Source organism: Rhinichthys klamathensis, unplaced genomic scaffold (genome assembly GCF_029890125.1).
Source record: "Rhinichthys klamathensis goyatoka isolate OS25496 unplaced genomic scaffold, OSU_Roscu_1.1 h1tg000014l_1, whole genome shotgun sequence".
NCBI classification, from domain to species: Eukaryota; Metazoa; Chordata; class Actinopteri; order Cypriniformes; family Leuciscidae; genus Rhinichthys; species Rhinichthys klamathensis.
In genome coordinates, this window is record NW_026606566.1 from 1,747,980 (window position 1) to 1,892,158 (window position 144,179).

The 144,179-nt window shown below is 41.3% G+C and overlaps 3 protein-coding genes across 4 annotated transcripts; 2 read left to right on the plus strand and 1 right to left on the minus strand.

Annotated features, from left to right (window-relative positions):
* Window positions 1-22,064: 22,064 nt before the first annotated feature.
* Window positions 22,065-54,609, minus strand: tgfb1a (transforming growth factor, beta 1a). The gene is made up of 7 exons (XM_056271036.1): window positions 53,326-54,609; window positions 44,986-45,249; window positions 41,705-41,791; window positions 41,447-41,594; window positions 34,890-35,040; window positions 30,436-30,546; window positions 22,065-23,978 (listed from the first exon to the last, which is right to left on the minus strand). The coding sequence occupies exons 1-7, from the start codon at window positions 53,648-53,650 to the stop codon at window positions 23,931-23,933; spliced, it is 1,134 nt and encodes a 377-aa protein (XP_056127011.1). The 5' UTR covers window positions 53,651-54,609; the 3' UTR covers window positions 22,065-23,930.
* Window positions 54,610-58,251: 3,642 nt separating this feature from the next.
* On the plus strand, window positions 58,252-116,846 carry LOC130104491 (cyclin-dependent kinase-like 1). 2 transcript variants are annotated; one of them, XM_056271061.1, is made up of 10 exons: window positions 58,252-58,626; window positions 59,997-60,191; window positions 60,296-60,414; window positions 62,890-62,962; window positions 63,921-64,011; window positions 64,581-64,781; window positions 78,171-78,253; window positions 78,327-78,383; window positions 112,975-113,127; window positions 116,616-116,846. In XM_056271061.1, exons 2-10 carry the CDS (start codon window positions 60,024-60,026, stop codon window positions 116,715-116,717), a joined length of 1,047 nt encoding a protein of 348 aa, XP_056127036.1. In that variant the 5' UTR covers window positions 58,252-58,626; window positions 59,997-60,023; the 3' UTR covers window positions 116,718-116,846. The 2 variants fall into 2 exon arrangements, with proteins under 2 accessions (XP_056127036.1, XP_056127028.1); XM_056271053.1 differs by having other exon boundaries at window positions 60,293-60,414; window positions 116,616-116,845.
* Window positions 88,452-90,817, plus strand: LOC130104478 (uncharacterized). Its single transcript, XM_056271044.1, has 2 exons — window positions 88,452-89,494; window positions 90,122-90,817. The coding sequence occupies exons 1-2, from the start codon at window positions 88,904-88,906 to the stop codon at window positions 90,713-90,715; spliced, it is 1,185 nt and encodes a 394-aa protein (XP_056127019.1). The 5' UTR covers window positions 88,452-88,903; the 3' UTR covers window positions 90,716-90,817.
* Window positions 116,847-144,179: the final 27,333 nt, after the last annotated feature.

Below are 144,179 nucleotides of genomic sequence, written 5' to 3' on the forward strand. Positions count from 1 at the left end.
TTCCTGAAGAACTTGGGGATCGTGACCACCCTCGTGCAGGTCCTTCAGTGCCTTGGCCTGATGGACCTGCAGCAACGCCATGGCGTGCATGGCAGAGGCAGCTTCCCCACAGGCCTTGTAAGCCTTGCCGGTTCAATCCGACGAGTACTTACAGGCCCGGGAAGGGAGACACAGTTCTCCACGCCAAGTGGAGTTAGGGCACAGTTGCATAGCAACGGCCCGTTCCACTGGCGGGATGCGCGTGTATCCCTTAGCCGCCCCGCCATCAAGGGTGGTGAGGGAGGAGCCACCGGAACGGTTTCTGGCAGTAAAAGGTGCCGTCCACGTCCCCGTAAGCTCCTCATGTACTTCCGGGAAGAAAGGCACTGGGGTGGGTTGCTGAGAACCAGCGCGCGCCACCCCGAGATACCAATTGTCCAACCTCGAGGGTTCGGGACACGGTGGAGGATTCCACACTAGCCCGACCCCGTTGGCGACCCGGGAAAGCATGGCCATCATCTCTGGGTCCGTCTCAGGCACCACTGGCACACCCGAAGGAGGCAGCGGTGCCGAGTCGTCATCCGCAGAGAGGTCTGACCCACCCTCCGATGCAGCGATCGACATCTGGTCTTCACTGGGAGCCCCAAAGGAGACAACCGGTACACACCTCGAGGATGGTCCAGCTCTCTCCAATGGGGACTCAACTGGCTGCGGAGCATGAGAGGGGTGAGGGCTCCTAGGGGGTTGGTTCCCCGAAGGAGACGCGCTCACCGCAATCCTCAGGTCACCCGCGCCACCGCCCGAAGCAACCCTCTGAGGAGGATTGGATCGAGGCAGAGGCACGGGGACTCCTTTGCAGGAACAAGAGTCTCGACCGTAGCTCCGCGATGGTCATCTTCCCACAATGGGTACATGACTCATCCACAAACGCTGCCTCAGCGTGTTTAATGCCCAGACACATTGAAATTGAAAATAGATCGATTGTATATATGAATGATCAATCACAACGAATTATAATTCCTCATTCATATATCAATGGTCTCATTACAGATCGATTATATGAGATAACTTTGGTAACACTTTATTTTACGACCCGCAAACAACTGCGTAAGTAAACCGAAATTACGGTGTACGTTTCTGTAATTATAGTGTACTTCCGTGTAGGTATAAGGGAACAATATGTTAAGTTTTGGGTAATAAAGGGGTAACAAGCAGCAAATTATTTATAAAGTAATTATTTTAAAACTAACAGGTACCTATTCTGTTAATATATTCCAGGCAAAAATTGTACGGCTGTTGTATATAAAAGTTATCATCACATTTCTGGCAAAATATGTACAGTGTGATTTCAAGATTATTTCTGTTCTGTTTACAGTTTGTGTTGATGTAATTTCAACATTGTGATTGTTTATTGTTAAACTTGTTTTAATAAATAGTTTTGGTTTACATTTACATTTTACATTTAGTCATTTAGCAGACGCTTTTATCCAAAGCGACTTACAACTGAGGACTAAACCAAGCGAGTCATCGTGAAGAGGCAAAAGCAACGCAAGAAGTGCTCAAAATACAAAGTTCAGACATAGCTCGGAATAGCATAAGCCAGGCAAGCGAGGATTTAGAGGAAAGGATTTTTTTTTTTTTTTTTTTTTTTTTTTTTTATGTTAAGTGCTCCCGGAAGAGATGAGTTTTCAGTTGTCTTTTGAATGTTGTCAGGGATTCTGCATTCCGGATGAGGGTGGGGAGATCATTCCACCAGCATGGAACCGTGAATGAGAATGTTCTGGAGAGTGATTTTGTGCCCCGCTGTGATGGTACCACGAGCCGTCGCTCATAGACCGATCGTAGGCTTCTGGTAGGGATGTAGACTTGTAGTAGTGAGTGGAAGTAGGAGGGAGCTGAACCTGTGGTCAATCTGTAAGCAAGCGTCAAAGCCTTGAACTTGATGCGAGCAGCGAGTGGTAGCCAGTGCAGAGAGATGAACAGAGGAGTGACGTGGGCCCTTTTGGGCTCTTTGAAGACCAGACGAGCTGCAGCATTCTGGATCATTTGTAGAGGTTTAGTTGCACATGATGGAAGTCCAGCCAGAAGAGCATTGCAGTAATCAAGCCTAGAAATGACCAGGGCCTGGACGAGAAGTTGTGTTGCATGCTCAGTTAGGAAAGGCCTGATCTTCCTGATGTTGTGTATAGCAAACCTGCATGATCGAGCTGTCTTTGTAATGTGGTCTGTGAAGGTCAGCTGATCATCAAAGATTACTCCAAGATTTCTGACCGACCTTGATGGGGTGATTGAGGATGAATCTAGCTGGATAGTGAGGTCGTGCTGTAGAGACGGATTGGCAGGGAGGACGAGAAGCTCAGTCTTTGCCAGGTTGAGCTGCAGGTGATGTTCCTTCATCGATGCCGAGATGTCCGCCAGACAGCTTGAGATCCGTACAGCTACTGTGGGGTCATCTGGTTGAAATGAGAGGTAGAGCTGGGTGTCATCAGCATAGCAATGGTAAGAGAAACCATGTGCCTGTATGATAGGTCCCAGTGATGTGGTGTAAATGGAGAAGAGGAGCGGTCCGAGAACTGAACCCTGAGGAACGCCTGTGGTCAGTTGATATGCTTTGGATACCTCACCTCTCCATGTGACCTTGAAGGACCTACCTGTGAGGTAGGACTTAAACCAGTTGAGGGAGGTTCCAGTGATGCCCAGTGATGAGAGGGCGAACAAGAGGATCTGATGATTCACAGTGTCGAAGGCAGCAGACAGGTCCAGTAGAATGAGAACTGATGATTTGGAAGCAGCTTTTGCGACCCGCAGGGCTTCCGTGACTGACAGCAATGCAGTCTCAGTTGAATGTCCTTTCTTGAAGCCAGATTGGTTGACATCCAGCTGGTTGTTCAGAGACAGGAAGGATGATACTTGGTTAAAAGTAACTCGTTCAAGTGTTTTCGCAATGAATGGTAGGAGAGAGACAGGTCTGTAGTTCTCTAGAAGTGATGTGTTTAATGTTGATTTTTTAAGCAGAGGGGTTACCCGAGCCTGCTTAAATGCTGTAGGGAAAATGCCAGTGTGGAGGGATGAGTTGATAATGTGTGTGAGAGCTGGTAGAAGTGTGGGAGAGATGGCTTGTAGAAGGTGTGAGGGGATGGGGTCTAGAGGGCAGGTGGTAGGATGACTGGAGAGGAGAAGTTTAGATACTTCTTCCTCGGTTAGTGGAGTGAAGGAGGAGAGAAGGTTATTGGCTGTGGGAGAGGTTAGTCTGGGTTCCTGTGCTGAGAACTGACTGCTGATAGTGGTAGTTTTAATTGGTAGGTTTGGTAGGTTTAATTGTGCTACTGTACTTTTACAAGTACTAATTTAGAAATTTGTTGATAATGCTAATGGTGAAGCTAGGTTTGTCTGTTTCAGCATACTGGTTTAATGTTGTACTTACCCTGTAACTACACCGAACAAGGTGGTAACAAGCGCCACTTTAATATACAGCCCGCAGGAGTTACACTTACCCTGTAAAATACACAGTTGAAATGGGTAACAAACACTACTTACTATGTAACAATACGAAACAACACTATTCGCACAGTAATTACAGAGAAAGGTACTCTTATTAAGAAAAAAAATTTGCCCTGACATTTAAGTGTCATTGCAATACAATGTGATAAGGTAAGTACTAAGTACTACATGGTACGGTCTAAATTAAAATCATAGCAGAAACTAATTTTTTTGACTTAACATTAAGTAATCTAGTAAGAAAAGCCAATAAATTCAATTTTTATCACACTGTGCTTACATACATTACAGCCATATATATATATATATATATATATATATATATATATATATGTGTGTGTGTTTAATTTTCAACCCACAGATGTCACAATTACCCTGTAACATTGCACAAGAACATATTTTGCCAGAAATGTGATGATAACTTTTATATACAACAGACGTACAATTTTTGCCTGGAATATATTAACAGAATAGGTACCTGTTAGTTTTAAAATAATTAATTATAAATAATTTGCTTGTATATCTGCTTGTTACCCCTTTATTACCCAAAACTTAACATATTGTTCCCTTATACCTACACGGAAGTACACTATAATGACAGAAACGTACACCGTAATTTCGGTTTACTTACGCAGTTGTTTGCGGGTCGTAAAATAAAGTGTTACCATAACTTTAAGGGAATTAATTTAGTTATCAAACAATCGGTTTGTCCAGCAAACGGCCATAAGATTAACTTATCAACTTCTCAACAAAGTTATCCCTTTTTATAAACTCCAAGAAATATCAATTTTCTGGCCGTGAACATTAATTTTCCTGTGTTTATAAAATTAAACTACTCAAAGTAGTCAATAATAAAGCTTTTGTAGCTAGACCAATCATTTCATTGACTTGTAAATATGAGCTTTTTAGACAGAAACAATCAAGAATATAATGGCTTTAATAATTGGACTAATAATACATTGAACTACAATTTCACACAGAATATATATGTGTATACAGCCGAACAAACAAAACGAAAAACATTACAAACACGAAATAAAATTGGATGAGAGAGGAAGATAAAAATGAGGGAGAGTGAGAGAGAGAGTTGGGAAGAGAGAGAGAGAGAGAGAGAGAGAGAGAGAGAGAGAGAGAGAGAGAGAGAGAGAGAGAGAGAGAGAGAGAGAGAGAGAGAGATTGATTGAAAAGTATCATTTAATTCATAATTTAACATTCAATTCAACATTATTACATTAATCTTACACACACATTGTAATTTTAAAAAGACAAAACCATCTCTCCATCATCATCAACATCACAAAGAACACTTGCAACAGACCATTTTTCAGCAAAACACTGTAAATTGTTTGTCAGCTTGTGATAAGCATATTCAATTCTAAGGCGAGCTGCTAATAATCCTAAAAACACCCCAATCACTTCTTTTGACCCTTCTTTCTGAATCATATGTTTCCTTGAAAGCCATATGGAAAGTTTAGCCACTCCAAACACATAATTCATCAAAACTTGTGTTTGTTTTTTCTTTACCGAATACTTTGGTCCAAAAATAAACAAAGAAAAAGAAAAAGATTCTCCCCAACTCAAGCACCACTGTTCTAATAAATGAAACAACTCTCCTAACCTACAACATCCACAAAACAAGTGAACCAAAGTTTCATCTTGGGTGCAAAAGGGACATTCCACACCTTGACTAGGATCTAAATGGGCTACATGTTTGTTGGTGGCTATGGCCCCATGTATTATCCTCCACTGGAGATCTCCTGTTCGTTTATCGATTGGTAGCTTATACAGAGATCTCCAACAGCCTTTCACAGACTGATCTGGGCCAAAATAATCAAACCACCTTGATGGTTTCATTCCCTCCAAAGCTCTCATATGGAGCATTTTCACACACAGAATATACATTCCTTCCTTGCCCAGCTCTTCAAATGACCCCAGCTGCACATTTGAAAATGAAAGAAAACTATTCTCTATGCCAAGCCCCTCTTCCACTGTTAGGGTGTATTCACACCTGCCTTGTTTGGTTCGATTGAATCGAACTCTAGTTCGTTTCCCCCTTTGGTGCGGACCTTTTGGGCAGGTCTGAATACAGCAATCGAACTCGGGTGCGGACCAAACAACCGAACCGAGACCCAGCTGAAGAGGTGGTCTCGGTACGGTTCCAAACGAACTCTGGTACGGTTCGTTTACGGTGTGAACATGAACCGACCCAATTGCAAGAAAGCACTGCGCCTTTGAGTTAACAGGCTTCCGTAGTCGGAGATTTTGGCATAATGGTTTGTGTTATTGTTGTTCAAGTGCGAAAGAGAATTCCATTCCGGCGCGCTGTCTGGCCACACGATACTGTTGCGCGTCTTTCTGCGCGTCGTGTGTGCATCATTGGAATGGAATGAATGAGTGTGTGCATCAGGACATTCACATACAGCGCGTTCTCTTCAGTCTAATCGCGCATAGATCCAAAAAAAGCTTTTGCAGTTCATATAATGTAACGATAGTTACAATACAAGGATGATGCTGCGTTAAACTGGACAAACTTAAATCGCAAGCGTTAACATTGACAGCACTTGTTAGCAGTATATACAATAAGAATTTCATTATTTGAATGTGTGAACATAGCCCCTCTCTATGAATCAAAACTTTATACCTTATCCGTCTTCTGCGCAGTTTCTTCATATTGCGTTTGTACAGAATAACACAAAATTAGTAAAATAACAAATATTGCAGTACGAAATATCTCCATGCTGAGCCTTTTTTGCACTTCCTGATTTCCCTACTTGAGAATCCTTGTCCAATGAATGGACGACCTTAGCACACGTGTGGTTTTGTTTACAAATTTTGGTTCACTTGCAAAAAGAGCAGTGTGAAAGCGAACCGTACCAAAAAAAATTAAAAAAAATTATTTGGTCCGGACCAAAGCAAGTGAACTATCGGACTTTCCTGGTGTGAATACACCCTTAGAGATATATCAAGGTTGGGGAAACCATATTCACATCCGTCCTCCCACTGACCCAACACATCACTATCACTGGCAAAAGCTTTCAGTGACTGTGGCAGTGACTTACAGACCTCATCCACTATTTTTTTAATTAATCTCTCAGATCTTATATTGGCCAACTGACCCAGTTCCACTAGGGGTGAGCGCATGGCTCTAAAGAGATGGCCTAGCTTTGTGCATCCTGCCTCTCTCAGTGCTGAGCGTAGACTGGCAGACTTTAATGACCTTACGCAAATAAAATCATTGTAAAACAGAGGCTCTTCAAAGAGCCACATTCCAGGCATCGCAGTAACATCTCTTGAGAACTTCAAAATCTGCCATGCATGAAAAACTGATTCATAGAAAGAGGTTAAATCTCCAAAATCTACTTCTTCAGTTTTTAACAGAAAAAGTTGCTTACTGTACCCCAGCCTCCCTACCTTCTGTAGAAGCAGCTTTGCAGTTTCATGCCACCTCAACCCATTCCCATATAAATATCTCTGTGCAGATTTTAGTCTAAAAGTCGCAATCCGTGAAGATAAATGAACAAGTCCCTGACCCCCCTCACAAAGGGGAAGATAAAGGGCTGCAGCTCTAATCCAATGACAGCCTGACCAAAAAAAATCTAACATTTTCCTCTGTAAACTTTCAATCAGTGCTTTTGATGGATTTAACACCATGAATTTATGCCAAAACATGGACGCCACCAAATTATTTATTACTAAAACACGTCCTCTGTACGACATCTGGGGCAGCAACCACCTCCACCTGGACATTTTAGCACACACCTTCTCCATTACTCCCTCCCAGTTCTTTTCTTGATATTGCTGTGTGCCAAAGAAAATACCCAACACTTTTAAACCATTTTTTCCCCACTTTAAACCTCCAGGTAAACAAGGCAGCTTTTCATTTTCCCACTTCCCCACTTGTAAAGCTTCGCTTTTATCCCAGTTGACTTTTGACGAGGAAGCCCTCTCATAACACTCCAAAGCTTTTACCGTTGTACATATATCATCGTCATTTTTGATGAATATATTAATGTCGTCAGCATATGCTGACACCACTAAAGGGGACTCAAAGTCACAGTTTGGTAACCTAAACCCATTCAAGTTATTCCTTAACATGCACAAAAGGGGTTCAATAACCAGTGAATACAGCTGTCCTGAAATAGGACAACCTTGTCTTATTCCCCTTTCCACTGGTATTGGTCGACTAAGTCCCCTCCCTACTTTGACCATACATGATGCTCCGTTATAAAGGAGACTTATCCAGCCTATAAATCTCTCTCCAAAGCCAAAAGCTTTTAAAACAGAAAACAAAAACCTGTGATCAATCCTGTCAAAAGCTTTCTCTTGATCCAGGGATAAAAGTCCGACATTCTGATCATACTCCTTGCACACATCTAAAACATCTCTCATTAAAAATAAATTGTCCATTATAGTCCGATCTGGGATACAGTAGGTCTGATCCATGTGCACAAGTAGGCCAATATAAGGCTTCAGCCTATTAGACAGAGCTCTAGAAAGCACTTTGTATTCAGTACATAGCAGCGCAACAGGCCTCCAGTTCTTAAGATGTGATAAATCTCCTTTTTTAGGAAGTAATGTTAAAACAGCCCTTCTACAAGATGTTGGAAGCAAGCTTTGTTCAAAAGAGCTCATCAGGACCTCATGAACATCAGATCCTATAGTCCCCCAGAAGTGCTGAAAAAAGTCTATGCTGAGTCCATCTACTCCAGGTGAGCGCCCTGAGGTCAGCTGATTAACAGCTATGGTGAGGTCCTCCAAGCTTAGCCCTTTATCCAGCTCAGTTTGTTCAGTTCCTCTAAGCTTAGGCAGACCTTCTAAGAGTTCTTGTACACATTCTTCATCACAATGTTCTTTACCATACAACTCCGTATAAAACGCCGTGGCGCATCTTCTCATTTCACCTCCATCTGTTGTTACATGCCCATCTGGACATCTCAGACATGTCATGCGCTGATCTTTCACACTACTTTTTTCCAAGTCAAAGAAAAAGGTACTTGAGGCATCCATGTCTTTTAATTGAATGTATCTTGACCTCACAAGGGCCCCTTTAACTTTCTCTTGCAGCAAGGAACTCAGCTCCAATCTTTTAGTTTTCAACGTGTCATTGCTTTCAGCCTCCCCACCATTTAAAAGGCCATTTTCGATCTTTCTTATAGCCTCCTCAACCTCCTTTATGGCCTGTTTTAACACAACAGAAGAAAAAGAAGTATATTGTTGACAAAAAATTCGGATTTGGGCCTTTCCAACTTCCCACCACTTATTTAAAGACTCAAAATCATTTTTCTTTTCTTTCCACTTCTGCCAAAGAATTTTAAAATTCCCACAAAATGTTTCATCTTGAAGCAATTTATTATTAAAATGCCATTGAGATCTACTAACCTCTTGTTTCAAAAAAATAGTCACAGTAATAAGATGATGATCAGAAAATCCAACTGGTCTAATTACACTATCGGTTAATTTTGATCGAAGTCCTTGTGATAAATAAAATCTATCCAGTCTTGCTGCACTTACTCTTCCATCTAAGATTTTGACCCATGTATATTGCCTTTCATTGGGAAACTTAATTCTCCATGCATCTATTAGATCATATTGAACCAATAAACTTTTTAAATTCCTGCTAGACTGTAAATGTGGCTCCTCACTAAGCCTATCATTATTAAAATCAACAGTACAATTCCAATCCCCACCTAGAATTAGATAGTCAAAATCATTTAACTCAAGGGCTTTCTTTATATTATTGAAAAAATCTATTCTTTCAGTCCCAATGTTAGGGGCATAAATATTAATAAAACAATAGATTGAACCCTCTATGTTAGCTTTAACCATTTGACCTCGACCTTTAATTAAATCACAGGAACTTAAAACATGAATTTTTGAGTTACTAGAAAAAAGTATTGCTACCCCTCCACTCACATTGCTCCCATGATTAAGAAAAATTTGACCACCCCAAGACAAACCCCAATCAACTTCATCTTTTATTATACTATGGGTTTCTTGTAAAAAGATTACGTCTAGTTTGTTTATTTTTTGTACCTCCTTAACCATTTCTAGCTTCTGTCTATCTCTCCCACCATTTATGTTTAAAGAGCCCACTCTTAAACTCCCCATAGAAAAAAAGAAAGAGAGGGACAGACAGAGAAAAAAACTATGCAAAAAATGCAACATGATCGAGGCTGACATCACTTACTTTTACTAGAGCTTTTTTTTCCTTTTCTAGTTTTATTTGACTTTGAAAACTTTTTAAGTCCCGTGACATGTTTTCTCAACCGATACCGTTTCCGTTCATCCAACAGCTCAAAACCAACCATCTTTTGTAATATTGCCACAGACCTAATACATTTTTCTGTATCATCAAAGTGATCATCAACCTTGACTGACTGTCCAAACGTTTCATCCAGGAAATTATTGATTTCCTCCAAAGAATACAAATCTTTTGCTCTATTTGACCCATCAACTCCTTCGCCCTCTGACTCATCCTGGTCCATCTCTTCAGCATCACTTTCCACCTGACTTCCAACATTCAATGGAGTAAGCACTTCCTTCTCCTTAGATGCAGCAAGAGCATTCCCTTCAATAGGCACACTTTCACCCGTGGCTTCAATTTCACTGATTTGTTGCCCTGTAATTTCTCTATCTTTTGAAATTACCACAGCGCTTTTAACAGAAGTTGATGGCTCCGAAGATACATCATCTCCCTTACCATCTCGATTTACCACAATATTCTCGTTAACTACACTATGCATTCGGTCTCCCTGAGCAGTAGACACACTACTAGAGGCTAAAACAACTTGCTGATCATCAACTTCATGCGTTTGTTCAATATTGTTCTCTGCGCGTTCAGCTTGTACTCTGTGCGGGCAAGCAAGACGCTTATGCCCCACATCACCACATTCAAAGCATTTCATGCTCCCTGAGTTTGCATATACAGTATAATATCCTCCTCCATGCTTTATCTTAAAGGATACATCCAAAGACTGTGTTGGAGAATCTAGGAACATGAACACTTGCCTACGAAGGGAGATCACATGTTTTAAACGCGCATCTTTGCACCCGAGCGTCACCGTCTTAAAACCACTTGCAAATTTTCCAAACCTACGCAATTCTTGTTCAATCAGCTCATTCGGAATGAAAGGCGGTACCCCTGAGACAACTACTCTTGTCGACGGCACTGATAACGGCGAAACTTGAACAAATAAATCATTTATAAAAACCCCACTTTCAATCAAATTATGAACCAAGCGTTCGTCCTTCAAAAAAACAACAGCCGCTTTGTTCATTCGAGACGCGTGAGATATATTATCAAAACCTACCTGTTCACCAACTGCAAGCAGAGCCTCTTCCATCGTAACGCCGGGATCAGTGACAAACCGAACCCCGTGTCCAATGGACAGCGGCGGCGTCACAGAGGACGCCATACCCGCGAAAAATCAAACAATTGTTCTAACAACTATTTTTCGCCCTATTCGAAAAATAAATGATGTCTTACCTTTATCATGCACGTGAGGGGAAAATATCACCACAGCAATATCCCAAAAATAGCATAAAAACTAGCTCTCCATCCACATCCACTCACTCAATCAACCACTCACTCACACCAACGGAAACCGGAAGCCCGACAGAGAGAGAGAGAGAGAGAGAGAGAGAGAGAGAGAGAGAGATTGAGGGAGAGAGAGATTGAGAGTAAGAAGATCTGGAGAGATCTTGTTGTGGCAAAAGTCACAAGATAACCTTGAGAGACACAAAGATCAAATCCCCTGAATGGGGCAAACAGATCTTAAAGCATTTAGATCGATAGGAATTACGATACTTGCATGATTCTTTCTCGTGGGGCTGAGAACGAAAGCATGTGTGTGTGTCTCTGTCCTCGCGTCATGAGTTCACGTGGTCTTTCAGAGCGGGCAAAGCGCGTTAGTTTGAATGTCCTTTGAGGTGCAGTTGCCGGTTGACTTCAGCTGTGTTCATTTTCCTCGCAAGAAGAAATGAAACAGGGACTGATGAAGCGTCGAAGGGATAGGAGAGTGAGAGTTGCACAATGGTTCTCTTTGTGTTGCCGAGGAGAACCGAATCTTGCGTGTGTGTCCTTACGAGCGGGTGCGTGCATTCTCGTCTCTGCCGGTCGAGCGCGGTCGCTGAAGGTTCAAAGAGTCTCTTTAAAGTTGAAGTTGCCGATTACGTTCATTTCACTGAAACTGAACGTAAGACAAGTCCGAAGACGAAAATAAAGAAAGACTAAAGAAAAAGAAGAAACACGGCGTAAAGCTCCCTAAGGAGCCATGGAACCGGAAACCTCTCACAGGGAAAAAAGCTCTCTGTGAAACTTCTGTGTCAGCCTCGTATGGAGAGGAGGGGTTCACGCCTGCTTCGCGTACGTGAACCAATCATCTTAGAGTATCTCAAGCGGGAAAAGTTCTTCTTTGTCTTGTCAGGATAATTTATGATGGTATAAAATTTTGTCATTTCTAACCAGAAATATTGTACACACAGAACAATACATTTTACTGTAATATCCTATGTATGACTTGTTTAGTCAAAACAAGACGGTCAAACAGGTACCAAGAATGGCAGGAAAAAGTAGAAGAAGACAAAACTAATTAGGTATGCATGCATACAGGAAGGTCAGATACAATTCTGTGTTATATACACTACCGTTCAAAAGTTTGGGGTCGGTACGATTTTAAATACTTTTAAAAGAATTCTCTTCTGCTAACCATGGCTGCGCTTATTTAAATATTAATTTAAATATTATTCCAGTGTAAATCAGCTGTTTTCTGTGTGAATATATAGTAAAGTGTAATTTATTCCTGTGATCAAAGCTGAATTTTCAGCATCACCAGTGTCAGTGTCTTCAGTGTCAAATGATCCTTCACAAATCAGTATAATATGAGGATTTGATGCTCAAGAAACATTTATTATTATTATCAATGTTGAAACAGTTGTTGGTCTGTCAGTTGTACAGTTTTTTTTCTTTTTTCTAGGATTCTTTGATGAATAGGAAGTTCAAAAGACTTTTGTAACATTATAAATGTCTTTACTGTCACTTTCGATCAAATTAATTATTCCTAGATAAATAAAAGTATTGATTTCTTTCCTCCAAAAAATAAAAATAAAATTCTCACTGACCCCAAACTTTTGAACGGTAGTGTACATTAAAAGGACATTTCTATCCTAAGTTAGAGACAGAGGACGTTTGTGTGCGGGTGTGTGTGTGATTGTGCGTGTCAGGGTTCAGTTAGAGTTTGGTGCAGCGATGAACTCCGGCTCACTTCATCTGTTTGTGAGGTGATCAAATCAGGGGAGACCCCTAAGGGGGGTTCGCCGCGTAATCTTCGGCCAGACTCGTGAGATGTCATCTCGAGTCACATGTCCTTTTGGTCACATGTCGTAAACAGGGCATTCCTTTGTTTATTCATTAGAGAAAAACGCCGCATGTGCGAATCAGAGTCAATGATTTAATCAATTCAAAACCCCATTCCTTTGTTTCACCGAGTGGAAGACTGGAGGGGAATTTACTAAATTAGAATCCAGTTAATTTAATCAAACAAACCAGAGCTGGCCATCTGATTGTTGCTACATGACCATCCTGTGAGCCCAGGTAATGACCGCATCCAGAAACACACAGATAGAATGTCATCTTTAAAAAGACGCTCTCTATCTGTGTAAGCTCTTTTAGGGACTACTCTCACTGGTGCTGAAACACGCAGGGGAACAGTCACTGCGAACACAGACGGGAATGTGCACCCGTCTGTGCGCTGTCTCTCTCTCTCGCTGGCAGGTCTTACTGGCTGTGAAAACAGCCTTTGAGCGCTCAACTGCGCACCTTACCAGCTGTTATAACAGCTTTTTTGAATTTTGCTCAAACACAAAAAGACAAAGACAGAAGAGAGAGAACGAAGGCTGCTCGCACTGCCGTGCTGTAACGCCCGCACCGGAAAGGAGAGATCCAAAGAAGAGGCTCGTAGAGTACACTCTGTAGATTAAACATAAAGCGTTTGGCTCCGAAGCAAAAAGCTAGTGTGCAATCACAACAGCTGCTCGTTAAATACCCGCGCTGCGAGGCTGCACAGCTGATGCAAAGGATTGCACGCCAATGTGCATTGGCTTGTTTTAGTTTCATTCGAAGTAGATTGGCCTCTCTAGCGAGATAGTTGAATAAAGTCGTTATTTTTGTTGTTTTTTCGCACAAAAAGTATTCTCGTCCCTTGGTAAACTTATGGTTGAGCCGCTGTAGTCACTTGGACTATTTAAACATTTTCTTCACTGACTTTCTGGGCCAGCAAGTTTCGATCCCTTATGCCGAGTTCAGACTGCACGATTTTCAAAATAATCGGGTCACTGTTGTTTTCACACTGCATGACTATCTGGGGTAACATTCAGTTGCTGCTGTGTTCACACTGCACGATGGATCGGCGACAGGAGGTTTCACACTGCATGACTTTACAAAAGAAAGAATCACAGACAACTTCTGCCTGGTCCGCAAACTACGTTTCACAACCAAACAAACGCGAGAAGTGATAGGAAATAACGGAAGATCACGCGTGCGTGAGACCGGAGTTCTCGTGCGACACTGAATTTGTTATTAAAAATGATAGCCTACAAATTGTCTGTGCACTGATTTGTAGCGAAAATGAAAAAAAAAAAAAAAAACAGTTTATGCAGGAAATGGTTGGGAAGACAAGGGGAGCAAGGACTGTGTTTTGCAAAGAGAGTTGGGGGTAAATAAATCATTTTGCAAATGTCCTGCTGTTGCTGCTGGTCATGCAAACGTTTGTGCTTTGTTTCTGTTTGATATAATTGTAAATATAGGCCTATCTATTAAAATACTGATATTCTGGTCTATAACTCCTCCTCCTCCTCCTCCTCCTCCTCCCTGTATCTTGCTCTCTCATTGGCTGTCGGTCATCGCCGATGTAGTTTTCAGTCAGAACACATTCACACAGCAGGATTGTGAATCGCCGACAGGTCCAGATATTTAGCATGCCAAATATCTCACGGGCGTCGGCGACTCGTCTGCGATTCTCTCAGATCGCGTCTTTGCTCATTCACACTGCGTGATTGTCACTCGCGTGAACGAGCACCGATTTGCCTGTGATTTCGGGCATTTGTCGGGGATTTCTCAAAACCTGTCGGCGAGCCAAAATCGGGGCTAAAATCGTGCAGTCTGAACTCGGCATTAGAAGCCTATGGTGGAGTGACCCAGCTCTCAGATTTAATCAAAAATATCTTAATTTGTGTTGCGAAGATGAACAAATGTCTTACGGGGTTAGAACAACATGAGGGTGAGTAATTACTGACAGAATTTTCATTTTTGAGTGAACTATCCCTTTAAGTGATTATTAAGTGCTGATTTAGAATTAGTGATGATCACCTGGTGTTAACAAGCAGAATCACTGAAGGAAAGAGAAACACAAGAACTACAATTGACTTCCTGCCACAGCCTTAGATGAAATCAACTAAATTAAAAAAATAAATCTCTCAATATCTCAGCAGAGGAAGACTAAACAACACCACAAATAGCATTACCAGCTTCACTTATTACTAACCAGATTGACTTTATTTCTGTCAGACATCTACAGAAGTTCTTATTGAGAATTAACAGAGGTTTAAAAGTTGATGTTTTATTGAGTTTCATTTGAAGTCACCATGATGGTGATCCGTGTTTGCTTTAGTTGAGCTCTTGACACTTGACTTTTGCACTTAAGTTCTGCTGTAACTGAGTGTTCATAAAACACATTTGATATGGCTCAAAATTCAAGAAAATATATGATCTGGGGCCGTATTCACAAAGATTTTTATCTTACCACTAGGAGTACTCCTAAATCGCACTAAAATATTTTAGCTAGGAGTTTTCTCTTAAAAGTTATTCACAACGCCTTTCAGACCTACTCTTAGTAAGGAAAAATGACGACTCCTAAACTAAGAGTGAGTCTTCGTTGCTATGGATGACGTCAATTCTCATGCACGAGCTTCCTCGCAATGATCACGGTGATTGGTTGTTAGATGACAGGGCCATCATGCGGAACATAACACAGACGCAACAAATCATGGAATTACGACATCTAAATATGTCTGTGTCCTACACAAAATAATAATAGTAATGTCATCGAAATGCATATGTTTGTGCATACCCCAGTGAAGTGTAATTCTAAAAGGCAGAGAGAGAGAAAAAAAGGCGTGAATTAAATTAAATTAAATCAAGGTAGCCTACCCTAATGAAAACAGCCACTTGCCTAATAATGAAAAACGACACTTGCATTAACACTTTGCATTAACACATTAACTGACATCCTATTAGCCTAAATAGACTAAGGAAATGTTGCTCCTATTGAAGTAGCCTAATGTAATAGTTGGATGACGGTGGATTATGAACTCGCCAAAACGGAAAAGAAAGCCCAACTGGACGCAGGATCAGTGTGTTCACACCGAACGCGAATAGAGCGTCAAATACGCGTCTTTCGCGTCTAGTTAGACGCTTGAACATTTGCTCGAGTTCAAATTTTTCAACTTGCGCGGAAGACATTCGCGGCAAACGCATCGCCCAATTCGCGTCAATCGCAACGCCCGGCGCGAATGATACGTCTATTCGCGTCTTTGCATTGACTTTGTATGTAATCTACTCGCGCAAATAATTAAATTCGCGTTCGGTGTGAACACACCATTACTGCTGCTGGCTCAGTTGTGTTTAAAAAAAAAAAAGATAAATGGAAAATTCGCCACTGGGATATCAAGCAAAACACACAGGAGATTTGTTTGCAGATCAATGCAGCATTCCCGCTTGTGTCGCGGACCCCGGACGACTGCGAGAGGCGGTGGTATGCGCTACAATCCTTTGTGAATTGGTCTTAGTGAGTTAGGAGTCCTCTCGACTTCTTTTAAGCTGTCCCAGACTTAGGTGCTACTTTTAGGGCTAAAATGCTTCGTGAATTACTCTTAGTGAAACAAATTAGGAGTCCTAAAGTTAGGAGTGACACGCCCATTATTTTTAGGAGTTGCTCCTAAATTCGCCAGTTAGGAGCTACTTTTAGCCTTAAAATTCTTTGTGAATACGGCCCCTGGTGTTGATGGTAATGTATTGATGATGACAATAATTATTTAGTGACTTGATTCACTGATCTCGTTCAGAGTCTAATCTCTGTTTAAATGGGCAAATTACTATTAGTTTTATTCAAAACTGTGATACTACAGCGTAAGAGGCAGCAGTTTTCTGACAATCAGATATGAAGGATTTTACAAAGTTTGTGCACATAAAGTTTTCATCTATGGCATTATTAAGACTCACACAGACATCAAGAATCACCATATGAATCACAACAATGGTGACCATAAAAAATTATTCATGCTGCAATGCATGCTGGGTACCAGCATAGTACAAAATGTATCCATGGCTCCCAGCATGTATTGCGGCATGAATAAATAATACAGGTTAATTGTATATTTTCTTTTATTCTTTGCTGTTTTTGTTATGACTTTAGTTGCTTGTTTTTTGATGTTCAGAGGTTTATCTGAATATTTTGTTAATTGTCACCATTGTTGAGGTTCATATGCTGATTCTCGATGTCTGTGTGTGTCAGCATGCTACTATAGAGATTTTTAAATCTGATTGTGACAAAAAATGGACCTTACATGGTAGAATCACAGTTCTATAAAAATGAATAATACAAAACTAATAAAAGTTTAATTAGAGATTAGGCTCTGGTAAAGATCATTGAATCAAGTCACTAAATGATGATTTTCATCATCAAAACACAACCATCAACACTTGATCATATTTTCTTTTGTGCCACAACAAAAGTGTTTTATATACACACGGTTACAGCAGCCAGGGAAAGACTGGTGTTATATAGTCAAGGTCAAGAGCCCAACTAAAGCAAACACTGATCACCATCATGGTGTCTTCAAATGAAACTCAATAAGTCATCAATATCTAAACCTCTGTTAATTCCCAATAAGAACCTGTAGACGTATGACAGAAATAAAGTCAATCTGGTTAGTAAGTGAAGCTGGTAATGCTGACTCAACTGATATAATTTCAGAGTACTCATAATTATTGGTTTCTAAAATTAAACGAATTAAGGTATTTGGTGTCCTCAAATGTTATTAGTTATTTTAACTTATTTTATTTGACTTTGAGTGTGATATTGTGAGCTAGCAAGCGCTCTGAGTTCATTTAAAATTAAGAAATATCCTTTTTTTAGTGGACTCGATTAAAATAAGTTCAGAGTACTCATAACTATTGTTTTTTATCAAATCAATTACATTGAGGTAATCGGTGTCCTCAAAATAAATTAGCTGACCTTTTTGGGTTTTACAATGTAGGCTATTTTCTCGAAAACGACAAATATTACCCAGAATGCACTGTTTTCTACGGTATATTACTGTTTTAATGGAAAATGGTATGATACTGTCAGAATTTGGCCCTTTTTTACAGCAAGGGTTAACAGTGTACTTCAAGACCCAAGGAGTCGAATGCACTCCAGACGAACACGTTTGTCGAAGACAAGTGTCTCCTGAAAATAAAAAAGTTTAATGACGTGTTCTAAGGTAATGACGTGTACTAGCTGAATCTATATCGTAGATTGTGATGAAATGTATTTTACTATGTTTTATCATATCTGAAGTAAAATTGAACGCATTTCTGTCACTGTCATAAAACATGCAAAGTAGGCCTCGACAGGACAAAGAAACACTTTGGCCGCGCACTTTTCTCACAGGTGATTGGCTCACTCACGCGAGAGAAGGCGTGAACCGAAATGTCTTAAAGAGACGCGCCAAGCAGCTCTTCGCTCTCTTACCTCTTCCTCGCATCACCATGTAACTCCTTCGTGATCCTCCTTCGGGGATCTTTTCTTTTGTTTTGTTAAGTTTTGTTTTTCCGTTCCGGATTCTGCTGTGTTCTTTTCCACTGACGAGTGGAATGAACGTAGCCTGAATTGTCTCTTTGGTAAACTTTAAGTCAACGGAGCTTTAAACCTTTGAAGTACGCGCCTCAGACACCTCCGCAGACCACGTGACGATCCAGACGGAACACGCATTCTCATGCCTTCAAAGCAGCCACACAAAGAGTAACTGTGCAAGTATTCGTTTTATCGAGCTTTCAGCATTAAAGGAGAACTCCGGCGCAAAATGAACTTTTGGTCTAATAAAACATTGGTACCTAGTCAACCGTTCTCTGAGATTTGTTTTCATGATAATCGAATGTAAAGAGTTTTATCTCTAAAAACTGTTTAGCGTATAACGGTAGTAATGGGGGCATCTATTAAGTAAAAAGAAATCGCTAGTTTATACCACTAACAAGACTCAAAATAGCCTCACACTAACACAGTAACATAATGAGGGTCCCTACATGCAAAACGAAGCATTGAGAACTTTGAACCGTTTAATAAGAAGATATTTTATGAAGACAGTCCACTTCGTGTATACAGACAGGAGCCATCTTTGGAAAACAGTCTCGACTAATCAAACCACGAACGCCATTCATACAGTTCAGAAGTTCACTGAACTTCATACAGTTCAGCTCACTTAGCACGTCGTTCGTGGTTTGACTAGTTGAGACTGTTTTCCAAAGATGGCTCCTGTCTGTATACACGAAGTGGACTGTCTTCATAAAATATCTTCTTATTAAACGGTCTGTACACTTACAAAGTTCTCAATGCTTCGTTTTATGTTACTGTGTTAGTGTGGGGCTATTTTGAGTCTTGTTAGTGGTATAAACTAGCGATTTCTTTTTACTTAATAGATGCCCCCATTACTAGCGTTATACGCTAAACAGTTTTTAGAGATAAAACTCTTTACATTCGATTATCATGAAAACAAATCTCAGAGAACGGTTGACTAGGTAACAATGTTTTATTAGACCAAAGGTTCATTTTGCGCCGGAGTTCTCCTTTAAGATTGTGTTTTTTCGTGTTGTCTCTTAAAGGTTTAAATGTCCAGGGGAATTTTGCCATTCTGTGATCCTTACGGATCTCTCTCTCTCTCTCTTTCTCTCACTCTCTCCCTGTTTCTTACACTTTCAGTGTCTTGTTTTTTGTCGTTGTGTTATTGTCTGTAAATAAATGTTATTCCTTGCAACGTTAGTAACCGTATACGTAGTGTACTCCTTTATTAAATACATTATTCATTTTGTTGACTGTCTGTGTCGCTCATGTACAAGTCCCTTTAATGTTTCGATCCAAAGCTACGTGCTTTACAAATTTAAAGATACTTTAAATAGTATTTTGTTTATAGAACAGGAAAGTTAATCCTCGTGGCCAGAGGATAGCTTCTCTTGAAAGTCTATAAAGTAGGATAATTCTGTACGAGTTGATAAAGATCACGTGATCAGCTTGCTGGACAAACAGATCATCCGATACTGAATTAATTCCATCAGGGGTATCCTTACAGTTGATATATGATAGACATAATTTATATATTAATATTTAATTATAATTCTTATGATTGAGTATTGATAGTACAATTGAGCTAATTTTAACCTGTCTGTAAAATATGTGTACATATGCAGTTGATTATAATCCTTTGTGGTTAATTGTAATGCAGATGCAGTTAACATATTATCCCCCTCTTTGGGCGATTTAACATGTATAATTATTTGGTTCAAACCCGTATGAATAATTATTAATTATGAATTATTAATTATTGAATACATTTTCCCCAAAACCTGACCAGATACTTTACAGTACTCATAACTATTGTTTTTTATAAACATAAATGAATTGAGGCAATCGGTTTCCTCAAATGAAATGAGTTAGCTTAACTCATTGGATTTGACTTTGTGTGTGATATTGTGAGCTAGCAGTAACTACAAGTGCTCTGAGTTCATTTAAAGTTTGTCATTTCACAGTTTTTACTCAATAAAGTGAAGTTTCAGCTATATACAGTATTAAATGCAGTGTAAAGTTTAATTGTGTTTTAAGAAATATTATTGTTTTAGTGAACTCGAATAAAATAAGTTCAGAGTACTCATAACTATTGTTTTTTGTAAACTTAAATGAATTGAGGCAATCGGTTTCCTCAAATGAAATGAGTTAGCCTAACTTGTTGGGTTTTACAGTAGCGTCGATCCACAATGCAGTGTTGAGTTCCACTTTGAAAGGGAATTTCGATTTCATGTTGACTTTAAAGTTATACAAAGCTCTGTCAGGCTCTGCCAAGTCAATAGTCCGCACATTTTTTGCCTTGGCAAAGACAGAAACTGATGGTTTTGTTAATGTGTGCTTGTTAAAAACCCCAAGGGATGGCAATTAAACAATACTGGTGTATGGAGAGAAGCTGTTTGGCTCTTGTGAAGACATCTAATGTGAGGATGCCTCAGGTCCAGAGTTTGAGGACAAGAGTTTCCAAAAATGTATGTTTATGAACAATAGAGTACAGTAGATGATCAACAATTTTGCCCATTGCAGTCTTGCATAAAGGCTTGAGTGGATGTTATAGTGTGCTGCTTGCCAGTGTGTGTATTTGTTAACTTTTCCATGGAGTCATCACTAAGAGCACCACATTTTTAGAGCAGGTCTGGACATGCATCAGTCGTTTCCAAAGCCTGAGTAACCACATGTCATTAATTCCCAGAGGGAAGTGGGGAAAGGAGAAAGTAAAAAAGAATCAACAGCAAAAGAAAACAGAAACAGAAGGACAATAGATTGATTAAAACATTAGACATTTATTAGGGAAGTTTATTAGGGAAGAACATGTTGACCTATGTATTTTTTCTCACAACTGAATTTATTATTATTTACATGTTTATGTATAAATAAATCATTATAAATATTAGTAAAATACAATTGTTTGTAAAGAATTTGCTGTAGGACTGGAGCTGTAACACTGTAATACTTGACCCTAATTTATACAGTTTATGAAGATTTCTAAACTACTTTAAAGTTTTTGAAACTACACACAAAAAAAAAGTTGAAACAAAATGTGTTAGAACACTCCATAGTCTCCCCATTATCTTCTGGGCAGGATAACCAATAGATAAAGACAAGATATGTTTTTTGTTGTTGTTATGGACTGTTGACAAGAGGGATGTGTATTCACTGTGTGAAAATGGATTTCAGGGTAAGTGATCTAATTTTGAGCAGCAAGAAAAAAAGTGTTTTAAAGCTTGTTGTTTTGCAGAACATCACAGTTATATGATATGAGAATAGTAAGGCCTGTAGTTAGGGAGTACATGTTATTTAAGGAAAATATAATTTTATTTTTAAAATGACATAATTTTTTTTCAAAGCTAGTCTGTGGGGTAAAACGCTTCCCACTATCATAATTACTGTAGTTACCACAGTCTGAACATCACATTCTTTGTTTTACCATCAAATGTTATCTAACTAGGCGGTTGAATAAAAAAATGTGGACTTTAATTTTTGTTAAAAATCGAATAACATGAAAACATTTTTCACACTTAGTTTTTAATTTTTGTCATTGTCACTGAAAACTATAAATTCTAGACACATTTAACTTTTGTTAAATGACACGGTCCTTAAGGGGGGCGTTTTCCCCCACTCTACCCTACATCACAGGAATTACTAATATTTATTATGGGAATGACAATAATGAGAATTTATGAGAAAAATCTGTCTTTCCATTAAGATTTTGTGGACTGGATTGAGAGCCTTGTTTATTTATTTTGTTTATTGAAACAATTAATGGGTCACAATGGCACAAAATAAGTGCAAAAAAGTAAAAGTATATAATAAACACTGCATGAATGTGACATATTTGTCAAATGACATCTATATCGATTTAAAACACTTGCAATACATGTTATATGGCAGTATGTACATGTTGAAAGATGTTGCAAATAGCCATATACTTCAATGAAGGGTGCTTTGAGTTTGCGAGCAGTGTAGTCTCGGCCGCATTGTATTTAACCTAACACACAGAACACAGTTCTCACCACTCAAAAACATGGAGCTTCTATAAATATACACACTAATGCTTCTCATAAAGATGTCAGCACAAGGAAACAACTGAACACACACACACACACACATAGATACAGTCACAATCATTTCTTTACTAACTCAAAATTCCTCATTAACACTATCAAGATACACACTTGCACATACATGGGTGAATTTGATCAAATCTGTCAAATTTCACCTCAAAACCAGAAGAGTTGTTTTTAAAAAAAATTTGCAAGAAAATTAAGCCTGTCTTTAGGACAAAATTATTTGTATTATGACATTATTTTCATGACAAGTACATTATTTTACTGTAATAAAAACATACTTAAATTGTATACATTTATTAATTTAATGTATTAATAAATCATTTTATGTATTTGTTGTACTGTCTTTACTGTAAACAAAAATAACTGAATTGACTAGATGCATTACAGTGTCTAAAATGATGTAAAAAAAAATATATTACATCACATGATGCAAAATCATGGTCCTAAAATGAAGATTCACATTTGTGAGAAATAATATATATATTTATTTTATTTTTATTTATTTTTTATTTTCTTTAAATGTGACATATTTTGCTGAGATTGGCCAACACATTCCTTTTCCAAAGCTGTGGATATTTTTGAGAACTAAAAGACCCTGACTACAGGAGGACCTGAAGAGGCAAGTTATAAAAGACATTCTCCTGTGACACCTGATAGTGTGCAATATGTAGTTGGGGAGCACATGAGAGCTTTGAAATGTTTACCATTCAGTAGGCCTACTAACCCTCTAGTGTTCCTCTTGCTTTCAAAAGCTGAGACCTCACCTGGTCTACACTCAGATCTTGTTTACAGGAACCTGTTCAGGTGAGATCCTGAGGGTGTAAGAGCACAGCTGTGCACAACAGTAAGACCCATCCCGCACATTAAAAGAAAACCACCCAAATATTAAAGCATTTAAATCACGCATGCTCCAATGCCAATAGCTTTCTTGCCACATGCTGTACGTCATGAGCCTTCACCTCCATTGTTTAGTGCAAACACTTCTCTTTAATGTGTATTTACCATTAATTGACACATTAGATGTTCCTTTGACAACATTACCTTTATCAGTACAGCACCATTAGATATTTTCATTGAACATTTGGCATGCAATGCTACACGGCTGCCCTCATGGTACAATCAAATTATGAACTTAACAAGCACAATAAATTAATGGGTATGAGTAATGTAAATAAACATTGAAAAAAAAATAAAAAAAGCATATATTTGGTTTAATATTGAGCTCGTTTTGTGAAATGCTTTAACGGAATGTCTTTGTGTGCTCTTGTGACATTGTAGAGGGGCATAGCTGAGAGTCTCATTTTCAAAGATATTCTTTCATTTTCCCTCCATTTTTTGCCACTCTCCTATCTCCTTTTCCCATCCTCGTCAGTTGTCTCAGCTCCTGATTTTCCTTCCCAGTGAGACTTTATCCCAGTGTCCATCTATCTTTGTGTTTGCTTACTTATCATCCAGAGAGAGATAGTGCCATGGAGCACTTTCTGAAGATAAAATAATGTTATATAGTCATATTTTAACTGCACTTGCAGCTCCTCACCACCATGTTGGACAACTGCTCCACCTAGAAACAGAGCCAAGACAAAATTATTAATTCACATAAATTAATTTGTAAAATAATCTAGCACAAAACCTTGTCAGGTGAAGTACTTCTTAAGTCCATTTTTGTTAGATAGTAGTTATACCAAATTGTTCTCACTCCAAAGAACACACTATTTGTGCCTTAACTGCTTACCATGACACAGATCTGGGGTTCAAAAACCTTACGCAAAGAAAATATATTTCCTTATATATAAATGATCAATATATTAATGGATTTAATGGTTATATTGAAAATATACAGAACAATATATTGTGTTAATATATTACAATATATTGAATAATACCTAAGGAATTGCCGCTTTTCATATATTGAAAAACATGTGACAATATATTTCCATATATATCATAATGTATGTCATATATACTGTACTTCATAACATATAGATCTACATGTGATATGGTACTGCATGTGTATAAATATATTGCACATATATTTACTCATGCAGTATATACACACATTTATAAGTATATAATATAACATATTTCTTATATTTTATAATTATTTACATTATACATTACATTAAACACTAACAGATCTCCCCCTAAATTAATATTGACCAAAAAGACATGAAATAAGAATTTAATTTTAACACTCACTCTTAACTCTTAACACACAGAAGCAAAGCATTAGATATTAGTCCAGGTGATATGTGCAAAATTTGAGGTGATATGTTCACTTTTTCATAAAAGCATGAAACTTAGTACCCTTATACAGTTTGGGACCCTGAACATTTTCAGAAATGGAGCCATCCCCAAAACGCCTAGTGGCGGCATTTTACTTTCCGACATAGCCAAATTATGTATTTTGTATCATATTACACATTATTGCACTTATTATTACCAGTTTGACTTTATTTCTGTCATACATCTACACACAGTCTTATTTAGATTTACAGAAGTTTATATGGTGATGTTTTATGGATGCATAATGTCACCATTATGGTGATTAGTATTTGCTTTAGTTGGACTCTCGACCCTTTACTTTTTAAAATGAGTTTTTATCTGGCCACTCCAACTCTGTGTTCATAAAGCACATTTGTTGTAGCAAGAGAAGCTATGACCTGGGCTGCGATTCCCAAAAGCATCGTAAGCCTATTTTGATTGTAAAGACCATTTGTTGCAATTGTTCTACGATCAAGTTAGGCTTAAGATGCTTTTGGGAAATAAAGCCCAGGTAATGATGGAAATGTTTAGATCAAATCAAATCCTACAATCCTGTAGTGGCCTGATACATTGAACCAGCATTGTAAACTGATTATACTAATGTTTTATTCATATTCATTACAGTAGCTAATTCCAGCAGTACTTTAATACTTTAATCAGTACTTTAGGGGGGCAGTTGCTCAGTGGTTCATGTAGGTTGTCTACAAACCGGAAGGTTGGTGGTTCAATCCCCGGTTCCACCTGTCGAGGTGTCAATGAGCAAGACACCTAACCCCAGCTGCTCCCGACGAGCTGGATGGCGCCTTGTATGGCTGACACCGCCGTCGGTGTATGAGAGAGTGAGTGAATGGGTGAATGTGAGGCAAATTGTAAAGCGCTTTGGTGGCCATTGGGTCTGTGAAAGCGCTATATAAATGCAGTCCATTTACCATTTAATAATCTGAAGATTTTCAAATCACACACAGACATCAAGAATCTACATATAAATCTCAACAATGGAGACAATCACACAAATGCTTCATGTTGCAGTGCATGATGGGAGCCACCAATCAAAACGCATCCATGGCTCACATCATGCATTACAGCATGAATAAATTATGCAGCGGAATTGTCCTGTAATTTTCATTGGTTTTTCCTGTTTGCTTTTATTTTGCTATTGTTTTGTTAGGACTTTAGTAGCTTGTTTTGTGATGTTCAGAGTTGATCTGTTTGTCACTAGTTTGTTTATTGTCACCATTGTTGAGATTCATATGCTGATTCTTGATGTCTGTGTGTCCAAACACAATAGCTTCTGTGCACAAAGTATTTTCAAAATTGTTCATATTGCTGTTGGAGCTCAAACTGTAGAATCTCAGGGCTACCGTCACCAATGCTAAAATTAGACATTAAGCATATAGTAAAATATTTAGACTCTGAACATGAATCAGGTTACAACATGAGGATAATGTTATAATCAAAACAAATTGTGTGCAGGTTTTCTCTTGCAGTAACAAATGTGCTCCATAAACACAATGTTTGAACAAACGGAGAAAATCTAACAATAAAAAAAGGGTCAAGAGCTCAACTAAAGCAAACACTGACCATCATAATGGTGACTTGAAATGAAAAATTCCATAAAACACTTCTGTCTATAAGTGCAATAATGTGTAATGGCTCGAAATCAGTAGTTCTTGTGTTTCTCTTTTTTTCTGTTCTTGTTGTTTCTCTTTCCTTCAATGATTCTTATTAACATTAGGTGTCACCACTAATGGCCAATCATCAATTAATTAATCACTTAATTATCTCATTAACTTCAACAGTGCTTCAGTGTTAATTTTTAACACCCTGTAGTTGGACCTATATGTACACCAGGAGTGTTAATTTAACACTGGGGATTTTGCTGTGTAAAGCCATCTCAAATTTCTTCAGTGACCTGCATGAACTGTTAACCCTTTCCTCTGCCTTATCCTCTTTGTGTTATATTACTTGGTGATTTCAACATACATGTTGATACTGTTTGTGCAGAATCGCGTGAACACTTGTCATTATTTGAATGTTTCAATCTTGTACAACATGTCGATTTTGCTACACACTCAAAAGGACACACACTGGATCTTGTCTGCACTGCTGGTCTACATAATGTTTCCGTGCTTGGATCTCAAATTGGACTGTCTGATCACCTCCTCATCGAACTAAACTGTGAAATGCCTCTTCCCCGCCTCAGGGTGAAATCCTCCGTAACCTCAATTCTGTTAATCCTTTACTGTTTCTGAATCTGTACAAACTCATCTCTCTGATATTACTGAACACACTAGCTCTCTCAATATCCTTACCAAATATAATGCCTGTATTTCCACTGCCCTTAATATACATGCCCCTCTTAAAAGTAGAGTTGTACCTTCTACACACGCGTCTCCCTGGTTTACCCCTGCACTTCGCAATCTAAAGTCAAGTCAAGTCAAGTCATCCTCATTTACATAGCGCTTTTAACAATGTAGATTGTTTCAAAGCAGCTTTACAGAGATAAACATATAATTCAAGGTAACAGAGATTGGTTTGGTTTTATAGCGGTTCTTGAATAATGTTATTTTCCAGCTAAAGTTAGTTTTGATTGATTCACTTCCGTCGAAATGATCATTTGTTATTAAATTAGGGGCCGCTAAGACGACACCGTTCTCTCTAAACAGACTTTAAACGCGAACCTATGATAAACGCTGATGGCGTTCACTTGCGCATTAAGAATTTATTCTATAGTTATGTGCATTTGAATATATGTGCACAGGCTTGTAATTCCCTACAAACCATGCCTAAACAAACTACTGTATTTAGGCATTTCTGTCCATTACTGCCTCTAAAAACAGCTGGTCGTCGTCTTTACAGGAAAACTGGTTTGACCGTTCACCTTACTGCTTACACTGACCATATCCAGTTGTACAAATCTGCTATAAACACTGCACACTCTAGTTACTACTCTACTATTATTAATAATGCATCCTCTCGACCTAAAGCACTCTTTTCTGTAGTCAATAAACTCACCAACACTCAAAAAAATGATATGTTGGCTTTACTTAACTTTTTTATGTAAACAGGTTCCACCGGTTCCACATAACTATGTTTCGTTAAACAAACATAATATGTTCATGTAACTTCAACATCATGGAATTTGGTCATTTTAAGCGACCCAATTAAACTCTGAGCTAATGAGTTAATTAAGTGAATAACTGAGTGATGATTGAGCATTGTTGAAGACACCTGATGTTAACAAGCAGAATCTCTAAAGGAGAAAACCGGAATGTTTAAGTCACCATTATGGAGATAAGTATTTGTTTTAGTTGGGCTCTTAACCATTAACTTATTAACTTTATATTTTGTTTGGTTGCTGTACATGAGTTATAACAGCCGGATGAACAATAAACAAAGGTCATCTGATGGTGTTGGTTGTGTTTTAACATAATCATTATTTCACAATCATTTGACCTGAGTCACTGAACTTATATTAAACCAAATTTCTGAGTTAAGTTTACCTTACGAATAATAGCAGCACTGTCATTGTAGAGCATACTATTTTTAGACTTTTCAATGAAATTTAAATGATCAAATAAATAAATAAAAAAGAAACTTCCTAAAAAAAATATTTTAAATAGGCACACACAGACATCAAGAATCAGCCTGTGAATCTCAACAATGGTGACAATTATAAAGCATGTTGCAGTGCATTCTGGGTGCCACCAATCAAAACTCATTCATGGCTCCCATCATGCATTGCTGCATGAATAAATAATGAGCTTATGATCTGTTTGTCACCATTGCTGAGATTCATATGCTGATTCTTGATGTCTGTGTGTGCCTACTCAGGATATTTTTTAAGAAGTTTATTTTTTATTTATTGACTTGATCATTTGAATTTCATTGAAAAGGCTAAAAATAGTATGCTCTACAATGACAGTAAGGTAAACTTAACTCAGAAATAGGGTTCAATATAAGTTCAGTGATTGAGGTCAAATGATTGTGAAATAATGATTATGTTAAATCACAACCAACACCATCAGATCTCCTCAGTTCATTGTTCATCTGGCTGTTATAACTCATGTACAGCAACCAAACAAAATCTAAAGTTAATAAGTTAATGGTCAAGAGCCCAACTAAAACACACACTTATCTCCATAATGGTGACTTAAACATTCCGGTTTTCTCCTCCAGAGATTCTGCTTGTTAACATCAGGTGTCTTCAATAATGCTCAATCATCACTCAGTTATTCACTTAATTAACTCATTAGCTCAGAGTTTAATTGGGTCGCTTAAAATGACCAAATTCCATGATGTTGAAGTTACATGAACATATTATGTTTGTTTAACGAAACATAGTTATGTGGAACCGGTGGAACCTGTTTACATAAAAAAGTTTAATAAAGCAAACATATCATTTTTTTGAGTGAACCCTCCTGTCATTAGTAACTCAGCAGACCTCTGTGAGTCATTCCTGCATTTCTTTCTAAATAAAATTTATAGCATTCACAATCATTTCCCATCCATGATCTCTCCTGTCTCCACACACGACTTTCCTACTGCTTTTCCACCTGGTACTCTCACTGATTTTGCCACCCCAACCCATTGCTTATATCTCTGAGCTAATCAAAAAAGCAAACGCATCTTCCTGTCATCTTGATCCCGCTCCTACTACTTTACTTAAAAAATGTGCACCTGTTATTTCTCTGCCGATTTCACTTCTCATCTCCCAACTACTAAGTACTAGTTCTGTTCCTCTGAAATTAAAAACTGCTGCTGTCACTCCTGTCCTAAAGAAACCCGGCCTCGACCCCTCTGACATGTTTGTTTACTTTAAAGTCACGTTTGATGCGAGAGATTTTGCAGGATTTCCCGTGTTCACAGGCGGCACTCTGTTGTCTGTGAATGGAATCTGTTAGTGTGTGGTGTGCTTTCCTGGTCACATTCGTGGCACTCCACACTATAGAGGAACAAAACGGATAAATCTATGATTTTTTTATCGTCATGTTTGTGGTCTCTCACATTTTGAAAAAAAATTATAAGATTTTAAAAATCTTTTAATGTGGCCCCAGCTTCAGATGATATTCTCAGATACTGCGATTTCATTGTAATCCTTCTCATAATGTCACTGAATTCACCATTAACTATTCACCTGAACATTTTATGATGTTGTATATGGTATCATTGTAATCCTTGACCATCAAAACATAGGGGTAGACATCACACTTTCCTGTTATCATGTTTGGTTCAGGATATATAATACAAAATATATAATTCAGTTATGGCGGAAAGCACGAGGCGTTTTTGCGATGGCTCCATTTCTGAAAATGTCCAGGGCCGCAAACTGTACATGTGTACCAAGTTTCATGCTTTTATGAAAAAGTTAACATAATTTTCACATATCACCTGGACTATATCTGTTGTAAATCATTCTGTGAATGTGTATGTGCGTACAAACATTAACATTAACATTAATATGGGAACATATATATGCAAAAGGATAAAACATTATGAATATTACATGTAATGCTATTTTTGTCTTCATTTCTACATTTTATATGCATCAATATAGCCATACATGGTCAATGCATATATTGTAGTATATTGAAAAATATAAGCACTAGTTTCCCATATATGGAAATTTATTATGTAATATATCGCATTATATTTTGCATTTACATATATTTTTGTTTCGTAATGGTATCCATGAAGAGTTCCTCCATTGCATGAATTCAAAATAAGCCATTAAAAAAGGCAAAAGAGGCATTTACCTTGTGTTGTCTTCCCACATAGTAAAGAATTGGTAGAGGGTCAAAGACTGCAGGTACGCAGCATGGCTGAGCAGATGCACCAGGGTTGTGGTGTTTGTACAAGGCTAATATCTGTGTGAAACAAATACACATACCAATACTACAATGAAAAAGAGAAGCAACGCATGTCTTATTTTACACACTGTAAAATAAGTGCACAAAATGGTAAAATATGAAGTTAACTCAGTAGTGAGCTGAAAGTGATTTATACTAAAGTGAGAGACTTTAACATATCAGTTACCTGTTCACTCATTCACATGGTCTGATTAGTAGCCTATTCATAGGTAAAGTTGACATTACATAATGGCATTTTGATAATCAGATGAAGTTGTATAATTGGTAGAATATATACAAATTAAAATGTAAAAAAAATGTACAGTGAAAACTCAAATAAAAATTAAATCTAACCCAAAAATACTTGATTAAGTCTAAATTTAATCTAACTGCTTGATTTAATCCTTATTGATACAACCAGTCCAAATATTAAAAAGCATTTAAAAGAATAGCTAGCTGTGAGTATCCCTGTAATATCTTACTGGTCTCTGGCTAATGACACAAAGGTACATTAGTAAAAAAGTCTGAACATACAGTGCCTACTAATTTTTTATTATTATAGGGAAGTGGTGTAAAACTGTTTGCTTAATCTTTGTGTGTGTGTGTGTGTGTGTGTGTGTGTGTGTGTGTGTGTGTGTGGGCGTAAGGTTCAGTTCCCTTTCAAGATGGTCTCTCAACATTGTACACAGCTTTGCTGACACTATGGGGAAACACCTTTCTCCTGAGAATACTGAAGCCTGGTTCGCCCAAAGCCCTGCAATAGCCGATGGCACTCAAGCGCACAAATGGAGGCAAGACAGAAGCCTCTCGTTTGTTGTTGAGTCTTCACAAAAAGTGGATTACTTCAAGAATCCCCTTGAGTGTTCCAGCAAAATTCAAAGAAGATGAGCTTCAAATTTTGCATCACATGTGTGGCACGCATAGAGCTCCCAGACAATCACTATATGTGCATTGTGTGCCTGGGTCACATGCACAAGGAGGTGGCCACTGAGGTGCCCAGCTGCCCTCATTGCGACGTGATGAGCTTAAGACTCTCCAGAGAAGGATAGCTCCCCTCTGCCGCTTCAACAGAGCCACAGAGAAGTAGCAGGAAACTTTTGCGCCATCCAGGGCTCACAACCCTTGTCTCATTCACTGCTTCAGAAGATAGAGAGTGTGATAATGCCCATGTCAACAGCAGCTTCTGAGTCAGAGGACTAGTTGGCCAGCCATTTTGAGTCCTCTGGCCATATTGATGATGAGTTTATTCGCATAATCTCCAAGGCAGTTGAAGAGCTCGACTTGGAATGGTCTCCTCCTGCTGATCCAGAGCACAGCAGGCTAAATCCCTGAAGTGCACAACAAGATTCCCAAGATGTGGCATGCCCCGACTCAGCTCATGCTCACATATCGGGTTTGCCGCTTCTCGCGGCAGTGGATGGCGGCGACCTGCTGGGGTACTCCAAGATTCCCCCAGTCGAGGAAGCTATTGCCGCTCACCTCTGCCCCTCTGCATCACTCAAAGTGAAGTCCTCTGTCGCGCACCCATACAAGCCATGTTGCACCACTGCTAGCATCACTTGGAAAGTGTATGCAGTGGTGGGCCAGGCAGTGTCAGGCCTCCACTCGATAGCTGTCCCGCAGGTTTTCCAAGCAAAGATGCTGAAGCATCTCGACGAGGATGGCCCTGACCCAGAGATCTTCAGAGAGCTTTGCAGTGCCACCAGCTTGACCCTGCGAGCTACCAAGATCCTTCGGCCATTCCATTCCATTCGTATTCGAGTTGCCTTGAAGGGCGCAGAGAAGGCTGTCCACCTGAGTGGGATGAATCCCAGTGGGAAGTTGTTGAATCCCTTGGTGAGTGATTCACAGGCGCAAAAAACAATAAAGAGCTATTAGCATCGTCCGCCCAGTGCTCCTCCAGAACGCGGCCGACCCATGCTTCAAAACCGCGCACTCAGGCAGAGCCCAAGGACTTTCGGCCACAACGTTCCTATTTCCATTCTCACCCTCTTCTCACGCTCGCAACGAGCCTGTTGATGTGGGCAGACCAGCATCTCCTATCTACTCAAGCTGTTCATCTCCTTAACCATCTCAACTGCGCCCGGACATGCTGTAGAGACACAGGGTAGCCCAAGAAGAATGGAGGCTACACCCTCAGACAGTGAATATGATATGGAGCATATTTAGATCAGCGGAAGTCGACCTCTTCGCATCAGTAGAGAACTCTGTCCACTGATTTTCTCCCTAGCGGAGCACTCCACACTGGGAGTGGATGCGCTCACTCACCGCTGACCAAAAGCGCGCAAATACGCGTTTCTCCCAGTGAAAATTCTGCACCAAGTGCTGTGCAAAATCAGGGAGGAAAAGGAGTCAGTGCTGCAAGTTGCGCCGAAATGGCCCACACAGCCTTGTGTGTAAAAGTGTATGTGGCCGCATTGGTCCATCTACCATTCCCACTTCGGATTTCGCTCTAGGTTTGAGAACCAGGGCTTGCTATTCCTTAAAGTCGCTTTAATCAGCTCCTTTGAAAGTGCTCTCCTTTAAGACAGCATTTTTGCCTTTATTATGATGGGACAGTGAGTAGACAGGAAGCGAAGTGAGAGAGAGAGAGGGGAACGGGATCGGAATGGTCCACAAGTAGCCCGAAGTGCAACAACGCTATATGTCGGAGCTCTGCCCACTAGGCTATCAGCTCCGACAAGACGCCACTTTTGCTTGCGCTCGCTTCTGTTAAGCGAGTAGGTGATATGCAAGCTCTCCCAGTCAGCGAGTCTTGCATAGATTTCGGCCCTAATGACCATATGGTCATTCTTAATCCAAGGAATGGTTATGTGCATAAGGTGCTCTCAACGCCATTCGGGGCTCAGGGTGACAACCCCACAGCAGATGAGGACCTCCTTCCACAAATGCTTTGCCCTGTATGCGCTTTGTGCATTTATATTGAGTGCACCAGACAGTTTAGACCCTCTGATCAGCTTTTTGTGTACTTTGGTGGCCGCACTAAAGGCCTGCCTGTCCCTTTAAAGGGGAACTTGGCAACTCTAGTCATTTCTTCGCTGATTTTCACTTTTGTTGTCGCATGTTTTCTCATCGAGCTCCCCCTACAGCTGTGCGGCATATATTTTCACAACACTGTCATAAAAAAACTCACTTGTGGCACCTTCCTCCCGCTTTCTACCGCTGCTCATGTGCACTTGTTATTATCGGAGCCGGCCAACTTACCAAGGACAGTATACCGTGTATACATTTTTAATGGAGGGACAGAAATCTCTCGGACTAAATCTAAAATATCTTAAACTGTGTTCCGAAGATGAACGGAGGTCTTACGGGCTTGGGGCTAGGGTGAGTCATTAATGACATAATTTTCATTTTTGGGTGAACTAACCCTTTAAGGACATTATCTCAGGCAGCTCACACATTAAAAACAGTCAGGATCCTCAGGTATGATCTGTTTTCTTTTCTAACAAAGACAACAAGTTTCATAATAAAACCTGGTGAAATTTGAAGCTCGCATAGGCAAAACTTAAAAGCTAAAAAAGAAAGAACATTACAGTGACGTAAAGTGTATAGCATTTCAGCCCTTGGGGTAACTAGTCATTCAAAACTTGTTTTCTCTACATTGCCAACTCTTGACCTCAAATGTACCTCTGGATACTATCTGTGCATTGTAAATGAACTAACATACTCTACATAGCCACGGTTGCAACTCTTTTTTAAAGTGGTGTTGTGTATTCTTGCTCTAAAAATGATTCAGGCAGGAAAACGAAACATGCTGTTTTCTGTTCTAAATAGTATTAAAGATTAGACATAGTGCATACCAAATCATGTTGCAAATATTAATCCTATCAAGTAACTGGTATGACATACTTTTCTGGTGTATTTTCATAGTGTGCCTGTACACTATTTTAGTCTAATATTGGCACAAGTCTTTGAACAGCACCAGAGAATGTTATTCATGAGTTAAAGGATTTCTTTCAACTTGTCCAGGTAAAGAAAACTGAGTGGTATGAAGCTGCAGCTCCCACAGGTATAAATGTTAAGTCCAGTAATAATGTTTAGGTCTGCATAATTTGCACTGTGCAGATTTTCCACAAAACATTTCAGTGCAGAAAACTTCTAAAAGCCAAATTCACTTGGGCCATGCTATGTCCAGACACTGGCATTCTGTAACTTTTGCTAAACACTTACTGGCGAAGTACTGTTCATACTTTTATATACATTATGTGCATTTTTTCTCTATATATTAGACTTATTTTCTGCACCGCACAGTGGTCAACTATTGTTTTTGTTTTTTTGTGATTTATAAAGTAATTAAATTAATTGAAATTATATGTTGTATCATTTGTCAAGTGGGACAGGGGTGGAAAACAACACCCTACCTGAGAGTATTTGTTCTCAGCATTCCAGATGTAGGTGCAGGAGCCCATGCAGTAGTTAGCATAGTATCCTTTAGGCTTGTGGATCCACTTCCAGCCCAGATCTTGCCGAAAGTCAATGTAAAGCTTACGCATACAGCAGGTCTCCGTTTTTCTGTCAGAGAATATTGGAAAGGAGGGATTTTATCTTGTTGTGTGTTCAGTGGCTCTTGCTTAAGTCAGTTACACCTCATTATTAGATAGAAATAATTGACAGGGGGTTGAGTTATTGAATTAGTCACCCTATTCAGTTTTTCCCCCCAGGCTGGAATTGCAATGTATAATTTTGTGGCGGTGTTTTTTGTTTTTTTTATTATCCAGTTGTGTGAACAGCAGTTGGACTGGAATCTATTTCGTGGTCTATTTGACTCTTTGAAGTCCTGTTAAAAATGTATTTAAGCATTCAAAAATGTATTATGTAGGGACACCGCTGTGCAAGCTTATAAACTAAATATATTTTTTTAATTAAAATGAACTATTTCTATTTTCTTCAGTTTAACATATATTTCAGCTCAAACTATATGAAGAATTGAGTTATTATGTGAGAACAGATTGTTTTAGAGGAAGTGAGAGAACTAACATACCACTCAGTAACCACTCAATAAAGAGAAAATCAAATAAAATGAAAATCATCTTATTGGCTAATTTATATTTTAAATTTATAATCCCTGAAGAAGTTACTTGATCAAACTGCTGCTAATAAAGACTTTTCTGTTCTGTCTATAAGCTCTGATCATTTAAAATGTATCATTTAAAACTGGATCTCCTTCATAGACAAAATATTACTGAGCAGAAATGGTTTTAGAGTTAGTGAGAGATAAAGTAACCACTCAATAAAGAGAAAATTTGAAACATCTTCCAGTTCATTGGGTACGATGGCGCGTTTTGGCTGCCGCTCTTCTCACGGTTTGTTTGTTTGTTTGTTTGTTTGATTGTTTGTTTTAATGTTAACGCGGGTTCTGTAATTCTGCTGTTTTTAGTTATCAAGTCATTCACACTTGCAATGTGGTGGGACTATTGCACACATTTAGGATCTTTGCTCCTATTTGTCTGCATTCTCTGGAGAACTCAGGAGCTTCATCGGAGGAGTTTACCCTGTGGCAATACTGATAATTTACACTGCCTTGGGACTGCTGTGGTCCTGGACTCACGGAGCATGGCTTTAAGGGACACCGCACACAAGCTGTTAAACTTAAAACAGAACTATCGTTTGCAAAAAGACGCTTATGAACTTGAACTTATGAGCCTGTTGAGACGAAGGCGGTATATACACTCACCTAAAGGATTATTAGGAACACCTGTTCAATTTCTCATTAATGCAATTATCTAATCAACCAATCACATGGCAGTTGCTTCAATGCATTTAGGGGTGTGGTCCTGGTCAAGACAATCTCCTGAACTCCAAACTGAATGTCAGAATGGGAAAGAAAGGTGATTTAAGCAATTTTGAGCGTGGCATGGTTGTTGGTGCCAGACGGGCCGGTCTGAGTATTTCACAATCTGCTCAGTTACTGGGATTTCCACGGACAACCATTTCTAGGGTTTACAAAGAATGGTGTGAAAAGGGAAAAACATCCAGTATCCGGCAGTCCTGTGGGCAAAAATGCCTTGTTGATGCTAGAGGTCAGAGGAGAATGGGCCGACTGATTCAAGCTGATAGAAGAGCAACTTTGACTGAAATAACCACTCGTTACAACCGAGGTATGCAGCAAAGCATTTGTGAAGCCACAACACGCACAACCTTGAGGTGGATGGGCTACAACAGCAGAAGACCCCACCGGGTACCACTCATCTCCACTAAAAATAGAAAAAAGAGGCTACAATTTGCAAGAGCTCACCAAAATTGGACAGTTGAAGACTGGAAAAGTGTTGACTGGTCTGATGAGTCTCGATTTCTGTTGAGACATTCAGATGGTAGAGTCAGAATTTGGCGTAAACAGAATGAGAACATGGATCCATCATGCCTTGTTACCACTGTGCAGGCTGGTGGTGGTGGTGTTATGGTGTGGGGGATGTTTTCTTGGCACACTTTAGGCCCCTTAGTGCCAATTGGGCATCGTTTAAATGCCACGGCCTACCTGAGCATTGTTTCTGACCATGTCCATCCCTTTATGGCCACCATGTACCCATCCTTTGATGGCTACTTCTAGCAGGATAATGCACCATGTCACAAAGCTCGAATCATTTCAAATTGGTTTCTTGAACATGACAATGAGTTCACTGTACTAAAATGGCCCCCACAGTCACCAGATCTCAACCCAATAGAGCATCGTTGGGATGTGGTGGAACGGGAGCTTCGTGCCCTGGATGTGCATCCCACAAATCTCCATCAACTGCAAGATGCTATCCTATCAATATGGGCCAACATTTCTAAAGAATGCTTTCAGCACCTTGTTGAATCAATGCCACGTACAATTAAGGCAGTTCTGAAGCCGAAAGGGGGTCAAACACAGTATTAGTATGGTGTTCCTAATAATCCTTTAGGTGAGTTTTGGATGCAGTTACAGCCTTCCTTCTTGTTCTTCTTCAAACATCTGTGTTACTAAGAGTCGGCGTCAGACTAAAAAAGTGTCACATACTGGTGCGGTCCACAGTAATTTATCTTCTCTTGTTCGATCGGAGCTACCTTCTGTGCTGTCCTAGAGCCCAGTAAATGCTGCTTTATTTGATGCACACTCAGTAAACAACAAGGCTCTACTTTTATCGTACATCATTGCAGATAGAAAACTGGACCTATTGTTTTTAACCGAAACATGGCACAAACAAAATGATGGACTTGTCTTTAACCAGATTAGAGGGCTATGGGCTGTTTGATCTCCCGCGACTCACTTGCAGAGGTGGGGGGATTATTGTGGTACACAAACTGCTATTTAACATCAGCACTGTGTGTGTACAACAGTTTACATCATTTGAATGCCTTGTGTTGAGTCTTTCTGCCTCTAAAGCAACTATCATCGCTACCGTCTATCGACCACCAAAGGCAAATGAAGAGTTTGCTGACTTGTTGTCAATGTTGTGTTGGTAAACAAGAGAATCCTTATTTTGGGAAATTTTAATGTACACATAGACCACAATGATGACAAAGGACTTTTTATTTTTACTGGATTGTTTTAATCTTACACAGTTTATTAGTGGCCAAACACACAACAAAGGTCATACTTTAGACTAGGGATGGGACGGTATGAAAATTTCATATCACGATTATAGTGACCAAAGTTATCACGATTATCAATATTATCACGGTTTTGTTAAAATGAGATGGAAATGTTCAAAAAGAACTGATGCTCACCCTGAAAACATTTGAAAATCAACAAACAAAAAATACAATTAGCAGTAATATGCACTTTTTTAAGCATCAACATTATATTAACATTAACATGGAGCCCTGAGAGTGAGAGGTATAAGTTTTCCTAGTGCAGGTTTTAATGAACCCGTCATTAAACCCTATCATTAATAATGATAATAACACTTATGGATGTGTGTGACTGAATATTATTATTATTAATAAATAATAAATCACTTTCTCTCTCTCTCACACACACACACGCACGCACACACACTTTAAATGAACAAAATATGTTGGTTGGGTCAGGGTGACTAAACTACTGGCATACTTATAATGACTGTTGTAAATAGCAACGCACTACACAGCGCACATCCATGTCTCGGATCACCGCGGACGCAATCTCTGGTTTCATTCAAATGTGTATGTCTTGCGTCTCAGTTTTGATTGTATTGAAAATTAAATCAGAGTAATTTAGTATTAATACTACTACAATATTGTTGTAGTGATCACATTTACTTTACGATTGATTTGGACACCGTAACTTGTATAATGGATTTATAAACCGGTAAGATTTAAAAACATTAAGTTAATCACAATTCAATAATTCATGTCCCTGAAATTATTTCTGTGGTAAAAAATAAAAAAATAAAACTGTAATAAGTTTACTATGAATGAATACAATACATTATCCTTTAAATGTCACCCTTAAAGCTGCTGTAGGTAACTTTTGAAAAAATGTATTTGCTAAAAATGTCATTATGTCCTGACAGTAGAATATGAGACAGATAATCTGTGTAAAAATCAAGCTCCTCTGGCTCCTCCCAGTGGTCCTATTGCCATTTGCAAGAAATACACGCTCCCGGTCAGAAACAACCAATCAGAGCCGGGAGGAGTGTCTTAGCAGTGTCAGTCACGCTCGTGTACGCGCTGATCACACCCCTCTCTTGCACAGCGCGAGCGCCGGAGCGCGAGCCGTCGTTCAAACTCAAGATTGCCGGCGAGCTGCAGCTGTGCTTATGACGGAGAAACAACCTAAACTGCCAATTCTCGAGTGACACCTGCTCATAAAACAAAGAGGTAAAAGGAAAAAGACTGATGACGATAAACAAGCGAAAAAGAAAGAATTACACAGAGCCCATTGACTCGGTGTCAAAACTCTAGCCGCATAACATGTAGATAAAATGTCACGCACTCTGCTAAGCAACAATTGAAACCTGCTAATTCACTGGCTTGTCATGTTGCTGAAATAATGTACTAGCACACCTTATCTAGCATTATATATCGCTAGAATAATTACTTACATACTGTAACGTTAGTTACCGTTATATTAACGTTATCTTACTAGCTATTTATAACTTATAGAAAGAGTGCAACGTTATAAAGTTACATGTAGGCTATTGCAAAATACATAATGATTTGAGGACCAAGTTTGTAGTCAAAGTATGGGCAGGCCATAGTCAATGTAAAGCATATTGTTGACGTTTAGTCCCTATTAGTGAATGTGCCATATAACTTTTTATCCACCGTCATCGGTGGGCCTGTTTACTAGCCTGCGCGTTCACGACAGGCTCCGCTGTGGAGTACGAGCTGTGGAGGGAGGGCTGTAGCGCAGCAGAGAGCAAGGGGGTGGGACCTGTAAGTTGTGCTTGTTCAAATTTTCAGGCTAAGTCAACGTTTTCTCAAAACTCCCTACTGCAGCTTTAATAGTTTGAATATGTTCGTTCGTCTTGGCTCAAATCCACTTGCTGTAAAACTTTTCTCTTCGCGGAAGCTTTGCAATAATTACAAGTGAGATAATGAAATAATTCATCTCCAATACATTTTTTGTTTAATTATTTGCCCAAGTTAGTTGTGGTATTAAGGTAAAAATTAACTCAGTGGGTGGTTGTCACGTAACGTTAGATGACCTGTTTCCCCCTTTTGCAGCGAATTTCCTCTTGCAAGATTTGCAGACAGGGTGCCCATCCTCGATTAAATTGCCCTCGGGACTCTTGTAATAGCCAAAATACGACCATACCTCCGATTTTGTCCTCTTGGATGGCTGAAAAATCTCCCGTGCGCTGTCACTGCCCTCCGCCATGTCATGTCAAAAAAACAACATTGCATCTGCTCGCCTGCTCGCGCTTGCGTCAGACTGATTCTGGCTGGACAGGATTTACCGCGAGTTTTCAAAATCACGATAATCAAACACGGTTTTTATGATAATTAAATTTTAAACGATAATACTAACCGCCAGGACATTTTATCGTGGTTTATCGTGAAACCGGTAATCGTCCCATCCCTACTTTAGACCATGTGATTGCAAATGATTCATTTGTGTCTCAGCTGTCTTCTGTTGATATTGGTCTTTCTGATCATTTAACAAGTAACGTCAGTCAAGGGATGATTTTGGTTGCAGGGGTTGCATTTTGGTTGGAAATGAAAGTCGGGTTGACGACGTTAGATTGACGTCAGAACCCAACGTCGGATTGACGTCAGCATCTAACGTCGGACAGATGTTGGATTTTGGTTGGAAATGAAAGTCACGATTTTCATTTTCAACCACAATACAACGTCTGTCCAACGTTGGAGATTAATGTCAATCTGGCGTTGGATTCTGACATCAACCTGATTTTCATTGTCAACATTGGGTTTGGTCTTCTAAATGCGAAAATTGTCATTGTTTTGGAGCACACTAGCTTATAGATAACAGTAAGGCTAACATATTCATACTATAAGCCAAAAAACTTTAAATAGGGCCCTATTTGAGGGAACAGCCATTTGGGTGTCCGAAACCATTGTGGAAATTATTGAGTGCACTTATTCAATCTCACATTCAATCCCACTACTGCAACTGTGTTCTAGAAATAAATTTGATATTGATATGAGGGTAGGTATGTATGCAGGCATAGATCAGAGATATAAAAGGTACTGTAACTATTACATACAACAATGCAACAATAATAAAACAATGCATTGAAATGTACTTTTTACATAAGTACTTTTAAAAACAAGTACTTCTGTACTTTTACTTAAGTAAAAATCTGTCTTTACAACTTTACTTTTGTAACGGAGTAATATTTGACCAGTAGTATCTGTACTTTCACTCTGGAAGTTGTGTACTTTGTCCACCTCTGATTCCGACATTTGGTCAACATGAGAAGAGTATAAGTGTTTAGGTATTTGCTATTTATTTTCTTGTTCTGTATCTAAACATAACAAAGCATAAAAGGTGAAAAAGAGCAAAGAGACTTACTCATCACAAGTTACATCAGTGCCAACATCTCGTTTCCTGCGAGCGGATGCAAGGGAGTTGCCATTAGACGGCAAGGATAAAGCCAAAATGTAAGGCTTCACCATCATTTCTGCCAGACTGGCAGTGTCACCTCTCTGTTTGTCTAGTCCTATAAATATGCACATATACACACAGAAAAAGATGAAAGATTATGTCAGTTTTGGATTCTTTTGGCATACATTTCCAACACTATGTTTCAGATTATTGAGATTATTTTACCTGATATAGTGAAGAGGAATTTATCTGTACTCTGCAGGCCTGTCTTACAGCCACAGTATAACCTCACTTCTAAACTTTCTTCATCTTCTGTTAAACATACACACACACACAAGAATATTTGGATTTTGGAGTCTGCTGTATATGTAACACATAATACAACTGCTAGTGTAGCTGCCCTAACATCAAAGAAAGAAAAAAATGGGTAAATAAAAATTAGTCACTCCATCTAAAAAGTCTATTTAAGATGAATTATGTAGGGTTTACAAATATAACTTTGCTTTCCATTTATCATTTAAAGGGGTCATATAATGGTACATGCACTTTTTCAAGTTGATTGTACTGAAATGTGTGTTGGCAGTGCCTGTACACAACCATCATATAATGATAAAAATCCATCCAGTGTTTTTGTTTTAATCTCCTTATATGTTTTCCCCTGCCTCAAATCGAGCCGTTCGACCGTGTGACGTCACACGGTCGGACGCCCCTCCCGCGATTGTTGATTGACAGCCAGGTTTCAACACAGAACCGCCCTCGCTCGTGAGCCAGCTGTCAATCATAGTCTGCGCGGACCGGCGCTGTCATTGTTGATATGCTGGAGCACTGTCTATGAGCAGAATGGCGTCTAAGCGATTGGTGTTCTGTTCTTGGGTGCAATAACGAACACAGCAGTCATTTTAATGTTCCTAAATCCGAACCGCTTAAGACGCAGTGGCTGAGTTTGTTTTCGAAGGGAATATTCCCCACGAGCAACGTCAATGCTCTCATGTTTGCGCGAATCATTTCTCAGCAGACTGCTTTATAAACGAGGATCAGTATAAAGCTGGTTTTGCTAAGAAGCTGCTCATGAAAAAAGGATCGGTACCAGCTATTCGTGTTCCTGCTGAACCTCTAGAACAACTGAAGTGAGTGTAACGTTTTATTAACCTTTATATTAATATTTATATCTTTGCAAATCGCTTGCACGCTTCACGATGAATGAGTCTAAGGTTTACACTCAGGGTACATTACGGCATGTTTTCTATGTACGACGTTCTCAATATAATTCATAATCCCACGTTTATAATGAACAACGCGTTATGGTTATTGTGTTATTGTGTTACAAACGTGTACGCACAGAACAGAGGGGCGGGGTGAGCAAAGCTCATGATCATTTAAAGTCATATGCACTGAAACGGCGTGCTGAAAACAGAGCTGTTTTTGACCAGGTAAAATAACAGTTTTCTTACAATAGTAATGAGAATTTTTAATTAAAGTATATTACAAACTTTTAATTTAGACCCTAAAGAATCATATTAGCTTGTACAAAAATGGCATTATATGACCCCTTTAAAGAACACTTTAATTATTCGATACCACAGCAAAAGTACAGAAATACAGGTAGGGGAGAGCGGTGCACAATTTAAGGAGTAAACAAACACACAGCTATACAGCATAGTTCAAAACATAACAATAATTCATCATTTCCGAACATTGACTCTCAGTCTTTATTCACCTTTTTTCTCATGGTTTCTCAATAGAATTCATAGAAGTACAGAATAGATTAGCATTGTTCTAATAGGTGCACATTGTAACACAGTGGGGCACGAGGCCCAGTAAAGTTTTGCTGTGCCCCAGTAAAAATAAATCCTGAAAAAGCTATACACAGTAGATATGTCTATCCTCATTTTTGGAAGTTATTTACATTATTTAAATTATTTAAAATTTGAAGGCTGATTGTAAGGCCAGCTGAAGCAAAAAATGTCCTGTGCATCCTCTTCAATCACCTCAGCCCTCGACTTGAGTCGCAGTCTGTCATTATGACGATTATGCATAATATGACATTTTCTCCAGAGACATGAAATTAAGTTGCTAGTGACCTTGGAGAAAAACTGAGCAAACTTTATACTGACCTAAACAAAGTGTGACTGTTGTGAATAAAACAAGTTGTCAAATTTGTTTAAAAAGTTTTTTCTTGATTATTATTGCACTTCCATAGACACCGGTGTTTATTTTTAAAACTATAAATATTTTGGGAAGTACTTTTGTGTGTTTATATATCTAAAAATAAACATTATTTGTGTTGAAAACACTGATCAGTTGTGATAGGATGACAAGTGTTGCTGAGCGAGTCTCTCTCTGGCTAAAGCGTGAAAGCAGAATTGAATTGAGCAGTATGATTACATATATCACACACCATGCTAATCACACTGATGTGATCGTTGTTTAAAAATTACCATGGTAAAGTAGAGTTCCAGTGTATAAAAATATGGAGTTTGTCATTGTCATCACCCAAACAGTAACCACTTCTGAGTCCAAAAAATGTTCACCTAAGCAATATTATGCAAAATTCACTTTTACAAGGTGTTTGGACATGTAAGCACAAAAATATATATACAAGAATAAGAACTCAATTTACGTGCTGTCTCACGGCTCTGTGTGTGCGCACAGAAAATAGTGCACGAATGCTGAATTGAGTTCTCTTTTGCATTTTCTTGAGCTTGAATGAATCGCTATTTAAAATCGCTTGAATTTTTAAATTGGCAGACTTAAAAACACATGCAAATGATCAACTTTTACTCTATGATGGTTATACTTTCCAAATAATCTGCGAATCACACGCGTTCCGAACCGTGGGACAGCTTTTTGTGCTGAATTTGAACTCCCTAATAATCTGGCAGGGGTCAACAGCAACAGTTGGATCATAGATCAACAACAATTTGTTACACCCCTAGTGAACAGAGTTAAAACTTAGTATTTCCAGCAAAACTGTAGTAAACGCTTTATGTCTTTAGTCTGCCAAGAAACAAATCTGTGTTCCAGAACTGTCTTCCAGGGACTAGTTGCATAGACTGCTACAATCTTACAAGTTAGTCATTAAAAAAAAATTCAAGTCAGTTACAGAAAAACGTAGGTTGGTCTAATTTGGTACCGAAAATTAAGACTGATTGCCCCTTGACTAACTGCTAGTTGGTCATAAAAGTTCTTAAGACACAGTCGTGACATAATGACTATGATTATGCACATGGCCCCAGAGGACAAGTTCCACAACTGTAGCAATAAGCACTGTCTATAAGCAGTTATAGCTCATTTCTTCTAATCTCAGCATTAATAACAGTATCCTGCATTGTTGTCTCACTGAGGTTTTGAGTTATCACAATAGACAGTCAAGAAAAAGTAGACTGTTTTAACCAATTTTTTTGTGAGCACAAGAGCACAAATTAAGGATGGTTATTTTAAATGTAGTCATCAACTGCTATTGGGAAACTGCAACTGATGTTAGCTGAATGCAGCCATGACCTTACCTGAACTCTGCAGCCATTCTGTCATCGTCTGTTTCACGTCAAACGAGAGCCAGCGATTGGACAAATCCTTGGAGACAAAGCGGGTGCCCAGATATCGAGCCTGATCGCCTACTCCATGATACAGTTCCAGCCTCTGCTCTTGGTCCATGGTGGGATTCTTAATCCGAAGCCGTAACTCGGCTTGAGACAGCAGCCGGTAGTCCGGAATACTCTGTCTCATCTGTGATACGTTAAAAAACATCTGATGCTTTGTGCCATTCTGAGCTAGAGAGAAAGTGAGAAATAATAAGAAAAGTTCATGGTTATTTTATAGCTCAGACAACAGACCACTTTTATTGTCAGATAAACCACCAAAGCACTGATTTTTTTTTTTATATCCGTAACGATAGGTGGTACAGTACTGATCCATTCTTGAGTAACAACTTTTTAACAAAACCTGTGTTTTGTATTGTCCCTTTGTATTGACCCTCATTCACAAAGCAGTCTGGGGTAAAATGATTCGCTCAGACATAAACTATTTTAGGCAGTGATGTAGTGGTGCATGGAGAAGTGGGTATACTCTTAATTTATGCCCCCAATATTTTTTTTAAGCGTCCCAGCAAAGGATTAACGCTCTTTGTTATAAACAGTGACGTAAGACTAGTCTTGCATTAGCATTGAATATGCAAGACTGTAGAATATAGAATATAATGAATACAATAGACCATATAGAATCACTAGTATTCTTGCATATCAGGGTTTTTCTAAATACCCAGGTCCCATAAATGATAGGGGTTGGGGCCCGGGGGGTATGCAGCCCCCCCAAGAGAGAAAATTTTGATTTTCCTGATCTCGACATGAGCATTTTAAGGTGTTTTGATGGCCAAAAAAATGGACAACAGTAGCTTTAAAAGCATGAAGTATTTGATCAGATTCTTAAACTTGAGAATCAGTTCCAGTTTCAGCTACTTTTTCTTTCCTAAATTAATCAATGTTTTTGGACTAATCTGTTCATCTGGACAATTAATGGTTCAATTGCTCACTCATAAAGACAGTCACTTGTCGCCGCCTTCTGGCTTAATGATGCAAGTTGCGCAAACACAGACAAGCGGAGTGATACAAACAGTGAAAAGTCGAACACATTCAAACCTTATACAAATATATTTATACAATAATAATGGCAATATATTTAATAGGGTGCTTGTGTTGTTAAATTGAGCTTATAGTTTCCACTGTCTTTGATCAAACTGATTATTTCTGTCAGTCATTTAAAACTTCTATCGAAAAACAGCCGTATATTTTAGCTACTTGCATCTTATTTCGCACTGTATGATCGTTAACTGAAGTGAAGCGTCGCGTTAAGATTAGCGCTTGGCTCGCGCTTCTGTGAACAAAAATCCTGCATGCTTTGATTGGTCTCAAACATTTTGACATTGACGAGCGGGTGTTTGAGTGCTGAAGCAGATCAGATGAGGTCAGTTATCGTCGCGATGGAAGAATCATTGCTGCAACAAATTAGAGTTAATATTAGGGGTACGACCCTGACTGGGTGTTTTTTATTCACGAGATTGGATTAGCAACTAAATGATGCGCATCAGAGGGGATTTAGAAGTGGGTATACGCAATGCCGACTGAAAAATAAGTGGGTATACGCCGTATACCTGCGTATACCCTGCACTATACCACTGATTTTAGGCATGTGGGGGCGCATTCCTTTCAAAAATAAAACTAATCCACTGCGTCTTCAGCAGCTCTGATGTCGGGAGTACATGAAGACTGCTATGTTCACTCTTACATCCAACAACAAAACACCTGAGTTGCTTACGAGACATTCTTGTTGTCATAGCTGTTCAAGCCTGGAGAAAATGGCGGACAGTGTACAACTTGATCAGGGCAGGGTCTATGCTAATACAGCAGAGTCCGTAAACAGTCATGAGCGGGGCCTGTCAAAGTGACGTCACTTTGCCCAGAATCTGCGAACGGCTTTTTCCGACTCCGAGGCACTATGATTTATAGATATTTAAAAAAGGAGTGGATGGACTTTTTATCATTATAGGATGGTTGTGTACACACACTGTCAACACAGTATGTTCAAACACCATGTAAAAGGGAATTTTGCATAATAGGTCCACTTTAAAGGCAGGACTTGTTTGTCGGCACTTCCTTTGCTGAAAGCTCAGTGTTGTCACTCTGAGAGCAGATGCTGACATGATGGAGATCCATCAGAGAATGCTGGTCGTCTGCTAGAGGATAGGAGGATGGGTGGAATACACTAACCATGTCAAACCTTGACAGATGATAAAATTATATTACTAATAATAGATTTTAAAAAGTCAATGTAGTATTTGTTGTACTGCTTTAAAAAAAAAGAAAAAATAACCAGTAAAACATCCAGACACAGTTTTACTGGTTTTACTGGTTATTTATTTATGCACAAAGATGCTAATTAAATAAACAGCGCTTTAAGATTTTCAGGTAGGCCGAACATTAGAATTCAGGCAAGAAAGACCTCATTTAATAAAGTAATCACATGTAAAGTAACACTCCATTGTCTTCACTGTATAAAGTATATAGATTAATACTTATTAAAGCTGCAAAAGTTATTCAGTCAAGAGCAGTTAGTGATTTTCTCTTTGTCTTTTGTTCTTTGATTAAAATTAATTACACAGAATGCATCTGGTATGTTAGGCTGCTGTCAATTTAAAAGACCTTATGCACACAACGCGTATCGTATCCGATTTTCTCTCAACTGTTTACGTTCATTTAAGGTTTTTTAACTCATTTAAGACTGGCCATTTTGCCATCATTTTGTATGTTTTTGTCTGTTCAAGATGCTAGATGCTAAAGAGATCTCAAATTGGTACTGCCACGCTGTATGAGTAGCTGCTTACTGTGTGTGCGTGCACAGAGAGCCGCTTCACAGACAGCGTGGCAGTACCAATTTGAGATCTCTTTTGGGTCTTATCGCTCTTGAATGGTTTAAAAGGCCTTTAATTGGCTGATAGGACAGTATATGCCTTAATATAATTTATTTTGTTTTCTTTTGGCTATGGGGTGAAATGTGACCTGCACATGCTTTCATAGGATGTTTAAATCTGTCTCTAAAGCAATGGGAAATAAAATTAATTATTTATAATAAGCTTTTATTTACACATTAAGGGCATGTTCTATTCACCATCCACTGTTGAGGGATATCATGTATTGAATATTCAGAATGGGTCCCATGTATCAACACCTGTGGTCACCCATAAAATGTGTCCATGACTAAATGAACTGCTCTTTGTATGGTGGATAAGATGAGGGTGGAGTGGGATTTGTGTGTGTGTGTTTACATAGGCTGGTGCTCAGGTAAGCTCAGGACAGCTGTCCTAACAGGCACTGAGACAGACCTATCATTAGTAGTGGGTGCAACCAGATTCCAGCAGACTTAAAAATCTGCCTCTCCAACACATGTTTAACCCTTCCTGTCCTCTTACTGTCGCCTTCCATAGAATCACAACTCTCTCTTTCCCCAACCATCCTGTTCCAATCATATTAAGCCATGGCACACTTTCCTGGCTGATGAGCTGTGCAGTCAGCACAATCTTTGACATGTGATAGCATGAGATGAAAAGCAGCACATATACAATAAAACAGACTTATTATTCTAAAAAAATATATGGAACATTAGGCATGCCTGCAGGACATGGCTGTAAATTGAGAGCTCTCTTGACAGCATAATTTATGATTACACAATTGTATGGTCAGTAAACTATGCACTCAAAAAAATGATATGTTGGCTTTACTTAACTTTTTTATGTAAACAGGTTCCACCGGTTCCACATAACTATGTTTCGTTAAACAAACATAATATGTTTATGTAACTTCAACATCATGGAATTTGGTCATTTTAAGCGACCCAATTAAACTCTGAGCTAATGAGTTAATTAAGTGAATAATTGAGTGATGATTGAGCATTATTGAAGACACCTGATGTTAACAAGCAGAATCTCTGAAGGAGAAAACCGGAATGTTTAAGTCACCATTATGGAGATAAGTGTGTGTTTTAGTTGGGCTCTTGACCATTAACTTATTAACTTTAGATTTTGTTTGGTTGCTGTATATGAGTTATAACAGCCGGATGAACAATAAACAAAGGTCATCTGATGGTGTTGGTTGTGTTTTAACATAATCATTATTTCACAATCATTTGACCTGAGTCACTGAACTTACACTAAACCGAATTTCTGAGTTAAGTTTACCTTACGATTAATAGCAGCACTGTCATTGTAGAGCATACTGTTTTTAGACTTTTCAATGAAATTTAAATGATCAAATCAATAAATAAAAAAGAAACTTCCTAAAAAAGTATTTTGAGTAGGCACACACAGACATCAAGAATCAGCCTGTGAATCTCAACAATGGTGACAATTATAAAGCATGTTGCAGTGCATTCTGGGTGCCACCAATCAAAACTCATTCATGGCTCCCATCATGCATTGCTGCATGAATAAATAATGAGCTTATGATGTGTTTGTCACCATTGCTGAGATTCATATGCTGATTCTTGATGTCTGTGTGTGCCTACTCAGGATATTTTTTAAGAAGTTTATTTTTTATTTCTTGATTTGATCATTTGAATTTCATTGAAAAGGCTAAAAATAGTATGCTCTACAATGACAGTAAGGTAAACTTAACTCAGAAATTGGGTTCAATATAAGTTCAGTGATTGAGGTCAAATGATTGTGAAATAATGATTATGTTAAAACACAACCAACAACATCAGATCTCCTTAGCTCATTGTTCATCCGGCTGTTATAACTCATGTACAGCAACCAAACAAAATCTAAAGTTAATAAGTTAATGGTCAAGAGCCCAACTAAAACACACACTTATCTCCATAATGGTGACTTAAACATTCCGGTTTTCTCCTTCAGAGATTCTGCTTGTTAACATCAGGTGTCTTCAATAATGCTCAATCATCACTCAATTATTCACTTAATTAACTCATTAGCTCAGAGTTTAATTGGGTCGCTTAAAATGACCAAATTCCATGATGTTGAAGTTACATGAACATATTATGTTTGTTTAACGAAACATAGTTATGTGGAACCGGTGGAACCTGTTTACATAAAAAAGTTAAGTAAAGCCAACATATCATTTTTTTGAGTGTGGGCAAAATCTTTTTCTACCTTTAACAAAAAGATATCAAGCCATTAGGAAAAATTAAGGTTCCAGATAAAACTACAGTTTCTATGAAACTATAAGTTTCAAAAGTACTTTTTTATTCTGTTTTAGCTGGACTGTACACTCAAGACATACACACGTGTTGTTAAAGTGAAAAAAGTGAAAAACACTATACATAAGATGTTTTTCTATTCATGTTCAAAAGGTCAAAATTATTTTACTGCTTTCTTGAATGCATTTAAATGTATTATATAAATTATTATTGTTTTTTGTAAGGCAAGCACACTATTTCTGCTATTAGAACAACCTCTAACCCTAAATAAAATACAATTTCCACACAACTCACCCCACACTGTTTACACAACAGATGTGAATTATACCTCAAATTATGCAGTGTTGCTTGTAACCACCCAGCAACATGGCAGAACACCCTAGCAACCACATAGCAATGCTTTTAAAACGGTTATCAAAATCTTAGCAACTGCAGTGCAACACCCTGGCAACCATCTAGAAGTGTGGCAGTGACTTTTCTTTGGTTCAAGCACAGTTTTCTTCAGTAAATGTAAAAACCTAGTTATCCACTAACAAGTGTGGCTCTAACAAGTGTAATGTTGCCTTGAGAAAGTAATCAATTACTACAGTAGGGATGGTTGTAAATACTGTGCGTGGGAGGCCTTCCAATTGCATCAATGTATTCCACCTTAAACAAATGTAAAAAGCTTTATGCAAATACAAAACATAAGAAAAAGTTTTGTACCACAAGGGGAATTGCAAGAGCAGGAATTCAAGGTTGCTATATAGGAATATTTCCAATCTTAGTCACACCTCAGAAACAAGCAACCCTCTTTCCTGTCGAATGGGACTGTCAGACTGATAAACGAGGGAAAGAAATGAGAGAAAATACAAAACAGAGAAGAGAGAGAGAAAGCTCAAGTTACAGGAAAGCCCCTAACTCCAGAGGAACACACACAAAAAGAAAACAGAATTAGAAGGACAGCGAATCTGACTCATCTATCCTTATCACCATTTTCTCTCATGTATTTCTCTGTTTCTTTGTCCTTGGTTTTCATCCTTCAAACAAGCCCCTTCTTTTTTTAGAGCTTTATTCATGACGTGTGCATCAGATCACAGGTCTGATGTCTATGTCTGACGGGTTTGAAGTGGTTAAAGAGGAACAGCGGGTGCAGATGGTGGGGGATGAAAGCAAGTGAGTGGTAAGCATCAAATGCCAAATTATTTGATGTGGCAATGAATTAACAACAGGTCTAAGACAAAAACTGAAAAAAAAAAGAAAAAAAAAGTGAACAAACAGCTGTCAGAGAGTTCAAACAACCTAATTGTTCAGAACAGACCGAAGTATCCTCAAAATATTCAACCCCCTAGCAAGAACTTCTTGTTAAACCTTTGAGTTAACAATCTAATGCATGAAGCCAACAGCAATAACAACTAGGCTATAAAAATACCACAGAACGTGATTTCACCAAGTGCAACATGTTCCTGGACCAACATCTGTGTTGATCCTGGAACAACATTCCAATCAACCAATCAGATTTGAGGGACACGTTTATAGTTTGTCAAGTTTAGGCTTACAACCAGGGTTAGGTGCTTCTACATCAGTGTTGTCATTTCCCTCTGATTGTAGGGATAACTTATGGGTTAGGTTTAGGGCTAGGGAAAGGGTTAGGACTACATTTTCGGCCTGGAATGTTGTTCCAGGATCAACAAAATACGTTGAACCAGGAACGCATCTAACTCTGCAAAATCAGGACATGCTAAATACCACACATATTGCTCAGACATGCAAAAGGCATGTGATATAAAACTTCATCATGTTTTAAAGAAGATTGGCTTGATTAAGTTGAAATAACTGACTCAGGCTCATAACAGTAACAAACCTCTGAGAGATTTACAATTACACTTCCACACTTCCACCACAGGGGTTTCAGGGAGGTTTAGATTACTATAAAGGAGAGCTCACATATTCACTTTTCTTGGAAATATTTAGCTATTAGGTCTATTTAAATGCTTCCATTTGTTTTTATATTATAATAATATAATATTAAAACAAAATGAAGCATTTAAACTGATATATAAATAAATACTTCTCTAAAATTATATTTTATTTGGCCTATATTTTATTATATTAGTAGCCTAATACAGAATTGATCTCACAAGGGGATTGTTTAGGGCTCCTTGCCATTAAAAAGTTTTAAAATCCCTGATAAAGAAAATATTGGAAATTCATAAGCAAAAAACAATCATTTAATTTTGATGGTTTAATGCTGAAAGTAGCCTATAATTGACTGTATAAAAACACTTAATTGTCGTCCCAAACCATGTCAGTGTTACTGCTTCATTTTTTTCAAACTATATTATATTACTGTAAAGAATTGAACTGTCCTGCAGGAGATTTTGTAAATGATTTTTTAATAGAATTTCTTGGACTGGTACTCGAACCTGGTACAAAATTCTCTGGTAACCTAAAAATGTGCTTAATTTAGTGACTTCTTAATTAACTTAATTAACTCAATTGCTTGTTTTAAAAAATATGATTTAATACCACTAAGTTACATCAAGGGTCAAATAACAGAGAAATGGCACATTAAAGTTAAAAGTTACAACTGCACAATGAAACCATTTTGTGTGTGTGTGTTTACATACGTGTACAGGTCTGGTATAAAGAATGTTTTTGCTCAGGTGGCGAAAAATGAGAAAGGATCAGCTCAGAAAGAAAAAAAAATTAGGGGGAAAAATTGGTAAACGGTAAAAATATTTAAGGGATAAAACGGTGTATCACTATGAAGGAATTTATTTTTGTATTGACTGCACATCATCCCACTCAATTAAATGGCTACTGTCCATTTAAGTAAATAAATAGACATTTTTTATTAGTGTGAGTTTAAATCTGCAGTCCGTAACGTTAGGCGCTCTAGCAGATAATAAACAGATCTGCATTCGTCTTGAGGATGAACAATGTAGCTGGAGCAACTTCTCTTTGTTTATGTCTATGACGAGTCTCACAGGTACTGGGCTATACAGTTGTGGACAGTCATTAGGTAGTAATTATACAGTTATACAGTGATTATTATGCACACAAAAAATTATTCACCATACAACACTGTCATGAATGAATAGGACATGATGTTAGATTATATCTCTAAAGAAGTCAGAAAGAGGACACCTCCAAGTTCTTACCTTGCCTGATGACGAACTTGTGCACCTCTTTGCCAAAGTAGTCCTCATCTTCAGCCTGCAGAGGGACAGTGTTCAGCTTCATTTCTTCACTCAGTTCAACAGTGCTGTTGTACAAAGAAAGCAAGGAATCTGGGATCTTCTGTCCATCGTCGTCTATCTCAGATTCTGGCTCTTTGGCCATGCGCAGTTTGCTGAGGATCTGACCACGGATAGCCTCTATGCGTTTCTTCTTCACCACCTCCAGGTCCAGAGTCTTGCAGGTTGACATACTGCCCGTTCCAGCCACCATGCACAGGGCCGTCAGTACCAAGCAAACGAACCTCATGGTGCCAAATCTGTGCCCACACTGTCTATTGGAACAGTTTTAAGTAAGGAGAGAGGCTCACCAAGAATCTATATTTGGTGTAGAGCCTTTGGATCAAACAGACACAGTAGTGTTGCAGGTTATGGAGGTGATGCTACCTGATGATGATTCTGGAAAGCACCTTGAATAATAGCCAACAGAACAGCTGATGTCTGTCTAATATGGGAAATTCCTGCCTGTTTCAGAGCTCCATCCAGACAGCACAGTGCAGTTTAGCCAACTGGAGCAACCGCTCTCCCATATAAACAAACTTAGAGACACACAAAGACCATGCAATTAGTAGGCTACACAATGAATATATGTAAGCATAAATCTGTAAAAACAAAACAAAAAACATATACACACATAAACAGAAACGGTTTTCCTTTCAGCACAACTTTATCACAGACTCACTGCTAGCAGTGCAACACAGAAATGCTTGTTCAAATCCATGTGTCTGGACTGACTATTTTTCTCTCCTCTAGTTTCGCGCTGTGAAAACATGTAGAGGTCCGGATATAATGGCACGTCTGTAACCTTGTTTTCTCACTAACTTTCCTCTTTACTCAGTTTTATTTTTACCCCTCCAAGCTTCTCTGGTCTTGATGCTTTACTTGATGTTTTGTCATCTCACACAAAAACCTCTAAAGAAGTCTTGCTTAACTATTTCACTAAACCAGACAACCTCATCGTGTTGCATCCTGCATTCGTAACAAGACAAAGGGCTGTGTCCACTTAAGAAATCTTAGATTGATTTTCCGGAAGCATCCAGATAATCAGATAACAGTAATACTTAATTTAACATGCAGACATCATGTTAGGAAAAAAGCTGCTTTTAGAGCTCTGGCAATGCTGTAAACCATTCAAAACATAGTAAAGAAGTTTAAGCAAGTTTAATAACTCTATGCAGAGCAAAGGCTTCACAATCCATCAGTAAAAATAAGTAACAGTGTTTTTTAGATGTTTAACATGGCTCTTTGAAGACTACAACCAAACAAGATTTTCCCACTACAAAGGCAAGTGGGAAGATTCATTTACATGGCTAACCAAACACTGCTCTCATACACATCTCATTTCACTGAGAGGAAATGAAAGGAAAACAGATCCTCTTGGAAAATACCCTGACGTTTTGGCCCTGATGATGTCAGGAAAATCAAACTAACCACGTCCAACCCACGAGCTTCGAGTGACAGATGGAGTAAACAAAAAGAGCGAAACGAATGAACCGTCCATGAGTGCCCAGGCAGTAAAAGCACGTGAACCGCAGCAGTGACAGCAGTAGATGTAGTGCAAAAGTTCCTTCTCTTCTCGACTCTTTGTCCACTTCAATGTCTTTTGGCTTCAGTAAAAAAAGTCCTTCAGACACTCCTCTCTTGTACAGCACTCTTTATATCAGCTCCCTCTTGTAACACACTCCCTTTCTTCGCTTGTCAGAGCTTGCTGGTGACAAAATTAATTGTGAGAGCTTCACGTTCCAATAACTTCTCTCTCCCACTCATGCTCACTCACTCACTCTGTTTTCGGGTTGCTGTTGCTTCACTATAAAGCCGAGAACTCTCCGCCCAGGAAATGAGGCTAACAGACTCTCTGAAATCTGCTCCTCACACAGCACTTCTCTTATACTGGCCAGGAAGCCCTTTGCAGCTTTTGGGGGACACACATACACAAAAATACACAGTGAAAGGACAGACAGACTAAATAACATGGGCATGACACTAGCGTCTGGACAAACCACACACCTTATTAACTGAGTGCCAAGGTAAGATGATGACAGGCACACTGGAATGCTCTCTATTATACAAACACACTCCCAAACTGAACCCCGGCGAGCTGCACAACAGAACACTGTTATGAAGGCCACATTTATGTAATGCGGTGAGCTGATGTTCACTTTGCTGTTTATTTTCTGGCCTCTTTGTCATTAAATAGATGTGAAGCTGAAATATTAGACACGTGTGATCCAAATCCACATTTGGCTGGCTTGAGCATTAGACATTTTTTAGGAGCATCACGGTTTTTTCTTTAATAACAATGTCCTCTCTGTACTGGAAGAGCTGAAGCTTGCACCTTAACAGAATTGTTTATTTTAATTATTCAACCTGCACAACACACCATATCAACTCTCTAGACACCAGGTATTTGCATGTTCTCAGATAATCTCACTGCTTGATTAAAGGGAATCTACAGTATACTTTGCTGGGAAAGAATTCCATCATGCATTTCCATAAAGCATCCATAAAATTAGTAAAACTTTAGCACGGTTTTCATTTGGATTTTCTTTGGTTTGTTTTAAATGTCTGAAAATGAAACATATTCACATATTGTGTTTTCTGAGTTTTGGTAAGCTATAGAGACATAGGTATAAAGAGACTATTTCTCATAAAATAAAGCAGCTTCAATTTGTTTTGACAGCATCAATTTTCATGTGTGTCTGGCACCCCCTTGTGGACCTGAGGAGCAGTTCAATCATCTGCTGATTTCAAGTCTTAACAATAAATTCATGCAATTTCCAATACCTATTACTGCTCTTTATACTGGCCTGCCAAGAAATAAAAAATTATGAAAAATAATGAACCCTTACCGTGCCTTCCACTGGTCAGATAAACAGATGGCCACACCACATCAGACTGCTCAAAACATCTTTGAATGCACCAGAGTTATATCCTACTAGTGTTTACTTCTCAGGAAGTCACACTAGTATTACCTTACTTGTATGCATCTTGGCATGTTGGAATAGGATGAAGTGTTTTAACCACAGAAACCATATCTAAATGTAATGTTACATCAGGTTACTGTAGGACAAGGTCTAACTCTGTCCAACACCATTTGTGTTTGTGGGTACACCCAACACTGACCTGTGATCTTTCTCACAAACGGAAGCCAAGGAAACCAGGCTCCAAAACAGCGAGATCGCTAGCCGGCACCAGCATGCACTTTTGATCCCACAAACTCAAACTGGACTGTGAATCAGAACATAGACCTGTGTGATTATTTCCATTGTGCTCATGAAAGTGTCAAAGTAGCAGTCCTTCTGATCATTTCTTCAACCGTGTTACGCCTAGAATTTTTCTTTAAAAAAAGGAAAAAAGACCTTTAACCAACGTATCATTATTTGTTAATGGTGTATTTGTAAAGAGCTCTTTAATTGAATTTCTTTTCATTTGTTTCTGTTGGAATTAGAGAGCCCTCTATTTGAAACTGTTACTGGTAAAAATGGAATTACAGCTCTCTAATTGAGAGATCTCATCCTATAACAGAAACGTTGACATGGATTAGAAGGATTTACATCAACAGTTGAAACAGAACCACACAGGCACACATCAATATAGAAATGCACACAAAAATGCATGCATTGGAAGAATGCACCAATACACTGTTATATGGTGTGCTAAAAATAATAATTGTGATATTATAAAGATGTCACACTTTATATTAGGTAAACTACTAAATATACTAACATTAACAAGACTACGGATTTACTCCGTAACTACATGTTGTTTTTAAAGATTCCCACATTTACTGCTACACTAAAAATTGCTGGGTTGTTTAAACCCATGTTTGGATCAAATATGGACAAACGGATGGTAAATTTGATCTTTTCGAGTCGAATGTAATTCAGTACCTCTTTAATCCATCTGTGTGTTTGAGGATCAGCCCTTTTCCACTGTAATAAAATTAAACGCCTCGCCAAAAGAGAAGTAAAGGCAATCAATAACTAGGCCTACATAAATCTTCTTTTAGGTCTTTCCTAAATTCTATTCCCTCAGGCCTAGTGCCAAAAATAGCTATACAGGAGTCATGATTATTGGGACCTCTTAATAGATACTTTTAGGACTCTAAGATCTCTCTCCAGAATTCCTGTTGTGGCGAGTGAATACAAACACCTAACCAATGCGTGAGGAAGGGGTATCCCTGGAAAGAGTTAAATCAGAAAAGCTTCTGATTTGCAAAAATCTGAAAAAAAAATGCGATCTAGGCAAAGCAAAACAACATTCAAGCTCTTCAAAAGAGCAAAAAGTGTTATTAAAAAATAAATCTTTCAAGAGCCTGATTCTATTCTCTTCCGAAACACATGCAGAATCCAGGGGGAAACAAAGGCAAGAACTTTAAAATGTAATTACAATGCAACTTGTATGTACATTATAAAGTATATATTGTATCAAATGTTAAAGTGCATAGCCTAGTAGTTAAGGCCATCTAATATAAATAGTAACCATAAAGACAATTTGAATTAAATGACTGGTCATTGTATAAAAAAAAAATTTATTTGAAATATTATCTGGAAAATATTACAAATAAACACGTTTTCCTAAATAATAAATAAATAAATTTAAAAATGTATTTTTTCCTCATAAAATTTCCCGTGGACCTCTAGCTCCCCCTTGTGGCCTTGAACCCCAGTTTGACTTTAATCCATGATAGAGGAGACGAGAAATGTAAATAAGTGTAATGTAACGTTATATAGCTATTATAGAGCCCCAGTGCACAATCAACGTACACATAACCTATAAACGAGCCTCACGGAGAGGTGGAAGGGTTGTGTTGCTCTCAGTGATCACTTACACCTGCTCACTGAGCTCAGAGCTATAGCTGTGCTGTGGGTGAGACTGAGGTGCAGACAACAGTTCTTGTTACTGTCATCACGTCGTCTGTGCGTAAGAACACTTCTAAAAGGACTCAAATGAGTGAACAAATCGACGACTCTCCGGTGACATTTCCATATATTGTCACTGATCTAGAGGAATGAATGCTAATGTCTACTAGGATGGAGCTTTCTCGAAGACAACGCCTCAGGAAACTGCAGGCACTCAACTAAAAGAACTGCGTGTTTGTAGCTCATGAAGAAAACTTGCGACTGTATTAAACATTGAAATGATGTTCAGAGTCAAAGAGGAAGAACTGTTATTAACGTAGATGAGAAGAGAAAAGCTTTGTAATTTACACCAGTCATTCCTCAGGTAAGCTTTTAAATTACATTTACATTTTAGCTTATTATTTGAATTAGATATGAAAGTCATATTGCTATTTTTTATATTTTAGATTAAAAAAACTGTTAGCAGCATGTTTTTATTTAAAAATCCTTCTCATAAATATTTAATTTGGTGTTCATTAAATAGACAAGAAGAAAAAAACGTATATTTTTCCCAATGCCCTCTGGATGACGACAACTACATTACAGTGTACATAAATATGTAAACACAACTAAAGTTGCTTTAAAATAGGTAATAGCCCTACTAAGGGCCAACATGTGCTTTATTTGTGTTATTTTAATAGTTTTGGAAATACTCAATGTCATTTTTATTACTATTGTATTTGATCATATTAGCATACACTGTACTGTTTTGTCAGATAATATCTAAATGAGCTGTTTTATTCAAGACAAAAATAAAATGTATCAAAAAAAATGATTGAATATCAGGTTATACATCAGCAAAAAAATAAACACATGTGCAAACTTCTGTGGATAGGGGAGAGCGGGGCACAACCTAACACTTTTTGACTTTCTCAGTTTGTGTATATCTACTTAGGGTTCAGAATATAAATTTTTCCCACATTAATTTCACACATGATTTGACACATGACACATATTGTAACATGACCATATGACAGCTTAAAATGTTATCTGATCTAATAAAAATATATACAAGACAAACTAAAATATTTTGTCAATTAAATGCAATTATTAACTTTTTCATATAAAATAATGGAATTTTTTAATAATTAAAAATTAACAAATTTTTTAGTTTGATAAATAAATAAAAACTCCACAAAACAAAACTATACAGCATAGTTCAAAACATAATAATTAATAATTTCTAAATAACTTTATTCACCTCTTTCTCATGGTTTCTCAATAGAATTCATAAAAGTTGTTAATGTGAATTACTGTATATCACTAACATCATAGAATAGCATAGGTCTAATTGGGGCAGATTGTAACGCAGTGTTAAAACATGCCCGCCTGCGCAGCTGGGATTTGAACCCGGCTAGTGCCTTCTGTTGGTTAGATAAGGATTAAAAAACTATCTAAACTGCTAAATAACAAATTGGAGATAAAATAATAACAAATTTGTCTCATTGTATATAAACACTAAAAACTGAGATGAAAAATTTTACTTCAGTTAGAAATGTACTTTAGCTATGGTTAAATAAATGTTCAGTAATATCTTGAAAAGATAAGATTTTGACGCAATTTTATTATATAGTGTTGATATGGCAACTAGTAAATACACTAAGTTTCGTCATGCTATGTGTGGAATCTTTTAAACCATGTGTGTTACAACTAGCCCTTGTTTGTTTGTTTGTTTGTTTGTTTGTTTGTTTGCAGTATGTAGCCCTTCATGATCTCTGTGAGATGGATAAGTTTGAGAAACTGGCTAAGATCGGCGAGGGCTCGTATGGAGTTGTGTTCAAATGCAGACACAGGGACACAGGTCAGATAGTGGCCATTAAAAAATTTGTAGAGTCTGAAGATGATCCAGTCATCAAGAAGATCGCATTGAGAGAAATCCGCATGCTGAAGGTACAGGAGATGGTAGATATAGAGATTGTATGCATACATATTGTAAATCCCCTAAACATTTGCACAATTATACATAAACATTTCTATTTTTATCCATATAGCAGTTGAAGCATGTGAATTTGGTGAATTTGCTTGAGGTCTTCAGGAGAAAGAGACGCCTTCATTTGGTCTTCGAGTTCTGTGAGCAAACGGTTCTAAATGAACTGGACAAGCACCCCAGAGGGTCAGTCATATTCTCCTCATTTAAAAAACATCTAAATCTTACAAATGACAGGAAAATAAAGCAAATGCAATAATTATGGTTTAAGATATTTGGCCCCTATAGAAGATTATCTTGTGTTTTTCTTCTCCTTTTGAACTTTTCTTTCCTTTTTCTTAACTTTACCTTTCACTCCCATACATCAACTTTCCTTTTTGATTGACTTCACCAATCTCTCTTCCTTTTCAACACCTCCTCTCCCACGATCTGAAATGCCCACTTTTCATAAAGTAATCGATTCCTGATCTGACCTGACGTTTTTTCATCAACAGTCTTGTTTTTCAAAGCTCTTAAGCTGGTCAGGCCACAAAGGCTGTGGCTGCCCAGCATTCTCTTTCTTTCCCAGAAGGCCTTTCAGTCGTAACCTTAGCTTCTCTTGAAAACAAAGGAACTGGTTGCCAGGGACTACATGCCCATGGTTACTACAGATATAGGGGAGCTGCAATGATCTTTAGAGAACATGAGAATTTAACTGTTGTTAGATCCTGCCAACTACAGAATGCCAAAAATGTTTGATCAGCAGAATCTAAGGGCATTTTCAGACCTGCATTTTCAGGGTTTTCTTTTCCGATACAGGGACTTCATTTGTTACAATCTTGCAATTTCTTCTTGGTTCGCTTTCACATGGCAACAATTCAGAGCGTACCAAAATGTGTTTTGCAAGTCACATGTGAGTAAAACTGTCCTTTTATTGGTCATAGTTTTCTCTGCGTCATCCATCAAGATGTATTGACAAGTTCGCTCCGCAAGCTTATTGGGGCTTTATCCGTTGCTGTTGAGATGCACACAAACACTTATACGGATGTGGCCGTCATTCCCGCTCTTACTGATAAATTATACACTCACCGGCCACTTTATTAGGTACACCTGTCCAACTGCTCGTTAACACTTCATTTCTAAGCAGCCAATCACATGGCGGCAACTCAGTGCATTTAGGCATGTAGACATGGTCAAGACTATCTCCTGCAGTTCAAACCGAGCATCAGTATGGGGAAGAAAGGTGATTTGAGTGACTTTAAACGTGGCATGATTGTTGGTGCCAGAAGGGCTTGTCTGAGTATTTCAGAAACTGCTAATCTACTGGGATTTTCACGCACAACCATCTCTAGGGTTTACAGAGAATGGTCCGAAAAAGAAAAAACATCCAGTGAGCGGCAGTTCTGTGGGCGGAAATGCCTTGTTGATGCCAGAGGTCAGAGGAGAATGGCCAGACTGGTTCGAGCTGATAGAAGGGCAACAGTGACTGAAATAACCACTCGTTACAACCGAGGTATGCAGCAAAGCATTTGTGAAGCCACAACACGCACAACCTTGAGGCGGATGGGCTACAACAGCAGAAGACTCCACCGGGTACCACTCATCTCCACTACAAATAGGAAAAAGAGGCTACAATTTGCAAGAGCTCACCAAAATTGAACAGTTGAAGACTGGAAAAATGTTGCCTGGTCTGATGAGTCTCGATTTCTGTTGAGACATTCAGATGTTAGAGTCAGAATTTGGCGTAAACAGAATGAGAACATGGAACCATCATGCCTTGTTACCACTGTGCAGGCTGGTGGTGGTGGTGTAATGGTGTGGGGGATGTTTTCCTGGCACACTTTAGGCCCCTTAGTGCCAATTGGGCATCGTTTAAATGCCACGGCCTACCTGAGCATTGTTTCTGACCATGTACATCCCTTTATGGCCACCATGTACCCATCCTCTGATGGCTACTTCCACCATGTCACAAAGCTCTAATCATTTCAAATTGGTTTCTTGAACATGACAATGAGTTCACTGTACTAAAATGGCCTCCACAGTCACCAGATCTCAACCCAATAGAGCATCTTTGGGATGTGGTGGAACGGGAGATTCGCATCATGGATGTGCAGCCGACAAATCTGCGGCAACTGTGTGATGCCATCATGTCAATATGGACCAAACTCCCTGAGGAATGCTTCCAGCACCTTGTTGAATCTATGCCACGAAGAATTGAGGCAGTTCTGAAGGCAAAAGGGGGTCCAACCCGTTACTAGCATGGGGTACCTAATAAAGTGGCCGGTGAGTGTATATATTTAATTATATTTCAAATTTATATATATAAATTTATTATTACATTTTTTATATAACACATTTCCCAATATGAAATATGATACCGCTTGGTTTGTTGGTCCGTTGGGTCTGAATGCTTTCTCACCTCAACTGAACCGCCCCAATCTTTGTTTCCAATCGGGCTGAGACCACCTAAGTCAGGCGATCTTGGTGCGATTGTTTTGGTGCGGATCCGAGCGCAATTGCAGTGTTCATATTTGCATAAACAAACCGAACTAAGGGAGAAAACGCATCAGGTTCCGGAACAAATGAGCCAGGTGTGAAAATGCCATATAGTTGATTTATGTCTGTTTCTTGGCCAGCAGCCTTAGTCTTTATATTAACATTTGTCCTTTTTTCTCTCTTCAGGGTTCCTGAGGCACAACTTAAGAGTATTGTGTGGCAAACTCTACAAGCTGTGAACTTCTGTCACAAACACAATGTCAGTATGCCCAGCCTTTTTTTCATAGCCTACCAATGTGTGTCAGTTATGACTGCACTGTTAAAGAGCCTTTTGAGGAATGAGGAGACACATTTTTTCATGACCTACAGGCTTTCCGTGTGTGCTTTAATGTAAAGATTTTTCAGTGGCTCTTTTGGCAAGTTATGATATGTGTGTGTGTGTGTGTGTGTGTGTGTGTAATAAGCGGGTCATTGATTCATTCAACCGATTTGATCAAAAACATTGATTCATACAGGAACAATAGACAAAATAGCTGCAAAATGTATCTAAAATTTAAGTTACTCAATATTAACTTTTTGTTTATTCAACTTTTACTCTGATATTGCTTACCTATATAGGAATATGACTAGCTGTGAAACGTGAAAACATTGTATTAAAAACAAACTCTTAAACAGAATATGGACCTTAATTGGAAAATGACATGCATGCACAGTGCACTACGTACAGTCACTGTGTCTGAAACTGTCAGAGTAAGTATTACATTTTATGAAGAACTTACTTAGGATGGATACGTATAATATGAATGCAATCCTTACTACAACTGCCATATTGGGATTGTCATGTGACCTACCACGTCATATGTGCAGCTTCCATGCATTTACAAATGGTCTGCTGTTGCCTCATCATGGGATTGTAGTGTCCATTGAATGCACACTTCAGAATCTTGGTGGAAGAGAAGTAAGTCATGAATACTATGAATCTGGACAAAGTTCAGATACTGCTTTTTGAAAACCATAAAATAGGCATATTCGGACACAAGGGAATTACACTTATTCTCTTATTGTGCTAGATTGTTGCTAGATCGGTTCTATTGCCTGTGGTAAGATATTTATTTTTAATTTTTTAGAAAGAAAATGTCTTTTACAAATCCCTACCTTGTAGTAGGTGTTTTGTGTATGTATCTCTGACAGTGTCACTCTTTGTGTGTGTATACTAGTGTATCCACCGGGACGTAAAACCGGAGAACATTCTTCTGACCAAGACTGGTGTGATCAAACTATGTGATTTTGGCTTTGCTCGCATCCTCAGTAAGTGACTTTGTCCAGCTCACACACTCTAGCCATTTATGTGCATTTAGCATCCTCACTTCATTAATGACTTATTTATACGTCTACCTATATCAGCTGTCATGCGTCCTGAGCACACTTTCAGAGCAGCGTGAAGCCTCACAAGTGCAGTCAGCCAGTCAGGGTCAGCTTACATCATCCTTGGGTTTCAGTGTATTGTTACTATAGGCTAACACAAGGTCTATCCATCAGCATGTTGTAATCCTTTCTGTATGATGTACATGTAATTCTGAATCTGTGCATGTGTAGCTACTTAACCATGTTTTGGGCACAAATTTGTACCCAGAAGTAAGCTAAACATGACAATTGCTCCCAAAACTACTTTTATACTGCTTTTTTTTATAATTTTTTTTACAAATGATGACATCCCCAAAGTAAATAAAGTTGTTTTAAAATTAGCTAAACTACAGATAGTTATGATGTGGGTTAGGTTATAGTATTTATAACTAGCTGTTAATAAAAACAATAAAAGTCTATGTAAGTTCCCCATTTTGTAAAAAGCTGTGTGTGTGTGTGTGTGTGTCAAACAGCTGGTCCAGGTGATGATTACACTGATTATGTGGCAACACGATGGTACCGGGCCCCAGAGCTCTTGGTCGGAGACACTCAGTACGGTCCCCCAGTTGATGTCTGGGCCCTTGGTTGTGTCTTTGCTGAACTGCTGTCTGGAAATCCTCTTTGGCCAGGACGTTCTGACGTGGATCAGTTGCACCTCATTCGACAAACGCTGGGTACTAAAAGAGAAAGAAAGGAGAATATTTGTGCATTGAAAGTTATATACAAAAGGGTACAAGAGACCACTTAAAAATGTGGAATATAACAATTTAAATTTGAGTGAATTTAAACCTGGAAATAAACTAATTTTAAAAAATAATTTATTTTACCGTAAAACTAACAACAAAATATCTACACTTGATAAAAACATGATAGAAAATGTGTTCATAGTTGGTGTAGGTCAGAGTAGTGCATGGATTGATGAGCAAATGTCATCAATCAAGTTACAAAACTGTAAAAGAGTGTCAGGATAAACAGAGGACCCAAGAGCGAAGGCAGGTACAGAAACAAAGTTTAATAGAAAAGGGAACAAAAGCAGTCTGCCGTCAGGTAGAAGTTGATAACTTGGCTGGTGAAACACAACAGCAGAGGTCCCTGAGCTGGGTAGCAGCAGTCAGCGGGGTTGACAGTCTTAGGCCAGTAGTTGCAGATATGCAGGCAGCGGTGAGGTTGGAGACCACGAGCAGCAGGATGGCTGGGCAGTGAACGTCTCAGGTTACAACTGTAACCTATGTTCCCTGAGAACAGGGAACGAGACAATACGTCATCGACGCTATGGGGAACGCCTCAGGCGTGACAGGTGTCTGAAATCAATTATCAACTCACAGCAATCATGTTGACCGGCGACAGCCCGTGCATCATCAGCTCGAATGATGAGCGCGTCAATCTGGATGTATAAAAAGGGCGCCTTGAAACCGTGACAACATCCTATCGTCTGAAGGGACTGTTGCAGGCAGGCCCCGAGGTATGGCAGGGAGACGTATTGTCTCGTTCCCTGTTCTCAGGGAACATAGGTTACAGTTGTAGCCTGAGACGTTCCCTTTCGAAGGGAACTCAACAATACGTCATCGACGCTATGGGGAACGAAATACCCACGCCGCCATACTGAGGGGAGTGCATGCCCAATGGCAGTGACAACTGTCAGAACCAGTAAAACAAAGGACACTAAAAATCACTCACCCTAGGTCACGCTGGGCTGTCAGTGACAGCACTCCCTACCGGTCATAGCCCAAGCTAATGAACCGAGAAAAACTGCCAGAACAAAGTTAATGGGAGGTATATCTGGGCCAGCTCAAAGGCTTAGGACCACAACTTCCTAATAGAAGGGGTCCCTTCTAGGGAGTGTGGCTAGGGGACTCAAGGGACTCCCAGCCAGTCACTATTCAGGAGAGCATGCCTCCTGACATGCCACCAGGCTGGCCTGGTGATCTAAACTAAGACGCACAGTCTGGCATTGCCTGTCTGTCCGAGACAGAGCCTCTGGAAACTGCCTTGGAAAAGGCATTCAAAACTGAAGGCCTGCAAAGCTGGCAGAAACCATTCAGTTCCGGATCACAGAGAAGGGACCACCTGGAGAGTGTAACTCAACCTCAAGAAATGACGGAAGTCGTCCACTCAATCCATGGGTCTACCCAGTGCTCGTCCTGAACACTGAGGAAGTAAGAGAGGGATCAAAACCAGGAAGGTCTGCTGAGGCCAAAGACCTGATTACCCTCTATGTGGGGAGCTCCAGTACCTGAGAGCTCACATCCGGAAGGCCGGTGAGGCCTGTAAACTGACGACCACAGTATGTGGGAGCTCATAACCAGGAAGGCCGGTGAGGCCTGTAACCTGGCAACCACAGCATGTGGGAACTCATAACCAGGAAGGCCGGGTGAGGCCTGTAACCTGGCGACCCCAGTATGTGGGAGCTTACATTCAGGAAGGCCGGTGAGGCCTGACACCTGACGACCACAGTATGTGGGAGCTCACATCAGGAAGGCCGGTGAGGCCTGTAACCTGACGACCACAGTATGTGGGAGCTCATATCAGGAAGGCCTAATAAGGCCTGTAACCTGACAACCACACCACGTGGGGGCTACATTAGAAAGTACATGAAACCAAAGTGCATGTACTTAGCCATTCTGAGTCCAGAATGAGGAAGTTAGCCAAAAAGGCGTCTGTCGTAGTATACTTTGACGACAGGACGCATCTAGAGTGGGACCCGAGTTGAAAGACTTGGGTCTGGGCCACATAGAAAGGGAACGAAGCGTACAGCGCATGCCCCTCACCATAAAAAATGGATTTTAGAAAGTACACAAGATGTTCCATCATGTGACTTACCATAAGTATGGTTTTGACATGACCAGGAAGGCCAGATGAGGCCTGTAACCTGATAGTCAAAATGTGTGGGAGCTCACATTCAGGAAGGCCTGATGAGGCCTGCAACCTGACATGTGAAAGCTCACAACCACACCTTAGCGACCACAGTGAGTGGGAGTTCACATTCAGGAAGGCCTGGTGAGGCCTGAAACCTGACATGTGACAACTCATAACCAGGAAGGCCGAGGAGGCCTGAAGCCTGGTGACCACTGAATGTGGGAGCTCAAAACCAGGAAGGCCGGCGAGGCCTGTAACCTGACAACCACAGTAGGAGCGAGGTCATATCAGGAAGGCCTGACAAGGCCTGTAACCTGACAACCACACCATGTGGGGGCTACTTTCAGAAAGGCCATAAATATGGATTTTAGAGAGTACATGAAACAAAAGTGCATGTACTTAGTAATTCCGAATCCAGGAAGACCTGGATCAGAAAAGGCGTCTGTCGTAGCAAACGATGACGACAGGACGCATCTAGAGTGGGACCTGCGGTGAAAGACCTGGGTCTGGACCACAAAGGATGGGACTGAAGCTACGGCGCATGACCCTTACCATAAAAATGGATTTTAGAAAGTACGCGAGACGTTCCGTCGTGTGACTTACCATAAGTATGGTTTTAACATAATCAGAAAGGCCAGATGAGGCCTGTAACCTGATAGTCAAAATGTGTGGGAGCTCACATTCAGGAACCTGGCAGGTGAAAGCTCACAACCACACCCAAGCGACCACAGTGAGTGGGAGTTCACATTCAGGAAGGCCTGGTGAGGCCTGAAACCTGACATGTGGCAACTCATAACCAGGAAGGCCGAGGAGGCCTGAAGCCTGGTGACCACTGAATGTGGGAGCTCATAACCAGGAAGGCCGGGTGAGGCCTGTAACCTGGCGACCATAGTTTGTGGGAGCTCATATCAGGAAGGCCGGTGAGGCCTGTAACCTGACGACCACAGTAGGTGGGAGCTCATATTCAGGAAGGCCTAGTAAAGCCTGTAACCTGATACCCAATATTTGGGAGCGCATAACCAGGAAGGCCGGTGAGGCCTGTAACCTGCCTACCACAGTATGTGGGAGCTCTTATCAGGAAGGCCGGGTGCGAGCACAGAAGGTGAGAGCTCATATCAGGAAGGCCGGTGAGGCCTGTAACCTGGCGAGCACAGTATGTGGGAGCTCATATCAGGAAGGCCGGTGAGGCCTCTAACCTGACGACCACAGCATGTGGGAGCTCATAACCAGGAAGGCCTGGCGAGACCTATAACCTGGCGAACACCGTGTGTGGGAGCTCATATTCGGGAAGGCCTAGTAAGGCCTGTAACCTGAAACCCAGTATGTGGGAGCTCATAACCAGGAAGGCCGGTGAGGCCTGTAACCTGGCGACCACAGTATGTGGGAGCTCATAACCAGGAAGGCCTGGCGAGGCCTGTAACCTGGTGACCACAGTATGTGGGAGCGGCTCTGTACAGGAGACGAGTTCTGAAAAAGAAGAGAAAAATGTTATTTGCGCAAAAAAACATTTTCACTCAACATAAAACCTGCAACATGCAGAACGAAGCCCATCAGGACGCAGGAACTCAGAAACCTGAGTTCTACTGTTTCACAAGCCAAGGGAAGGCGCTCCTAACAACCAAGCTGAAGCGGGCCATCAGAGAATTCTTGAACTCATCATGGGCCCCGCCCCAGGCCTGATGTAGGAGGAGCCTGGGAGCGATGGTGGTTAGGAGACAAGATCCAGGGAGGTGATGTCTAACGTTCAGTCCGAGAACGTTTACTCTGGATCACCTCCCTGAGATCCTGCCTCCCGCGGGAGTTACGCCTCCTGCGCGCCCTGCTTCCCCTGCTAGGAGGAGGGGGTGCACGGGAAGCGACACTGGCCTTCTGGGTCCGTCTGTGATCCTCAGACCACGACGGACCAGGCCCTCCCGCCTGCCTGGGCTGGGCCGAGGACCTCCGCGGTATGCAGCTCTTAAACGCCGCAGAGCGCGCCCTCGCCTCCCTGAACTTACCACTGTCTCGACAGAAGGTCCGAAAAGCTCGGAAGGCGAAACCGGCGAATCGAGGAGAAAAGTTTTTTCTTTCTCCCCGATGTCAGCCTGGTTGAGCCACAGATGCCTCTCCGTGGCCACCATAGCAGCCATCGCACGACCGATGGAAACCGCAGACTGCTTGGTGGCCCGGAGAGTCAAATCCGTGGTGCGGCGCAGCTCCGCGACCGCGTCAGGGGACAGGCCGGCCCCCTGATCGAGGTCCCGCAGCAGGTCGGCTTGGTAGGCCTGAAGGACCGCGAGGGTGTGCAGAACCACACCCGCCTGACCTGCTGCCGTGTACGCTCTGCCATTCAAGCGCGAAGTTGTCCTGAGCGGCTTGGATGGCAGGGTCGGAGCTTCTAGTGAAGACGACCGACCAGAGGGGAGATAGTTAGCCAACGTCTCGTCCACTGGCGGCATCGACACATACCCGTGCTCCGCGGCTCCCTCCACAGCAGCGAAACTAGCTCGCTGATGTAGATGGAGACGCGCGGAGAACGGGTTCTTCCATGCCTTCTCGATCTCAGAGTGGAGATCGGGAAGGAATGGAAGGCTCGTCCGAGCCGGTGGCTTACGGGTGGGGAGGAACCGATCGTCCAAAATACCACGAATAGGTTCCTCCCGGACGCGCCTCCACTGCAGCTGCAATCTGTCGGTGGCGCGCCCCATAACATCCACCAGCTCAGCGTACACTTGGGAGGAGAGCTGAAATGGTTCGGTCTCAACCAAACTGACATCATCAACATCCACCTCCTGCCCGGCCCGAAGAGAACCAGTTACAGATCCATCAGAAAGAGAAAGAACCTCTTCTACATCGACCTGTAACTCATCCTCGTCAGCTGGCAGATCATCCGCGAGGTTAACGCCCCTCTCCAGCTGATCTGCCAGCTCCATCTGAGAGCCCCACGAGCTCAAGCGCCGCTGAGCCTCAGCCCGAGCGGGACCAAAACCGCGGGGTTCAGATGCCGTGCCCACTTCCCTCGAGAAGTGGGACAGACGAGAACGGAGCGTTTTCAGAGAAAACCGCTCACAGTTTGCGCAGGAAGCTCCCTCGAGAACTCCCCGCGCGTGCTCTTCTCCCAGGCAGAAAACGCACAGATCGTGTGAATCCTCCGGTGTCAAAAATCTAGGACACGGGTCGGCACACTTGCGGAAAGTATTTTTCCCCTTTTCTGTATGTTTCATTTTCTTTTTGTTGAGTACTCAAAAACAGACAAACAGTCCCTGAAGACGAAAAGATGTTGTCACGGTTTCAAGGCGCCCTTTTTATACATCCAGATTGACGCGCTCATCATTCGAGCTGATGATGCACGGGCTGTCGCCGGTCAACATGATTGCTGTGAGTTGATACTTGATTTCAGACACCTGTCACGCCTGAGGCGTTCCCCATAGCGTCGATGACGTATTGTTGAGTTCCCTTCGAAAGGGAACAGTTTAAACAAACACGCAGACAGGACGAGACAAGACAACGTTCTCCAGAAGTGGATTAGCTGAGTAGAAGGTAACTGCTGATAGTACAGGAACGAGCCTTAACAAAGCAACAATAATCTGGCAATGAAGCAGGAAGAACGGTAAGAAGTAGCAGACAAAATCAGACTAAAGAGAAAACAGGAGGGCACCCGAATAACAGGTTTAATGCAAGATGCATGGAATACAGGGTGGACGCACCGTAGATCGCGAGACAATATGAGTTCAACAGCTACCGGACTAAGAACCTTAATGATGGCGAGCGCTGATTGCGATGATGATCAGCTGGGGGAAAGTGGTAGGAACGAAGGGAGTGAGGGAGAGAGAGAGACAGAGAGAGATAAACTTTGGTTCGTGACAAGGAGAGGTGTCTAATGCCACATAAATAAGATAGAGCTTAAATAGTTTGAGCTCAGTCTAGCACACTTAATCTGAGACAACTTCAGTTGTTTTTTGTTAACTCTCTTTGTACGGATCATTGAATAACTGAGTTGTTAGCTACTGCAAGTTTAATCTTCTAGATCAGTCGAATTCACAAATGAATGTTATTTATTGTGAACCAGTGATTTAAAAGAATCAGTTAAAAAAATGTGGTCATGAAACTGGTCTTGGAGATCTCGATTTAATACTTCATGAAGTGAATCACAATATTTGACCGTGGGGCTGTGAGATTTTATGATACAATTTGAGCTGAAAATTATTCGAAATGTGATGTGTTCAAATCTAATTTTGGCCACACCTGAAATGGAAACAGAAGTAAAACATCACTTATTCATGGACGTGCATTTATTACATGGACTTACCAAAAACATAATGTAAGTGTCTAAAATGCGTGAGCACAGTTTAGTTGAAAGAAACATAAAAAATGTACTTAATGCTTTTAAGCTGATTTTTTTTTAACTGTTTGCTGAAATAACCACAACATTAACAACAGCACTGAAATAAAAACATCTGTCATGTGCTATCTGTCAGTCAGATGCACGTGAAAGTTGCGTTCATTACTATAGCAACAGACTTCAGGTACTTTCTTTCTGAATCGTGGCAGGTACAGATAAAAAGTTCTCGATTTCGTCACTTTAAAATAACGAGGAACAGGTTGTTTTTCTGAAATAAGCTGTAACACCTTCTGTAACTATAAGTATGTCTTGTCATGTACGATACTGATACATCCTTTTAATTTTTCTTTCTCATACTATGGTGATATGAAATAATCAAAATGATAAACAAATTATTTAGCCTAATTCATAACTCATTCCTCTACCTGAAGACCTGACCCTCCTGGTGTGGATAATCTACCAATTAATTTTTTTAAATGTTGTGGGGTCGTTCGTGTGTTAGCCTAAAGACCAGCTTAATTTACCAAAACAATCATTTCAGGGACATTGCGAGTTACAGGCTAATGAAGGCTTTGTGAAACCGCACAGCTTTTCCAGTTTTTCTTAATTACATACTCCTTCCTACACTAACTATGAACAAAATTTCTATCATGTATGCCTATGAAAGACGATGGAGTCAATCACAGTAGGTATGGGGGTGCATCTGCAGTCAGGTCCTTTTCTCCATAGCTGGAGAAATATCCAATAATGTACTGTGGGACAGTCTGTTCTCTTACGAGAGGTTCTCTCGTACTGCGTAATATCTTACGCTAGGGGAAAACCTCTTTTCCTCGAGATATTGAAGCCAAAAAATTATCCTTAATTTTGTATTAATGCAAAACGCATTGCAACAGCAAGCAGACATAGGCAAGGCGGCTTAGCGTGCCTATTGGCTGGCCTGTGGCAATTGCAGCAGCCTATCGAGAGAGGCCATTCAGTGACAGTCCAATGAGGGCGATTCGTGCCCTAACGGGCGTGGCCTAGCCTTATAAATACGGCTCGATGGGCTGATATCCTCTGATTTTCATCTCTTCAGCGGAGCGTTCGCACCGACTGGATCCAGAGTGAGAAGCCGCGCCGTCGATACAGCTTTCTGCGGGACGAGCCCTTGCTGCTGAAGTCGCTGGCCTTCATCTCGCCGCCTTCAGCCGCCGTTCCTGCTACGCTATCCGGCGTTTCTATATCCTTTCATTGCTCTGTGTTGTGTGTGTGTGTTCGCCCCGCGACGCACACTTTACCTAAAAGAGCCGCGTCTTTTTCAAGATGCCTTCCTCGTGTGGCTCGTGCCGAGCCCCACTCAGTGACGGGGACCGCCATGTTATCTGCGTTTCCTGCCTGGGAGAGGATCACGCAGCTCACGCGCTCGCCAACGGCGGATGCCCTCACTGCGAGCTACTGCCTATGGTGACTCTGCGGACTCGCCTGGCATTCTTCACAGAGACTGCACTTCAGCTCGCTACAGTGCCGCGCCGTAAAAAGCGCCGTGCTCAGCGGGTCCCTGAGCCTCCTCGTTCCCGCGAATGCTCGCCGGCGCGCCCGCCAGCTTCGCCAGCGTCGCTCTGCTCGCTCACTGACGGTCAGCGGCCACGGTCTGCCGCCGCTTTCGTCATCGATGACGACGAGCCAGCGATCTCTGCAGGGGAGGCCAGCTGCTCTCTACTAGCATCGGACAGCGAGGATTGGGCGAGCTCCGTGGACCTCCCCACCTCTGCCAGTGCACAGTCATCTAAGAGAGCCAGCATCGAGTCGGAACTGATGCGCCTTCTCTCGCAGGCCGTGGCGAGCCTCGGCCTCGAGTGGGAGGCGCCCGCGCAGCCCGCGCGCAACCGGCTAGATGGGTGCTTCCTGAAAGGCGACCGCACCACAGCGCCGTCCAGGCCAGCACCATTTCTTCCTGAGCTTCACAAAGAAGTGGCAAAGTCCTGGACCGCCCCCTTTTCGGCCCGAGTGCGTCCCTCTGTTTCTGCTGCATTCTCCACGGTGGACGGTGCAAAAGACAGAGGCTACCACTCCCTGCCCGCCGTGGAAGAAGCCGTAGCGGCCCATCTTTGCCCGCCCTCTACTGGACGGCGAGCTAAGACGGCCCTACCATCAAAGGCTTGCCGCACCACGTCTGCTCTGCACTCCCGCGCTAACACCGCCGCTGGGCAGGCTGCGTCGGCTCTCCACTCTATGGCCGTGCTGCAGATACTTCAAGCCGACCTTCTCCGGAAAATGGACGAGGAAGGCCAGGAGGCTATCGGCGTGCCGGATCTACGCAGCGCTACAGACCTGGCTCTTCGCGCCGCGAAATCCGCAGCACAGGCCGTGGGACGGATCATGGTGTCTCTCACTGTCGCCGAGAGACATTTGTGGCTTACGATGTCTGAGATGCCGGACTCGGAGCGCTCTGTGTTCCTCGATGCGCCCATCTCACCGACTGGACTTTTCGTCATCCGTCAAAGATTTTGCGGAAAGGTTCGTTGAAGTTCAAAAGACATCACAGGCTCTGAAGCACTTCCTCCCGAAGCGCTCTAGCTCCGCAGCAGGTCGCCCTAAACAGCCGTCTGCTCTCAGCCTCAGCCACCGCTCCACAGCGCCGCCAGGCCCGGGACCATAGACCACGCTCTCGCTCTGCAGGCCGCCCACCTCAGCGCGGGCCCCGGCCAAAGATTGAGATCAAGCCCGAGGCCTCGAAGTCGTCCTAGCACGCCTAGGAAAACGACGGTGTTCAAGTCCCGCTGCGGCCGGACTTTCACCAAAGTTTCTCGCTCGTTCAGTTCCAAGAATTGTGACTGTCCCAGTGTATTATGCAGTAAACAAGTCAGCACCACAGCCCGCTTGCCTGCACCCAAACGCCGTTTTTACGGCGACCCAGATAAATCAAATAAAGATTGCAAATTCTGGTGTTCCGGCCTCGGCCGATGGTGTTATGAGTGTAATAAAAATGCCCACAAACCTGTGCCCATTTCTACACACAAACACAGCCCGCCACGGTGCAGGGCTCGCACAAATAAAATCGCCTCGTGTCGATTGTGCATCAGATGTAGTGAATGTGCCCACGTCCCAGTGCCCACAAACACTACACACCACATGTCCCACGGTTTCTGTAAAAACGAAACCAACACACATTCAGTCAGCTCAGGCCGACGGTGTTTTCAGTGCAGTGAATGTGCCCGCTGTTACGCGCCCACATTCTCTCACGGACATGTTGAGCCCGACGGGGCTCCCCCGCTCACTCTCCCTCAGCACACCGCTGTAGGGGATTTGAGCGCGGCCAGGCTGCACGCCCCCATCGGCGCGCCCCCTGCCTCACACACTGTAAACACAGTATCTGTGTCAAAGCACACCGGAGCCCCCGTGCCGTCGTTAGATTACGGCCAGAGCCCGAATCGCATTCTACCCCTAGCTCTTCGTGCATTTTGGATCTAAGGCATCTGAACAGAGCGCTTATGAAACGCCGATTCAGAATGCTCACAACCAGCAAAATCCTCGGGCAATTTTGCCAGGGGGACTGGTTTGTGTCAATAGATCTGAAGGACGCTTATTTCCAGATTCAAATAGCGTCACGTCACAGGCGATTTTTGAGATTCGCCTTCGCGGGCCAGGCATATCAATACACAGTCCTACCGTTCGGCCTGTCCCTTGCACCCCGTACATTTACGAGGTGCATGGACGCGGCGCTCGCGCCTCTGAGACTTCAGGGCATGCGAGTCTTGAACTATTTGGACGATTGGCTGATTCTAGCTCGGTCCCGACCGGAGCTCATAGAACACATGACCATGCTACTCGAACACCTCGAGAATCTTGGTCTCACAGTCAACTGGGCGAAGAGTTCGCTGTCTCCCAGCCAGGAAATTTCCTTTCTGGGCATAGAACTGAACTCGCTGTCTATGACAGCGCGACTATCGCCAGAGCGCAGGCTGAACATTCAGCGCTTTGCGAAATCCTTCCGCTGCGGCACCATAGTTCCGCTCAGGAGATTTCAGGAGATGCTGGGCCTCATGGCCTCAGCGTCATCAACACTCCAGCTGGGTCTGCTTCGCATGCTGAAAGCGCGAGTACAGCCTCGAGCTTGGACCTCCGGTCTTTTTCGCCTCAGGGTCAATCAGGAATGCGTCGCAGCCCTGAAACTTTGGCAAGCGAACGACTGGTACCAGTCACGTGTAAACCTCGGGACTTCCTCGAGTGTGCAGGTAGTGTCCACGGACGCCTCCACCTCGGGATGGGGAGCGCTGCTTGAGGGCAGACCGTTCTTCGGCCAGTGGTCAGAACGGGAAAAGCTCCTACACATAAACTGCCTGGAAATGATGGCAGTCGATCTCGCGCTGAGGCGCTTCTGTCCCCGAATAAAAGGCCATCACGTCTTAGTCCGCTCGGACAACATGTCAGTGGTGGCCTACATAAATCGCCAGGGCGGCATCAGATCCCGAAACCTTTACAGGCTGACGGAACGCCTCCTGGTGTGGGCCCAACACAATTTGCGCTCACTGAGAGCAGCACATGTGCCCGGCCACCTGAACCTGGGTCCGGACAGATTGTCCAGGAACAATGTTCCAGCAGGGGAATGGTCTCTGCACCCGCAGACGGTCAGTCTGCTATGGAAGACATTCGGCAGAGCGCAGGTAGACCTGTTTGCGTCTCAAGAGAACGCTCATTGCCCGAAGTTTTTCTCCAAGAGCAGGGATGCGCTGGCCCACGTCTGGCCCCGCTGCCCCCTCTATGCTTTTCCCCCCATCTCGCTCCTGCCCCAAGTGCTGGATCGGATAAGGGAAAATGGATGTTCAGTGCTCCTCGTGGCGCCACTCTGGACAAACCAAGCATGGTTTCCGGTCCTGATGCAGCTGACGAGCACTGCCCCATGGCGTATACCGATGAGGAAGGACCTCCTCTCTCAAGCCAGGGGTTCAATCTGGCATCCCTACCCGGAGCAATGGTCCCTGCACGCATGGGCCATCAACGGGTACCTGCAAACCTCCCTGAGGGAGTGCAAAACACGATCACACAGGCTAGAGCGCCGTCTACCAGGCGGTTCTATGCCTCAAAATGGTCGGTGTTCTCTGGATGGTGCAAAGCACACGGCTTTTCACCTCCGGACTGCGGGATTAAGGAAGTTCTCTCCTTCCTTCAAGAGCTACTGGATAAGGGCAGAACCCCATCCACGCTCAAAGTATATGTGGCGGCTATAGCGGCGTTCACAGAACCTGCGACCGGCCGGTCACTGGGAAGAAATGATCTGGTCATCCGCTTCCTCAGGGAAGCTAAGAGGCTGAATCCTCCCAGACCCCCCTAAGTCCCCATATGGGACCTTTCCACGGTTCTGGAAGCCATGAAAGGTGCCCCATTCGAGCCAATCCGCTCGTCGGATATGAAACACCTGTCATTCAAAACAGCGTTTCTCGTGGCTCTCGCTTCAGTGAAGCGCGTAGGGGATCTGCAAGCGCTCTCGGTGAGCGCGACATGTCTGGAATTTGGGCCAAATGACTCAAAAGTCATACTCAAACCAAGACATGGATATGTTCCCAAGTCTCTCAATACGCCGTTCAGAGCCCAGGTTATCTCCCTGTCCGCTCTGCCGGTCTGTAGCGAGGAAAGGGACGTGAGCTTCCTTTGCCCAGTTAGGGCATTAAGAGCTTATGTGTCTCGCTCGTCAGTTTTCAGACAGACTGAGCAGCTTTTCGTTTCGTTCAGCGGGCGCTCTAAGGGACTAGCCGCTTCGAAACAGAGCCTATCCAGATGGATAGTCGATGCCATAGCGCTGGCATACGCGTCATTGGGCCTCGAGTGCCCTATAGGCGTTAAAGCGCATTCCACGAGGGGTATGGCCTCGTCGTGGGCTTGGTCTAGCGGAGTTACACTTCAAGATATCTGTATGGCGGCAGGTTGGGCCTCCCCGTCTACATTTATCAGGTTCTATAACCTGGAAGTTCCCGCCTTACAGGCCAAGCTGTTGTCGGTTAAATAGTATTATCTGCACCGAACTTCGGCTCAGAATACTGCATCCGCTTGAGCACGGCTCGCGGCCGACTAAAGCTAACACGGGCAACTAAACCTGTGGTTTTTTGCACAGTTCAGGCTGAATGGTTCGCCCTGGCTGTGTGGAACACTTAAGTGACTAGCTCCCTTAGGATGCTAAATGACATTGAGAATGATGCTTCCAGCCTCTCTTCTCGGACTCTGTGTGAGTCCCTGGTGATTGTGCACTATATGAGCCCCGGGCACATGCCCTTGGGACTTTGGTGTCGGATCCCAGCACGCACGGCATTTTGCATTGTGTTCCCCTAGCGTAAGATATTACGCAGTACGAGAGAACCTCTCGTAAGAGAACGTACTCGGTTACTAGCGTAACCTCGGTTCTCTCCAGAGAGGGAACGAGTACTGCGTATCTTCCCGTGCATGCAGTACGCTGGTTTGCTTCAGCGATGAAAACCAGAGGATATCAGCCCATCGAGCCGTATTTATAAGGCTAGGCCACGCCCGTTACGGCGGGAGCATGACGCAATGGGCGCGAATCGCCCTCATTGGACTGTCACTGAATGGCCTCTCTCGATAGGCTGCTGCAATTGCCACAGGCCAGCCAATAGGCGCGCTAAGCCGCCTTGCCTATGTCTGCTTGCTGTTGCAATGCGTTTTGCATTAATACGAAATTAAGGATAATTTTTTGGCTTCAATATCTCGAGGAAAAGAGGTTTTCCCCTAGCGTAAGATATTACGCAGTACTCGTTCCCTCTCTAGAGAGAACCGAGGTTACGTTAGTAACCGAGTACGTTTTCAAGGGGTCAATTGTATGACTAAAGTTTAGTCTAAATCTCTATAAAAACCCAGTAATACACTGGCTCCTAACATCTAAACTTTGACCTCCTGATAGGTGACTTGATCCCACGTCATCAGCAGGTGTTCCGGTCCAATGTCTTCTTTAGCGGAGTCAGCATCCCCGAGCCTGATACCATGGTAACATAAATACCTACACTTCAAAAAAAATAATTGTGGAAGGTAACTAAATTTGATATTGTTGTTGTTGTAGGAGCCGCTAGAGAAGAGGTTTCATGATGTTTCTCCTCATGCTATTACTGTGATGAAGGTGAGATGTCAATACAGTAAGTCTCATATATCACTTTTCCACAGACAGTGACATTCTTGACCTCTGCCAAAGGTCACAGCTTAATTCAACAATGGTGTGTAAACATCATGAATGGCATTGGTTCTCACAATGCAGTCAAACAGTAGAGCATGACACTAACAATGTCTAGATCAGAAGACTGATTCCCAAGGAATGCATGAACTGAACTGATTCTTGTACATCGTGAATGAAATGTAAGTCGATTATAAAAAGCACCTACCGAATGCATACATGTAAATGCATAACATGAGTGAGTTAATAATAACAGAATAACATTTTTTGGTAAATTGAGGATAACATCCTCACTAAGTTCTGCTCTCAAAATCATTATATATTTACTCACTTAACCCTGGTTCCCTGGGATTACGGGAACGAGCATTGCGTCTGCTTTTAGGTTGAAGAACAGGGATGTCCAGGTTATAAAATCTGATAAAAGTGGACGGCGAGGAAAACCTCGCCACACAGATATCTGCGATGGAGATTCCGCTGGACCATGCCCAGGAGGAGGCCATACCTCTAGAGGAGTTGGCCTTGACTACCAGTGGACATGACAAGTCCACAAACTTATAAGCCAGTGCTATTGCGTCCACAATCCATCTGGAAAGTCTGCTTTGAGACTGGAAGTCCTTTGCTGCAGCCTCCAAAGCAAACAAACAGCTGCTCTGATTGCAGAAACTGGCCTGAGCCCTCGATATACACTCTTAAGGCCCTTGCGGGACAGAGTGGATGGGGTTCGAGCGGCAGAGCTAACAGCTCTATCACCTACGTTCTGAACAGGGTGAAGAGCACTTTTGGCACATCACCTTTTTTCGGCCAGTAATGTCATTGGTGCCAAAATCAGGGCAGGAAGGTTCCACAGATAGAGCCTGCAAATCACCAACTCGCTCGACTGACGCTAGCGGTCCGACTCACTCAGCGGAGGTTCGTTCGTCTTCGTGCCCATAAGAGAAGCCGGTTCGCCAATCTGTGAAGAGGGCAAGACCTGGTTCCTCGTGGTTTAGGAATGTCCTGTTGTTCGACCAGGACATGATGGCCCCTGAGTTCTGTCATGAACTCCTTCAAGGCCAAAATTACCACCATCATTTCCAGACGGTTGATGTGCCATTTCATCATCATTTCATCGCCCATGAGTCGAAGGCAATTTTACCGTCGCACGGGGCGCCCCAGCCCGTCTTGGTCTGTCACAACCACTTTCCTCCTGGAGACAGAGCCCAGCATCGTCCCATCCTGGTAGAAACGGGGAGATGTCCAAGAGACCAAGGCCTTGACACAGCCGTGGGTCACCCTGAGAGTGAGTCAGCCCATGCGCCATGCATGAGGCGGGACACGGCCTTTTAACCAGAGCTGGAGTAGTCGCAGGACTACTGATGAGGCTGCTGCCATGAGGCCCAGTAGCCTTTGAAACTTCTTGAGGGGAAGAAAGTAACCTTCCCTGAATAAGGCTGCCATGCTCCTGATTTTCCTGAGTTGAAATCCACCCCAGGAACAAGATGCGTTGGCTGGGGAGCAGCCAGCTCTTGCCAAAGTTGACTCTGAAACCCAAGTTCTCCAGATGGCTGAGGAGCAGGGATCCATGGGCGCATAGCTCCTGTCTCGACTGTGCTAAAAGTATCCAATCGTCGAGGTAGTTGAGCATGCGGATCTGTTTCAGAGGGGGGAAAGCCGTTTCTACACACTTAGTAAAGGTATGCGAATCTCAAGAACGATCTGTGATGGGGGGCTATCTGGATGTAAAAGTGAGCATCTTTCAGATACACTGGTATAAACCAATCCCCAGGGTGAATCTGTGAATCGATTTGTTTGAAAGTTAACATTCTGAATGGCCATTTCATGAGGGCGCGATTCAGACGTCTCAGATCTATAATGGGCCTGAGGCTGCCATCTTTCTTGGGGACGAGGAAGTAGCAGCTGTAAAAGCCTCTCTCGCTGCATTCCGTGGGGACTTTCTTCACGGCACCTTTTTGCAGTAGAGACTGTGGCTCTGAGGACATGAGAGCTGTTGTTTGAGACCGACTGTGGACCACGCCCCTGAAACATGGAGGTCTGCGAGTGAATTGGAGCAAGTAAACTCGTTCTACTATCCCCAAATCGACACTCCGGGGATGGCTTGCCATGCCTGGACTCGAGTGGCAAATGGCTGAAGTGCTATGGGCTGCGCGGGAGAACGGCGCCTGTTACAGTATTGAGAGGAATGCTCTCTTTGTGAGAATGTAAAAATTTTGTTAGAAGTGCTATAGGCTGCATCTCATGCTGGAGCGGGAGAGCGGCACCTGTTACAGCATTGAGAGGAGGAGAATGTAAACATTTTGTTTGGTTCACTGCCATAGGCACCTGTGGATAGGGAGTTTGTCAGCAATTACATCGTCTCCAGCACCCTGAACTGAAGAGGGGACCTGAAGATGGGCGCGTTTTGGGGTTGGTTAGGCCTCGATGGGACATAACCCTCTCTTCCTCCGTTCTGATGTATTAGGGCTGCTTTGGCTGCACGAGCTCCAGCTCCAGCTTGGGGCAGGGGCCCTGTTGCTTTGGAAATGGGTAGCGTGGCTTGGCTTCAGGCTCCGCTCATGCTTGGAGCTGGACAGGCTCTGAGGCTGGCCTGGGTTGCTGCTGAGTCGGCTGAGCCGTCTTGGGGCGACTAAAGGCAGCAAACGAGCTAGTTCTTCTAGGCAGGAAGTGACGCATAGCCTGTGATGATTTCTGTGCCGCATTGTAACGCTCCATGAAGCATCTACCGCGGAGCCGAACAGGTCTGACTGTGAGATGGGGGTGTCCAGAAGAACTGTACTATCACCGTCCTTAATCTCCATGAGATTAAGCTATAAATTGCGCACCACCACCACTAGGCTGGCCATAGCTCAACAAATGGCTTGGGCGGTGTCTTTAGTAGCACACAGGGCCAGGTCAGTTGCACTGTGCAGCTCTTTGAATTAAGCCGGGTCAGGTCCAGACTCGTCCAGGTCATGGAGAAGTTTAAACTGATATACTTGAAGTACCGCCATGGTATGCAGGCGGCTTGGTGTAACCCTGCAATGCTTGGTCAGATGACCGGACTTGGGTTTCCAACTGATCGCTGTAGGCGGGCTGAGGTGGGCAGAGTTTTCTACTGGGGGTAGCCTCGTGTTTCATTTTTCACTTTAGAGAGAGCAGCCAAAGAAGAAGACTGGACAAGAATACAGGGCGTGCCAGGTCTTAGTGAGCTCCTGATGTACTTCAGGGAAAAAGAGGCTAGTTATCGCCAGAGTTCGCCCACTCTTTGCACTCGGCAGCGTCATCAGACCCGCCAAACGAGACCATACCACTCACGCCAGATGATGTTCTTCATGCTAAAGGAAAAAGATCTGAAATAGAGGCGTTTCTGCAAGACTTTATAGGCAGTCAACCCAGCCCCTTTGGGGGGCTGAAATCCCATTTGTCTGTGCCACTGCACAGACGTGAACCAATCAGGCTTCGGAATTAAAAAAGAAAACAGGAGTTTTCCCCATAAGCGTCAGCTAAAAGCAGACGCAATGCAAGTGAACCGTATCGAAAGGGAACCAAGACAACAAAAACAACCAAATAAAACTATAACCACCAACGGCAATTATCAGAGTCCAAGCATCACGGCTCAAGTAGACCATAATACGGTAAAACCATGGCCATGTCCCTTTTCACATGTAATATGGGGGCTTTAGTGTCTCTGTATGAAAGCATTAATTTGTGTATTATGTAGAAAAAGACCAATAAAATTGTCTTTTTTTGTTTTAATTGGACAGCAATACATTCAGCCATGTCTGGCAACTAGACAAATATGTTTTTAAAATAATTAGGATTCATAAAAATTAAGGTAACTACCCAGGGTTACCAGGAAGTAACAGAAAAAAGAATGTGATTAATTTAATAACGTAATAATGTGAAGACCTTTGAAAACTATTTAAAAGAAATTAATTTATAAAAGGAAATATTACTTTTATAAAATATATATTTTCACTTGGTTATTAATGTGGCAATGGTGATCAGTTTTGAACTCGATACTGGCCAATGCGAACGCGTAATGTGGCGAACAGAAAAAATTATTTCCGGATTTTGCATGAGGTTTATGCATGAAGTCAGAGGCAGCTCTCTCTCTCGTGCATGGATTTCCTGATGAACATTGACGCCCCGTGGAAAAAGAAAGAAACAACCTCCTAGATGAAATCTATCAATGGATTTATGTGAATGAAATGACAAACTTTTTTTGCATTCATTATAAATGACATTGATGTTTCCAATTCGCACATTCAACTTATAAATATCACAGTGTATGGTGACATATATATGCTCTATTAGCATTAGAATATTGCTAAAGTGTTTACGGAGTTTAGTTTTGATTAAAAAGGAGAAAGAAAAGGATTTAAAGGGGACGAGATACACCTATGCCTCTCTGGAATTTTCTGTGAGTTTAGCTTTTTACTTTTTACTTGTGAGTTAAAGGCTTCATTGTATGTTTTTACAATGAAGACATTGATGATTATTTTGTGACCTTGTCTGTTCAAGGTTTTTTTGTGAAGCTGGTAATGTTGTTTGTGGAGTTGTTTAATCATCCTCTGCTGAGATCTTGAGAGTTTTAACATCTTTTATCTTCAGTTGATTTCAACTAAGGCTGTGGCAAGAAGTCAGTTGTAGTTCTTGTGTTTCTCTTTCCTTCAGTGATTCTGCTTGTTAACAGCAGGTGTTCATCACTAATGCTCAATCATCTCTTAATTAATCACTTAATTATACAATTATCGTGCAGGGTAGAGTTCTCAACGGGCCTGAAAATTACAACCCGACCCGACCCGGCCCGTTTTAAAGCCCGGACCCGATGTAACCCGACACATCAACATGAATTATCTGCCCGTACCCGGCCCGCGGCCCGACGCCAATTCTTTTTTTCTCATACACGTACTATCATGACCAGCGGATGGGAATTCAAATCAACCTTTAATGTTCACGCCTTTTAACAATACAAAAAATACAAACAACTGAAACAATATACACTTTAAATATATAAATAGGCTATTTAAATATGCCTTAAATAAAAATCTTCATACAATAATAAAGAAAAAGAAAAAAAAAGCGGGCGGGCTACTTTTCACACCACACAATTTTTGAAGAGTTTTGAAACAAAAGGCCTAGCCTACAAACATAATCGTATGCTTATAAGGCATCGTGGAGGAACAGTAGTGCGTGCACAGTGGATGGACTGAGGTGTGCTCTCCTCTCTTCAATGGTACGGCCAGCCACACTGAATACCCTCTCGCTGCTGCTGCTGCTGGCCGGCACACAGAGGACCTGCCGTGCCAACTGAGCCAGTTTGGGATACACGCTGCTGTTGATACACGATGCACGTTGCACGCAGCAGCCAGACTTTATTTACAGTGAACCGCAGCGATGATTAATAAATGTTTTTTTTGTTTGTTTTTTCACTGAGCGGAAAAGATTAAGCCCGAGGTCCGACCCGACCCGAGTCATTTGCTTATATTTTCGACCCGAACCCGCGGGTCCCGTCGGGTTTCTCGGGCCGACCCGACCCGTTGAGAACTCTAGTGCAGGGATCTAGAAATGTTCTAGACTCATTCAGATGGAGTTCTGTTTCAGTCGTGTCCACATAACTTTCGGTACTATTTGCGTGCACTGAACTCAATTTTATTTAGTGCATATAACTGTTCGGTTTTACAGTGTGGGCAGCGCAGGCAGGATCATGATCTGTTCGTGATTACGGGAGTCTGGCTCTGCTTTAACATGAGGTAGATAGTGAAAACTTGATCCAGAAAGACTGTCCACATAGTCCTTTTACACTTTTCAATAGTCTCCTCTGGAAACGCTGTGACGTCAGTCGCCATATTCAATTCTCCTGACTCAATCTCTGCTGCAGCCGCTTCAAGAAACTCAGCCTCTGCTGCTGCCACTCCAAACTCCTTTTTATGAAGAGGCTTCAATGACCACTCAGATGAAGTAAATTTCTTTCTTTACTTGACTTTCTTGAGAGTAATCATGTTGTTTCTCTCAATCAGTTACATTATTTTGTGAAACTGAAAAAGAAATACAAAAATGCTTATTTAAATATAAATCAACAAATTACAATGACAATGTTTACATTAACATCGGTAAATTACAGTAGTTGTAATGTGATCACATAGCGATCTTTTGAAATGTCCGTATAATGCATGTGGAACTGCTAACATGCTTCTTATACACAGAACAAAATTTTAAACGCAACACTTTTATTTTTACCCCCATTTTTCATGAGCTGAACTCAAAGATCTAAGACTTTTTCTATGTACACAAAAGGCCTTTTTCTCTCAAATATTGTTCACAAATCTGTCTAAATCTGTGTTAGTGAGCACTTCTCCTTTACCCAGATAATCCATCCACCTCACAGGTGTGGCATATCACAGACTGATCTCATGAAATGGCGTATGTATGACACGCCAATTCGTATTTCCATTTTTGGCGTGCTATCAACACGCATAATCGCTTTTCAGCGTGTTTATCAACGCCGTTGACTTAACGTTACATTACTGTACATATATAAATATATGACCTACCCCAACCCCGTCCCTAAACCTACCCATCACTGGGGTTAATACCATTTATGACTCTTCCCCTACCATCCTAGGAAAAAAAATATCGCTCCCCAGATGTAGATCTACATTTTGCTTCGTTTCGCTCGGACATTTAACGGCGTGTACATACACGCGGAGTCACTCGGACATTTAACGGCGTAGACATACACGCAAAAGATGACGGTTCGTTTCGCCGTGGACATACACGCGGATAGCTCAAAATGCGAATAGATAACATGCCACTTGACTTGAAAGTGGCGTGTATGTTTACGCAAAGTCATGATGCCATGTTGCATATCAAGATGCTGATTAGACACCATGATTATTGCACAGGTGTGCCTTAGGCTGGCCACAATAAAAGGCTACTCTAAAATGTGCAGTTTTATCACACAGCACAATGCCACAGATGTCGCAAGTTTTGAGGGAGCGTGCAATTGGCGGCAGGAATGTCCACCAGAGCTGTTGCCGGTGAATTGAATGTTCATTTCTCTACCATAAGCCGTCTCCAAAGGCGGTTCAGAGAATTTGGCAGTACATCTAACCGGCCTCACAACTGCAGACCATGTGTAACCACACCAGCCCAGGAACTGCACATCCAGCATCTCCACCTCCAAGATCGTCTGAGACCAGCCACCCGGACTGCTGCTGCAACTATCCGTTTGCATAACAAAAGAATTTCTGCACAAACTGTCAGAAACCCTCTCAGGGAAGCTCATCTGCATGCTCGTCGTCCTCATAGGGGTCTCAACCTGACTGCAGTTCGTCGTCGTAACTGACTTGAGTGGGCAAATGCTCACATTCGATGGCATCTGGCACTTTGGAGAGGTGTTCTCTTCACGGATGAATCCCGGTTTTCACTGTACAGGGTGTATGGCGTTGTGTGGGTGGGTGGTTTGCTGATGTCAACATTGTGAATCGAGTGGCCCATGGTGGCTGTGGGATTATGGTATGGGCAGGCGGATGTTATGGACAACGAACACAGGTGCATTTTATTGATGACATTTTGAATGCACAGAGATACCATGGCGAGATCCTGAGGCCCATTGTTGTGCCATTCATCCACGACCATCACCTCATGTTGCAGCATGATAATGCAAGCAGGGCCGGCTCTAGCCCTTTGGTTGCCCTAGGCGAGATTGAGTTTTGCGCCCCCCCTTAAAAATACTTACAAATGATAAGTATTTATTAAACTAAACAAAAACTGTAATAAATTGTTCTTACAAAGAACGTTCAAGGATATTTCTATCATCCTAGATAGTTGCATTGAACAAATACATTTTGTCTGACCATGTAACTTGTAGTATATAAATTACAATTACTACCACCACTACTATTATTACTATTACATCTATTAGTCTGCTACAAGGCTAAGGGGGTTTCGGGGGTATGCCCCCCGTAAGAAAATGTTGTGCATTTTAATGTTAAATTCATCATCTGGTGCACTTTGAGAGTTCAAAATTAAAAGCTCCAACCTATATTCAGTGTGCAAATTGAACAAAGAAAAATTCAAACCTCTTTTAGTTACAGTGTCTGTCTACATTACACTACTACATAATAATAGTTATAATATTAATTCCATGACAGTAATAGCCATAGGCTATATTGTAAAACAAATGCACTGAAAAATAAAGGAAACTTTCATAATTAGTTTTGTTACTTGGAAGTAACCCAGCGCCGCCAATTAAACAAAACAAAACGAATGGGCCGATGTACGAGTTTTATGGGCCACTAAGACAAAAAATAATATTAATAATAAAAGTATGAGATGTATCGGCCCAAAAAGCACGGAATCTCCCGGTAGTCCCGATGGCCAGCATGCCTGTGCACAATACTAAGTAAATTTATTTCGTTTGACACCTTAATGGCTGAGATGAGAAGACTTACCTCTATACTGGGCTTTCTTTTTATCTAGTTGCTTTCTCCGTTTTCGTCCCTGTGCACCAGAGGGTTTGCCTAACGTAACGTAACGTAAAAACCCCCCACCCCCCGTTAGGAGATGATCGACAATAATCATCAATTCAATCTAATAATCAGGTTGACAAGTAATTAAACATGTGGCTGAGGGGGCGCCTTAGGATGATCATGTTTAATAAACATGTTTTTGTTTCGCTTGTCATTCTAATTCTGTGATTAATGGGAAGTAGGCCAAGGACGACACTAGAGTGCGCTGCGCCCCCAACACATTTGTTGCCCTAGGCAATCGCCTAGTTCGCCTATAGCAATCGCCGGCCCTGAATACAAGGATCTGTACTCGACTCGATTGCTAGCAAGTCCTGCCTAGAGGAGCTCCAGGAGAAACAAATTTCTTTATGAAGATAAAGCCAGACAAAATAACCTAAGGTTGGTGGGCCTACGGGAAGGAGCTGAAGGAGGGAATGCAATTCAGTTCTTGCGGACCCATATTCCCAAGTAGATTCCGGCTCTACAAGGGAAGACGTTCAAGATCGAATGGGCGCACCGCTTTTACACAAATGAGGATCCCTCCAGGAATAGAGCGCGCACTTTGATTTTCAAGCTCCTTCGCTACAATGACCGACAGGCGATCCTACAGGGAGCCAAGAGCGCATCATCTTTGAGTTATGAAGGGGGTAATTTACGGTTCTTTCCTGACTTCAGCAAGGGAACGTCCCAAAAAAGCGTCACTACTGAGATGGACACCACCGCGCCTACAGGGATGCCTGAGGAGTAAATTCGGCCTTTTTGGTTTTATATTATAGCACTTTGAGTAGGGATAAAGGTTTAATTTTCGCTGTGATGGACACTCAGGTAAGAGATGCTGATGTTTGAGTAACTGTTACCCTCATAGTCCGAGTGCATGGCCTCGAGTAGATTTAGTTTCCAGGCAAATAAGAGGTGTTGTTTCCCATAGGATTTGTGAATTAGTAGCTGAGCTCGAGTTTTCTTTGAGAAACAGATGATTTAGAACGTAACTGTTTCACAAAATCTTAATTTTGCAAAAAAGTTGTATTCATACGCCACCTTTTGGAGCTTAGGGGAATTATCGGAGGAGATGACAGCGGAGTGATCTGAAATCAGTATGGGTAGAATATCAAAATGGTTTATGCCTTGGGTAAGGGATTTAGAAATCATAATGTAATCTAACCTCGAAAATGATTGTGGCGTGCTGAGTAAAAAGTATAATCTCTAGAGTTCTCATTCTTCACTCTCCAGATATCGCATAAGTCGTTATCAACAATGAGCTCGTTTAATGACTGCGAAGCCTGATCACCATGAACAGAGACAAGTGATCTATCAATTAAGGGGTTACAAACTGCATTAGCATCCATACCTACGACCAAGTTGTAGTCGACAAAGTTAAGGAGTAATTTGGTAAGAGATGGAAAAAAGTCTACATCATAATTATTAGGGGAGTATATTGAGAAGTGAACCATTTTTTAATTATTCCATGAACCTGAAGCATACGTAAACCGCCCGTTTTCTTCCCCTCCAGTTTTCTCTACTACAGGGTTTCCGCGGGGCATTAAAAAGCATTAAAAGTCCTTAAATGGATTTTGCGAAAATTAAGGCCTTAAAAGGCATTAAAAAGCATTAAATTTGATTCCTACGGGCATTAAAAATTATGATAGTTTTGAAGAGAATTTTATATAAATTTATTTGAATATAGCCTTTATAATTCATAATTTTTATTTGCTCTCGCAAAATATGTACGTTAGTATGATAAACACGCGGAACCATTTTGGTAATTGCTTCCGGCCGGAGCAAAATTGCCGTGATGCGGAGGTGACGCGGACATTTTATACAGCAGTAGACAGGTCTGAAACTACGAAAATGGGAAAGTGCAAATTTCAGCTGAAGTGGCTGGAAAACTAAGATTTCAGGACATGGTTGCAGCCCGTTAGTGGCAAACATTATGAAGGATTTTGCGGCGTTTGCAAAAAAGGATTTAAGTTGGGGACAATGGGAATCAGCGCCGTAAAATCCCACATGCAGTGTGACGGCCACAAATCGGCGGTAAGAGTCAGACAGCAAACAACTAACGTTATGTCTAGTTACTTTGGTGTGACCGACAAATCTACAAGTAACGTTACGACGACAACAGATGCTGTAGTCACCAACGTTTGTGGAGCAAAATCGATCGACCTTCGATCTGCGTTTGGCTCAAATGCGACTTTGCAGGCGGAGGTGCTCTGGTGTCTGAACACTGCGGTCCATCACCACTCTTACGCGTCCAATGAAGGTGTTTCTGAGTTGTTCCAGACAATGTTTCCTGATTCTGAAATCGTCAAATCCTTCTCTTGTGGCAAGGACAAAACCAGCTACATGTTAAAATTTGGACTTGCCCCATACTTCAAAAATCAACTGATTACTGCAGTTAACAATGCAGGATCGTTTGTGCTGATGTTTGATGAGAGTTTAAACCACTCAACAAAAAATAAACAACTAGATGTCCATGTTCGATTTTGGGAGGCTGGTTGTGTCCAGTCTAGTTATCTGGGATCACAGTTCATGGGACAGTCAACGAGTGAAGATCTACTGCACCATTTCAAAGTAAGTATAGTTCTTTTGTTCTTGCATTTATGTCATTATAACTGATACTCAAAAGGAAAAAGATTAGGCTTTTTATCCTATGCCTCCATCTAGTGGAAAACGTTAGTATTGCACCCTCAATTTTGTCAGTTGTCTGATGGTTTATTATTTGCTGTTAGGCCACAGAGCATCAGAAATCCATTAAATTAAGCATGTTTCCTCAGAATAACTTGTTCTCCATATGTAAAAAAGTTTTTAGGAGTTTGGAAAATGCACTTTACAGGGTTAGTTCACCCAAAATGAGTTGTTAATTACTCACCCTTATGTCATTCCAAACCTATAAGACCTTGAAACACTTTTTTTTTTTAATTTTACATTTTTGTTCAGTTTATTCAGTTCATTTATTTGTGTTTATATTATTACTGATAGTTTATTGTCTTTAATAATGTTTGAAATTTATATTAAGTTAGGCTAGTTGTTTTTGCTGTATTTTTTGTAAGTGTTGTCCAAGTAATAAATAAAAAAATCTTGCCGACTTCAGCTTTAATTTTTTTGTTGAAGCAAATTTGCAATAACCAAATATGTCTAACATCTTTTCAGCATTTTTTGTTGGTGTCTCATCATTTATTTATTTATTTCTGTTCTCAGAAATCTGTGCACCTACTAGACCTGAAACATCTCATTTCCATCAGTATGGATGGCCCCAACGTGAACTTTAAGTTCCTCAATAATCTCCAGCAAGAACATGGTGAACTACATGGAGGTCGGCAGTTAATTTCGGTCGGGAGCTGTGGACTGCACACAGTACACAACTCATTCAAGACTGGCTTTTCCACATGGAATATTGAGAAACTTCTGAGAGCAATGCACTTTGTTTTTCACAATGTCCCTGGAAGAAGGGAAGATTATACAAAACTCACTGGCTCATCTCTTTTTCCGCTCTCATTCTGTGGACACCGATGGGTGGAAAATCTGCCTGTTGCAGAGAGAGCTATTGAGGTATGGCCAAAGCTGAAAGAATATGTGGAAGCAGTCCGTAGAAAAGAACTACCAAACCCTGGAACCTCTTCATTTGATACCATTGAAGCAGCAAATAAAGATCCCCTGATCTTAGCCAAACTTCAGTTTTTCTTGGCGTTATCCAGAACGTTTTGTCCATTCTTGAAGAAATACCAGACTGATGAGCCAGTCTTGCCATTTCTGTGCAGAGACTTGACAGAGTTAATGATGGTAATAATCTAATTTCAGCTTTTTTTCAATGGCTATTTTTTGTTTCATGATTACTTTTGAAGTGGGTATACCACATTGAATAACTATACGTGTATAGGATGGAATAACAAAGCTGGTTAACAGGATGCTAAATAATTAGACAAATTTGTTTTTCCTTTTTGTAGAGTCTGGTGAGACGTTTCATCAAAAGGGAGCTACTCCAAGACATCACTCCCTTTAAACTGACCAAACTTGACATTGATGACCAGAAGAACTGGGTCAGTGCAAGCCTCACTGACATTGGATTGGGTGCTGACTCTGTCATTAAGGTAATGCATTGTTACTGTTTTATATGTATACATAAACTTTAAACTACACTGCATTCATACCTTATATATTATTATATCATGATCTAACATGATGTGTGCTATCCCTCCTTGATAGGCTCTTCAGAGCAAATCAAGCAACAGAGTAGGTGACCTCACTGTCCTCGAATTTAGAAGGGACTGCATAACGTGCCTCTCCAGAATCGTTAAGAAAATGCAAGAAAAGAGCCCTTTGAAATACCCCACTGTCAGGCAGATAGCATGCTTAGACCCTTCCGTCATGAGCAGAGACCCAGAATGGTGCAAAGGAAAGATGAAGTCTCTAGTTCAAAGATTTCTGCAGGACAAGCAGTTGACAGGAGGAGTTTCAGCTGGTAGGAATATTATAGGAAAATAAAGGTTGCACACAGTGCAGTATGCTGTGTTCTCAGTACTTTGATCTTAAGAACATTTTGAAGATTAGTTTAAGTTTGTTTTTTAATATGCTTTCTTACAAAGAGTATGAAATGGGAGTATGATAGGGGCTTAAACAGTAAATAATTAGATGTTACACATTTAAATGCATTAGTCTTCCTCTCATGTTCAAACTCTGATTAAATAAATATATTTACATCAATGTCCTGTACCAGGTATATATAAATAACCATCCATTTACATTGATGTAATTCATTCTTTGTGTTTGTCCATTGCAGGTGATACTGTTGTGCAACAGTTTGACAGCTTTCTCTCTCTGCATGGTGTAAGGATTCAGGGCGGATCTAATCCGTGGGGAATTTGCATATCATAATTAATAATTGGTAATTAATAATTATTCATACATGTTTGGATTAGATCAGTCTTACATTAAATGTAATCTCCCTCTAAGGGAGGATCTGTCATTTTACCTGCATGCATACGTGTGAATCCCGGAAATTAACCACAAGTTGATTGTAGTTAATTACACGGACCATGTTTCACAAACAGGTAAAATGAATTAGCTCAATTGTCAGGATAATATTTGTGGGATCCACAATATCATCTTACTTTATAGGATTTCAGGAAACGCAATTATCTGGCCAGAAGAATTGGGTTTCCCGCCCTATCAACACATAACGTTACTCTTTAAAGTATCTTTAATTCGTAAAGCTTGTAGCATAAGTTAGACCTTTGGCACTTAAGTGACTTGAAATTGAGCAAAGAGACAGCACATCAATCTAATGAATATATAATTAATTTAATAGAGGCATGACTACTTATGTATTTACTACGGTTACATGGGATATATGTATTTACAAACACATAGACAACAATGAACAATACAATAAGACATCAATGAACGAGAAATGCATAAAGTTTGGACAATGGATAACGTACACGCGTGAGCGAGTAAGAGAGAGAGGAAAGGGGATGGGGAGAGAGAGAACAGAGAAATTGGGAGAATTTCATTGGCAGGAAGACATTCACCTCTCCGATTACAACACGAAACATCATCTTAAAACTTCTTAGAAGCTCTATAAAGAGATTATACTTGCAATCAACTTATGTTATGGTCTCTCTCTGTGTCGAGGCATTCCTGTACGGCCCTGTCCGGCCGCGTGAGCTGAGTCCTTTGTGTGTGAGGAAGCGTCACGTGGGCTGCTTGGCGCGCGTGTTGAACGGAGGTTCACAGTCTTTGGGGTAACATTACCAAAGGAAAATAGTTCGGCTGAGTTCGTTTCACTTCGTAGAACGGAGGAATCACGAGGAGTTAATGTTCCATCTGTGCATGGCTGGCAAAGAAGCGCGTGCTTCGCTCGGTCCGGCGCGTCACGCGGTCACGTGCGCGTGTTTCTCCTTCAAAGCGAGCGCGCGCTCGTTTAAAGGTCCCTTGTAGATGGATTTGCTGAAGAGATATGTCACGGGGTTTTCTTTTCAATCGTCGATTGGAATTAAACACAGAGACTTATCTACAACTGAAAAACACAAACTAAACTAGAAACAAATAAAAGAAAGGCGAAGAACTCGCCCGGAGGCGAGACGTTACATCATGACACGAGGACACGGGAGGAAGAGAGAGTCCAGAGGGAGGTTCAGTCCTCTTTAGAGGAACTGGAGTCCACACCTCTGAGGTGCGAACTGGCCAATGACATTCAACGAAACTTTTGGCGGCCAAATTCTCTTTGTCTTGTCAAAGTTAAACTATGGCCGTGTCCGCCTCTTTTATGACCAGTCAGAATTTGTCAGAATCATTCCACAAGATGATAAAAACATAGAAAACATACATTTTACTGTAATCTTCTGTATCTGACCAAATCAGTTGGAACGAGATAATTAAAACGGTACCAAACACAACATTTACACATAATTGGAATATGAAGATACATCTTAATACATAACTTTTAAACTCTCAAGAGTTTCACTGATACGCTAGGAGATCATTTCTAAACTACCATGGACTGGGAAACACACAGACATACAGGAATATATCGTATACAATTGGTAATGGCTCGTTTTATGCGTGTAATGTAAAGGTCCATTATGTGTGTGTGTTGGTTTGTGTGTGTGTGTGTTAGAGTTCTGTTATCTCTCTTGCAGAGATGGGGGAGGGCATGGAATGTTTCAAGCATTTTATTACTCTGGCCATTCCTGAGAGAGAGAGTGTGTGTGTGTGTGTGTGTTGCATTCAGTCTTTTTGGGTCTTTAGCAGGATGTATTTAGTTATTCAGATTCACCCTTTTAGCCCAGTCCTTACAGTCCCCCTTTTTGTCTGATGAAGTCCCTGTGTGGACTTAATCGGACAACAATCATCACAATGGACGGATGGCAGGTGAATCATGACTCATGCAGCAGGTGGTTATTAGGGCTGAGGATTCAGCTCTATGAGGTTCGAAGCTGCCTCTGGCCTGGTCTCTGACTTGGCACCCCCTTTTTGCGGGTTTCGTCCGAAACCTTTCGTGAGCTTGGCTGAAGATGTTTGTATCTCGTTGAGTCTCCTGTATAGGATGAAGGTCAAGCCCAGTGTCAGGGTGTGTCTGACTACCATAGAGGTACACCGTGCAGTGTCGGCTGCGGTCCAGGCTTGGACAACAGGTGAGGTAGTCAGAATGGGTAGTCGAGACAAAGCTTGGAGAGCTGTGTCGATAGGAGCAATGTCAATTAGCTGGGATCACCCCCCTTTCGCAAACCACAACTCCCGTTCTGGAGTTAGGGTGAAAGTGTGGTACCTGGAGAAGGATGGGATTTCCAGTTTTAATTTGTACTCTTTGCATGGAAGATGGTACCATGCCAGGTCGTCAAGGTGAAGGATGGCACTTTCCGGTGCTTGGATTCACAGGCTCTAGTGGAGCGAGGTGACACAGGTGTCGGTGTCATTCTGGTCGTAAGTGAGTGCAGCTGTGCGCACAGGAGTGTTAGCGAGCCGCCTGTCACTTACACTCTCTGCTTGGGTCTTGATGCCTTGAGTGCGTAGCTTGGCTTCGGCAGGGCAGCGGGTGTCGCTGATCTGCAGCCCGCAGATTCCGTCAGTGTTGTCTCTGAGGAGAGGCTTGTTAGGGCAGAGATAGTGAATTTCTTTGGTCAATGTGCACACGTACGGGTTCGGAGCTTAGGACGGCTTTGTGTTGCCGTCGTTGCAGTCAACCCCGTCCGGCGTGTGGATCTTGATGTGAATGTTACTTTTCAAAATCTGACCTTGACAATGTTCTTGAGCCGGTAGATTCGGCTTGACTCTATGATGGGCAAGTTCAAGAGAAAACCCCCCAACTTCTCTGCTTGTAGTCGGCGCAGAGAGGGATGGCACTACCCAGAGAGTAGGAAAGGTGTATTTGTACTCGTGGCGTGGTGATTGTCGGACGCCAGCACGGTTTTCACGAGGCTTAAGGGTATCAGGTGCGGTGGAATTCTACCCCTGGCGAGGCTGTCGATGGAGGAGTTCACCCCCTGCAGCAGGTTTGTCATCAGGGCTGTTACCAGCTGAGTTTGAGCAAAGTCATTCTGGAAGACAGTAAACAGCTGTTTCATGGAGTGAGTGTTGGAGTGCATGGGGTTCAACGCTGTGAGTGTTGAAAGTTACCACAGTTCCCTTCAGTGTCTTGTCGATGGTCTGCAGGGATGCACTCTGTTGTGAGTGCTCGTGACAGTCATTTTCTCAAGTTGCTTGAGCATGTGTTCAACCACGGTCTCAGCGTGAGTGCGGGAGTCCTTTGTCCATCGGCACCTACCCAGCTGTATTGTGTTGTTACGCTGGGGTAGTGTGTTCTGTAGGCGTTGTAAGGATCAGGTGGCACATTCACTTTCTGAGTGCGGGTCCGGCAGAAAAGGAGTCCTGGTGCCAGACCTGGTGAGATGTCCGAGTGCGGTTGCCCTCTGGTTGGCTGGAGGCACAGCAGCATCCTGGTAAAAGTGAAAGGGAGAGAGAAAGAGAGAAAGGGAGGAAAAATTTCGCCGGTATGCCACTTGCTTCGGTGTCTTGCAAGTGTCTCTGGTGCTGCGGCGTGCAGCGGCATACATTGGCATTACCCCCCTTTTGCACTGTGGCATCACAAGCTGTGGCGCGGTGATGGCATCAGGTGCAGAACGCTGAATGTTGTTTAGTGCACGCAGCATGTGCTTGTTGACGCAGGTTGGCTGAACCGGTCGTCGGTTTTTGCAGACGGCGTCCGTGGGTGGTTGGAGGGGATGAGAGGTGGTTTCTCATAGTGTCCATTGTTTTGTCATAGTCTTTGGTAAGCTGAAAGGTTAAGGTCAGGTGAAGCAGGGGCTCTGTGACTTTTGTCACACTTGTGGGGAGAGACTAATGCATGACCCTAAAAGTTCAGAACCACGGTTTAACGGGTTCACTAGGTATGTAGCATAAAGCTAGGCGTTTCACGTGTGGCTAGCTAGTGAAGTGTGTCTTGTATCCTTATCTTAGCTGTGGATGTTAGGAGGCCAAGACTTTATGTGGTTCCGAGAGTATGTCCTGTGAAGGGGATAGCCGCGATGAAATAATTGTCTTAAGACGAAATTATTTATCTGGACTTAACTAGTGGGTCACTACGGCTTGACGAAGTGAATGATAGGGGGAAAAAGGACAGCTGTCCTATTCGAATAATGCTTATTATCAATTCTCTGGACTATAGTTGTGCCCTAGTGAAGTGCTGAAATACTTGTGTTTCAGGGTCACAAAAATGAGTGCGCTTGTTGAAAATAAACACAATCACAAGTACAGGTGTCTCTGTTTCCTTTCTGGGCCCTATGGGGACTGGAACCACATTAGAATAAGAGAGGAAATTAAATTAAAGCATATAGATGACTGAATAACTGACTGCTATTATTATTCAAGTCGAAGAAATGAACAACAACAAAAAAACTTAAAGAAGAGCAAAAAAAAAATTTATTTTTTTATTTATTAAAAGCAGAAGGGGATAAACGTGATCAAAACCATGGGAAGTGAATAATTAGAAACCCTAACTGGTGTTACGGAAAGTATTTTAGAATACTTTGCCTTGTGTGAACACAAGCGGTGATTAAGGGCTCAAGAAAATTATGCTAACTGCTAACTGTAGAAGTTATTATTTACCTTAGCCTAAGCTGGATGGATGCTAGGTTAGCTTAGCGTAGCTTAGCGTAAGCTGGAGGGATGCTAGGTTAACGTAGCCACCTAGGCTGGTTTGTATACAAAGTGACATCACAAGTTAGCACTTCCTGTGACAGGTTGTTGTCATGGGAACCAGAGCATGTCAGACAATTCAACAGTCCCTGAAAAATGTCTGTACATGTTACATGAATTATGCATGTTTAAACGGGTTAACAGGAGGCACTTATATTTTAAGACCTTCCAGAACTCGGTGTTACATTAAGTAAAATGCAGATGTGTTTTGGCATTTGCTCATTCTACTCGTGGAACTGTTCTCTTTATTTTATGCAACTTAATCTATTTGTTTACAGAGTAAGGAAATAGATTTGCTGGAAGTCAAAGCTTGTCTAAGCATATATAGTTATGTCCCTCTCGTGCATAAATGCTGACTTTTCGGCGATGAAACAGTATTAAATCGCTAGGTAGTTCTCTGCTTGTAGATGCAGGTAAAATTTAGGTGAATTACATCAATCTAACAATAATTTGTAAGGCCTTTACATTTGTAGAAAGGGGAGCATCACCCAGGTCTACCTAGATATAACTTTTTCCTGAGCTTTCTTTGTTAGACACAGGTTTAGTCATATTACAATTTGGATTTCTTTTAAGTAAAGCAGAATAGATATCGGTACAGTTTACAAGCTGCTGAGATGAGGTTTCTGTGTCAAACAGACTTACGCTTTACTGCTGAACATGCTACTTTTAGTTGGAAATCTAAGGCTTTTTACTTAAAGTAGAGATGTCAATTCCAGCTATCGTTTTATCTGCATGTGGACAAGCCAGCGATCAAAATGCGTATCGCACGTTGTGTTCTGGTTGGATCGCAACGATCAAAAGCACGCCTGTAGGTTAACGGTAGTTTAAAACTGTGGTGGTTTTCCTACACCCTGGCGTTAAGGTGACGTATGCCCTATTTGGAGCTAGTGTTTCTTGTAACCCTTCATTGTCATAGAAAGTAATGTTTAGCAGTGTCATTTCAACCAGCATGTAGCAAATGCTTGGCTCGAAGGAGTCGTGCGTAGTCTATTGGCAGGTGAGGTGTGCACGTCTATTAGAGATTTTCTTTAAATCAGTAAAGTTCTAAATTTTCCTATTGCAGAGTCTTGTGTCTCTTTGAGCACACATTTTCGTCTATTCTTAAAAGTTCTATGTCCTTATGCTGATCAGGGACCCTTTTAGAAGAGTCTTGCACTGTGTTTGTGCAGTTCAAAGTCAGTGGGGTTTTAGGAAGTCTTTGTGAGGAGGCCTTCTGCATTAGGTCACGCATCGTTGAGTGGGCATTGCGTGGTATTTGGCGAGCTGGAAGGTGCAGGGTCGCGAACTTGAACCTTGACTTGGTGCTGAGGCTGTGTATTCCTGGATGGCTGCTGAAGTTCCTGGGAACTCTGTGACCTTGGAGTCTGGCTTTGGTGACCTGTGTGACTGGAGGGGCGGGGTTCTTGAACTTGGGCCCAGACGGTCAGGTGTTTGAAGTCTAATCAAAGCTCAGAGCATTCTAGCAGGTCTTTGCACATCGGAAAGGGGTACATGTCCATTTGTGAGATGTGCACCGGGTGGGTAGGCCTCAACAGACCAATTGTCAGGTAAGTGGGAGCTCTCTGTTCGAGCCGGAGGTCGTTCTGGCTGTACGACTGCACATTCAGCTCACATAGTTGGGGTATAAGAGTTCGATCTTCGCTCTTAGCTTTAGCACTGAGTTTTTTCAAAGAGTTGAGCTGACATTAGAGTGAGGTTTGAGCCGGTGTCTACCCGGGTTTCAAGGCTCACCTCATTGTCTAGAGTGATGGGTAGGCAGAGTTTCCGGGCCCACCCCCCCTTTTGATCAGGTCTTTTGGGGTTTCGTACCCAGCTGTGGGAAACTGTGCTGTCTCGCTCAGGCTGTGCAGCTGTCAGCTGTGGTGGCTGTGTGCTGCTGTAGGTATGACGCTCAGCCATAGGATGTAAGGCTCGTACCTCTTGAATTTTTGGAAAGTCTTTTGTGAAGAAGCTTTTCAGCGACTCCAGTGTCTCGGCTGTCTGGGACGTGGCGGCACTGTGTTTGTCTGATGTGTGCTCAGACTTGTGCTTACCAGTGGCATGTTGAGAGGGGTACAGCTCCAGGCTGGAATGGTCTTGGCTCTCTGTAAACAGGGCGATGGTTTGGTGGGGCGCCCTCGAGAGGCAGCTCTGAGTAGTGTTCAGAGACAGAGTAGATTGTGTTGTTTTTTTTCAAAGTCTTTTCGGATTCTGGATCAGAGAATTCTTTAATGAAGGCCTGCCGCAGCGGCTGGTGATGTTTTGAACAGTGGGCTTTCAACCCCTCTTTACAGCTCTGGGTTCTTGGCTGAAGGGTGCAGACCAGTCAGGGGAAACTTGTGGTGTGTGTTTCCCCTTTTCCGGTCATGCTGCAGTCTATAAGAGTGTTTCAACTCGGTGTGGACAAATGTTAAGTTTGTCTTTGAGATCGTGTCTCTGTTGAGCAGGTTCATGGATTTCAGCTCGGCCCGTGTGTAAGTGTTTAAAGGCCTTGGCTTTAGTGTCTCTTTCTTTTAGTTCAGTCTCTGCTGAACGAGCTTGTGGGTTGTGGCACGGGCCTCTTGCGAGTTTCTTTCACAGGCTGTGGCTTACGAGTCTCTTTAAGTTCAGTCTCTGCTCTTTGCAAGGGGCGTCACTTTGTCGGAGTTTCTCGTTGATTTCCTCTCTGGTTCTTTTCTCTGACTGCTCTCTTCGGTCTGTGTGTCGACGAAGGTCAGACAGGGCAGTTTGAAGTCTTTCCACTTCCTTCTTGTAGCTAGGGGTCGTTGTCATCCTCGGCTTGCATCCTTAGCGTTGCAACTTTGTGCTCCAGGGCGATGCGGCTCCTTTCGTGGAGACGTTCTTGTGTGATGAGCTGGCAAGTGAGGTTGACGTGTATGACCGGTCTTTGTCGTGGGAGCTTTGGCTTGGTTTGTGCGCCGTCAGCTTGTCCACGTCTGCGATGCTCTTGGCTCGAGGCTCTGAGTCACTAGCGTCCTCGGGCAGGAAGTTAGCCGTCATGGCCGTCAGCCATGTGTCGAGGTTGTCCCAGCGGGTTGTGGGACTGTAGGACCGGAACAAACTGGCTTCACTGTGGGCGAGAGGAACACAACACACGCAGAGAGACCAGTGCAATTTCGTTCTACGTTTAACGAGCTATAATACGGGCTATGCCGTGTATGAAAATTTTGGTTAACTGATGCAGACAGTTAAATCATTCGGTGGGACAATTTAGGTAGGTCAGTATGGGCCTGAATAAAATTTAACAGGGCGGTAGCTTAGTGGTCACCTGTTGATGCTAACGGCTTGGTTTGTCAAACTATTATTCAGCGTTCCTTGTTGTCTCAGATAGGCTCTGTCTTCTAGGTGAACTGAAAGGAACAGAGCACAACAGAAAAGAGCAGTGGCAAGATAGCAAAGTTTGAAGTAACATGCAACCATCAAAGATGGAAAGGTCTGTAATGAAATGGCGTCAATAGTACACCGGAAGTGTTACAAGGGAAGAGGAGGCCTAAGCCTGCGGTTTGTGGCTCGGAGAGGAGAACACGCTTCAATGACCGGGGGAATTCATAGATTCTGTGGCCAATACTAAGTGGATGGGTTTAATACCTTTTTCTAGTTTGCCTGGGGTGAAATGAGGTCATTCGGGTTGGAGTCAGCATTGTGGTTGGTCTTCCTGTCATCCCCAAACACTTGACAGCAGTGTCCCGGGCCCTTCCGTACATCTGTACCGATGTGCGCCCTCTCACGCAACCGGCAGTGCCAAATTGGTAATGTGTTGCGGGCCGCACCAACGGAGAGATACGGGAAAGTCCGAGACTCGCGCTCAGTCAGCGCTGGTGACGCAGGTCAGACGAACCCGCTTGCTGGACCCCAAGCAGAGATGACTGTCAAATCACCACAGCACGAGAGAAATTTCTACCTACAAACACAAAACAGGATGAAGGACAAGTGAACCTCAACGTGAATTAAAGCTCTCTTTATCTCAATCAAATTGAGTGTCTATTTTTTGTAGAAAAAAAAATCGAAGGCAGCGGCTTTACTAAAATTATGGTACAAACAAAAAGGAAATTATGACGATGTTAATTATCAGAACAACCTAGCCTCCATTCAGAGAAGAGATTAAGTGCAGCAGGAAGAGCACAGGAGGAAGCAAGCTGCAGTGGCGTGTTTGGGCCACTAAGGGTTTGGGCCACTTCCTCCTAGTGGTCAATCTGGCTGACAGAGACCTTGATTTAAATTGCATTCAAACTGGTTTAACTACAATTCAAATCAAGCATATGCATAGATGTTAAGTAACTTCTAGAAAGTAAGGATACAGTTGTCATAACGTATCGAATCAAAATTACTAAAAATAATTTGGAAAAAGGAAATATAGAAATAAAGCCATAAACCATTCCTGACAGGAACGGAGACTTCATTCAAATTAATTTGAAATTTGTTTGTTTCAAACCAAATTTGAATAAGTGTAGGAACTCCGCCCTCCTCCTAAGTAGTCATCAGAAACTGCTAATACCTACTTTTGAATTTTAAATTCAAACGTGGTTTGAACTAAATTCAAAATAAATGTACACAGTCAGTAGTGAAATCGTGTTATTAAAACTGGAACTTGCACATGCATTGAAAGTTAGAAACACAATTTCAGGCATTCACTGGAACAATCTGAAATGGTGCTGAGAGAAAATTATTTAGGAAAGGATGACCTTGTTACCATTGTCCACACGATGGCGACATCTCGCTCATGGAGGGTAAAGTCAGGACGTGGAGGCCGTCTGATACTGGGAAACTCAAGGGCGCGCCCTAGCGTTTGGCAGTAGCATTGCAACCCGCCTGCTTACACATGTGACTGTCTCAGAGGACGTGCAAAGAATTACACGCCTCAATTGTTGCATCAATCAGAAATAGTGCGGAATTTAAATCTCGACGGATTTCTTTCCGGTTCTATATTTCACAGAACGGCGTGGCAGGATTTTTCCTACACACACACATAGGGACAACAGGAATTACACGTCTGTCGTTCGGATAGAAATAAATTTATCAAATAGCATTTTATGATTTAAAATGTTTTTAGGTTTTGGATTTTCTATGCTATATTTCACACGAGTGTGTGGCAGGATTTCTTCGCTGCACTACACGTAAATTGTGGACAACAGGAATTAGGCATCTGTTTTTCGGATCCAAATAACATTTATCAAATAGCATTTTATGATTTAAAATGTTTTTAGGTTTTGGATTTTTCTATGCTATATTTCACACAAGTGTGTGGCAGGATTTCTTCGCTGCACTACACGTAAATTGTGGACAACAGGAATTAGGCATCTGTTTTTCGGATCCAAATAACATTTATCAAATAGCATTTATGATGAAAAATGTTTTCAGTGTTGGATTTTTTTTTCGGTGCTATGTTTTACAAGCACATCTAGCAGGATTCGTCGCTGCGTTGTGCGAGAGAAAACAGGAATTATTCATCTGTTTTTCGACTCCCATAACATATATCAAATAGCACCTTTGATTAAATATGCTTTAGGTTTTTACAATTGAGTAGCTACGTCAATGTTTTACAATGAAAGTTAAAGTTTGGACAATGGATAACGTACACGCGTGAGCGAGTAAGAGAGAGAGGAAAGGGGATGGGGAGAGAGAGAACAGAGAAATTGGGAGAATTTCATTGGCAGGAAGACATTCACCTCTCCGATTACAACACGAAACATCATCTTAAAACTTCTTAGAAGCTCTATAAAGAGATTATACTTGCAATTAACTTATGTTATGGTCTCTCTCTGTGTCGAGGCATTCCTGTACGGCCCTGTCCGGCCGCGTGAGCTGAGTCCTTTGTGTGTGAGGAAGCGTCACGTGGGCTGCTTGGCGCGCGTGTTGAACGGAGGTTCACAGTCTTTGGGGTAACATTACCAAAGGAAAATAGTTCGGCTGAGTTCGTTTCACTTCGTAGAACGGAGGAATCACGAGGAGTTAATGTTCCATCTGTGCATGGCTGGCGAAGAAGCGCGTGCTTCGCTCGGTCCGGCGCGTCACGCGGTCACGTGCGCGTGTTTCTCCTTCAAAGCGAGCGCGCGCTCGTTTAAAGGTCCCTTGTAGATGGATTTGCTGAAGAGATATGTCACGGGGTTTTCTTTTCAATCGTCGATTGGAATTAAACACAGAGACTTATCTACAACTGAAAAACACAAACTAAACTAGAAACAAATAAAAGAAAGGCGAAGAACTCGCCCGGAGGCGAGACGTTACATCATGACACGAGGACACGGGAGGAAGAGAGAGTCCAGAGGGAGGTTCAGTCCTCTTTAGAGGAACTGGAGTCCACACCTCTGAGGTGCGAACTGGCCAATGACATTCAACGAAACTTTTGGCGGCCAAATTCTCTTTGTCTTGTCAAAGTTAAACTATGGCCGTGTCCGCCTCTTTTATGACCAGTCAGAATTTGTCAGAATCATTCCACAAGATGATAAAAACATAGAAAACATACATTTTACTGTAATCTTCTGTATCTGACCAAATCAGTTGGAACGAGATAATTAAAACGGTACCAAACACAACATTTACACATAATTGGAATATGAAGATACATCTTAATACATAACTTTTAAACTCTCAAGAGTTTCACTGATACGCTAGGAGATCATTTCTAAACTACCATGGACTGGGAAACACACAGACATACAGGAATATATCGTATACAATTGGTAATGGCTCGTTTTATGCGTGTAATGTAAAGGTCCATTATGTGTGTGTGTGTGTTGGTTCGTGTGTGTGTGTGTTAGAGTTCTGTTATCTCTCTTGCAGAGATGGGGGAGGGCATGGAATGTTTCAAGCATTTTATTACTCTGGCCATTCCTGAGAGAGAGAGTGTGTGTGTGTGTGTGTGTTGCATTCAGTCTTTTTGGGTCTTTAGCAGGATGTATTTAGTTATTCAGATTCACCCTTTTAGCCCAGTCCTTACAATGGCAAAAGTGAGGAGTTCCTCTCTTTCAAACCCATGGAGCAACGACTTGATACTTTCCTTCACCAAACTCTCAACGCGTCTTATCCTGAGCTTCGAAGTTTCCTTCAACGCCTTCTGCTGTTGTCTCATGGGCAAGCTACGGTAGAGAGAGGCTTCTCTGTGAACAGGGAAGTAGAGACATGCAACATAAAAGAAGAAACTGTTGAGGCCCAGAGACTTGTCTGTGACCAAGTACGTGCTTTAGGGGGGGTTCTTAAAGTGCCCCTCACAAAGGAACTACTGGCTTCTGTAGCCTCCGCCAGGACCAGATACAGGATCTACCTTGATGAGGAGAGGAGGAAGAGAGAGGGTGCCATGCGTGGACTAAAGAGAAAAGCTTTGGAAGATGAGCTGGAAGAACTGAAAAAGAAAAGAGGGGTGTTGACAGTGGTGTGCGCCAGCCTTCAGAAGGACGCTGATCAACTAGCTGAGCAGGCTGAGAACAAATCTTACACACTCATGGCTCAAATGATTACAAAATCTAATACTCTAAGGAGGAGATTCAAGGAAAAGTGCGATGAATTAAAAAATGTTGAGTCAGAGTTGGAACTAAAATCGACTAAATTAAGGCACATGCCATAATTAACTTGTTTACAGTTAATTCTATAGCTACTGTAAATTCTATAATTTACACAATAAATTCTATATGCAATTTCTATAGCTCTTGCATACATGTATGTACTTTGAATACATTTAGTTTCAGCATTTAAAAAGTTGAGCATATTGAAGAGCTGTTTTTGTGATTATAAAATAATTATAAATAAAATAATTCTGTTTTTGAACTCCAAGGTGGCAGTGAGCTTACATTTTGTTATAATTGCACTTTTGTTTTTGGTTACAGTTACTGGTTTGTTGTTTTGCACACTCTTTTACGAAAGCAAGCTTTTTGAATAATTGTGGGTCTCAACTTAAAGAAGTAGAGTTCCTGCTAATTTTGAAAAATCTCCAAATAAAACGGACATTTTTAGCGGCTTTAAGAGCCATTTCTAATTCAGTTCAGAATGATATAGATTCATCATTGCATCATTGTCAAACTGAATGGTTGCAATTCACAATTTGGGACATGTCTATTTAAAAAAAAAAAAAATTGTGTGTGTATATATATATATATATATATAGATATATATATATAATATCCGTTGTTAGTCATGGGTTGTGTATGGCATTACATTTTTTAAAAATGGCCTTAAAAAGGCCTTAAAAAGGCATTAAATTTCATTTGAAGATACCTGCAGAAACCCTGTACTAGGAATGGGAATCTTCTGTTCTGAAGTATAATAACTCCTCTTGAGGCACTATTATGCAATGAGGAAGCTATCAATTTAAAATGTCTATTCTGAAAGAGGGTAACATCAGAAGCCTTGAGATGGGATTCTTGTATTAGGGCAATGTCAGCTTTTTTTTGCGATGCAGATAATCTAGGCATTTGGATCTTTTTATGGGAGAATTTAGACCATAAATTCCACAACATCACATTAAAGTCCCTCATTCTGTCACAATATAATTAAAAATACTTTTACGGAACAGAAAAGCAGAATCTTGGGGAATTTAAAAACTGACTACAAGGCGGTTCTACTAAAAAGGGTAGAATTTTTGATACACCGTAACAAACAAAACTACTATTTTAATGTAAAGCGGCCAGGTAAATTAATGGCGTTAAGGCTGAAACACAATGAGGCCTTGGCCTCAATAACTGCCATTAAGGATAAGGCAATGGGGAACAAGGCAAAAACATCTGTTCTTCACACAGCTCCGGGTGATGTAAACAGTATATTCAAGGAATTTTATGAGCATCTATACAGATCAGAGGTGGGAGCGAATGAACAACCTGTCATTGAATTTCTGTTAATTTAGATCTCCCTCAATTAAGCGAGGAGCAATGTGCTTTTCTTGATTCTCCAATAGAATTAAAAGGATTGAAAGAGGCTTTAGAGGTTATGAATAAGGGTAAGGCCCCTGGTCTGGATTGTTTACCCCCGGAGCTGAATCTGGCGATATGGGATCTGATTGGACCACCCCTCCTTGACTCCATAAATTTTGCTATAGATACAGGTTGTTTCCATAGAGAACAGAACACTGCTCTTATTTCTCTGCTGCTGGAAAAAGGGAAAGAACCCCTATACTGCTCTAGCTACAGGCCGATTTCACTAATTGGTACGGATGTCAAGTTATATGCTAAAGTTCTAGCCCATCATTTGGGAACAGTCGCCAGCTTCCTTCCCGTGTTGGCTTTGGCCCTCATTTTATTCATATATGATTCAGACCCTCTATGTTAACTCTTCTGCATGGGTCTCAACGGGGTTGTGCTGTTCAGATGCAATCCCGTTGAATAGAGGCACTAGACAGGGTTGCGTGTTGCCTGAAATTTGCAATTTCATTAGAGCCCTTAGGCAATTTGGCAGGACCACATTATCTCCCTGATTACTGTAGGCAACTCCAAGCATTTTATCTCTCTTTTCGTGGATGATATCCTACTCTACATGTTTAATGTTTCCTCTTCTCTACCTTAGTGTCTTAAAATATTTAATGACTTTAGCGTCATAAGTGGTTACAAAATTAATTGGGGAAAATCTGTATTAATGCCCTTGTCACTCTAAGGAAAATTATAGTTCTTTATTTACTACTATCAGACCAGATTTGCATAGATGGGACATTATTTTAGTCTCACTGCAAGGCAAAATCGCAATCATTAAGCACTTGAGCAAGGCACCTAACCCACAATCGCTCCATGGGCGCCACAGCATAATGGCTGCCCACTGCTACGGGTGTGTCGTGGTTTACAGTGTGTATGTTCATTACTCACTACTCTGTGTGTGCACTAACTTAGATGGGTTAAATGCAGAGGACAAATTCTGAGTATGGGTTATGTAGGTGGTTCCTACATTTTGTTGTACTTTGTTGCCTTTTTACCTTCAGTCAAGTCAAGTCATCTTCATTTATATAGCGCTTTTAACAATGTAGATTGTTTCAAAGCAGCTTTACAGAGATAAACATACAATTTACGGTAACAGAGATTGTTTTGGCTTTATAGCGATTTTTGAATAATGCTATTTCCAGCTAAAGTTAGTTTTGATTGATTCTCTTCCAGCAAAATTATCATTTGTTATCAAATTAGGGCCACTAAGACGATGGCGTTCTCTCTAAACAGACTTTAAACGCAAACCTGTGACCGGATGGTGTTCACATGCGCATTAAGAATTGATTCTATAGTTATATTCGTTTGAATATATGTGCGCAGATTTGTAATTTCCCTACACACCATGCCTAAACAAACTACTTGTCTTGCCTATACATTAGATAAAGAATTTTGTTTTAATTTTTCACTTCGGGGTACGCAAACCGGATTTTCAACAACGCTTTATCTGTAGAGTGGGAAAGGGATCCTCCATAGGGAGAGGATAGTTGACACTTCAGCACTGCATTGTCATCGGGTCCAGGCGAAGCTCCTTCGTCAGATCTGGATACGGCCTGGATCCGGCAGGCTGCGGGAAAACCTTGGAAAACAAAGACACTAAAGTTAGCGTAGATGCCATTCTTCTTACAATGTAAAGAGTACATCTGGATTTAAGGGAAGTGTTCCCAGTTCCGGCTGACCTAATCAATGCAGCCTAACATTGAATTATAGAAGTCTATAATGTATTATGTATATGCTAGGTCAAAGAGATGTGTTTTTAGTCTAGCTTTGAACTGATAGAGTGTGTCTGCTTCCCGGATAATGGTAGGAAGACTGTTCCAAAGTTTTGATGCTAAATAGGAAAATGATCTACCGCCAGCAGTCGATTTTGATATTCTAGGTATTATCAACTGGCCGGAATTTTTAGATCGCAATAGACGGAAAGGACTATAATGCTTTAAAAGCTCGCTCAAGTACTGCGGAGCTAAACCATTTAGTGCTTTGTAAGTAATCAACAATATTTTAAAATTTATACGATGTTTAATAGGGAGCCAATGCAGTGTTGACAGAACCAGTCTAATATGGTCATATTTCCTGGTTCTGGTAAGAACTCGAGCTGCTGCGTTTTGAACTAGCTGTAGTTTGTTTATTAAGCGTGCAGGGCAACCACCCAGTAGAGCATTACAATAATCTAGTCTTGATGTCATGAACATCGATTGTTAATGAGAGCATATGGCGTAATTTAGATATATTTTTAAGATGGAAAAATGCAGTTTTACAGATACTAGATACCAGGGTACCCGCGGGTCTTAAAAGCCTTGAAAAAGTCTTGAATTTGATCATCTCAAATTAAGGCCTTAAAAGCCTTGAATTTTGTATACCAAGTCTTGGATTTCGTTACAAAGGTCTTATTTATGTTTTTGCCTTTGCTAGGATTAAGTTCATACCGTAACTAAATTAACTGTTACTAATGTAGGCTAATTCAAAATGTATGCAACGTTGAGTCAGAGACAATTTTGGTTGAGTGCACCTCGCACTCCACGTCATAGCAGAAAAAGCGATCGCGTGCGCACCCGTTACTATGGTTACTAGGCAAGTGAGGTACAGAACAAGATAGTACCTAGCCTAGTTTAATCCGCTGTGGCCACAAATGACAGAATTTAAACCCCAAATACGAGCTTTTCTGTTAAAAGAAAACACACTGCTGAAGCGCGGATTATCTGAAAACACAGACAAGCTGGTTGGCAACAGTTGGCATTCAGCGATCTTTATTTAAAATGTTGTACTTAAATTAAAGTGTCATCCAGTCGGTCTGTGTTCTGTCACGAGCCGCTTGCGCTGTTTGTGCGACTAAATCTGCGATCAAAATGCAGGCTGATATATCCACCAGTGTTCATACGAGCAAGAATGCAATGTTTCCCGAATATCCACACGATTTCAAATGTGACATTGATTTTATACAACAGTAAAAAAGAAAAGAAAAAAGGGTAACATTAAGTGATGTACTACATTTAAAACAGCATTGTCAGGCTTATTGCTCTGTTTTGCAACGAAATATGTGGCTTTGAACGAATCGTGAGATCCAATTAATGAATGACTCAAAGACTCACTCATAAAGATAGGGAGTTACCGCCACCTACTGGCGATTTTAATGTTTTTTAACATTGCAAATTTAATGAACATTGTTTTATTTAAAGCATTTTTTTTAAGGTATTTAAGGTAAAAAAGGGATAATTATGTAGAACTGCACAAGTGCTACTGCTAAAGTCGTGCAATGTCAATAATTTCTCATAAGCCTAATTGAATTGGCCTAGAGAGAATAATTATTATGACATTTTCTGTCTAAAGACTACATATAAAATAACTACCAAAAGTAAAGTAACTGCAGTTTGACTAAAAGTGGACAAAAAATGCAAAGACTTTTCGTCAACTACAACTATAAAAAACTGGATGACTCAAATGTGATTAAGACCAATAAACATTTTCGTCTTAAGACTAAATAAAAAATGGCTGCCAAAATTACACTGGCCTACACACACGTGCGCGCTACAATGCTGTTGCGTATGTATTAAATTAATTAAATAAAACATTTTACTTAAATTATCAGTCAAGTAGCCTCCTTGTACATAATTATTTTCTAGGGTTTAAAATGTATACAGATTTGACATTTTCCCCTCATACTTCTGTCGGAATGGGTACGAAGTTGGCATTGAATTTCATTTGAAATGGTATTAAAAAGGTCTTAAAAAGCCTTGAATTTAAGTTGGAGGATCCTGGGGGTACCCTGGATACGTGACTTTCAAATGAAAGATTGGTATCAAAGAGCACACCCAGGTTCCTAACCGACGACGAAGACTTGACAGAGCAGCCATCAAGTGTTAGACAGTATTCTAGGTTATTACGTGTGGAAGTTTTTTGTCCAATAATTAGAATCTCTGTTTTTTCAGAATTTAGTAGTAGGAAATTACTAGTCATCCAATTTTTTATATCAGCTATGCATTCCGTTAATTTTGTGAATTGGTAAGTTTCGTTAGGTTTTGAAGAAATATACAGCTGAGTATCATCGACATAACAGTGAAGACGTACTCGGTTACTAACGTAACCTCGGTTCTCTCTAGAGAGGTAACGAGTATTGCGTAAGTTTAGCTTACGCTACGGGAAAGATTCATCTTCTCGAGATATTGAAGCCAAAAAATTATCCTTAATTTTGTATTCATTGTCAACGCAGTGCAGCAGCTAGCAGACCTAGAGCAGGCAGTCTTGCGTGCTCATTGGCTGCCCTGCGGGCATCTGCTGCAGCCTACCAGTGAGCCCCGCGTGACGTCACGCCCAATGAAGGGCGCCCCCGCCTTCATAGCGTCATAGCCCACCAGAATGGGCGTGGCTTAGCGTATAAAAGAAGGGGCTGTAGGCTGAATTCCCTGGTTTTCGTCGACTGAAGCGAAGTCGCTCGTGGTGCGAGCACGGCCGGTTACGCAATACTCGTTCCCTCTCTAGAGAGAACCGAGGTTACGTTAGTAACCGAGTACGTTCTCTTACGAGAGGTTCTCTCGTATTGCGTAAGTTTAGCTTACGCTGCGGGAACTTTTTGTCAATGCCGTGCGCGCCAAGCAACCACCCATGAGTCGCCGAGGTTTCTCGGGGAACCCAATAAGTGGAAAAATACGGTGGCCAGCCACGCGGGCCATCACTCGTACATAAGCACACATAGGGAATAGTATAAGCATATAGCACATCCCTACTAGTGCAGCTCAACCAGGAGAGCTGAGTCACGTGAGAGTGGTCTGAGCATGATATATCTGGGCAGAACGCACAACTCGCTTAGACTGACAGAAGTTTAGCCTGCAGGGCGGGAACTTCTAGGTTATAGAACCTGACAAAGGTAGACGGGGAGCTCCAGCCCGCCGCTACACATATGTCGTGGATAGAAATCCCGCTGGACCATGCCCACGATGAGTGGACCATGCCTCTAGTGGAATGAGCCCTGATGCCCAGAGGGCATTGCAGACCTGTTGACGCATAATATAGCAATAGCGTCCACTATCCATCTGGACAGAGTCTGTTTCGAGGCAGCGAGACCTTTGGTGCGCCCACCAAACGAAACAAACAGCTGCTCCATGCGCCTGAAAGAGGCGGAGCGGGTAGTGTAAAACCTCGGCGCCCTGACCGGGCAAAGGAGATTCACGTCTGTCTCACTGTCTGACGCTGGCAGAGCCGACAGTGAAATGACTTGCGCTCTGAAAGGAGTGCCCATCACTTTTGGAACATAGCCATGTCTAGGTTTGATGATGACTTTAGAGTAATTCGGACCGAACTCAAGACACGTCGCGCTGATTGACAGCGCGTGCAGGTCCCCCACACGTTTGACTGATGACAGCGCGGTCAGAAAAACGTTTTTTAGTGATAGGTATTTCAACTCCACAGAGTCTAGTGGCTCAAATGGGAAGGCTTTCAGGGCCTCGAGGACCAAGGAAAGATCCCACATAGGAACCGACGGGGGGCGCGGCGGATTCATCCTTCTAGCTCCCTTAAAGAAGCGGATGACCAGCTCATGTCTTCCCAGTGATTGGCCGTGCGTCGATTCTGCGAACGCCGCCACGGCCGCCACATAAACTTTGAGCGTGGATGGGGACCTCCCCTTATCCATCAGCTCTTGTAGGAAAGTGAGCAGATGCGCAACCTCGCACGTCCGCGGGTCCAGATGATCGTGTTCATCACTCTTTCTGGCAGGGCAACGAGTACCCGTTGATCAACCATGCGTGCAGAGACCAGCGCTCTGGATGGGGATGCCAGATCGAGCCGCGAGCCTGAGAGAGGAGATCTGCCCTCACCGGAATAGGCCACGGAGCTGCATGTGACAGCCGTGCTAGTTCCGGGAGTCCCTGATTCTCTTGATCACCTGTGGTAACAGGGAGACCGGAGGGAAAGCATACAGTGGGAGGCTGGGCCAGACCTGGGCCAGCGCGTCCTCTTTCTTCGAAAAGAACATTGGGCAATGAGCGTTGTCTTTTGACGCAAATAGGTCGACTTCCGCTCTGCCGAATAGGCGTTTCTGGACTGTTTGGGGGTGCAGGGACCATTCCCCTGGGGGAACGTTGTCCCTGCAACGCAATCACAAAGGGCGGAGTGACTGCTTCCGGGTTGAAGGCCTCGAGTCGAGCCCGCAGGGTCGACAGCGGAAGCGCTTCACAGAACTCGCAGCCCCCGGACACGAGGGGCCCAGGCAGAGAGCGCAGATCACGTGGCGGTCTCCGGCGCTGATCAGGGCCCTGCACGAGCCACAGGAAGTGCGAGGCATCTTGAAAAAGACGCTCGCTGCTCTTTTAGGAGTAAGAGAATACAATAGCAATGTAAAAAGGATACGTCGCCGGATAGCGTAGCTCGCACGGATGGCTGAAGGTGGCGACGACGGCCGGCTTCCTCAGCGCTGTCCTAAGCTGGCTGTTCGCTGTTCGACGGCGGCGGTGGCTTCTCTCAGATCCAGCGATGCGAAGGGCTTCGCTGAAGAGACGAAAATCAGGGAATTCAGCCTACAGCCCCTTCTTTTATACGCTAAGCCACGCCCATTCTGGCGGGCTATGACGCTATGAAGGCGCGGGCGACCTTCATCGGGCGTGACGTCACGCGGGGCTCACTGGTAGGCTGCAGCAGATGCCCGCAGGGCAGCCAATGAGCACGCAAGACTGCCTGCTCTAGGTCTGCTAGCTGCTGCACTGCGTTGACAATGAATACAAAATTAAGGATAATTTTTTGACTTCAATATCTCGAGAAGATGAATCTTTCCCGTAGCGTAAGCTAAACTTGCGCAATACGAGAGAACCTCTCGTAAGAGAACTAATTCCATGTTTCCTAATGATATCTAAGAAAGATCTAGTAAAGATGATTTGTTTTTGTTTTTTTGGGGGGGAATTTAACAACTCGCTGCTCATAACTCTTCTGTACCTGGGTTCATTCATTGGAGAGTTTGCTGAGTTGGAAAGTATTAAGACTCTGAGCATGAGAGACCTGCGTTTAATCCCCACTGCCCACATAGCAACATTGTGACGTGGCTGGAAATCAGTTGTAGTTCTTGTGTTTCTGCTCGTCTCTTTTTCTGTTGTCTTCTTTCCTTCAGTGATTCTGCTTGTTAACAGGCGTATTAAGGCTGAGATGACTCCATATTTAATATACACAGATTTTGTGGCTCAGATAAGGTCCAGTTCTTGTTCATTTCTTTGCTCTTGGCTGACATGTGGCATTGCTATGGCCTGCTTGTTGCCCAGATCTGGCAAACAGTGGGCCAGATCATATTTCACACGACCAAACACGCTGCATGTGGGCCAGATCATATTTCCACGTGTGCCAGATGTGGGCCGGATCTGGGACGTCACAATGTTGCTATGTGGGAAGGCATCTGTTGTACATAATGGTCTGAATACTTAGAATGATGTGATTTGATTTCGAACATTATAAGATGGGTTTGGAAGACTTACAAGTAAATGTGTGTTTGTGTTTGTGTCTTTTAAGTCCTGCCTAGTAATGGATCCCTCTGGCAGGTTGTCCTGTGAAGAGCTTTTAGAGCTGCCATACTTCCAGGAGGATGGGGGAACGGGATGGGGCAGAGAAAATGATCGTCTCGGAAGACGCTATGAGAAAGGCATAAGACGCAGACCTCCTGGGGTAAGAATCTAAAGTAAAGAAAGATAATGTCGATGGGAAGAAATGAAAAATATATTCTCAAACTCAAAAAGTAAAAAAGTTAATAAAACTGTTGTTAAATGTAGGTATAAAAACATGCACTGCATATCAACTACTGTGGGCATAGTTTAGCACAAGGGAAAACGAATGCATGGCGTTTTTACTTGTTCATTAACCCATTAATTGCCATTAATTCAATAGAAAAAAACAATGAGAAATTTTCCATTAAGTGTTCATTTACAAAAAAACAAAGAAATAAGAAATGATTAATATTTTATTCAAAGGAATTTGTTTAAATTTAAGTTGTTTAAATATAAATTTAAATTGTTTAAATTTAAAGAATTTAAATATATAATTTCTTGCTTTCAGGATCATGAAGAATTTGTTTTTATGTAATTTTCAAAGCTAATTTGCATTCTGAAGAAAGACAAAATATTAAATGTAATGGATGTATATTGACTGAGTAATCCACTATTATAATCAAAATAATCGGTCAAAATAATCTGCAAGAGAAATTGGGTTCAGATGATGTTGGCTATTTGATGATAAAGATATGATTTGATCATCATGTAGTGTTCGATTCACTGATCATATTCAGAGTCTACTGCACTCAGCAAACAAAAAGCTCATTACTGATACTGATAAAAGGGGAATATGTATATTGTTTCCTAATCAAAACAATTATATAAAACATACCTCTCTGAGTGCCAAAAATCCACTGAAATTGTCACATTGTGGCACATTAACTTGCTCTCAAGAGTGTATTTATAAGAACATATATTTGAATCCATTTCAGGGATATTTGGAAGGGATTTTGAGCAACCAATAGTTCAAATACGCAGTATCGTAACATGTTACCACATTCTGTAAGGATCCACTGGAGGCAAGTTGTAGCGAGAACCCAAGTGCAGTGTTTATTCAAAAATAACATACAACAAGATCAAAACATAACATGAAACAAAAACATGACGTGGCATGAAACAAAACCGTGAACATGGACTTACGCAACAGTGGTCACAGACAACAATACTTGACAAAGACACATGGCAAACATGAGGGCTTAAATACACAGACTAATGACAAGACAAGGGACACCTGTGAACAATGAACAGACAATTAACCAATGACAAGACATGGCAGGATCACATGACAAACAAGGGAATCACATGACAGACATGGAACATGACATGAACAAACCAAATCGTGACAGATCCCCCCCTCTAAGGGTGACTCCAGACACGCAAACAAAACAATGTTCAAGTAGGGTGGTGGAGCGGAGGCGGTCTTGGGGGAGGGATGGTGGGCCAGGGGGACAGGACACAGGATGGTGTGGGCGGGCCTGGGCCGTGGCATGGTGTGGGCGGACCTGGGCCGTGGCATGGCGTGGGCGGACCCAGCAGTGCAGGGAGTCAGGGCGGATCCGGCAGTGCAGGGAGCCAGGGCGGATCCGGCAGTGCAGGGAGCCAGGGCGGATCCAGCAGTGCAGGGAGCCAGGGCGGATCCGGCAGTGCAGGGAGCCAGGGCTGATCCGGCAGTGCAGGGAGCCAGGGCGGATCCGGCAGTGCAGGGAGCCAGGGCGGATCAGGCAGTTCAGGAGGCCAGGGCGGACCAGGTAGTTCAGGAGGCCAGGGCGGCGCGGCCTCCATGGTCCCATCAAGGGGCCTACTGCCCCCCCCCTCCCAAAAAAAATTCTTGGGGGGCAGCTATGGGGTTATGGGCAGGTACAGACACCGGCTCAGGAACAGACACCGGCTTGGCGGCGGCCATCTTGTCCGGGGACACCGGCTGGGCGGCGGCCATCTTGTCCGGGGACACCGGCTGGTCAGACGTGAGGTGAACAGTCTCTGGCTGGGCAGACGTGACCTGAACAGCCTCTGGCTCGGCGGGCATAACGTGAACCAGCTCTGGCTCGCCGGGCATTATGTGAACAGCCTCTGGCTCGGCGGGCATAACGTGAACAGCCTCTGGCTCGGCGGGCATAACGTTGAACAGTCTCTGGCTCGGCGGGTGTGACGTGACGCGCAGGCTCGGCAGGACTGACGTGAAGTCCAGGCTCGGCAGGACTGACGTGAAGTGCAGGCTCGGCAGGACTGATGTGAAGTGCAGGCTCGGCAGGCATGACGTGAAGAAGCTCAGGCTCGACGTGAAGAAGCTCAGGCTCAGCAGGCATGACGTGAAGTGGCTCAGGCATGACGTGAACCTCAGACTCGGCAGGCATGACGTGAAGTGGCTCAGGCATGACGTGAAGCTCCTCAGGCTCGGGAACCATGACGTGAAGAAACTCAGGCTTGGCAGGCATGACGTGAAGTGCAGGCTCAGGTTTGGCAGGCATGACATGAAGTGGCTCAGGCTTGGCAGGTACTGTAGGTTTGCGGGGCTCCTCGTCCGCCAAACCCACAGTAAAAGTTGAGCCGCTTAATAAAAGGGCATAGTCAATATACTGGGCCAAGGAAAAGTGAATCTTCCCACCTGGCAAACATGACCAGATAGGTTCATTTAAACCTACCCTAAATATGTCCTTAAAGGCCACATCATTAAAGTCCAAGTGGTGAGAGAGTTCACAAAACTCTGCCACATAATCCTCTATGGTGAGGTCTCCTAGATGCAGGCTCCTTGATGCAGGAGGGCAACTGCTGGGTTCATGGTTGTAGGTCAAGTATTCTCTAAGGATCCACTGGAGGCAAGTTGTAGCGAGAACCCAAGTGCAGTGTTTATTCAAAAAATAACATACAACAAGATCAAAACATAACATGAAACAAAACCGTGGACATGAACTTACGCAACAGCAGTCACAGAAAACAATACTTGACAAAGACACATGGCAAACATGAGGGCTTAAATACACAGACTAATGACAAGACAAGGGACACCTGTGAACAATGAACAGACGATTAACCAATGACAAGACATGACAGGATCACATGATAAACAGGGAATCACAAGACAGACATGGAACATGACATGAACAAACCAAAACGTGACAGAGACAAGACCAAATCGTGACACATTGACATTCCAATATCTCTGGAATTGAACCATATAGGGCCTTTAAAATGGAGATGTCAAAAGAAAAGTTTGTTAAGAACCAGAATTTAAAAGGATATTAAGATATCTGTAATAGCTATATATAAAACAAAGATTGCTAAAGTCAACATATTTTACTAACAGACTTACCAATCTATGTTTATAAATAAAATAATGAATCTGCTAAGTGATTTCTAAAGTAATTGTGTCATCATTTTTGTGTCTATATTGTAAATATATTTCTTTTCAGAGATGAAAACTAGAGAATTGGGATTGACTTAAATGTTTAAAAATGACAATAGCTAGACTAATTTCTGGAGGAATCAAAAAATTTAAAACTGCAACATAGGAATTTAAAAAAATACTTGGGTTTCCAACCTTGTTATGAATGTTGCTCACTTCACATTATTTGGCTATTAATTGACAAGATAAAATTTGTTTTGCAGCCTCAATACTTTCCCCAGCTGACCAACAGTAACACCTCACCAGCACCTGAACTGAAGAGTAAACACAGGCACAAACACGACCATCACCTACCCAACATCTGACCCGGGATTGTTGCAAATGTGTTTGATAGGGCAAATGTGTTTTCAGTGGGACGACTTGATGCATTTATAGCAGAGAAGTATAGCTATTTTAACACATACTGTATTAAAGTTATAGTCCTGGAATCTGATATTCTACATATACAGTGTCCCTACCACCTAGTATTTTGAGACTGAAACCACACATAATGTATATATTGAATTTACAAATGTATTAGTGTTAAAAGTTATTAGTGCATTAGAGTATTATAAATTTGTGACCAAAAATCATTTAGCCATGTCCGATGTCTTTGTAGTAGAATCCTTTCAATGGTTAAAATGGTTCAACTTTCAGCAGCATCTTACGTCAGCAGCGTCACTGCGGACTCATGAACGCGGATTGACAACAGAACCGGAAGATAATACAATGCTGAATAAAGTCGTAGTTTTTGTTATTTTTGGACCAAAATGTATTTTCGATGCTTCAAAAAATGTTAACTAACCCATTGATGTCACATGGACTACTTTGATGATGTTTTTATTACCTTTCTGGACAAGGACAGTATACCGTACATACATTTTCAATGGAGGGACAGAAAGCTCTCGGACTAAATCTAAAATATCTTAAACTGTGTTCCGAAGATGAACGGAGGTCTTACGGGCTTGGAACGACATGAGGGTGATTCATTAATGACATAATTTTCATTTTTGGGTGAACTAACCCTTTAAAGGCCATTTTACATGTCTGGCGTCAGTTCTGGCCAATGCACTGATCTTCAGCGTTAGATTTAAGCCTCGTTGGTTGAGCCTCGTACAGCCTTGAGCGCCTATCACACCGCCAATGACTTTGGGTGTGTTCCACTTCACTTTTAGACTATGACAGGTGAATTGTGCCACTTTCAAGGCTACCAGGAGAAGGAGCAGTCTACCCTTCCGTTGTTGTCAGATGTGGCTGTGTTTAAAGGAGAACTCTGGGCAATTTTTAAGTTAATCTTGATCGTTAGACCTTTGTGAGTACTGACTATAGGAAAAAAAACTAACCGGATTGGTGCTTGCTACGCGGAGCTGCGACCGCGAATGCCCAGAGCTCCCACCCAGCTAAAACGGCAGCTATGGGGGCATCGACATAAAGAGCATTTTTAAGCCTCTTAACAGACACAAAATGCAATTAAAATGTCTGTCCAACATGAACAGGGACCCTACATGTGAACAAGATGCGTTTAGCAACTTAGCCATTGTTTCAACTCACCTAAATAGTCTTTTAGACGGCTAAGTTGCTAAACGCATCTTGTTCACATGTAGGGTCCCTGTTCATGTAGGGTCCCTGTTCTTAATGTACCCACAAGTGATCAAGTGCTTAGGGCCTTCCATTTAAACCCATTGCCCAAGGGTTCTGCTAGTAGTGGGCATTCTGATGTAGGTTCGATTGAACGAGACGGAGGGAAGTTAGTGAGGGAAGGACATAAAAAAGTGGACTTAAAGCCTGTGATGAGTTTTTAAATGGGATTGATTGGGACTGCTTGACCCATTTGAATTCGACAAGAGGACAATATGTGTACATTAAAAGCTCTAAAACCAGATTGAATAAACCATGTAAACTAAAGTATCGAGGTAAACTGTACTCAACTGTAGTTGCAAGTGTGCACCAGTGTTTTTTTATCAAATATGCCTTTACCAGCAATTGGAGGCCCATAAGTTTGTTAAATTCTGATGTTATTGGCTAAGGTGCTGGCTTGCCGTCTGGGATGCCTGTCTCCCTAAAATAATATCTGAAGATCAGACCGATTTCATTAGAGGACGACAATTATCATCAAATATTCGGTGACTCTTAAATATTATTTTTTCTCCATCCAGTAATCTCATTAGATGCAGAACAGGCCTTTGACCGGGAGTGCAATTATTTATTCACTATATTAGATATGTTTGGCTTTGGCCCCTTTTTCACGTCATGGATATGCCTTCTGTACACTGCTCCTGTTGCTGGTGTGAGACTAATTTTTTGTGTTCCCAATATTTCCCCCTCACAAGAGTTACTCGTTGTCCTCTTTCACCAATATTGTTTGCCTTAGCAATAGAACCTCTTTCTATAGCTTAGAAAAATTCCCCGCTCTATTCAGTTATTGAACATCGTGTCTCACTCTACGCTGATGACCTTTTGCTTTTTGTGTCAAACCCTGTCGGCTCTGTCTTAGATCTTTTGAATATTTGTAACAATTTTGAATCTTTTTCTGCACTGTTAACCCTTGCTGTAAAAAAAGGTCAAATTCTGATAGTATCATACCATTTCCATTAAAACAGTAATCTACCGTAGAAAACAATGCATTATGGATTGTATTTGTCGTTTTCGAGAAAATAGCCTACAGGAATATACTGTGAATTAGCAGCGCTCAAAGTCGACACTCAGCGGCTGTGTTCCAAATCACACCCTATAACCTCATTCACTATTCCCTTCATTAGTTCACTAAAACAGTCCACTTGAATGAAAAGAAGTGAGTGAATTCAGACACTGATGAACACCTGATAAGCAGAATCACTGAAGGACAGAGAAACAAGAACAGAAAAAAGAGAAACACAAGAACTACAACTGACTTCCAGCCACACTGAGTGTGAATGCAGTTTAAAAACCAGGTTAACATTATTTCTTTCATACATGTACAAAAGTTCTTGTTGAGAATTAACAGATATTTAGTTGTTGATGTTTTATTGAAAATAATAAAGTTTGTAGTCACCATGATGGAGACCAGTATTTGCTTTAGATGAGCTCTTGACCCTTGTCTTTATAACAGTTGTTATTCTCAGACTGCTGTAACTGTGAGTTTATTAAAATACATTTGTTAAGTCAAGAAAAAGCCAAGAGGAACTTGATCAGGTGTTTTTGGCTGTTGTGATGATGCCATAATCTACCTGGAAATGAGTGACTCTCATCCTGTATATAAGCTTTGAATTTATGGGTATTTAATATATATCATATATATGTTAATCTACAACATGAAATCCAGCAACATTTCTGTAACCAATTATATTTTGAAGAATAGAGAAAGCATATAGTGCATTAAACCATTTTGACCTCCTGCTTGACTCAGACACACACAGACATCAACAATCAGTATTATGAATTTCAACAGTGGTGACAATAAAAAGTTTCATGTCGCGATGCATGCTGGGTTCCAGTATAGAACTCCCAGCATGCACTGCAGCATTAATTCTTTTTTTATTGCCACCATAGTTGAGATTCATGTGCTGATTTTTGATATCTCTGTGTTTTTCTACAAGACAGTGTAGCAGTTTTTGTGTGTGTGTGCGTGCGTGTGTGCGTGCGTGTGTGTGTGTGTGTGTTTGTTTGTTTGTTTGTGTTAAGTGTTAAACAAAAAATCATCATTGTAGCTCATTACTGTAGTTTCACAGGGTGGTAATGTATCACTTTTGATACAGGATTAAACTCTGAATGAGATTAGTGAATGAACAGGTTATATAATGATTTTGTCATCATAATCAATATAACAAACTGCATTCACAAACCATGCATGTACGCACATGTGTGGCTTGTAAAAACACAGTCAAGCAGCAAGTGGAAAAACTAATGTTAAAAAAGTTAAGGGTCAGCATCCCAACTAAAGCAAACACTGATCTCTATAATGGTAACTTCAAACCAAACATTTTCAATTACACATCTCAACAACATCTTCTGTAGATGTATGACAGAAATAAAGTCATACTGGGTAATAATAAATGTAATAATGTGTAATAGCTGGAAGTCAGTTGTAGTTCTTGTGTTTCTCTATTTTCTGTTCAGTGTTTCTCTTTCCCTCAGTGATTCTGCTTGTTAATAGTCACTAATACTCAACAATCACTTACATATTAACTTAATTATCTCACTGCAACACTGCGTCCAGAGCCGTCGCAAGGGCTGTGCGAACTGTGCAACTGCACAGGGCCTCACGCCATTAGGGGGCCTCGCAATCCTGCTGTTTTTTTTAGGGGCCAAGCCCCGAAGGGAATAGCCCCTATTGTATCTGTTAGTTTTTAGGGGCCAAGCCCCGAAGGGGATAGCCCCTAATGTATCTGTTAGTTTTCTTATTATTAGGGGCCAAGCCCCAAAGGGGCTGAGGCACCTATTGTATCTGTTATTAGGGGCCAAGCACCGAAGGTGCAGAGGCACCTATTGTATCTGTTAGTTTTCTTATTAGGGGCCAAGCACCGAAGGTGCAGAGGCACCTATTGTATCTGTAAGTTTTCTTATTAGTGGTGCTTTTGCCATAGGCAAAGCAACACTAGTGTTATTGTGCATACTTATTAAGTTGGCTTGGAGAGCCAACTTACTGAAATGCTATTTAAACTTATTATTAAGTTGGCTTGGAGAGCCAACTTACTGAAATGCTATTTAAACTTATTATTATTAAGTTGGCTTGTGAGAGCCAACTTACTGATATTGTACTTAAACTTATTATTAAGTTGGCTTGTGAGAGCCAACTTACTGAAATCCTATTTAAACTTATTAAGTTGGCTTGGAGAGCCAACTTACTGAAATGCTATTTAAACTTATTATTAAGTTGGCTTGTGAGAGCCAACTTACTGATATTGTACTTAAACTTATTAAGTTGGCTTGTGAGAGCCAACTTACTGATATTGTACTTAAACTTATTATTATTAAGTTGGCTTGTGAGAGCCAACTTACTGATGTTGTATTTAAACTTATTATTATTATTATTAAGTTGGCTTGTGAGAGCCAACTTACTGATGTTGTACTTAAACTTAATATTATTATTATTCTTCTTACTCAAAATTTACAACTCTAACTCCTCCTAGAGCTTTAACTCCACATACTCCAAACTCGGCACGGACACTCAAACTGTTCTGACTCGGTATGCTATATCTTTTCTAACTGATCGGACTTACGGTTTTCCTAAAAATGACGATCAAAGTCGGAAAAAACTCCCATTGACTTTACATTGCGGAATGTTCAGATTTTCAAACTCCCCAACTGTCAAAAATTCAAATGTAAATCCCTTGAAACCCTAGACTGAATCAAACTGCCATTCTATATACTATATGAGCCAATGAGACTCATTCAAACTCATAAACTCATATATCTATGACACTCATCTATCTATCTACTTTAAACTAAATTAAACTTCAAACTAAATTAAACTTTAAACTTCAAACTAATTTAAACTAATTTAAACTTCAAACTAAATTACACTTTAAACTTCAAACTAATTTAAACTTCAAACTAATTTAAACTTTAAACTCATAAACTCGTACACTTATAAACTCATGAATTCATACACTTATGAACTCATAAATTAATAAACTCTGAACTCTTTCTCATTTAAACTTATAAACTATAACCTCATACACTTATAAACTCATGAAATCATACACTTATGAACTCAAACTCATAAATTAATAAACTCTGAACTCTTACTCATTTAAACTTATAAACTCTAAACTCATAAATTCATACACTTATAAACTCAATGAACTTATAAGTGCATTAATTCATACACGAATGAACTCTCATGAATTCATACACTTATGAACTTTTAAACTCATAAATAGTTCACCATAGCAAACACCCAGAACACCCTAGCATCTGCATAGCAACCACCCAGAACACCCTAGAAACCAACCGAAATACCTTAGAACATCCTAGCAACACCATAGCAACCACCCAAAATACCTTAGAACACCCTAGCAACACCATAGCAACCACCCAAAATACCTTAGAACACCCTAGCAACCACCCAGAACACCCTAGCAACCACCAAAAATACCTTAGAAAACCCTAGCAACCACCCAGAACACCCTAGCAACCGCTCAAAATACCTTAGAACACCCTAGCAACACCATAGCAACCTCCTAAAATACCTTAGAACACCCTAGCAACCACCCAAAATACCTTAGAACACCCTAGCAACACCCTAGCAACCACCCAAAATACCTTAGAACACCCTAGCAACCACCCAGAACACCCTAGCAACCACCAAAAATACCTTAGAACACCCTAGCAACCACCCAGAACACCCTAGCAACCGCTCAAAATACCTTAGAACACCCTAGCAACACCATAGCAACCACCTAAAATACCTTAGAACACCCTAGCAACCACCCAAAATACCTTAAACACCCTAGCAACACCATAGCAACCACCCAAAATACCTTAAACACCCTAGCAACACCATAGCAACCACCCAAAATACCTTAGAACACCCTAGCAACCACCCAAAATACCTTAGAACACCCTAGCAACACCATAGTAACCACCCAAAATGCCTTAGAACACCTTAGCAACACCATAGCAACCACCCAAAATACCTCAGAACACCCTAGCAACACAATAGCAACCACCTAAAATACCTTAGAACACCCTAGCAACCACCTAAAATACCTTAGAGCACCCTAGCAACACCCTAGCAACCACCCAAAATACCCTAGAACACCCTAGCAACCACCAAAAATACCTTAGAACACCCTAGCAACCACCAGAAATACCTTAGAACACCCTAGCAACCACCCAAAATACCTTAACAACCCCTTAGCAACCACCCAGAACACCCTAGCAACCACCCAAAATACCTTAGCAACCCCCTAGCAACCATCCTTAACACCCTAGCAACCACCCAAAATACCTTAGCAACCACCTAGCAACCACCCAGAACACCCTAGCAACCACTCAAAATACCTTAGCAACCACCTAGCAACCACCCACAACACCTTAGCAACCCACTAGAAACACCCTAGCAACATTTAATTACTTGAAACTATACTTTAACCTTTAAACTACTTTCAAACTTTAAACTATTTAAAACTTTAAACTACTTTAAAATAATTTAAACTTCAAACTACTTTAAAATTCAAACTTATTTAAACTTTAAAATAATTTAAACTTTAAACTACTTTAAACTTTAAACTAAGTTAAACTTTAAACTACTTTAAACTATAAACTACTTTAAACTACTTTAAATTACTTTAAACTAAGTTAAACTATAAACTACTTCAAACTAATTTCAACTTTAAACTAATTTAAACTTCAAACTACTTTAAACTTCTTCAAACTTTGCGGTCCAAACTTTCACAAGCCAACTTAAAGTTTGTCTCGACGAACTTTTTCTAGTTAAGTTGGCTTGTGAGAGCCAACTTACTGATATTGTACTTAAACTTATTATTATTCTTCTTCTTGCTGAAAAAATTTACAACTGCTACTCCTCCTAGAGCTTTAACTCCACATACTCCAAATTCGGCTCGGACACTCAAACTGTTCTGACTCGCGTTGCTATATCTTTTCTAACTGATCGGACTTACGGTTTTCCTAAAAATGACGATCAAAACTCGAAAAAATCCATTTGAAAATCCCATTGACTTAACATTGCGGAATGTTCAGGTTTTCCAACTGCCAAACTGCCAAAAATTCAAATCTAAATCCCTTGAAACCCTAGACTGAATCAAACTGCCATTCTATACACTATATGAGCCATTGAGACTCATTCAAACTAATAAACTCATCTATCTATGACACTTATCCATCTATCTATCTTATCTACTTTAAACTAAATTAAACTTCAAACTAAATTAAACTTTAAACTTCAAACTAATTTAGACTTCAAACTTATTTAAACTTTAAACTTCAAACTTATTTAAACTTTAAACTCAAATTAATTTGAACTTTAAACTCATAAACTCGTACACTTATAAACTCATACACTTATAAACTCATGAATTCACAAATTAATAAACTCTGAACTCTTACTCATTTAAACTTATAAACTCTAAACTCATAAATTCATACACTTGTAAACTCATGAACTTATAAATGCATTAATTCATACACTTATGAACTCATGAATTCATACACTTATGAACTTTTAAACTCATAAATAGTTCACCATAGCAAACACCCAGAACACCCTAGAAACCAACTGAAATACCTTAGAACACCCTAGCAACACCATAGCAACCACCCACAATACCTTAGAACACCCTAGCAACCACAAAATATACCTTAGAACACCCTAGCAACACCATAGCAACCACCCAAAATACCTTAGAACACCCTAGCAACCACCCAAAAATACCTTAGAACACCCTAGCAACACCATAGCAACCAACCAAAATACCGTAGAACACCCTAGCAACCGCCCAAAATACCTTAGAACACCCTAGCAACACCTTAGCAACCACCCAAAATACCTTAGAACACCCTAGCAACACCCTAGTAACACCCTAGCAACCAACCAAAATACATTAGAACACCCTAGCAACCACCCAGAACACCCTAGCAACCACCCAAAATACCTTAGCAACCGCCTAGCGACCACCCATAACACCCTAGCAACTACCCAGAACACCCTAGCAACTGCCTAGCAACCACCCAGAACACCCTAGCAACGCCTAACAACCACCCAGAACACCCTAGCAACCACTCAATATACCTTAGCAACCGCCTAGCGACCACCTATAACACCCTAGCAACCACCCAAAATACCTTAGAACACCCTAGCAACACCATAGCAACCACCCAAAATACCTTAGCAACCACCCAGAACACCCTAGCAACCACCCAACATACCTTAGCAACCGCCTAGCAACCACCCATAACACCCTAGAAACCACCCAACATACCTTAGCAACCACCTAGCAACCACCCAGAACACCCTAGCAACCACTCAAAATACCTTAGCAACCGCCTAGTGACCACCCATAACACCCTAGCAACCACCCAAAACACCTTAGAACACCCTAGCAACACCCTAGCAACCACACAAAATACCTTAGAACACCCTAGCAACCACCCAAAATACATAAGAACACCCTAGCAACACCCCAAAATACCTTAGAACACCCTAGCAACACCCTAGCAACCACCTAAAATACCCTAGAACACCCTAGCAACCACCCAAAATATCTTAGAACACCCTAGCAACCACCCAAAATACCTTAGAACACCCTAGCAACCACCTAAAATACCCTAGAACACCCTAGCAACCACCCAAAATACCTTAGAACAACCTAGCAACACCCTAGCAACCACACAAAATACCTTAGAACACCCTAGCAACCACCCAAAATACATAAGAACACCCTAGCAACACCCCAAAATACCTTAGAACACCCTAGCAACACCCTAGCAACCACCTAAAATACCCTAGAACACCCTAGCAACCACCTAAAATACCTTAGAACACCCTAGCAACCACCCAAAATACATAAGAACACCCTAGCAACACCCCAAAATACCTTAGAAAACCCTAGCAACACCCTAGCAACCACCCAAAATACCTTAGAACACCCTAGCAACCACCTAAAATACCTTAGAACACCCTAGCAACCACCCAAAATACCTTAGAACACCCTAGCAACACCCTAGCAACCACACAAAATACCTTACAACACCCTAGCAACCACCCAAAATACATAAGAACACCCTAGCAACACCCCAAAATACCTTAGAACACCCTAGCAACACCCTAGCAACCACCTAAAATACCTTAGAACACCCTAGCAACACCCTAGTAACACCCTAGCAACCACCCAAAATACATTAGAACACCCTAGCAACCACCCAGAACAGCCTAGCAACCACCCAAAATACCTTAGCAACCGCCTAGCGACCACCCATAACACCCTAGCAACTACCCAGAACACCCTAGCAACTGCCTAGCAACCACCCATAACACCCTAGCAACCATCCAAAATACCTTAGAACACCCTAGCAACACCATAGCAACCACCTAAAATACCTTAGAACACCCTAGCAACCACCCAAAAATACCTTAGAACACCCTAGCAACACCATAGCAACCAACCAAAATACCGTAGAACACCCTAGCAACCGCCCAAAATACCTTAGAACACCCTAGCAACACCTTAGCAACCACCCAAAATACCTTAGAACACCCTAGCAACACCCTAGTAACACCCTAGCAACCAACCAAAATACATTAGAACACCCTAGCAACCACCCAGAACACCCTAGCAACCACCCAAAATACCTTAGCAACCGCCTAGCGACCACCCATAACACCCTAGCAACTACCCAGAACACCCTAGCAACTGCCTAGCAACCACCCAGAACACCCTAGCAACGCCTAACAACCACCCAGAACACCCTAGCAACCACTCAATATACCTTAGCAACCGCCTAGCGACCACCTATAACACCCTAGCAACCACCCAAAATACCTTAGAACACCCTAGCAACACCATAGCAACCACCCAAAATACCTTAGCAACCACCCAGAACACCCTAGCAACCACCCAACATACCTTAGCAACCGCCTAGCAACCACCCATAACACCCTAGAAACCACCCAACATACCTTAGCAACCACCTAGCAACCACCCAGAACACCCTAGCAACCACTCAAAATACCTTAGCAACCGCCTAGTGACCACCCATAACACCCTAGCAACCACCCAAAACACCTTAGAACACCCTAGCAACACCCTAGCAACCACACAAAATACCTTAGAACACCCTAGCAACCACCCAAAATACATAAGAACACCCTAGCAACACCCCAAAATACCTTAGAACACCCTAGCAACACCCTAGCAACCACCTAAAATACCCTAGAACACCCTAGCAACCACCCAAAATATCTTAGAACACCCTAGCAACCACCCAAAATACCTTAGAACACCCTAGCAACCACCTAAAATACCCTAGAACACCCTAGCAACCACCCAAAATACCTTAGAACAACCTAGCAACACCCTAGCAACCACACAAAATACCTTAGAACACCCTAGCAACCACCCAAAATACATAAGAACACCCTAGCAACACCCCAAAATACCTTAGAACACCCTAGCAACACCCTAGCAACCACCTAAAATACCCTAGAACACCCTAGCAACCACCTAAAATACCTTAGAACACCCTAGCAACCACCCAAAATACATAAGAACACCCTAGCAACACCCCAAAATACCTTAGAAAACCCTAGCAACACCCTAGCAACCACCCAAAATACCTTAGAACACCCTAGCAACCACCTAAAATACCTTAGAACACCCTAGCAACCACCCAAAATACCTTAGAACACCCTAGCAACACCCTAGCAACCACACAAAATACCTTACAACACCCTAGCAACCACCCAAAATACATAAGAACACCCTAGCAACACCCCAAAATACCTTAGAACACCCTAGCAACACCCTAGCAACCACCTAAAATACCTTAGAACACCCTAGCAACACCCTAGTAACACCCTAGCAACCACCCAAAATACATTAGAACACCCTAGCAACCACCCAGAACAGCCTAGCAACCACCCAAAATACCTTAGCAACCGCCTAGCGACCACCCATAACACCCTAGCAACTACCCAGAACACCCTAGCAACTGCCTAGCAACCACCCAGAACACCCTAGCAACCGCCTAACAACCACCCAGAACACCCTAGCAACCACTCAATATACCTTAGCAACCGCCTAGCGACCACCTATAACACCCTAGCAACCACCCAAAATACCTTAGAACACCCTAGCAACACCATAGCAACCACCCAAAATACCTTAGCAACCACCCAGAACACCCTAGCAACCACCCAACATACCTTAGCAACCGCCTAGCAACCACCCATAACACCCTAGAAACCACCCAACATACCTTAGCAACCACCTAGCAACCACACAAAATACCTTAGAACACCCTAGCAACCACCCAAAATACATAAGAACACCCTAGCAACACCCCAAAATACCTTAGAACACCCTAGCAACACCCTAGCAACCACCTAAAATACCCTAGAACACCCTAGCAACCACCTAGAACACCCTAGCAACCACCCAAAATACCTTAGCAACCCCTTAGCAACCACCCAGAACACCCTAGCAACCACTCAAAATACCTTAGCAACCACCCACAACACCTTAGCAACCCATTAGAAACACCCTAGCAACATTTAATTACTTCAAACTATACTTTAACCTTTAAAATACTTTGAACTTTAAACTATTTAAAACATTAAACTACTTTAAACTACTTTAACTTTCAAACTAATTTAAACTTCAAACTACTTTAAAATTCAAACTAATTTAAACTTTAAACTAATTTAAACTTTAAACTAATTTAAACTTTAAACTACTTTAAACTTTAAACTAAGTTAAACTTTAAACTACTTTAAACTATAAACTACTTTAAACTTCTTCAAACTTTGCGGTCCAAACTTTCACAAGCCAACTTAAAGTTTGTCTCGACGAACTTTTTCTAGTTATTATTATTCTTCTTACTCAAAATTTACAACTGCTACTCCTCCTAGAGCTTTAACTCCACATACTCCAAACTCGGCACGGACACTCAAACTGTTCTGACTCGGTATGCTATATCTTTTCTAACTGATCGGACTTACGGTTTTCCTAAAAATGACGATCAAAGTCGGAAAAAACTCCCATTGACTTTACATTGCGGAATCTTCAGATTTTCAAACTCCCCAACTGTCAAAAATTCAAATGTAAATCCCTTGAAACCCTAGACTGAATCAAACTGCCATTCTATACACTATATGAGCCAATGAGACTCATTCAAACTCATAAACTCATCTATCTATGACACTTATCCATCTATCTATCTACTTTAAACTAAATTAAACTTCAAACTAAATTAAACTTTAAACTTCAAACTAATTTAAACTTCAAACTTATTTAAACTTTAAACTTCAAACTTATTTAAACTTTAAACTTCAAACTAATTTAAACTTTAAACTCATAAACTCGTACACTTATAAACTCATACACTTATAAACTCATGAATTCATACACTTATGAACTCAAACTCATAAATTAATAAACTCTGAACTCTTACTCATTTAAACTTATAAACTCTAAACTCATAAATTCATACACTTATAAACTCATGAACTTATAAATGCATTAATTCATACACGTATGAACTCTCATGAATTCATACACTTATGAACTTTTAAACTCATAAATAGTTCACCATAGCAAACACCCAGAACACTCTAGCAACTGCATAGCAACCACCCAGAACACCCTAGAAACCAACTGAAATACCTTAGAACACCCTAGCAACACCATAGCAACCACCCACAATACCTTAGAACACCCTAGCAACCACATAATATACCTTAGAACACCCTAGCAACCATACAGAACACCCTAGCAACCACCCAAAATACCTTAGAACACCCTAGCAACCACCCAAAATGCCTTATAACACCCTAGCAACACCCTAGCAACCACCCAAAATAACTTAGAACACCCTAGCAACCACCCAAATTACCTTAAAACACCCTAGCAACACCATAGCAACCACCCAAAATACCTTAGAACACCCTAGGAACACCCTAGCAACCACCAAAAATACCTTAGAACACCCTAGCAACACCCTAGCAACCACCCAAAATAACTTAGAACACCCTAGCAACCACCCAAAATGCCTTATAACACCCTAGCAACACCCTAGCAACCACCCAAAATACCTTAGAACACCCTAGCAACCACCCAAAATAACTTAGAACACCCTAGCAACACCATAGCAACCACCCAAAATACCTTAGAACACCCTAGCAACACCCTAGCAACCACCAAAAATACCTTAGAACACCCTAGAAACACCCTAGCAACCACCCAAAATACCTCAGAACATCCTAGCAACACCCTAGCAACCACCAAAAATACCTTAGAACACCATAGCAACACCATAGCAACCACCCAGAACACCCTAGCAACCACCCAAAATACCTTAGAACACCCTAGCAACCACCCAGAACACCCAAGCAACCACCAAAAATACCTTAGAACACCCTAGCAACCACCCAAAATACCTTAGAACACCCTAGCAACACCATAGCAACCACCCAAAATACCTTAGAACACCCTAAGAACACCCTAGCAACCACCCAAAATGCCTTAAAACACCCTAGCAACACCATAGCAACCACCTAAAATACCCTAGAACACCCTAGCAACCACCCAGAACACCCTAGCAACCACTCAAAATACCTTAGAACACCCTAGCAACACCATAGCAACCACCCAAAATACCTTAAAACACCCTAGCAACACCATAGCAACCACCTAAAATACCCTAGAACACCCTAGCAACCACCCAGAACACCCTAGCAACCACCAAAAATACCTTAGAACACCCTAGCAACCACCCAAAATACCTTAGAACACCCTAGCAACACCATAGCAACCACCCAAAATACCTTAGAACACCCTAAGAACACCCTAGCAACCACCCAAAATGCCTTAAAACACCCTAGCAACACCATAGCAACCACCTAAAATACCCTAGAACACCCTAGCAACCCACTAGAAACACCCTAGCAACATTTAATTACTTGAAACTATACTTTGAACTTTAAACTATTTAAAACTTTAAACTACTTTAAACTACTTTAAACTAATTTAAACTTCAAACTACTTTAAAATTCAAACTTGTTTAAACTTTAAACTACTTTAACTTTCAAACTAATTTAAACTTCAAACTACTTTAAAATTCAAACTAATTTAAACTTTAAATTAATTTAAACTACTTTAAACTTTAAACTAAGTTAAACTATAAACTACTTTAAACTAATTTAAACTTTAAACTAATGTAAACTTCAAACTACTTTATACTTCTTCAAACTTTGCGGTCCAAACTTTCACAAGCCAACTTAAAGTTTGTCTCGACGAACTTTTTCTAGTTATTATTATTCTTTTTCTGAGACTAAAATTTACAACTCTATCTCCTCCTAGAGCTTTAACTCCACATACTCCAAACTCGGCACGGACACTCAAACTGTTCTGACTCGCGTTGCTATATCTTTTCTAACTGATCGGACTTACGGTTTTCCTAAAAACTACGATCAAACTCGGAAAAAACTCCCATTGACTTTACATTGCGGAATCTTCAGATTTTCAAACTCCCCAACTGTCAAAAATTCAAATGTAAATCCCTTGAAACCCTAGACTGAATCAAACTGCCATTCTATATACTATATGAGCCAATGAGACTCATTTAAACTAATAAACTCATCTATCTATGACACTCATCTAACTATCTATCTACTTTAAACTAAATGAAACTTTAAACTTCAAACTAAATTGAACTTCAAACTAAATTAAACTTTAAACTTCAAACTAAATGAAACTTTAAACTTCAAACTAAATGAAACTTCAAACTAAATGAAACTTTAAACTTCAAACTAAATGAAACTTCAAACTAAATTAAACTTTAAACTTCAATAAACTCATAAATTCATACACTTATAAACTCATGAACTTATAAATTCATTCATTCATACACTTATGAACTCTCATGAATTCATACACTTATGAACTTTTAAACTCATAAATAGTTCACCATAGCAAACACCCAGAACACCCTAGCAACTGCATAGCAACCACCCAGAACACCCTAGAAACCAACCGAAATACCTTAGAACATCCTAGCAACACCATAGCAACCACCCAAAATACCTTAGAACACCCTAGCAACACCCTAGCAACCACCCAAAATACCTTAGAACACCATAGCAACACCCTATCAACCACCCAAAATACCTTAGAACACCCTAGCAACACCCTAGCAACCATCCAAAATACCTTAGAACACCCTAGCAACCACCCAAAATACCTTAGAACACCCTAGCAACACCCTAGCAACCATCCAAAATACCTTAGAACACCCTAGCAACCACCCAGAACACCCTAGCAACCACCCAAAATACCTTAGAACACCCTAGCAACACCCTAACAACCACCCAAAATACCTTAGAACACCCTAGCAACCACCTAAAATACCTTAGAACACCCTAGCAACCACCCAAAATACCTTAAAACACCCTAGCAACACCATAGCAACCACCTAAAATACCCTAGAACACCCTAGCAACCACCTAGAACACCCTAGCAACCACCCAAAATACCTTAAAACACCCTAGCAACACCATAGCAACCACCTAAAATACCCTAGAACACCCTAGCAACCACCTAGAACACCCTAGCAACCACCCAAAATACCTTAGAACACCCTAGCAACACCATAGCAACCACCAAAAATACCTTAGCAACCCCCTAGCAACCACCCAGAACACCCTAGCAACCAACCAAAATACCTTAGCAACCGCCTAGCAACCACCCAGAACACCCTAGCAACCACTCAAAATACCTTAGCAACCGCCTAGCAACCACCCAGAACACCCTAGCAACCACTCAAAATACCTTAGCAACCGCCTAGCAACCACCCAGAACACCCTAGCAACCACTCAAAATACCTTAGCAACCACCCACAACACCTTAGCAACCCACTAGAAACACCCTAGCAACATTTAATTACTTGAAACTATACTTTAACCTTTAAACTACTTTGAACTTTAAACTACTTTAAACTACTTTAAACTATTTAAAACTTTAAACTACTTTAAACTAATTTAAACTTCAAACTACTTTAAAATTCAAACTTATTTAAACTTTAAACTACTTTAACTTTCAAACTAATTTAAACTTCAAACTACTTTAAACTATAAACTACTTTAAACTACTTTAAACTTTAAACTAAGTTAAACTATAAACTACTTCAAACTAATTTAAACTTTAAACTAATGTAAACTTCAAACTACTTTAAACTTCTTCAAACTTTGCGGTCCAAACTTTCACAAGCCAACTTAAAGTTTGTCTCGACGAACTTTTTCTAGTTATTATTATTATTATTCTTTTTCTGAGACTAAAATTTCCAACTCTATCTCCTCCTAGAGCTTTAACTCCACATACTCCAAACTCGGCTCAGACACTCAAACTGTTCTGACTCGCGTTGCTATATCTTTTCTAACTGATCGGACTTACGGTTTTCCTAAAAATGACGCTCAAAGTCGGAAAAAACTCCCATTGACTTAACATTGCGGAATCTTCAGATTTTCAAACTCCCCAACTGTCAAAAATTCAAATGTAAATCCCTTGAAACCCTAGACTGAATCAAACTGCCATTCTATATACTATATGTGCCATTGAGACTCAATAAAACTTAAAACTCATCTAACTATTGCACTTATCTATCTAATCTTAAACTCATAATAAATTAATAAACTCTAAAATTTAACTCTTAGACTCATTTAAACTTATAAACTCTAAACTCATAAACTCTAAATTCATAAACTCATACTCTTATAAACTCTCATAAACTATTAAACTCATAAATTAATAAACTCTGGACACTTACTCGTTTAAACTTATAATCTCATGAATTTATACACTTATAAACTTCTATACATTATATGAGCCATTGAGACTCATTTAAACTAATAAACTCATCTATCTATCTACTTTAAACTAATTTAAACTTTAATTTACTAAATTTACTTCAATTTTTAACTTATAAACTCTAAACTCATAAACTCGTACACTTATAAACTCTTAAACTCATAAACTCTTTGAAACTCATAAATAGTTCACCATAGCAACCACCCAGAACACCCTAGCAACTGCCTAACGACAACCCAGAACTTTTAACTTCAGCTTGTCTGTGTGTGTGTGTGTGTGTGTGTGTGTGTGTGTGCATTTGTGAGTGTGTGTGTTAGTGAGCGTGTCTGTGTTAGTGAGCGTGTCTGTCTCTCTGTGTGTGTGTGTGTGTGAATAATTCATGAATTCATACAACTTATGAACTTTTAAACTCATAAATAGTTCACCATAGCAACCACCCAGAACACCCTAGCAACCGCTCAAAATACCTTAGAACACCCTAGCAACACCATAGCAACCTCCTAAAATACATTAGAACAACCTAGCAACCACCCAAAATACCTTAGAACACCCTAGCAACACCCTAGCAACCACCCAAAATACCTTAGAACACCCTAGCAACCACCCAGAACACCCTAGCAACCACCAAAAATACCTTAGAACACCCTAGCAACCGCTCAAAATACCTTAGAACACCCTAGCAACACCATAGCAACCACCTAAAATACCTTAAAACACCCTAGCAACCACCCAAAATACCTTAAACACCCTAGCAACACCATAGCAACCACCCAAAATACCTTCAACACCCTAGCAACACCATAGCAACCACCCAAAATACCTTAGAACACCCTAGCAACCACCCAAAATACCTTAGAACACCCTAGCAACACCATAGCAACCACCTAAAATACCTTAGAACACCCTAACAACACCCTAGCAACCACCCAGAACACCCTAGCAACCACCTAAAATACCTTAGAACAGCCTAGCAACCACCTAAAATACCTTAGAACACCCTAGCAACCACCCAAAATACCCTAGAACACCCTAGCAACACCCTAGCAACCACCAAAAATACCTTAGAACACCCTAGCAACCACCAAAAATACCTTAGAACACCCTAGCAACCACCCAGAACACCCTAGCAACCACCCAAAATACCTTAGAACACCCTAGCAACACCCTAGCAACCACCTAAAATACCTTAGAACACCCTAGCAACCACCCAAAATACCTTAGAACACCCTAGCAACCACCCAAAATACCCTAGAACACCCTAGCAACACCCTAGCAACCACCCAAAATACCTTAGAACACCCTAGCAACCACCAAAAATACCTTAGAACACCCTAGCAACCACCCAAAATACATTAGAACACCCTAGCAACACCATAGCAACCACACAAAATACCTTAGAACACCCTAGCAACCACCCAAAATACCGTAGAACACCCTAGCAACACCATAGCAACCACCCAAAATACCTTAGAACACCCTAGCAACCACCTTAACACCCTAGCAACCACCCAAAATACCTTAGCAACCGCCTAGCAACCACCCAGAACACCCTAGCAACCACTCAAAATACATTAGCAACCACCTAGCAACCACCCACAACACCTTAGCAACCCACTACAAACACCCTAGCAACATTTAATTACTTGAAACTATACTTTAACCTTTAAACTGCTTTGAACTTTAAACTATTTAAAACTTTAAACTACTTTAAACTAAGTTAAACTTTAAACTACTTTAAACTATAAACTACTTTAAACTTTAAACTACTTTAAACCATAAACTACTTTAAACTACTTTAAACTTTAAACTACTTTAAACTAAGTTAAACTATAAACTACTTTAAACTAATTTAAACTTCAAACTAATTTAAACTTTAAACTAATTTAAACTTCAAACTACTTTAAACTTCTTCAAACTTTGCGGTCCAAACTTTCACAAGCCAACTTAAAGTTTGTCTCGACGAACTTTTTCTAGTTATTAAGTTGGCTTGTGAGAGCCAACTTACTGATGTTGTACTTAAACTTAATATTATTATTATTCTTCTTACTCAAAATTTACAACTCTAACTCCTCCTAGAGCTTTAACTCCACATACTCCAAACTCGGCACGGACACTCAAACTGTTCTGACTCGGTATGCTATATCTTTTCTAACTGATCGGACTCACGGTTTTCCTAAAAATGACGATCAAAGTCGGAAAAACTCCCATTGACTTTACATTGCGGAATTTTCAGATTTTCAAACTCCCCAACTGTCAAAAATTCAAATGTAAATCCCTTGAAACCCTAGACTGAATCAAACTGCCATTCTATATACTATATGAGCCAATGAGACTCATTCAAACTAATAAACTCATCTATCTATGACACTCATCTATCTATCTACTTTAAACTAAATGAAACTTTAAACTTCAAACTAAATTGAATAAACTCAAATCTAAACACCTTGAAGCCCTAGACTCAATCAAACTGCCATTCTATATGTACTAATGAACTTATCTATCTATCTATCTATCTATCTATCTATCTATCTATCTATCTATCTATCTATCTATCTATCTCTAACTCTCTATCTATCTCTTTCTAACTCTCTCTATCTAACTCTCTCTTTCTAACTCTCTCTATCTAACTCTTTCTAACTCTCTCTTTCTAACTCTCTCTTTCTAACTCTCTCTTTCTAACTCTCTCTTTCTAACTCTCTCTTTCTAACTCTCTCTTTCTAACTCTCTCTTTCTAACTCTCTCTTTCTAACTCTCTCTTTCTAACTCTCTCTTTCTAACTCTTTCTAACTCTCTCTTTCTAACTCCCTCTTTCTAACTCTCTATCTATCTAACTCTCTATCCATCTCTTTCTAACTCTCTCTTTCTAACTCTCTCTTTCTAACTCTCTCTTTCTAACTCTCTCTTTCTAACTCTCTCTTTCTAACTCTCTCTTTCTAACTCTCTATCTAACTCTCTATCTAACTATCTATCTAACTTTCTAACTCTCTCTTTCTAACTCTCTCTATCTAACTATCTATCTAACTCTCTATCCATCTCTTTCTAACTCTCTCTTTCTAACTCTATATCTAACTCTCTATCCATCTCTTTCTAACTCTCTCTTTCTAAGGTCAAAATACCTTAGAACACCCTAGAAACACCATAGCAACCACCCAAAATACCTTAGAACACCCTAGCAACCACCCAAAATACCTTAGAACACCCTAGCAACCACCAAGAACACCCTAGCAACCACCCAAAATACCTTAGAACACCCTAGCAACACCCTAGCAACCACCCAAAATACCTTAGAACACCCTAGCAACCACCCAAAATACCTTAGAACACCCTAGCAACCACCCAGAACACCCTAGCAACCACCCAAAATACCTTAGAACACCCTAGCAACACCATAGCAACCACCCAGAACACCCTAGCAACCACCCCAAACACCTTAGAACACCCTAGCAACCACCCAGAACACCCTAGCAACCACCCAAAATACCTTAGAACACCCTAGCAACACCCTAGCAACCACCCCAAACACCTTAGAACACCCTAGCAACCACCCAGAACACCCTAGCAACCACCCAAAATACCTTAGAACACCCTAGCAACACCCTAGCAACCACCTAAAATACCCTAGAACACCCTAGCAACCACCTAGAACACCCTAGCAACCACCCAAAATACCTTAGCAACCCCCTAGCAACCATCCTTAACACCCTAGCAACCACCCAAAACACCTTAGAACACCCTAGCAACCACCCAGAACACCCTAGAAACCACCCAAAATACATAAGAACACCCTAACAACTCCCCAAAATACCTTAGAACACCCTAGCAACCACCTAAAATACCCTAGAACACCCTAGCAACCACCCAAAATACCTTAGAACACCCTAGTAACACCCTAGCAACCACCCAGAACACCCTAGCAACCACCCAAAATACCTTAGCAACCCCCTAGCAACCATCCTTAACACCCTAGCAACCACCCAAAATACCTTAGCAACCACCTAGCAACCACCCAGAACACCCTAGCAACCACTCAAAATATCTTAGCAACCACCTAGCAACCACCCAAAACACCTTAGCAACCCACTAGAAACACCCTAGCAACATTTAACTTCTTGAAACTATACTTTCCCCTTTAAACTACTTTGAACTTTAAACTATTTACAACTTTAAACTACTTTAAAATTCAAACTTATTTAAACTTTAAACTACTTTAACTTTCAAGTAAGCAATAAGGTACGAGAGGCTGTGCTGTATCGTGAATAAGTAACGGCTGGAGGGCGTTGTTAGGCACGACGCGAAGCGGAGTGCCTGCAACCCCTTCAGCCGTTACTTATTCACGATACAGCACTTGCCTCGAGTACCTTATTGCTTTTATAAAACGGTTGCCACACAATAAAAATATTAAAGCCGAAAATTATATATCTATGCAACTTTCATGAAGTAAAATCACTAAAAGCCTGCCTTCCGCTGGAAAAAATAGTCCCGGACCGTAAACAGCAACAGAAGTTACATATATTATTTCGCCAATAGATGGCGGCAAAGACTGTCTTTATGAGTGAGTGAGTCTGTAGAGAAGGCTTTTGAAAGGACTCGAACTTGTGATCACGGAGAAGACAGACGCAACTGACAGATGACTAACGTTATGCACGGGAAAACCCCATGACTGTTAAAAGGACAAAATATGCAGCGGACATTCAAACCATAGACTGTAAAAAATTCAAACGCATTTTTTTATTATGAATATAGGACTGACCTGAAGGAAAATGCTACGTCTACTGTAAATGCAGGTACACTCGCTTACTCGATCTCTCACAATGCTCTACTCTAGCTTTAAATGAACAATATCAATGAGATCAAACATCTGTTTAAGTTGCTTAAAGTGGTTGCTAGGGGTGTTGTGTAGTGATACATAGAACCGTTGGGTGAAGCGGTCTTAGCCGTGTTTTATCGTGAATAAAGCACAGCTATTGACCAATCAGAATCAAGGATTGGAACTAACCGTTTTATAAACTAATTTAAACTTCAAACTACTTTAAAATTCAAACTAATTTAAACTTAAAACTGAAAACTTAAATTAAAACTTAAGTGTGTCTGAGTGTGCATGTGTGGTGTGTCTGTGTGAGTTAGTGAGAGTGTCTGTGTGAGTGTGAGTGTGTGTGTGTGAGTGAGTGAGTGAGTGAGTGAGTGAGTGAGTGAGTGCGTGTGTGTGTGGGGGGGGGGGAGATCAAGAAAGACAAAGTCAAGTAATTATGCTTCAAAAATTATTTTATTTAGTTAATGCCTATTTGGATCGCGCTTAGTCTGGAACCTCACCCTAAGCAAGTCAAACTGGAGTAAAAAAACTCCAGAATTACTCACTCTTGGGATCACTGGAACACACAAGCCTTTCCACCACGTCAAGGTGGCGATCCTTGGAAAGGACATTCACTCTCCATTCATTCCTTATCTAACACTAACACAAAACACACACACACACACACACACACACACACACACACACACTCTATATCAAACAGATTCACACACACATACACACAAGAAGTAGACAAAATGAACAGTTTAGTGGTATACATTTATTTGTATTAGCATTATTTTTTCTTAAAATAAAGATGTTATCTTACAGCAGTGTTGAATGTGTGATGTATATTTTTATATATTTTGATGTATCTATTCTAAAACACAATACACAGGATCATGATAGCTGTAATACGTCTGTAGAACTCCTGCTCTGACGTTTGCACGTGCGCCGCTTATGAAGACAGGGTCCAGAAGAGTGTTTTTTTCTGTTGTGCCGGTGCTGATCAGCTGTGTGAATCCTTTATCTTCAAACAAATTGAGAATAGGTTTGTTGCAATGAGAAAGCTGATCTTCATTGAAGTCGCCACAAACGATTAGAGGCCTTAAATCGATGATCTCCAGAGATGTCAAGAGTGCGTTCAGATGTGCCAAAAACTCTCCCAAATTATAACTTGGTGGTCTGTAGACTACTGCAAGAAGTGCTTGTTTGGGGGCTTCTATCTTCAACACCAAATATTCCAAGTCAGTAACATTCTGTATGTACATCAGAGGACAAACCTGAAAGCTGTTCTTCACATAAATGGCCACTCCACCACCATTCTTGTTTGCCAAATGTGCATAGTTTGTGTAGGATGCATGCCTGTTGCGTTTGTACATGGTGAAACCATCCAGATGTAGATGTGCAGGAACAGCTGAGCCTGACAGGTGTGTTTCAGTGAGGCACAAAACATCAGCCAATAGAAGCTCATGGTGGCATTTTAAATCATCCATATGACACTCCAGTCCCTCTGTGTTATGATGAATGATTTTAAGAGCTGAATTAAGGTTTGAGTCCTGTACAATATGTAGGATGGGCTGGATACTGTGAAAATCTGCTTTTGGCATGTTCCCCAAGGAGGCACTTATTTCTGGATCACAGAAGATTTTCTTTTCATCAAAGTCAGTAATGTGCAGTCCACGGAGTGATGTTGTTCTGCTGAGTGCAACGTATGCCATGCCTGATTCGAATATGTGCTTCAGAGATACAACAGCACGATCAGTCGTCATTCCTTGCACTTTATGGATTGTACATGCAAAAGCAAGCTTCATGGGAAATTGTCTTCGAATTGTTCCTTTTCTTTTCAGTGGTTCCTCTGACCTCTCAATATAGACAATGTTGTCATCTCCATCAGGTGCTTTGTTGCGATGTTTTTGTCCAGCAGTCACGTTATCTAAATGAAGACCAATTAATTGAACCAATCCATCTCGGGTCTGAGTTCTTATTTTTGCCACGTTGGCAAAGGTGCCGTTAACCAATCCACCGTCCACATCAATATTTCTGGTTAGCATCACTCGTGCACCAATAGCAATCTGCAGTGTGTCAATAAGGTCACGATTGTCTCCTTTAAATGGTGCCGCTTGTCTTTTCATTTCTCCTGTTCGGGGATCTTTTTTGTAATCATGTGCATTTATAGTAATTATATTTGAAAAGCGGGAGGATATGGCTTCACTGTTGTGATTGTTGACCTCTTTATTGGTTGCATAGATGTGCAATGCATCAGCTGGACACTCTTCAGGGGAGGATCTTACGACAGTTTCTAGCATGCACCTGTCTGCATCAGTCAGCTTCTCGTGCTTCTTTTTTACTCTCAGTCTGTTGAGCAGCTCAGCGTATGCAAGATCATCTCTCTGTCTCATGATCTGTGTCATAGTTATCATTTGAAAATGATCTGTCCAGAAGTCCAGCACATGGTCCTCATACACACAGAGTGGTTTTGCTCTTCCCACAGGTGGTAACTGATAATAATCTCCTACAGCTAATAAAGATAATCCACCAAAAGGTTTCTGGTTTCCTTTAATCTGTTGCAGTCTCCAATTCACATAGGCAAACAACTGTTTTGACACCATTGATATTTCGTCGATAATTAAAATGTGTGCATTAGAAAGGTCTGCCCTGATTTCATCCAAGCTGTTTCCCAGGCCTTGGTATGGAGGCTTCAAGCTTCTTGGGAGTTTCAGTAGAGAATGTAGTGTTTTTCCTGAGATTCCAAACGCTGCGGTTCCCGTGAAGGAGGATAAAAGAACTGTTGGCTTGGAGATGTCAGTATGCTCTCGTATGCATGGAAGCCTGCGCAAAATCTTGGTTGCTTCTGCATGAATCGATTTGATAACGTGCGATTTACCAACTCCTGCTCCTCCATTCAAAAAATACAGAAATTGTTGTGGGTTTTCACCAGAGACACATCTTTTGCACCAGTCTCGCACTGCATAAAATATGGAAGCTTGTGTTTGATTCAAGCTCTGGTACATTTTGCGAATCTGAGCATGATTTTGTTGGGTAGATTCCACGAGTGGCATAGCTGTGTTACTGACAGAGGTAGATGCTGTGTATTCAGGGACATCGTCCTGCTCGTTCACATCATTAGGATCAGTGGGTTCACGTTCTGATATGCTCTCCAAACGGACCATCTCATTTGCTGGAGCCAATGTAGACCATGCATCTTCAACTGGACCATTCTGTTCAAAATCCTCAATTGCCTGTTCTATAGCCTCGTTATGTTTTTCGTATTTCTCACGGTTTTCATTTACAATATTGCACACACGCCGCACTTCATCAGTTCCTGGTAGTTTTACAGAAGCAAATGCAAAAAATGATTCATATGTCGGAAATCGTGTGGACTTCAGCTGCTCATCTGAGCGATATGGCAAGTAAAGCTTTAGAAAAGTTCCATAGAATTTTTCTGGGTTTTTCTGCTGTGAGAAACGGGCAAATCTGATGACAGCAGGTTTTCCCCTTGTTCTTTTCTGTATGTGTCCCATATTATTTTGAAGTGGCAAAACATTTTTACCTTTTTTCTGTCGTGCATAAACAATGCGGTATTCACTTGCAAATTCAGCCATGCACATGTTATCAAATTCAGGTCTGTTTGGTCTGGCCTTGTACTTGTCTGGCAATCCTGTCATCCACACGTTCTCTATGTCATCATCCATGGTCTGCAAGCAGCTCATCGGTAAACTCATCTTTACAGCGTTGTCATCAGTAGGAATGAATACGACAGCTCGTGATGATGATTTTAATTTCAGACTGCATGTGCGAGCGACTGCCTCCTGAGCACTGACTTCTCTGTTCTTTGAATAGGCATTCATGACCTGCTTCATGCACTCACGTTCAGACAGGTTATCATGGCTTGAGTCTTTTATCACTTTCTTAAGGTAATCGCTCATCTCATGTTCAGCTTTTGAAATGTACGAGACAATATACATGATACAGCTGTAGGGGTTCAGAATGAACTGTATGTCCATGTTTGCATCCCAGGCTCTTAACAGCATTGGATTATAGCCGTTTACCCAGCAGTCCTGTGGTCGTCTCTCCATAAATATTGAACTTGATGTAGAAATAGAATCAATATGTTTCTCATACTCCTCATAAGTCATGTTTACTGTATGAAGTAGCTGTGTAATGCTATCAAAGCTCTGAGTTGAGTCATTCAGTAGATCCCACACTTTCTGCAGCTGTTCTTTTGCGAAACTGGCATAATTTCTTTCCTCCGATTCATTCCCTTCATCAGACTGATCTGCAGGAGGAGGCCTGGGCCGGGATATCATGGTTCTGCTAATGGGTGGCTTAGGAAATCCAAACCGGCAGTGCTTCTTGTTCTTTCTACAGGATTTTGAGTGGTTACGACTGTGCATCTGTACTTCACTCACAATTTTATGTAGTTCTGGGTCTTTGTTTGGGTCTGGTAATTTGCATGAGATATATTTATCCACGAAATCACACACATCCTGATCTTGATCTTTTTCAAACTCTGGAGCATCTTTCACCCAAAATAAGCAGTGAATGTGTGGAGAGCCACGTAGCTGGAACTCTACTCTGTAAAAAAAGTCAATTACCTCACCGATAGGTCGAGCAGGGGAATTGATCAAATCTCTCATCAAGGCTTCGACTCGTTTTTCAAACATCCGCATGGCTGTGACCGGGTTGCTTCTGAGGATTTCACATTTTTCGGACCAGTCTAATTCAGCAAAGTTCACAGTTTCGCCTTGTTGTGCTTTAATAGCAGTAATCACATCAGGCCATCTCATCTCAGCAGCACTAAACGTACAGAAAAATGTAGGAGTGCCCAGCTGTCTCAGCATAGCAAACAAATCACGGAGAGATTTCTCCCAGTATGCTGGAGTCCCTCTTAATGGTTGCATGAAACGTGTAGCTTCCTTATTTATTACAAGCTTTTCTAACTCATGCTTGTCCTGCAGCAGTGAACAGTTTATTCTGCGTCCATCACGGGTCATGGGTTTTGCTTTCCTCAGCTGGATAGACATACTAGATGTGGCCATGTTCATTTCAGTCACAAACTGCGCAAAGAAGATATAGTTGGTATCCTTCGCACAACGATTGTCAATAGAGAATAGTCTAGAGTTAAAGTATCTGCTGGGGGAAACATGTTTTGCTCTAGCAGGCTCATCAAAAGTGTTCTTGCCATCGGGAAACTGCACTGGAAATGCCATAGACTCAAGTTTAGGAACTTTGAAAGTGTTTACTGGAGTGTTTTTCTCTGCTGGGGCAATGCAAAATATTCCATCATTATAAGACAACAGCTGCTGGCCGAGATCTGGGGGCTGAAGACATGTGTCCAAGGCAAGGCCTCTCGATTGCTCTTCTGCAGCAGTGTCATCGTTTGCATCATTGTGTTCATTCTCATTGCTCTGCTCTTCAGTGTTCTCAATTTGTATGCTTGCAATATCCATTTCCTCATCAGAAGCACTGATGTCATT

Bases quoted from the DNA above. Each gene is read 5' to 3' on its own strand.
- tgfb1a (XM_056271036.1), bottom strand. From the start codon at position 53,650: ATGAGGTTCGTTTGCTTGGTACTGACGGCCCTGTGCATGGTGGCTGGA. The intron at 45,250-53,325 runs GTAAGAACTTGG...CTTTCTCTCTAG, and splicing joins CAAGTTCGTCATCAGGCAAG to CTCAGAATGGCACAAAGCAT. The intron at 41,595-41,704 runs GTAAAATAATCT...GCATATTTATAG, and splicing joins ATTCCTCTTCACTATATCAG to GACTAGACAAACAGAGAGGT.
- LOC130104491 (XM_056271053.1), top strand. From the start codon at position 60,024: ATGGATAAGTTTGAGAAACTGGCTAAGATCGGCGAGGGCTCGTATGGA. The intron at 62,963-63,920 runs GTCAGTATGCCC...TGTGTATACTAG, and splicing joins ACTTCTGTCACAAACACAAT to TGTATCCACCGGGACGTAAA. The intron at 78,254-78,326 runs GTAACATAAATA...TTGTTGTTGTAG, and splicing joins TCCCCGAGCCTGATACCATG to GAGCCGCTAGAGAAGAGGTT.
- LOC130104478 (XM_056271044.1), top strand. From the start codon at position 88,904: ATGGGAATCAGCGCCGTAAAATCCCACATGCAGTGTGACGGCCACAAA. The intron at 89,495-90,121 runs GTAAGTATAGTT...TTCTGTTCTCAG, and splicing joins ATCTACTGCACCATTTCAAA to AAATCTGTGCACCTACTAGA.